Here is a 111,257-nt window from a genome sequence, read left to right as displayed (position 1 = left end):
TTTAATAACGAAGCGATAACGAACCATTCTGGAGCAACTTAAAAACGAAACGATTTTTTAAATACGTTTTGTAAATGCTTCGTATTTCATTATGTATTCGTTTAGTTATTGGTTTGAGGTCGTTTCGTTATTATTTCCGCATGTCTGGGGCAAGTTTTATAGTTGTTTTTTGTTTAATTAGTGAAAAAAATTATAATATCACACCAACAGTCAACAACAGAGGGAGAGGGAAGCTTCAGAAGTTTTTTTAGCGTATTGCGCGATCGCGGCCGTCATTAACGAATCGATTCGTTATTGTTTCGTTATTGTTTTGTAATTTTTTTACCATTTACGAAATTTCGTAAATATCAAACTTTTTTTAAGGAAAATTTTGTAATTATTTTAAATAACAAAACGCAACCCCCTCCCAAAAAAACGAATCGATTTTAGAAACAAATTTTTCCGTTGTTACCCAGGCCTACTGAGAAGCATTCATGAGTAATAGCTCTATCTAAACTGCCTGCCCCTGGTGGCACAGCAGATTAAACCGCTGAGCTGCTGAACTTGCTAACCAAAAGGTCGGTGGTTCAAATCTGGGGAGCAGGGTGAGCTCCTGCTGTGAGGCCCAGTTTCTGCCAACCTAGTAGTTCAGAAACATGCAAATGTGAGTAGATCAATAGGTACTGCTTCAGCAGGAAGGTAACAGCCGCTCCATGCAATCATGCTGGCCACATGATCTTGGAGGCATCTACGGACAACCTCGACTGTTTGCTTTAGAAATGGAGATGAGCACCACCACCACCACCTCCCCCCCCCCCCCGAGTCGGACACGACTAGACTTAATGTCAAGGGGAAACCTTTGCCTTTACTTTTAAACTGCCTGCCAGACCCAGGCAGCTTAGACAGAAAGGAAAATATATTTTATGTTTTAAGTATAAGGAAAAGTAAAGGTTTATCCATTCTAGATTTGAGAAATGTGTGTTTTTTATATATAAATTATATAGAAATAAAATATAGTAGTTGTTTTATTGGTTTTGCCTGGCCGCCTGGAGATTATTACTTTTCCAGGCTAAGTGAACAAAGGTGTTGGAATTCCTTTGTTCCTGAGTCATTGCCTGAGTATGGTACATATAGCTGGGCAGTTTACCTGTTAGCCCAGGTCAAGCAGAGATCAATGTCCCTTGCAACTGGGATACCAGCATATTTGCTACATGTCTATTTCTGATACACACACACACATATAACCTTAATAAAGACGTACAAAGATCTAACATGGGAAGGGGATCCTTGCTGCTGTTAGTCCTGTTGTAAGATGGCAAAGACTTAACACCTTTGATACCATTTCAGCCTGATGTCCTTGACAAACTATAGATCTCTATCTATAAATCCTCTTTTATTAGAGGGGCAGGTAGTGGTGTTCTATAACATAATCCCACTGGACTGGACTGGACTGGACTGGCCACTCCTGTGGGAAATAAGGCCCTCTGTTTTTTGTTTGTATTGGGTTGCTTTTAGTGTGGATTGTTTTGTGTCCCTCTTGAGAGAGAAAGCAACAACAACCATAATAACAGAATCATAGAGTTGGAAGAGACCGCGTGATCCATCTAGTCCAACCCCCTGCCATGCAGGAGAAGTACAATCAAAGTGCCCCGAACAAATGGCCATCCAACCTCTGTTTAAAAGCTTCCAGGGAAGGAGCTTCCACCATGCTCTGAGGCAGAGAGTTCCACTATTGAAGTTCTTCCTAGTGTTCAAAACAGAATGTCCTTTCCTATAATTTGAACCCATTGTTCCTAGTCCTAGTTTCAAGGGCAGCAGAAAACAAGCTTGCTCCCTCTGCCTTACGACACCCTTTCACATATTTATACATGGCTATCATATTTCCTCTCAACCTCCTTGCCTGCATAATATTAATATAATATTCAACTGGATGTATCGCATGCCCAGGATTGCAGCCAAGCTTTTCATGAAGGATGGGGGATGAGGCCCAAGGCCGTGACTCCAGGCTTACCTCCAGGAACATTTCTCATATGATGGATTTTTCTCTTATTCCCAAGGAAAGGGTTTTCTGTGGTGCCCTGGGGGAGAACAACAGTGCCTCGCCCAACCACATATCCCAAGTCTCCATAGGATAGACGCCATGGAATCAAGTGGTATAATTGTGCCCATAGTCTTGCCAACTGCTCCCCAAAAACCTATTGCAAAATGGCATCCTTCTATCTTCCAAAACACAGGAATTTGAGTCAGTGGGCAGTTAGATCCACTTTTGGTTTCAGGTTCCACCTTTTAGGAGTTGTCCAGAGTGCTGAACATTTTCCTCCCAAAACGGATTCAACACCAGGGATAGTTTCTTGAGAGTTCGGACCAGTCCTGCACAAGCTGTGGCCTTCCATTTGTTTGAGACTACAATTTCTGGAATACCAGGGATTCTGGGAGCTGAAGTCCAAAACACCTGGAGGGCCACAGCTTATGCAAACCTGGTTTAGACTAAAATCAAGAACAGACTCCCTGCCAAGGACAAATATCACAGTTTCAGCCTGATTAGACAAGGAACTGTTGCTTCAGTGTTTGTTTTCCTCTCCTCTTCTGTTCCTTTTTCCTTTCCCACGAAATCTACTGCTGTTAGTTATTCTATGAGCACGGTCTGTATTTTATACAAATAGTAATAACGACAATAGCAACACCTATACACATCTACTACCAGATTTGTAAAAGAAGGTGTTTTTTAAAATTCCCCACTTATACCAGACAGTTTCCAGTTTCGTTTCATCAACTGTCTTCATCCATTCTGAAAGTGAAAGCTGGAGCTGGATCTACTTTGCTATATAAAATCCAGATTATCTGAACTGGATTTTATAGCAGTGTAGTGTCATATAATCCAGTTCAAAGCAGATAATCTGAATTATATGGCAGGGGAGATCCATCCTGGATTAGTCCTTACTGTTTCTCTCAGAAAATGCAGAGAACTGTAGTTTTGTTTGAGTCGAAATATACTTTTATCTTCAACCTCATAAACTGTGACTTTTCTGCATTCCTTCAGAACGATGACATTAAGGGCTGTACCAGAAAGATTGATTGGGAGTGAGTCAGGCTTTTTTATTTCAAAAGCATGGCTGAGGAAACATGACTTGTCAAAGCAAAGCCAGCCAATCCACTGGAGCAAACCAGAATTCAAGTGCTCCAGTTTGTGAAATTATCAATCTAGAAATCAAGGTTTGATGTTGACGGGCACATTCTTTGCAGACTAGATGGTGGTAACACACTGGAAAAATTGCACCAGAGACTTGAGATAATGAATGACAAGTAATACAGCTACTTCCTAGGAAAAGAGCTGCATCCTGAACAAGTTGTTTTCAAAGAACAATAACCAAGATCCTTAGAATAGCTTCCAAAAACAGAACAAAGAGGAGGTTTACATCTCTGGAGAGTTTGGGAATGATATTGAGCTGGTTTTCAGGTATCACAGAGGGTTGAGAAGGGAAAAGGAAGACAGTCCCATTGTGCTGGCAGATGGATGTAGACCTGATAAGCACTTTGAGGGGGAAAAACAGTACTTTGTTGTTTAGGCTGTACAACTTCAAGTTATTTCCAACTTATGGCAACCCCAAGGTGACATGAATTTCTTGGCAAGGTTTGTTCAAAGAGGTTTTGCCTTCCTCTGAGGCTAAAAGGGTATGACTCACCCAAAATTGCCCAGTGGGCAGGGAGTCAAATACCGGCTTCCATAGTAGTGATCCCATACAAGACTAGTACACTATGCTGTTGTACATTGTGATACCATATCTCAGCATTGCATGATAGATGGTGAAATACTGGGAACATTGTACCAGCGACTGGAAAGGATGAATGACAGCTACTGGTAAGTAGTTACTATGAACTGAAAATATATAAACAATACAACAAGCATTAGCATTAGTAGATAACAAATTAATTGTCCAGGGGTGAGAAGACACAACCCTCCAGATGTTCTTGGATTGCAGCTCCCATTACCCATAGCCAACATATCCAAAAGTGTAGGATGCTGTTTGCAATCCAACCCATTGCTGATCATGCAATGGATGGAGCAAATTTCTTTTCCAGTACTCCAAAGCATTGGAGCTGAACAAGTCAGTTCAAATTACAATAAAATAAAAGTTGTATAAATTGTTTTTAAAATATGAAATGGAGGAGGAACAGCCAAAAGATTGTATGGTTAAGAGGGCGCACATTTTGGTAAACAAATACAAATTGAACAATGGGAAAAAGACTGGACAAAGAGCCTGAAATTTAAGTAATGACTTAAAGAATTTTTAAAATAAAATGATGTATATATGGTATCTGAGATCAGAAATGATTGCTAAGATGTATAAAAATAGTTCTAATGACTGCTGGAAATGTGGGAGGGAAGTTGGCACTTTTTACCATATGTGGTGGTCATGTAAAGAGGCCCAGAAATACTGGTAACCAATACATATGATTTTAGAAGAAATAGTTAAAGTCAGATTTGAAATGAATCTTGAACTCTATCTGTTTGGGATGTTAAATGAGCAAGTCGATAGAAAATGTGGAAGATTATTGCTATACATGACAATAGCAGCAAAAATGATCTATGCTCAAAGATGGAAGGATTCAATGATTCCATCTCACTTCCAGATTTGTAAAAGAAGATTTTTTTTAATGAAAATAAGCATACTTGCAGAAATTGATAAATTTACTACGCTGATTAAATAGAAATCTTTAACTTTAAGAAATATTGTGATCCATTAACTGTGTTCCTCCAGCAAAGATGAGGCCAAATCTCCATCACTGTTTTTTGGACTAGAAGTGTATTACTGTGTGGTTAAAGGATGTACCAATGGTTCATTTTCACTAAATGGGTGTATAAAACTGAGAGAATATAAACATCAGACAGAGCCTGTAAAACCTTTAGATTAGATAACATAGATTGTTTGTAGTTAGGATGTAGTAGTATTAATCAAGAAAAAGTATTTTTAATTTTTTGTTGTTGATGTTGTTTTGTTTTTTGCATGTTTGTATGTAGGTTGTGTTTTAATCTGTCTTAATAACAAATAATCATTAAAATATAATAAAGTCAGTGCAGACTAAATAGTCGGAAAACTTTCTTGACAGTACAAAGTGTTTACTATAGAAAGTAGTGTACTCTTCTCTATTGGAGGTTTTAGGCAATGTTTTTAAGGCAATGGGAGATGTTGTAGTAGTGGATTTCCTACATCAACATAGTGTTGAGCTTAAAAAATATTTGAGGTATCTCCATCTGTGATTCCAGATTTGCCTCTATCAAATATTATGCTCTCCCTGTCTCAAAGTATGATATTTGGACCATATTTGGAATAGAATCCTATTCACATACTTTCCTGATTAAGATCTGTTTCTATCCTTTCTAAATTAGTTTCAGAGGTGCTGATTCAGATATTAAAGGTGAAAAGGGTAGTTTCTAGTGATGTCAACTGACTGGGAAAAAATGAGTTGAAAAATCTCTCCTCCCAGTCTCTAAAATAAATTTGTTTTACATACTTCGTAGAGAAACCAAAACAAAAGTATTGAGCCATCCCCAAATTTCTGTCCCCTGCAGTGTACACTATGCTAATTTTAGATGCTCTATAAATATTTCAAATGTTTTTCCAGTAACCAAAACTAGCTGAACTGAGGTATTTAATTAAGATTCAGCTTTGGCAAAGTAACATCCTTGTTATTTTATCTTGTGTGGGTATATATTTATATATACAAATGTTTGTGTGTTCAGATATATCTAGTGATGAAGAAAAATACTAATCTTCTGACTTTTTAATAAGAGGAAAATAATCTATCAGCTTTAAAACCTTTTTTCACCCTCCTTACCAATGACCAAAAAATGTTAATGTTCTTTACAACTCTACTAGACTGGGCAGAAAAATGGGATGACTTCTACAGAATCGGGTCCTATAGAAGTGTGCATCTGTGGGATTCTAAGGGTAGCACAGGTTGAGTATACATTAACTGAAATGCATATCACACATTAATCTGATTTCTTAAAAAAACAAACATGGCCGTGCTTGAAGTTAAATATTGTTTATTGTGAAGGGAGCAATCCCCTGATCACAGAGACAGGTAATTATTTTATTCAACTAAAGTGCAGGGGCAGTCCTCAAGTTACAAACATCTGACTTACAAATGATTTATAGTTACGAAAGGAGGTGAGACAACAGGAAGTGAAAGAAATCTCCTACTATAAAGAGTCTCAATGAAGCTTTATCCCCAATCCTTGTTTCCACAACAAGCCAAAGTTTTCAAAATCCAATTATCACAGGGACAGAAAGTGAGGTGAAAACTTCTGAACAGCAAAACAAATCCCATAAGGGTGTTAACCCTTCCCTATGCTATCCAAAGATAGACAGACTGACTGACTGACTGACAGACAGACAGATAGATATTTGCTGGGAGATCATAAATATTATTGCTCAATCCCTCGCATAGGAAAGAATATTGTTTTCCTTTCAGATTACAGGGTGAGCATCTATTATCCGGAATTCTGGAATATGGAGAAGTGGATGTATCCACATCTGATGCTATAGTGACAGGACAGATGGTAATCCTCTGACATATAATAATAGTAATACTAATACTAATAGTAATAATAATAATAATAATAATAAATTTATATACCAGTACCATCTCACCGAAGGGACTCAGGGTGGCTCACAAAAGCACTCCAAAGTGCAGCACACATAAAATACACAATACATAAGCATATAAAACAATGACAATATAAATTAACACAAGAATTTTGACAGTGGTGGGACAGGTAGACCAGCCATATTTGGCTGACTGCTGCTATATAACTTCACTTTTAACCATTTCATATGGCATAAATGAGCAAAACAAGTTGCAAGGATCATTCATGCCTATGTCTCTTCCCCAAATGCATATCTTTTCCATTTTTCTCACAGTGACATCTCCTAAAAAGCAAGATCTAGCACACTAGAACAAGTAAAATCAGGCTGTTATACAGCCTGATTTTATCTTCCAGCAGCCACTATAGTTGGAGGAGAGGGATTATTTAATCTTCCAGCAGCCACTATTGTTGGAGGAGAGGGATTAACTCGGATCACCATATCTAAAAGATGAAATAATGTGCCAGACATTAAGCTTTTCTCAGAGAAAGGTAATGAAATCATAGATTACATCCTAACTCATATTTGTCATCTGTTTAGGTATAGAGATATATTAGAATGTAATGCACAATATTCAAAAGCTATATTTATATGGATGCATTGGACTACATAGTCAAGCCTTGCAGAAACAGTTGAGTTAGCAACATGCCTCTAAAAATAAAAAAATGATGGAGCACGCTGAATATCAGAGGGAAGAGAGTTTCACATAGGCCACCATCCTAAATGCCCTGCTTTGAACAAGTATGGACCGGATCTTAGGAGTGAGTTTCACCAAGAAACTTCCTCACATAATCTTGAAGGCAGAATCTAAATCACAGAAGAAGTGAAAGTAGAAAACATTTAAGGTGGAAATTATTCTCAATGAATTGATGTATGGAATCAGAATGATCTTGCAGAAGCACTTATAGAGGAAACAAGAGAATGTTGTATATACATGAGGTTAACAGCAGTGGTGTTGGTGCCAACATATTGTGTGTGTGTGTGTGTGTGTGTGTGTGTGTCCCTCTTCTGTCTCTGCCTACACAATTCATTTGGAATTTCTCCTCTGATATAATTTTTAACTCTCTTTGGCAAGTGTGCTAGAACAACAAGTTCTATGACACCAGTTGCTTGGCAGATCATTACTAACCGTCATTTTCAATTGTGTCACAGATTTCTTATGTCTGCCATGTCTTTAAATTCACATCAATGAGCTGTTCTGTCTAGATTCTGTCCAGACCTAATTTTCCATCCTTTATTTTTTTTTTGAAGTTGTGAATGTTATCATTTTCTGATCTGAAGAAAAGAGTATAGGACTTTATCACACAAGCAGGCAGAGGCGGCTCTAGGTAATTTTCAATGGTAAGCAAACAGTATTTTGGTGCCCCCCCCCCCCAACCAATCATTGATATATATTTTCTGCTCGTCATGGGAGTTCTGTGTTCCATATTTGGTTCAATTCCATCATTGGTGGAGTTCAGAATGCTCTTTGATTTTAGGTGAACTATACATCCCAGTAACTACAATTCGCATATATCAAGGTCTTCCCCCCCCCCCCCCCCCCAAGAGCACCTCAAGAGCGCCCCTGGGCAAAATCAACTATACTGCAAATGCTTACTTTGCGTAATGGGTTGAGCTGCCCCTGCAAGCAGGCAAACCAGCAATGCAGACTGTCACCAATCCCTGTCACATGGCACTGTGTGCATTCTGCTGCCGATTTGCCTCCTCCTCACGGCTGTTTTCCTCTTATTTTATATTTATATTTGCCTTTTTAAATTTGTTTTTAAATGCCAGAATGGCATGGATGAATTAAAATTAAAAATTAAAAAATTAAGGAATAGTAGTATTCCTGGAACATGTAGTTGTTAGGGTTTGTAAAAGTATGACTGCAGGATCATAAATTGGTGAACTGACACAATTGTGCTAATTAAGAGAGGTGGAATACTGAGGGTGCTCATTATGGTATGTATCCGCTATCAATGATAACACAACTGTAATGGAATAATGGGTTTGTGCTGCAGTCCACAGATTCCAGTATTGACTAACTCCCACTTCCAAGATAAGTACATAAATCATGATCCAAAGAGTACTGTAATTTTTTAAAGGTTGCTTTTAAACACAGTGACCCCTTTTGTCTTTTCTCTCCTTCTCATCTGGACTCCCACTGACAGTAAGGTGGCATTATGGATTCCTGCCCTAGAAGTTGTACTATGCAACTCCCAGAAATCCCAGCCAGTTTACCAGCTGTTAGGATTTCTGGGAGTTGAAGGTCAAAACAACTGGGGGACCAACCAGCTTAAAAACATAGAAAGAAGCTTTTGGAGGAAAAACTTCAAGGAAGTTACATGTATAGGTCCAAGTACAAACTGAAGCAGTTGTCCCTTGAAGTCATATCCAACTTATGATGATCCTAAGTGAGCCTATTCAGTGACTTTATTGGCAATATTTGATCAGAGGATGATTGCTTTTGCCAACCTCTGAGGCAATAGTATTGTGAGCTAGAATTCAAGCATATACTAATGCAGTGGTTCCCAACCTTTGGGCCTCCAGGTGTTTTGGACTTCAACAACCAGAAATCTCAGCCAGCTTACCAGCTGTTAGGAACTGTAGGAGCTGAAGTCCAAAACACCTGGAGGCCCAAAGGTTGGGAACCACCGTATTAATGGGAAGTCCAAGAGACTATTTTGAGCTTCTAGAGCAGTGGTTCTCAACCTGTGGGTCCCCAGGTGTTTTGGCCTACAACTCCCAGAAATCCCAGCCAGTTTACCAGCTGTTAAGATTTCTGGGAGTTGAAGGCCAAAAACATCTGGGGACCCCAGGTTGAGAACCACTGTTCTAGAGCAGTCTGTGTTAGCCACTGCCTCTCTTGATCTAGGACCCTTTCAATTTAAAAACTGGAATGTTATGATTCCACTCAGCTTCCCTGGTCTCATTCGACAGAGTCCTCACATTTGAAGTTTAGGGAGAGATATTTAGAATTCTCAGCAAGAGAACTCCTTTAGTGAACCATCAAACTCCAAACTCCCAGACACCATAAGAGGTTGCCTTGGAAGTTAGAGAATAATTATTGGGCACTAATTCCATAGTGTGAAAAGTTCCTTAAAGAAATGGAAAATGCACTAGCTAGCAAAAGAGCATTGCAGTGTTAACACCATAGCACTATTGTTACACAGAGTTTTGAAAACTTCAATAAAATAGAAAGGAGTGATTAGAAAATAAATAAAAAGAGATACAAGTGGAAACAGAAGCAAAATCAGGAAGGAAGTGACGGGACTGGAGAGAGATCTGTGTGATCACAACCCAAAACAGAAGCAGATGCTCACAAATGAACCAAAATATCCTTCATCTATAAATTAGTTGACTGGCACCTAGAAAATACTTTTTTTTTTTTTTTAGAAAAGTTGGTTGCTTTAAAAGGAAGTTAAAAAGTCAGAAGGCAGAAACCGATAACACAGTGGAAAGTCTGTGATTAGGAAATGATTGTTTAGATACACACACAATTTAGTAACTACAATTTACAGAGCCACCAATACAGAGCTACAATTTACAGAGCCACCACATGTGCGTGTGTGCATGTGTGTGTGTGTGTGTGTGTGTGTGTGTGTGTGTATATATATATATATATATATATATATATCACATATCTTTAAAAGGATGGTCAGTTTAGGATTGCCCTCTAATTTTGATTGATAATTTGCTCATGGATGGGCAGTTGTTTGTGCCAGTATCTCTTTAATCTTTTCCTCCTTAATGGATTTTCTGTGGAGTGGGGAAAAGGATAGAAATAATAGTAGGGAAACATAATGGAATGTGACAATATGGAACCACTCCAAGTGACATAGGGCAATAGCACTGTAAAGCACCTAATAGTAAATGGTTCCAATTTTATTTATTAGGGCAAAATGCATTTCCCTCTAATAAACATAAATATAATTTCCCAACAATATAAAAATAGAACCTTTCACAAGTTTTATTCCATCACAGACTGTTGTCCATGTCAGCCAATGTATATAAATTGCCAATCTTATGAATTCTCTGCAGAGGTTTATGAATCAGTCATCTTGCTCTGTTTATTCAACTTCTTTATTGTAGAGTCTTATCAAGATTATAAAACTTCTTGGTGTTTGATTAGCTTTCACAACAGCTTTTTATTTTCAACTGCACCAAAACTCTGCTCTACATCCTCCCTGGATACTATTGATGTGTTTCCCTGCTTAGGAATCCAATGGAGGGTCATGACACCGAAGGGAGTCTGATTCTATTTCTGCCACATCACTGTGAAGTCTGCTAGAGACAGGACAACATGGAAGATTACAGTCACAAGGGAGTAGTACCTTGCTCTGCCCCCTTCTTTTGAACCCACATGAAAACATAGCACGAATTAGGCTGTCATAGGGAGAGCTTGGAAAGCTACTTTTAAAATGGCATTCTTCTCTTCACCTTCAAAACAAGGAAATGCTGAAGTCTTTCGGAATATTGAATTAAGCAGGGAATGCCTAGAGTGTGAGTTTATGTATGTGTGTGTGACTCACACAGAGAAAATTACAAAAATTTTCATGGTGTGGAGAAACTGAAGAAAGCAGTCCTTTACCACAATACTTGCTTACACAGTGGAATTAATAAGGAATACAGTCGGGCAACTGTACTTCCACATGCAACACAGCATATATGAAATGAAACTGCTGCCTTAAAAGCAGGAGTGAGGCAAAACTGAGGATTAAGTTATAACTTTATACTTCTTGTGATGGTTGGCTATTTTGAACTCCACATATTTTATTTGTAGTGCATAAAACCCTGAAAGAACAATACAATATTTAGAATGATGAACAATTTTAATCAACATAAACCTCCCAGTATTTCAATGAGAAATGTTGGCTTGCTTTTGGCTGATGAGATAATTGAGTTAATTATGATTTAGGCTTGTGCATTTCGGCTGAACCTCAACCCGTTTCTGCTGGCTGGATGCAAGTAGACCCCCGTATCCATTTTCATGTGCCTTCCAAAAACAGTCATGTAGCTGAATAGCCATTTTCATTCCGTAGCTGAAAAATATGGCTAGATTTAGCCAATTGGTGCAATGGGAAACTTACAAGGCTCCTCTTTCCATTCTTGGGAGCCTTTCCTTTCTTTCTTTCCAGGGAGCCAGGGTTTCAGCAATGAATTTAAGGAAGCAGACACAGTTTGCATAAGACATGTCATGGCATTCTTCTATTCCAATTGGCCCAACAGGCAGGGCTCAGAGGGAAAGCCCGTGCGAGTAGCACGCAGCAGCCTCTTTGCATGCAGCATGCTCCTGAAAAGGGGAGGAGGAGCTGTGATCAGTTACCACGTTGTCACATTACAGACAGGAAACTGTGATTGTTGCGCCCTCGCCTTTATGACCATCCAACCAGGCCAAAGAAGCCAGATTGGCTGAAGGAAAATTGCTAAAATAGATAGTGCACAAGCCTATTAGGATTGTTATTGTTGTGTGCCTTCAAATTGTTTCAGACTAAGGATGACTCTAAGTCTAAAGTTTAGGTTGAGAGCCAGGTAAAAGACCTTGGAGAGCCGCATCTGGCCCTTAGTTTAGGGGGCCCTGCCTTAAAGAATAATATGTTTGTTAGAGCATCTACTTTTGCAGTCGAATGGCCATCAGATGCATGAAGTATTTTCCAGGGATTTGAATATTAATTCAGAATATATAATTGGGGGCATAGTTGTTGACAGTAGAGATGGAAATTATGCAGAAAGTGGCTACCTCATTAACACTGGCGTCCAGCAACATAAAACCCAGCACTAGATAAGTCAATTATACTACAAGAATTAGTGTAATTCAGACTTCGGGTGGTAGACTGGACCTCCTAAGAACTATATCTCCATAGTCTTTTTCCACTAATTTCCCTTTACTTCACAAGGGTCACTTTAATGTGAGTGATACAATGACACTGAAGCATTCTTCCACTGGTTTTTCAACATTCTGATGGCAGATTTGTATCAATGTATTCATTTGTATGAAAACTGGCTAATTTCCCTGATGATGAAAAAGTTGTTACTGAGAAGGAATGGGTAGTTAATATTTGTGGGAAGGCAAATCCCCTTGATTTAACGGATCAACTGTTGTCAGAACTAACAACAGAATTCATCAGTGAAGTACCCTGAAAAGGTACCCTAAAACTAGCATTAATTATGCTCTGAATGTTCACAGACCAAGGCTATGCTTCTTTTGTTATCTAATAAAATAGTGAATCTATGGGAGGAGTGCTTAACACAATTGTTCTTCCCATCTTCAGGTTTCCAAAATATTAAAAGAAGTTACATGCAGTAAACAGTTTCTTAAATCCTATTGGTTGGGCTCAATTAATCAATTGATGAATGGTGAGTCAACACTCATTTGTATGTGATGACTGCCTCTGGTGTGATGCATTTTGCATTTATAATCCGTTAAAAGCATTAAAAATGGGATTGTGTGTGCACATAAAGAAGATCATTTTCTTCAGCAGTTTGAAGTTCCCTTCCTTGTTTTGTTTTGTTCTTTTTTTCTCAACAGAATCTGGTTATTAGTCATACCTTTGCAATTAGAGTTTTTAATGCCTATTGAATGCTGGCCACATCTCAAAGTCTATGAGACAATGCATGATGGCTTGGACATTCTGGAAGTATAGTATAAAGGGGGTCTTTTTTGCTGCAAACTGAGTTCGAAGTGCAAAAATAGTTTGCAGTCCATAAACTCAGCACAGAAAAGTCAAAAGTTCTACCCTTCGCAAGTCTCACGAAAAATAAACTGCAGCACCTTCTGCACGCTTGTCTGTTTTTCATCCCTTTTGTCATCTTGCCCACACTTTTGATATTTGATCACGTGTCCTGGTTTTCATCTGAGATGCATGATATGATGTACAATCATGCAGACATTTATTCAGACACATCTATTCTCAGACATGGCATAAATCCATTCATTCATTTGCTCACACATTCATACATATGTCTGGCAGTCCACCAGACCTATGTAGGTCACCAGAAGGCAGTTTTCAGAGGACAGCTCAGATCCATTCAATGGTACTATTACTGAAAATCGAGAGATCATTCAGAGTTGTATATTTGAGGTATCCCTAAATTCTATATTCGGGGTTGCAATTTATCCTGAAGCCTATTATTTAAAATTTAGCTCTAAGTTGGGCAGAAAGGAATGTCTCTAAGCAGGTACAAAGGGTGCCTTCCTGTTTCCATAGCCTGCATCCACATGCCTTTGTCCATCATAGTCATCAGAAAAGAGCAACTATCATCTTCCTGGCATATACATACAGGCTACTTCTACACAGCCATGTAATCTAGATAAGAATGTGGATTATAGAGTTCTGGTTCACTTTGGTGTGTCTACCCAAGCACCCCAGCAACTAGCAGGAAGCTGCAAGAGAGTCACACAGATCCACTGAATCCAAATTGATCCAGCAGAATCGCAAGTTCCCATGGGAACACTGTTTTTCTTGCCACAGGGTTGTTTGCCTTCCATTGGGCTGTGTATCAGGTTTTTCTCCAACTGTTTCAGTGTTAGCCCTGTCTCCATAAGCACTCTACATGTTGGTTCTGATTGACAGCTCAGCAGTTTTTCTCTTTTGATCAACTTCGGTGGAGTTTATGGCTTGATCTATGATTTCTAGTGAGTTTTTTTAAATCACACTGAGTTTTGTATTGGGGATTGCACTTGGAAAGGGAAATGTTTTCTAGACACCTTGACCTCAATCCAGTTTCAAGCTGAATTTTGTGCCTGTGTAGAAACAACACAACAGTCAATTGAAAGTTTAGTTCCTGGATTGGATGCTCCATTTTAACTTCTCTGGATACCTTTCAGCAGATGCGGATCTCCAAGCAAGAATACAAAGAAGGAGGCAAGCAATGTGTGGAAACAAAATGCCCATAAATCATGTACTGCAGGAGTTTGCATTCCCTAATTCTTCTAATATTTGATCGCTTTAGTATACTCAGCAACTGAAGTTTTGTCTCTATTGTAGTAAGTCTATACTTTTTTGAAACAAAGTCTATACTTTTTTTGAGACTGGCCATTTAGCAGAATCAATTTGAGCATATTTGTCTTATGCTAAAGATAGAAAGTTTACCCAGAATCAGGTAGAAGGCAAGAGTTATGCAATATTTAATTCCATCCAGGATAGTCATAAGTTATCCAACAAAGTGAAGTGTGAAACAAGAGGGGTGGGTGATCATCAACCAGCCTAGAAACTGTTATAATAAATCAGTAGTGCAGATACAAAAAGTCATAAAGAAGTAAATTGAGATGTAGCCAATCCATGGTCAAGAAAATATGAATCTCCAAAGAGCGTTAATTAATCATCCTGATAAGACAGTTGTGAGTAGCAGACATGCTGGGGAGCTTCTGGGAGATTTATGGCAGCTGTCTCCAAAACACCAAGTGCCAAATTAATAGGTATCTCTTATTTTAACAGCTGGTGGGATGGGCATAACATCTCTACCTCTTTCAAAAAAGGTGATGGCATGTCTTCAGCAACATTCAACTCTTTTGTGGCTCAATTGTCTTACTCTAGAGAATGATACGACACCATTATTGTTATCCTACACTAGGGACAGGAAGTATTTCCTAGGGATCAGCTGCACACAAAATCATACCTTGATGTTTAGGCAAAAGGGAGAAATCCTGTGCTTATTCAAAACCTAAGAGAAACCACTTGGGGATACATTCGCTCCCTTATTCCTTCTTCATTCCATTTGAAATTTAATTTCTATTATCGAAATCAGTAAGCCTTTGCAGTCTCCTTTGGAAAGGACTTGGGACAAGATCACATTTTCTATGCATAATACATGCATACACAATATCCCATTTTTAAGTCACAAAAACAGCTTTTGTGCAGTACTTCTTAAGCTATCTGGTGTGTAATTTTGCCTTCCTTTTGTACCAAGGTCTGGTGCCTTATTTGTGGTCACTGACTACAGTTGTTCCTTTCTGTTTCAGAAATTTTCCAAGGACTGGTAGCTAATGGCTTGCAGAGCAGCACAGTCCATGGAGCACAACTGAATAGCACCGATCTGGAACAGAAAAGTAGAAAGGCATTTTGTATCTCATCTCACTCTCCTTGATGTTGATTTTAGACAACTTTTTTTTTATTGGGGTTATAATTGATCCCTCCTTTATTAACCTCCCCTTATATTTATTCCATACTTTCAGTATATTACTCAGCATTGGGTTTCTAATTTCCCTCATTTCTTTTCTAGTAAACTGTTTAAAAAATATGTTCCAAATTTCATCTTCCACTTTTCCTGAATCATTACTAAGCCAATCTATTCCCTCTTTTTTAACCATTCCTTCTATAACCAAACTCAATCTACTTGCTTCATAATATTTTTTTATATTAGGTAGTGCTAGTCCACCCTCCTTTTAGACAACTTTTTCTTCATTTCAGGCCTTTTTTGTTCCTGAACAACTTTGTTACTATTTAATGATGAAAATCCCACTCCTTTAATGTCAAAATGGAAGAATAAAATATTCAAATCTCTTTTTTGACACAGATTATCTGGAACCCTCACAATGATCCCTCACAAACAAATACCCATGCCAACACAAAGGCAGACCAGACAGCACATCAACTTCTGAAGAATGGGAAACTCAACCTTGCCACCAAACTAGGAAGGAAACCAATAGTCAGACAACCAGATGAGAACCACCTTAATGAATCTTTTGCATCTACTGAAATGGAGACAGCGCTCAATAAATGTAAAAATGACAAATCAGCTGGCCTGGATGATCTACAGATGGAACAAATTAAGAACTTTGACCCGAAAGCATGGTGCTGGTTGCTGAAACTGATGAACAACTGCGTTGCATCCTGTCAGATCTCTAAAATCTGGAGGAATCTTGAATCCAGGCAAAGACTGTAATGATCTAAAAAGCTATAGACTAATCTCCTCATTGTGCCATCCCTATAAATCTGGAAATACTTATCCTGCACAGAATCATGGAAAAAATAGACCCATTTATGATCCCACAGCAAGCTGGTTTCAGGAAAGGGAAAAATTCACATCACAAGTGTTGAATCTGACTCAGCACATGCAAGATGGTTTTGAAAGGCAGCAAATTACAGGAGCTGTCTTCATAGACCTGTCAGCAGCATATGATACTGTAAATCATTGCTTTCTCCTGAAAAAAAAAATATCACAAAGGACTACCACATCACCTGCTTCATAGGGAATATGCTACAAAAAGGAGCTTTTTTGTTGAGTTCCAGGATCAGAGAAGCAGATGGCGAAAACAGAAGAACAGCCTGCCTCAGGGGAGCATGCTTGCTCCATCAATGTTAAATATTTACACAAATGATCAGCCACTGCCAGAAGGGACAGAGAGTTTTATCTATGCTGACGATTGTGCCATCACCGCTCAAGCAGGGAGCTCAGAAGCTTTAGGTGCTCTTACTGTCTACTACAGGAAAACCCAGCTGATTCCTAATCCATCTAAAATGTAAACATGTCCTTTTCATCTTAAGAACAGACAAGCATTTCAAGCTCCGAGGATTATCTGGGAAGGAATCCCACTGGAGCATTGCAGCACACCAAAATACCTGGGAGTTACTCTGGACCGTGCTCTGACTTATAAGAAGCATTGCTTGAATATCAAGCAAAAAGTGGGTGCTAGAAAGAATATCATACAAAAGCTGACTGGCACAACCTGGATGGCCATCTGTCGGGTGTGCTTTCAATGCAATTTTCCTGCTTTTGGCAGGGGGTTGGACTGGATGGCCCACAAGATCTCTTCCAACTATGATTCAGTTATTCTAACTTGGGGAGCACAACCAGATACAATGAAGACATCTGCCCTTGCGCTTTGCTACTCTGCTGCTGAATACACAGTGTGGAATACATCTCACCACGTTAAAACAGTGGATGTAGAATTATAGAATCATAGAGTGAGCCATCCAGTCCAACCCCCTGACAAGAAGCAGTAAAATTGCATTCAAAGCAATTTTCAAAGCCTCTGCTTAAAAGCCTACAAAGAAGGAACCTTCTCCACACTCCGGGGCAGAGTTTCACTGCTGAACAGCTCTCAGTTATGAAGTTCTTCCTTATGTTCAGGTGGTATCTCCTTTCCTGTAGTTTGAAGCCATTTTTCTGCATTCTGGAGCTTGTATAACAGAAACAAGCTCCAGGACAGCTTGTTTCTGTTATATACAACAAAGATGTAGGAAATGCTTTACAGTGGTCTTTGATTATTGTAAGACAGAACTTTTATTTTATTGAAGAGAAGAATAAATGAAGCTTCAAAATGAAAGGCAAATAAAAAAGCACAATGAAAGAATTACCTTGTTTGGGTCAATTGTTTTAATTAAACACAATCCTTAGAAATAATACATTTTCAGCAAAACGGACATGTATTAGTTTGCCACCTACAATTTTTGGTGCAAGCTGCTTTTGAAACACTATGTGTGCTACAGAAATGTTTTGTGGATCAGCTCAAAAAACATCCATAAAGATCTTTAAATGTTTAAATAGATTTAAATAATAAGTATGACAGAACAGAAAGGGGCGAAGGGGTGCTAATACAGCTTCTCCTTAATTAAAAAGTATGACAAGTTCCAGTTTTAATCCACTGGGAATTACAAGTACGAAGTGAACCTAAGGGCACAAATTGGCTGAAAGTAACATGGCACATCAGTGATACAGCTTTACTGTGAGGAATGTCGTGACATCCAATCTTGGCTGACAGCTGTATGTGGTTAAATTAGAATTATCTAGTAATCAATTAGGCTTTTAAGAAGGCTTACTGGAATCCCTGGAGAAAAGGTAGAAACAACTTATCATCAGTCAAAGATCATCTGCTCCAACAGCAGCACAATCAAGTCACACAGGAACACGAGCTTGGACTCCACAAGTTGATACACGACTTCCTTAACCAGCAGGGACTGGGAAACTGGCAAAGGCAGCACTTTCAGCTTCTAAAGAGGAGGTGGGAGTTAAGAGAGCGAACTACTGACGTCATTCACAAGCAACTGCTTTGGCTCGAGTACAGACAGGCTTTGATGAGTTCGGAAGATAGCTGTGCCCAGGCATATTTATCTTTAATATCAAGGTTTTCAAACCATGATCAGAAAGAATTTGGGAGAAAAGGTGAGGAAATAACTAAAGACCAGTGGAGACACAGTTTCTTTCTGAAAACTGAAGATACGATAACAGGGGATTGTTACTAGTCATTTGGCTGTCATCTTTAATAAAGACACATTTTACAGATTTCATAGTGTTTCAAAAATCGCAAGAACGAGCTAGTCCAAGGCAAAATTATGCCTTCATCACCCCATATTCAAGTTCTCTAAAAACATCCACCTCAAGCCAAGAACTATAAAATAAAAGCTCTTCCAACAAGAAATGATATAGAAGGGCTACAAAGGTATTGCTATGACTTTCCTAGGATTCGTTAGTAGACTTTTAAAATTAAATACTTTTAAATTAAGTACTGTTTTTTCAAGTATTGTAGGACTTATGAGATATGGCATGACTGAATAATGTATTATAATTACTGGAGACATGTTCTCTAGCTTTCTAGTGGCAGAATGACAGCATTATGATGCCTTTTTTGTTGCGCAGAAGAATACATGCATTTAAATAATACTATGGAACTTAATAAAATAGGAAGATATTTGACCTGCACGATATTCAGTAGTAGCAGTTTGGCAAAAACTCAGTTGCATGCAGTGGACTTGAGTGGTATAGAAAGGCAGGTTTTGAAGTGCAAAGTACAGATTTAAATCCTTGCAAAAACATGATCGTTAATGGCTGAGTTCAATTCAATGAATGCGTTGCATAGTTTATTATTAGTACATCATGGAAGTCTTGCAATGAAGTCCAGGGGTTGCAATGCAGTGCAGGGGCTGAGATGAATCAAGTGCCAGTGGCAAAAAGAAAAATTTGGAGAAGAGGCATAACTTTCAGTGTTGAAAGATCAGCAAGTACAGCCTGAAATAAAACAGAGAAAAAAATATTACGGTTTTTCTCAGAGAAGTAAAAAATAAATAAATGCAGCATTCGTTAGTAACATCCCCTTTAGTTGTACCCAATTTAGTTAACCTGCAGGTATATTTTCTTTATGTTAGTACTTACTTGTCATTAGAGAGTCCCAATATGTATTAGTATTAAGTATAAAGGAAACTATATTTTTATTTTAGGATTCAGGACACCTTCAAATATATGTAGTATCATGGGTGCAGAAGAGAGTCTGATATTTCATCTTGTGTCTAAAAATAATTACACATTATGAATCCTTACCCTGCTTGTCCCTATGAGATAAATAAGTAATTTTAACCTTCATCAACATTTATATAGATAGACACACACACACATTTAAAAACACCCCTTAAAATAAGGTATTTGGGGAGTACTTTCTGAACCCACAGAAATTCCAGTGTCATTTAGGACATTAAAATATATAAATATATCCCAAGTCTACAGGGCTGTTTGGTTGTTTTGATGAAGACTATTCCATAAAACCAGACACCCAGAGCTAGAAAACGCATGTTCTAAGTAGCTGACAACATTTTCTCTACCCTACCCCCAAATAAAAATATAATTTCTGTGCCCTAAATATTCTAAATATATAGACAGTATTATTTTCAACTAGTAGCAAACAAGCCAACATCAAGTGGTGAGTCCAAAAAGTAAGAAAACTGACATAAACCCTGAACAACAATAACAACAACAATTCTTTATTTATATCCCACTGAAGGAAAATAGCTTTTAAATCCTTGTGGAAAAATCTTGCATTAACAGGTAATGGCATTATGGTGTAATTTCCTACAGTAATAACGAAACAGTTACTGCTGAAGGAAATTGCACCAAGTGAAAGACCATTATATGGACCAGACACTCCATAGACAACCAGAGCCTAAAACACAGATGCTACAGTAAACTTTATAAGCCAATCTCCCCAGTTTACTAATCCAATGTCCTACTGCAGGAGTAACACAATGTGTGTGTGTGTGTGTGCGCGCGCGCGTTTTGAGTGTGCTATGAGTTATTTTGTCAAATCCTGCCAATGTGTATGATACCTTTGGTTAGTAGAGAAGGTACAAGTTCAGTGCTGGTGAAAAATAATCTCATTTTGTCCATTGCTGACACCACAGGATAACCTAGCAGAGCTTTCTGTAGTGTTCCAGCTGCCTACCTGTCCAGAACTGGATGACTTTAATCCTGTATTTTCCCAGTTTTCTTGCTGTATACTCTTCAATGGGACATTTACCTTGGAATCCAATCATCTGAATATGAATGGATACAACTATCCCTGATGTGCAGCAGGTCTGAAGCTGCATAACAAATGCAAGTCACATGTCGACTAAAGGAAACCCCATAAAATTCAAAAGGTTTGCTCAGGCAAGATGTCCTCAAAGGTGATTTACCATTTCCTTCCTCTGAAATATAGCCTACAGCACCTGGTATTTATTGGTGGTCTCCCATTATAGCTTTTAGGACACAGCCCAAAAGTTAGCCAGTTTATCATTGACTTTACACATTGATCTTCTAGCCCTGATGTCAAACTCCAAGTATCATGTGAGCATTACCAATGCTCTGAAGTAGCAGCATGGTGAAGACAGATTCCATAGTTCCTCCTGAATCTGATGCTACCCATATTAATCCCACCAATAGTAAGCTCAATGGTGCCAAGCAGCTTCTACGATTTGACTTTGGTAACAATTCCTCTTCTGACTGGAATACATATCATGCTCTCTTCTTGTTTCATGGATTCTGTGATCCAGAATGCTTTTTGTGAAGAGTTCTAGCCCTGTTCCTTTGTCTACATTTCTTGGGCTCTGAGCCCTGCCAAATGATGCCTGTGGTTGCTCTATAGTGAACTCTTTCTGGATGCCTGCATCGTTCTTCCATTCTTGTTTCTCATGACATAAATTTCTCTTCTTGGTTCTTTTCGGACAGACACAAGTGAGCACATATTTGGGGTGGCTCCACTCTGTACATGGGGAAACCCCATTCCTTCTATGAACACTTTCAAACCAGGTTCTCTGAATCATGTTACAGAGACAATTGAACTAGGCATTTTTGTTGTAATACAAGGACATAGTGGGGAAAATGTAAATGCATGGAAAACAGCAACAGATTGTTGAGAAAAATTGGCAACAAAAATCTACAAAGTAAGGGCTGAAACTCAGGGAAGTTGACTATGTCATAAATGTTGATCATGTAGGTCTAATTCTGTATTTCGTATAATAAACTTGATCATGGGATTCTTAAATATCCTGTCCAGTATGATAAAGGCTACAAATGCAGTCATTTGAAGAGAGTATTTTTTTTTTTACTATAGTTAGGTTTTTTATCATGTCAAAATAAAATCAAGTTACAGGTAATGTAGATGTACATGTATGCTATGACTGAACTATTTCTCATACTGAAAGTTAATTCCCTTGAGGTAAAGGCAGTTAATTCAGATAGATAAACAGAAACAGAAACACATAAAGACCATCAGGAAAGTGCCATAGAGTTACCACTCTCAAAATGGTAATTTTAATACTGATACAGAACAAGAGGCTGTAAATGAATAGGCACTAAAATGGCCAATGAGAATCAAGGTTAGAGAGACGCCCATTCAGGGGAAAAAAATTATACTCATGAGTTTTGGATATGCTGTGACTGACCAGAAAAAGTAATTTGGATTTCTGATATGTCATTCCTTGAAACTCTAAACCCATTTTGTATAAACTATCAAAAAGTTAATTTTTTTTCTTAGGGATCATGAAAAATGGAAAAAAATTGAACACCTAATATCATGTTTTACAAAAATCTGTGGTGAAAATACTATTAGAGTACCGTGTGGTTCTTGTTCTCACAATACAAAAGAGTGCAGGAAAAATTCGCCACTAAATTGAAGCCACTCTACTATAAAATTACATATTTGATGGTAGAGGCTCATTCTTTGGAGGCCTTTAAACAGAGGCTGCATGGCAATCTGTCAGGGGTGCTTTGAATGTGATTTTCCTGCTTCTTGGAAGGGGTTTGGACTGGATGGCCCACGAGGTCTCTTCCAACTCCATGATTCTATGATTCTATATGATATGCAACATGCAAACATTTATTTATTTATTTATTTCAGTTTTCTATACTGAGCTTCTCAACCTCATTGAGGGGCTCAGCCCGGTTTCCAGCCATAAAAAACATATACACTCATTAAAATATCATATATCACAATTACAAAAACAACTTTAAAAACACTATATATAAAACTACAGTGGTCAGTCGTCCTATTAAGATGGATCTACATCAACTTCCATCCAGGGTCCTATGGTGTCTCATTCATCGAAGGCCTGACTCCACAGCCACGACTTCACTCGTTTCCTAAATGTTAGGATGGATGGGGCGGTTCTGGCCTCCAGAGGGAGAGAGTTCCAGAGTCGCGGGGCCACCACCGAGAAGGCCCTGTCCCTCGTCCCCACTAGGCGCGCTTGCGAGGCCGGTGGGACCGAGAGCAGGGCCTCTCCAGATGATCTTAATAATCTTGATGGTTCGTAGGGGAGAATACGTTCGGAGAGGTAAACAGGGCCGGAGTCGTTTAGGGCTTTATAGGTCAATACCAGCACTTTGAATTGTGCTCGGAAGCTAATTGGCAGCTAGTGGAGCTGGCGTAACAGCGGAGTGGTGTGCTCCCTGTACCCAGCCCCCGTTAGTAATCTGGCTAACTTGCTGCAGCTTCTGGGCAGTCTTCAAAGGCAACCCCACGTAGAGAGCGTTGCAGTAGTCTAAGCGGGATGTAACCAAAGCGTGTACTACCGTGGCCAAGTCAGCCCTCCCAAGGTACGGACGCAGCTGGCACACAAGTTTTAATTGTGCGAATGCTCCCCTGACCACCGCTGAGACCTGGGGTTCCAGGCTTGAGAACATCCCATCTCTCTTAAAGTAACCAAATCGATGATCATTCTAAGAAGACAAATGATGCTAGATTTAGGACAAACACCACAAATTGAAATGAAAAAATAAACTATACAAGATGCAATACCATCTACCAATTGAGGTGCCTTTTAAAAATAGAGATTAGATAAATTCATAAAATCAGAGAGAATTAATCTTTTCAAAAATTGGAAAAAAGTCAGTAGAATGGGGTAATTTTTCTTAAGTTCCATTTGTGAGTTTTTGAAAAAGGAATCTTTCTAAAGGCATCTGCTTGGTTACTGGGGAAAGAGAATGCAAATGTGACTCATCGGGGTGCTTATGTTCTGAGCAAAAGATAAATGATCCCATTGAAGGCATTTCATTATAAAGAGATGATGGGCCCCTGGAGTGTAGTGAGGATTGGTAATGTGAAATGTTATCATTAAAAATACAGAGATGAGCTTTTGAAAGCCATGGAGACTACTTGGTAATCTGCCTGCTTCCCACAAAGGTGAGGAGTACTGCATGCTAGGCATGTGCACTTGAGCCAAAAGGCATGCCGTTTTCGGGACCATTTTTGTCTGACTCCTCATTTCGTTTACTGGAAAGTTACCCGAAAGGGAGGAGTGTTTCTGTTTCATTAAGCAGATTCGACCCATTGGCTACAATAGGAAACTTTTAAGGGTCCAATCCTGTGCCATTTTAAGGCCTATCTGAATGAAACCTATCTCAGATGTAGACCCCATTTACAACTGCAGGCCTACCTAGTTTCAAAACAATTCACCAATCTACTGATTTTTTAAGAACTATTTTAAGCTTTAAAACATACTGCAAGAGAGGATTCTCAGAATAGTAGTCACCAGTTGTGCCCATTCTCAGCCAATCAGAGCATGGACACCAGCGGGCTTTTTATTGGCTGAGAAAAACAGAGAGAAAAACTTCAATTCCCATCATGGTCTAAGAGGAAGTTTTCAATGTCCACTCTATGCTAGTGCCACTGAGAAAGCGATTTCCCAGGGCCCTCTCTGGAGGAGGAGGTAACTTTCCAAGGAAAAATGGAGGAGGCTTCTCCTGCTAGGGAGAGAAAAAGACGCCAAAGCTCGTCCTGCCTCAGGTATTTTGTGGACTTAACTCTTTCAGAAAGTATCATCTCTCTGAATCCGTTTTGCTGGTCTTTTCATCTCTCTTCCCCTTTCTGTTTTCAGAGATTAAATGAAAATGGCCCTCCAAAAACTAGACATTTTTTGTTAATATTTTGTTAATATTCGGGCCCAAATAAGCTCTTATTACCAGAGGAGAGATAGTGGGTTTTATAATCACAAAGACCAGGGACATTAGGCAATATAATAATCAAATCCAGTGAAGTCTTAAATGTAGACAGCTAATACTGTGTTAAAATCCATGCCCTTCAGAAATCCTGCCTGTAATATACACAAGTCAAGCTAGATAGGCAAAGGATGAATGAGAAGATGATGTTGAAAAGAAAGGTTTAGATACTCTGCAATATTTGCAAATGGTTATAAAAAAAACATTTCAGATCCTAAAAGTAAGGATGAAGTAAATGAACATCAATATAGAAACGGATATAAAATGTTATATTTAGAGAAGAATACAATGCAAACTGTTCATGTTAGAAGAAACAGAAATATAGGGACATATCAGAAACTAAGGGGAGATAATAACCCAGCATTAGAGAAATGGCCTGGAAAAGAACGGAAGAGGTATTTTTCATTAACTTGAGAAACAAAATTGCAAATCCAAAAGTCAATGTTCTCAAGCTCATTCCATAAGAAGTCCAAAATCTGAGAAGGCATCCAAGCAATTCTGCTGAAGTAAAACTTTCTGTTTCTATAGTTTTATTGGGGATAGAGAGATATAATCAAGGTGAAGAAAAATGAACAACAAAGTAGGCATCTAGAAAATGGCCAGAATTTGTACCAAATGTATCTTAAAAATACAGAAGTTCAATATTTCAGTCCATATGGTACCTTCAAAAACATGAATGTGCATATAGAAAAAATTGAAAATATACTTAGCAGAAACAACTATATTCTCATTCTGTGTCTTTAGTCAAATAGGAGGAAACATAATGAAAATGCAGGTCTGTTTATTTATTTATTTAGAACTTTTGTATCCTGTTCTTCTCTACCTCCGTGGAGGGATTCAGAACGACTAGACCTAAAACAATGTCTACTGTTTTACTTTAGAAAAGAGAGAAAATAGTACTACACCCTGAAACTACGTGGGCAATTCCTGTGAAAATACCTATTTTGTCTTCCAGTGGTGATACACTGAGATAGTAGCCCTTAATCATTTGACCAGAATGATTCTTGGTATCTGGAACACTTATCCACATGAATCCTTCCATCACAAGATACAACTGTTATCAATTCTCCAAAACGGCATGCTATGTCCACAGCTGAAATTACATAGTTCCTTGCAGAAGTGAAAGCAGTGTTCTGTGCAAGGGTTTTCACAAAACAAATATTGATAGAGGTCGATGCAAATCTTGCTAACTAGAGTAAGCAAAACCACAGGAAACAATGTGGAAATCATGCAAAGCAAGTGAAAACGGAAGCAATGGGTACTATCCCCCCACCCCCGCAATACACACATCTCAAAGGTGAAATAGTCAGGAGGGGACATTCTGCTTGAAATGGGGAACTCTCCTGCCTGCAACTTCAGTTATTGATGGAAAAGTGTGAATAAAGAAAAAAATCTGTGTACAAGATCCAATTCCTATACCTAGACTTGCTTATATACAGTGCAATGTTGTCACTGAAGCCAATTATCACAGCTAAAGAGGAAGATCTCAGCCATAAATAACCATTCAGAGAGTTGTATACAAAACAATCAAGGCCAGTGAAGAAAATAATTTAAACTCATTGAAACATTCTATAGCATTTAATGATGAAATTAGAAGATTCCCTGATATGCAATCCACAAAGAGGTATAAATACACCCCTATTACTGGTAGAAATTATCAGTAACCTTTTGAGGAATAGAAAACGTTTGGCAACTGACATCAATAGTCCAATGGCTATGGAGCATGTCAAGATTTCCTATCATCTAACAAACAAGTGATGGGCATGTAATAATAATTAAAAGAAGCAAAACACGTAAACGATTTTGCTTTCATTTAGGATATCGCATTTGATGGTTACTGAAAAAACCCCATTAAGAACATATACTCATAAAGGATTCTTTTTTTAAAAAAAATGTCAAATACAGTATCGAAGCATGTAATCAATACACATAATAAAAATGAAAATCTGTATGTGTATATGTGGCACAGGTGTCCATTTACACAGATAGCCTCCTGCCTCAACAAACAGCTTCAACTCCCAGTGCTAAGGAGCCACCAATGGCCCTCCCTCCACTGACATTGCAGGTTATAGTGAGCACCACATCCCAGTGTTCCTTTCTTTCTCCATTGGTGTAGAATTTGCATGACCCTGCCCACTGCCTCTCCCTTAATCTTTTCCTACCCATTTCCTTAACCCTTTCTTACCCTTTCCTATGGCACACAGCAAACAGAGGAATGGATCAGCAACCAAACATACTGGAGGAGGTTGGGGGACTGACTCAACATGATGGAAGTTGTAGTTCATCCTGCATCAAGACAGAGCACTGTGACCTCCACCAACAATGGACCTGGACCACATTTGGCACACAGAACCTCCATGACCAGGTTTGGAGGGAATTGACCATTTATAGGAGTTGTAGTTCACCTACATACAAAGAGCACTGTGAACCCAACCAATGATGGATCTGGACCGAACTTGCCATGGATTATGAGATTTGCAGTATCCTCACTCACTTCCAGAGACAACCGCGACCTCCATGAATGACAGACCTGGACCACCCTTGGCACACAGACCTCCCATGACCCACTATACATCCTGGTGCAGTTTGGGGAAGGATGGACCACGGATGATGGGATTTGCAGTACCTTCATTCCCTTCAGCTCCAATTTCCACAGACCACTGCAACCCACACAAATGATGGACCTGGGCCAAATTTGACACAGAGTCCCCATGACCAACAGAATATCCTGGGGGAGTTTGGGGAACTGGCTTTGAAATTTGAGAGTTGTAGATACTGGAATGTATAGATCAAAGAGCACTCTGATCCCCACCAATGATGGACCTGAACCTAACTTGGCACACAGAACCCCCATGACCAACTGAACATACTGGAGGGTTTGGGGGGAACTGACCTTCATTTCTGGGAGTTGTAGTTCACCTGAATCTGGAGACACCTTGGCCACAACCAACAATAGACCAGGACCAAACTTGGCACACAGAACCCCATGACAAACCGAACCTACTGGAAGGGTCAATTTCTGGAAGTTGTAGTTCACCTATATCCGGAGACATCGTGACACACCCAACAATAGACTGGGACCAAACTTGGCACACAGAGCTCTCATGACCAGCTGAACATACTGGAGGGGTTTAAGGGGAATTGACCTGCATTTCTTACAGTTGTAGTTCACCTACATCTGGAGACACCGTGACCACCACTGACAACAGACCGGGACCAAACTTGGCACACAGAAACCCATTATCAACTGAACTTACTGGAGGGGTTTGGGGGAACTAATTCACCATAATGGGAGTTGTAGTTCAATCTGCAGCCAGAGACCACCAATGATGCATATAGAGAGCAGACTTGCCCAACATGACAAACTTTAACCACTAATGGAGTTTCAGGGCATTAACCTGGCATTATATGAGTTGTAATTCACCCACCTCCTTATGCATTTTGTAAAAAAAATACTTTTTCAAATAACCCGGGCAACACTAGGTAGCCAGTCTGGTATTTAATAAGAATAAACTAGAAGCCGTGAACTGATGCATCACATCAAGCACTGTCACCTGGAGACTGTTATATGGAAAAGCATCTACTTTGGGGTTTTACAGTAACATCAATATATAAGGCGAGGCTGGAAAAAGGTCTCAATCCCACTCCTATTTGATCACTTTTCTCAAACCTGCCTGCATTTCTAGTATGCCAACTAGCTGGGTGTGCCAACTTTCTGAATAAATGAAATGTTTTCCGAATATGTGAAACATCCCACATTACCATCCCCTTTTCTTTTTGTGATCTTTTTATTATAGTGGAAGCCTTGAAGGCAGGGGCCTGTTTCTATGTTCTTTTACCTGTAAAAGACCATATAGAGTGATGAGGTCAAACAAACAAATAAACAACTAAATGGAAGAAAGTCCAACTGTCATCTGTAACAGTACCCTGTGTAAATGTGGGTTATTCTTTTTAGCCATTCTGTATTTAAATGCATTAATTAATTAATTATACGCAAAATATAGACCCTCCTGAGCCTATATTTTGTGGATTTTATAGGCACCTCAAAACCCAATCCAATTTGGTTAAAGGTTTGGGGTTTTGGGTTTTTTGTTTTTTTGCAGAGCGATCAACAGCTACAAAAGCAGGGAGTGTTGATTCAATAACTCAGTTTTGACAGAAGCTAGATTTATGAGAAACAGAAATTTTCATGTTAAAAATAGTCAGATAAGTTAGAAGTTTCAGAAAGAAAAAACATTTTCTCAATTTCAGAAAAGATTACAGTACGTGAATATGCCATAGAAAGCACAACGTGCAATAAGTTATACAACTTACACCAAGATGTGTCACATCCAAAGAAATTATGGCCAAGATTGTGCACTGGGACACGTAGGTACACTGACATACCTATGTCTCTGCAGCCAGCTACATTTCCTGATGCAACCTCCAAAAACTACTTTTTAACAAGCGCAATCCCTCTTTCCCCACAACATGACAATTTGCTCCAACATGTGGAAGATGAACGGTGTTGGATTCAATCCTTTTTTTGTATCTGGACATATTGCAAAAGGCACCTACAGGTGCAATGAGTGTAGAAGTGAACTATGATGGTGTGAGTCAGATTTACTCTAATTCATGAACCAGATGGGGTCCCGCAGAACTGATCAGTTTCCCCGATGTTATTTAACATCTACATTGCTGGGAGAGATCATTCTGGGTTTTGGAATTCGATATCACCTGTAAGCGGATGATGCACAACTCTACTACTCCTTTTCACCAGATAATGCCAAGAAAGCCATGCTGCACCTGAACCGGTGCCTGGAGGTAGTAATGGGCTGAGGGTGAACAAATTGAAACTGAATCCAGATAAGTACTACTGGTCTGATGTAAGATGGATCCAGGAATAGGGTTACAACCAGAGCTGGATGGGGTCACACTCTCCCTTAAAGCTCAAGTTTGCAGTTTGGGGATGATTCTAGATTCTTCCTTACACCTGGAAGCACATGTGGCAGAGGTTACCAGGGTCACTTTTGCACAACTTAAACTGGTGCACCAACTGCGACCGTTCCTGGAAAAGTCTAACAGGGCCACAGTAGTACATGACCTGGTTACATCCCACCTGGACTACTGTAACACACTTTTCGTGGGGCTGCCTTTGAAAACAATCCAGAAACTCCAATTTGTTCAAAGATCGGCAGCTAGGCAACAGGGTTTCTCGGTATATCCCAGTGAGGAATTGTTAGTGTCCTCCAACATTTGAGACACTCTACATTTGAAGACTGCTAGAGAGAGGTCCTTTTCTGAAGTGGCTCCCTTTGGAATGCCCTGCCAAATGATATTAGACCTGTATCTTCTCTATTAACATCAAAGTACCTTAAAACCTTCAAGGAAGCCTTTGGGGGATCCTAGTTCAAGAATACTAAATGGTTAGGGTTTGTTTAATACAATTGGGTTAGTATAATTTATTTTACGGAGCTTTATTAGCATTTACAGCATGTCTAATATTTATGGTTTTAATAAGTAACCAAGTAAAACATACAATAAACTTGGGTTTAACTTGTGTATTGTATGTTTTATGGCCTTAACATGCCTTGGGCCGTTGAGTGGGGAAAGGCAGGATATAAATTTCTTAAATAAATAGACTATACTGGATTGGTGCTAGACATTTCAATGAATGCATGCTATGAGATATACTTCTGAGTAAACATATATACACTTGCACTGTGTTAAATATGATATCTTGAAATTCAACAGTTGGAAGAGCATATTACCATACACCTCTTTTTAAATGAGGCATTCTGTAATTCTCTGTAGAACAGCAGCACAGATTTTACATACATTAAAATTGGTGTCACATGTGGAACAGGATTTATACAAATTTAAAAAAAAATATTTGCACATGTAAAATAAGTTTCATGTGCTATGTATTTTCATAACATCCTCTGAATTTTTACCTAATGGAAGAATTTCGGCAGAGTGCCTCATCTTGCTTACTATGTGCACATGAAGCTTAAATTACTGTGGTTGGCAACATGTCAAAAACTATTTCCATATTCTCTAACTGAAACATATCCTTACTTCAGCTGCAGCCAGTGATGTCACCTCCATTAGATTGACTGCTCGGAAAGCAAACACTGCAGCTGCCAGAACTGAAAAAGAATGCACAATATTTAGACTGAAGGTCTTTTAATTAGTTGATAAAGATATTTTGGTCTATCCATGCTTAAGTTCAATTCAAGAATAATTTTGTTTGGGAAATATACAGTCACTTTCACAACATTAAGTCCTTTTAATTTGTGCCTGTTTTATTTTAGAGAAACTACAAACATTGAATGCAAAGGCAATACAACCAATATATTTAAATTGACATTTGATTACTTACTATATTTTTTGAATGCCCAACAGTCATAGTTCTTCAGGTGAGGTACAAATACACACACACACACACACACACAAACAAACACATACATACATATATGCAGGCAGTCCCTGAGTTATAAACATCCGGCTTACATACAACTCCTAGTTACATAACAAGGGTAACACCACAGGAAGTGAGAAGAAATCTACTCCTAGGAAAGGACGTTCATAACTGAAAGAGTTATCATGGGGAAAATGTGTCTCCGCTAAAGCTTTATCTCCTATTTTCACAGGCATAGAAAGTGAGGTGAAATTTTCTGAACAGGGACATAGAACAAAGTTTACAGAGGTGTCAACCCTTTCCCATGCTATCTAAAACTAATCTTTTTTTTCCTGGCTGGAGTAACACTTTACAAAAGTACCTGTAACCACTTACATACAAATTAAACTTAAGGACAAACCTACAGAACCCATCGTGTCCGTAACCCGGGGACTGTTTGTATACAAAATATTTTGCCAAGATGATACAGTATACTTTGGTATCTAACACCAATGGAATTAGGGCATGCTTTCCCTGGTGCAGTCTTCCACAGCATTAAAACATTCTTCCAAAGGATTTTCCAAGCGATTGGTTTGTTTAAGGTGCATAGTGAGTTGTAGCAATAGTCCCAAGTAAAATCAGCAAAATCATTAGCAGAAGTAAAAAAAAAAAAAAAAACCAGAACAATACGAGAGGTCTAAATGTTTGAAAATGGTTCTTAAAATGACTGTGAGAGCACAAAGATCTTCTCGCTCTGAGTCATGAAGTCAAACAGCTTATCTGCAGAGGATATTCCCACAGATGTTACATCAGCACTAGGACATACAAACATACAACCTTCATGATTTTCTCCACTTGCTTCTGCTAATGAATCAAGATGGGTAGTGATATTAAATTGTTGAAACAGATCATTATGGCTGGATCTGCACTATTTGTTGTGTCAATGCCACTGTTTCTGATATAGCTTTTAAATATGTCAGAAACAAAGCCTGTGTTTCAAAGCTCCACTGCTTCTCTCCAAAGCACTGTTTATATTTGACTTTTCCATTAATTCTTGTGTCTATGCTGCAGATTGCTTTTATTTTTTGGTTGTGTAGAGAGGTTGCGCATTTCAGCTACACCCGCCTTGGAACCTCCCCACTTCCTACATAGCAGCCCTGAGCAATGTTCAACAATTTCTTATCATAGACATTATGAGTTATCAGTCCCAACTGTAGAAATAACTCACATTTCCAAATTTTATCCAGGAATTCAATCTTCTTCACCACTTTAACTGTCTCGTGTTTCTTTCTTTGCTGGCAATTTTGTTGTTTGGGAGATGATTGTGTTTCAAACCTTTCAATTTAATCTCACCGCATGAGATGAAAATTCTTTATAATACTAATTATTTATCTCAAGAGGTTTATTGGACTGCAGCCATCTGAGTGGGCTGGTCAATTTATTTTCCTGGTCTGCAGTTGGCAAAGCTTCCTTCATTGGAGTGTCTGCATTTTGTTTCCTTTTTAAATCAGAAGGCAAAGACATGCTAATATGATCAGATTTTTCGTCTGACATTTTTCTTGTTTTTTTTAAACGCTCTCTATAAGTAATTTTCTGTATCTCATTCCCAAATGTTTCAGTGTGAAATAAAAAAAAATCTTGCTGGCAAGGCATGTAAAAAATGAAGGAAACGGAGTGTTCAGTTGTAACAGAAAAGAAGTCTGAGTATGGCCTCCTAGCTCATCAACTGGTACAAGGGAATAATCCAAAAGTACATGAATTACTTATCTGTGCCTTGCAGAGAATTCCACTTGATCTACTTTCACTCCAGCCTGTCTATGAATCAGTCCTAATATACTGTCGAAGGCTTTCATGGCCAGAAACAGTGGGTTGATGTGCATTTTTGGGCTGCATGGCCATGTTCCAAAAAGCATTCTCCTGATGTTTCGCCCATATCTACGACAGGTATCCTCAGATATTGTGAGGTCTGTTGGAAACTAGGAGAAGTGAGTTTTATATAACTGTGGAATGTCCAGGGTGGGAGAAAGAACTCTTGTCTATGTGGGGCAGGTGTGAATGTTGCAATTGGCCACCTTGATTAGCATTGAATGGCCTTGCAGCTTCAAAGCAAGTGTTTCAACAGAAAGGAGGAAACCATGAAACTGAACAAAATCTGACAACCAGTATTAAAAACTCTAAAATCAGGACAATAAATAAAGAACAACACTCAGAAAACTAAAGAATACCAGACATGAAACAATCAAGGCCAGCTAACATCTCCCAACAAAGGATCCCCCTAGGCAGAAAGCAGTCAGGCTTTGAAGCTGCAAGGCCATTCAATGCTAATCAAGGCAGTCAAATGCAAGATTCACACCTGGACATTCCACAGATATATAAACCACACTTGTCCTGGTTTCCAACAGACCTCATGACCTCTGAGAATGCCTGCCACAGATGTGGGCAAAATGTCAGGAGAGAATTATTCTGGAATATGGCCATACAGCCTGGAAAACTCACAGCAACCCCGTCCCAATATATACAGATATCTCTGTCTAATAACAGCAGGAGCTGGTTCTGATATCTACAACAGTCAAGACATATGATCCCAATTGTGACAACTTAGCACTTTCCTACCCCAGCAACACCTAATTTCCTCAAGAAAAAAGAGAGAAGAAATAAAGACGGCCACAAACTTCTTGTTCCTTGCACTATGGAAAGTTGCCAAGTGCTATGAAATATAGGATTCTGGATTAATATAACTAATTTACCATTTATCAGCTGAGGCAGCTGTTAGAATGGTAAGTACTGTACTAGATATGTTAGTAGGAGGGAGATTTGGAGAGTGCTCCATTCTTCCTCATCCACTCCGAATACCTAAAATTTTAAGAGTGAAAACTGTTGAATCTAACACTATACCATGAAGAGCAGCCCACATCATGTACTGAACATGGATCTCTCTCTGTGTGTATAAAATACACAGCACATACAAATGACGTTTTTCATTACCAGCAAGGATTTCCAAAGAGTTGTATCCTAGAATTCTGTCCCACAAAAGAAGGAGTTGATCTGTCGCTAGATAACCAGAGAATGCACGTACCATCCATTTAAATGATATTCTTAGACTACAAGAAATAAGGGGAAAAAACACAGTATTTTATTACCTGCCAATATCCAATCAGTATAGATTTTTGCCATGTGACTTAACAATTATATGAATGTCTCTTTAATTCAAGAAACAGCTGGAAAATGTTGCCTTCTTAACCGTAATTTTCAGAGAAGATGCCCTTAGGACAAGTATACATGAGCCTCTGCATGTTTGTGGGTGTTTACATTTGCAGGGAGATGTCAACTCTACCTGTTATTGATATTTTGATTATCAAAATGACTAATAAATGGAAATATTATTAGATAGATCCATGGGGTTCTGTCTTAAGGCTTTTGGTTCTGCAGACTAAACATGCCCAGCTCTTTAAGTGGCTCCTCACAGGGTTTGTTCTCCAGACCTTTGATCATTTTAGTCGCCCTCCTCTGGACACCTTCCAGCTTGTTGACACCTCCCTTAAATTGTGCTGCGTAGAATTGGACACAGTATTTCAGGTGTGGTCTAACCAAGGCAGAATGACTTCCTTGGATCTAGACACTATAATCCTATTTATGCAGGCCAAAATCCCTTTGGCTTTTTTAGCTGCTACATCACATTGTTGACTTAAACATAACATGTTGTCTATGAGGATTCCAAGATCTTTTTCACACATATTGCTGTTGAGTCAGGCATCCCCCATTTTTATGACTTTGGTAAAATTTGTTGTTATTATGTGTCTTAAAGTCAACACCAACTTCTAAAGACCCTGTTGTAGGGTTTTCTTGACAAGATTTATTCGAAAGGGGTTTATGTTTCCCTTCCTCTAAAGCTCAGAGTATATGGATTGCCCAAGGTCACTCAATAGCTACCTAGGCTTCAGCAGGAATTTGAATCCTGATCTCCCAGAGCCATAGTTCAACAGTCAAATCAGTACACCATGCTGGCTGTATTGGTATCATTTAGATTCTCAATATTATGCAATATTTCATAATTCTCTCCACTGCCCCACTGTAATTCAAAAGTATTTTTAGTGAAATCTTTAACTTAATGTGAGTCCTCTCTCTCTTGAAACAGGTATTGGACCACCAATCAATACTTTCAAAGAACACTCAAGAGAGTAAAGTAGCACAAAGGCAGAATATTTTTTTTACATTATGGGGGGGGGGGGACTATTATTTGAAATGCACAGGATTGTTAAACTGTTATGTCTACCACTACCACTGATTAAATAAAAGTTATTCTAGCATATAATAGAAGTTCCGCTGATTCTTTAGGATGTTCAAGATTTTGAAAGCAGAATGAATAGATTAGTGCTGACATGTGTAATTCAATATGCAGAAAATCAAAAGTATGACAGGATAGTACAACACTATATTGTTGTACAATCTATTCTCTCATACTTTTATTTTATTTTATTTTTTTGCATATGCTATAGGAAATGACTGGGGGTGGTGGCAGATAACTGCCAGGAGACTTAAGAGAAATTAAGATGGTTCCAATTATTTTTCAAAATATCCATCATATACCTCAACTCACAGTAGTTCCTTTGGATGCTTAATCATCATCATCATCATCAACAACAACAACAACAACAACAACAACAGCAACAACAACAACAACAATTTGTCAGATCTGTGCCCAGAATTAAGAAAAAATACTTACGGCTGTGCTCCAATCTCTCTAAGATGATAAAATAGCTGTGGTAGATGAGTTTGAAGAAGAGTCTCAAATAATAAACATAACGATACAATTCCCTTAAAAATAACATAAAGCATACATTTTACCATAGGTTTTTTTTTTAAAAAAAAAAACATATCTAATACAGTCAATGCATGGATTTAAATGCATACGCAACAGGCAAAACATAAAATAAAAATAAAAATAAGAAGAATGATTTGATAAAGCTAGCCTATAGCTGTAAAGGAGCTTGGGGTGGCCATAGCCAACAGGGAGCTCTGGCATGGGCTGGTCCATGAGGTCCTGAAGACTCCAAAGCGACTGAATGAATAAACAAAAGCAATGGCCAAGCACAAATTAAAGATCAGTTATCTCAACCCAAACTGATATTCAGGCCTGTGAAGCCTCTAACGATGAGGACAAGGATTTTCTGATTGAGCCTGATGTTTTGTGGGGGGAAAGCAAAAGAGTATCCAGGAGAATAGGAATGCTTTGGGTAAATATGTTGTCGGGGAAACAGGCAGTGATTCTCATGAGAATCAGCCAAGGATTGACTCTGAAAGAAATAAGGAGGAGACAGGAGGGTTACAGATAACCCAGTGTTTACAGATCAGCAGGATTGTGTGAAATAGAGACAAATCCGCTGTTGCCTGAGACTGAAAGATAAACAAAGGGAACCCACACGTGAGAAAGTGTGATGTCATGGGCAAGGGGGAGTATTCTTAAGGAATTGGAGTCAATGTTCGGTGGGGAGAGCAACGCTGGATTTTCATGTGTCAAGTTGCCTGTCTTGGGAGCACAGAATTGGGAATTCTGTTCTTGGGGTTGGATCTTGTTTTCCTGTTTAAGTTTCATGCCTCCTGTTTGGATTACAAATCTTGTTTCAAGTGTCAATCCCTTGGGATTATAGTCAAGTTCAAATATCAAGACTTTGGATTATGCTCATGTTTATGCTTTCAAGCTTTTGGATATAATTCTAGTTTAAGTGCAACAACCCTTGGATTTCAGTTTCTTGCTTTTGCCTTAAGTGATTTTTGGAATGCCTATTCAGAGTTGGTCATTGCTTTTTGCTAACTTTCTGGAAATCTAGATCATGGATATATTTTGCAACTGTTTTTATATTAGACACTCTTTCCTCAATAAATTTCCTATTCTTGTTCATCTGTGTGGTGTTTGGGTGAAAAAGGGATCAAGTAGGCGGCTGGGTAGCAAAAACTGCCGTCTTCACACTGAAATATTGCCATTTATGCACAGAGAAGATGCAGTTGTATCAGAATATAGGGCCACATTGTAATACAGCATTTAAATTTGCAATAAAAAGATGCACAATACAGTTAATATAGCAAGAATTTCGTGAAACTAATTTTATACCACTTAGGTGGGCTGTGAATATTGCCTCGTTAAATAAAAATAAAATAATCTGTACCAATGAAAACCAATTGTGACATGGATAATGTCCACAAATCCAGGAAGTAGATCGTGATGGGCAACATTACCTATCATGATTTGAATGGATCTGGGACAATTTGTTTCTGTTTTCATTTTGCAGATTTTTTTTAAAAAAAGAAACAATCCTTCCCATGCTTAAAAAAGTCTCACCTTTAGTCTTGGCTACTGTTTTCCATCCTCCCACATAATTTAGTAAGTGTGATCATGTTTGGGAAAGGAAGAGAGGATGGAAACTAAAAGATCAAATGTTTAGTGCAGGGTTATTATGAACTAAGGTAAAATTCATAATGGGATTGAGCATCACTCATAATGGAGCAGGTAGTTTACTTGTGAACCTGTCTTCCCATTTCTGCATCCATATACATCTGCATATTTAAAAGGTAGTAAAGCTTCTTATTTTAAAAAGTATATATCTTTCTGAAACAAAGTGGGGTATTTTAGAAACACTTTATGTACTTTAAAGAACCATATATATTCTAACAACATTTCATGAATCTGAAAATTATGGGATTTGCTCCCATACAATCTTATGTTATGTTCCTCTTTGAAATGTCCATCCAAAGAAGTAGATGTAGTCTACGAAAGTTTATGCTCCAAACTTGCTCTCTCAGTGAGTCTCTGAAGTTCTACAAGATCCCTTTGCATACTTTTTAATGTTCTTCTTTAAAGTGTCAAATGTAATTCTGAAACTGGAGAGGAAGCATAGCTCATGTTTCATAGCTCATGGTTCAAACGGAAGCACCTCTAGTTAAAGGAACCAAACAGTATGGGAAAAGGATCTGCCAAAGACCTGTCACTATCACTGTCATACAAAACTGACAATACCAGGCAAAATAGAGAAATAAACCATGTTAAGCAGATTCATGAGTTTATATGTCAAAAGCAGAATATATGATCAATACTACTGAAGTACACAAACAAAGACATTTTATGTAAGTCCTGTAAAATGTCTTTGTATTTTCACTGTGTTCTGAAATTTCATAATACAGTAAATGTAAAGCTATTTTTCTTTGTTCATTTCCTGTTTTATATACTGCCCTTCTGGCCTAAATCTCTTGGAATGTGATTACTTACCTTACTGTATACAAGTATTAAAAAACAGGTGGTGCAAGTTAAACTTATTCAAAGCAAACTTACAGAAGGATGAGAAGAGATGGAATGGAGTCTGAAGAAATAACGGACGTATATTTCTCGAAATATTTGATATAACCTGGAAGGTTCATTGTAGAGAAAACAAAGTGGAGCAACTGAAAGGAGAAAAGACATGTTATAGAAGCCCTGTAAAATGCAAAAATAGCTCAGTGGAAAAAGGCAATAAAAAGTAAAACAAAATGTGCATTTTCTTTCTTTGCAGAAACAGAATGTGCCATATATACTCCAGTATAAGCCGACCCGAATATAAGCCAAGGCACCCTAATTTTACCACAAGAAACCTGGGAAAACGTATTGACTTGAATATAAGATGAGAGTGGGAAATGCAGCAGCTACTGGTAATTTTCAAAATAAAAATTGATGGCAATAAAATTACATTAATTTTTGAATATTTACATAAAACTGTAAGTTAAGACTGTCCAACTCTGATTAAATTCTAACCTTCTTCAATGTAAATGTGCTTCCGTATCATGCAAAAATAATAGAGTAAAATAAAAGATGTAATAATAATAGAGTAAAAATAATGTAAATGCAATAATAAGAGTGATACTAAAGTCATAAATGTAACAATAACAAATAGAATTAAATATAAATGTCATAATAATAGAATAAATGATAAATGTTATAACAATAAAAAGTAAATGTGCTTCAATGTAAATGTGCTTATGTCTCGTTTCAATAATAATAAAGAGTAAAATAATAAATGTAATGAAAATAATAATAGTGTAAAATAATAAATGTAATAATAATATTAAAAATAATGTAAATGTAATTATTATTATTATAATAATAGAATAAAATAATACATGTAATAATAATAATAGAATAAAACAATACATGTAATAATAATAATAATAATAATAATAATACTAATAATAATAACAGAGTAAAATAATAAAAAACCTTGACCTGACTATAAGCCAAGGGGGGCCTTTTCAGCTTAAAAAAAGGTCTAAAAAACTTGGCTTATAGTCAAGTATATATGGTAGATATTGTGTGTTCATGTCCCCTTGGCGACAGATAATTTACCTTTTTCATTTTGGAGACAATAAGACAATGATTTTTATAATGCGGGTAGGAATCAAAAACCAATTCCTATATGAGATCACTTTTGAAGCCTCGCAATTCAGCCAGATTCATATGAAAGCACATTCCATCAGGTGTAGATACACAATTTTGTGAAATTTTGTGATTTTGTGAAATGTCAACCACTGGATGGATGGAAGAAGCTGCAGAATCAAGGATAAAATTGTCCTCCAGTAATGAGAAAAATCCCCAAGGCAAAAAGATTGTGTTGGGCAGATCTAATAAAAGGGTCCCATCTACACTGCCATATACAATCCGGATCACCTGCATTTAACTGGATTATATTAATCTACACTAAATAAATAAATAAAATAAATACACTGCCATATAATCCAGTTCAAAGCAGAAAATTTGGATTTAATAACTCCCTGGCCCTATATGTCAGTAACCACATACATCGGAAGTCTGGAATTTAGACCAGCAATCCACCCATGCTTCCTCCAAATTTCCAGGATTAAAAATGATGACAATATAAATTCAAATAGCCTTCCATACAGGGGATGCATGAATCACAAGTTGCACAACAAAAACATCTCAAGCACATTGCTTCAACAATATAATCTACAATATAAAACCTACAACAACCCAATATAAACGTTTTTTAAATTGATGAAGCATACTTAACTTTTGCTTCTGATGCAAGGCAGAATAGTTACTTACCATACATTGAAAAGCCATGAAAAGGGATTACACCTATAAAAGAAAGATGCTTCATTTTATCAATTGTCACAACATTTAATGGTTTCACAAATGTGTGAAAAATTTGTAAGACAATAAATGGTAAGAAAAGGAAGACAGGGCATTCTACACTCCTCTCTGTATGCTTAAGCAGATCTTTAACTCTACATGTGCAAACTGGTTGCTCCCCTGAAAAACATTAAGCTCCCATAATACGTGATTCAATGTAGTCCACCACTAATTTCAGATCACTAACTAATAATTCAGCATACTTCTTTCTGCTGACGAGACTGTTACTCAGGCCTAATATATATGAGACAAGTTGTAATGTAAAGTTAAACAAATTCTCTGTGGGTACTTTTCAAGTTAAGTGGGCACAGCATAATCCCACATCTATTGCGGCATGGCCAGACACTCACGTATCCCTCCAATAGCTCTCCTCATTCTCCTTGAAATGTCAAACAGTCCTGATTCACCACTCAAAAACAGCCCTATCCTGGTCCTACTTTCAGCCATTTTAAGGTTTTAGAAAAAGAAACCAGAAAAAAACAGCTCCTGAGAGAGGAAGTCAGAGTTTACAAGCCATGGGAGGTGAATGGATTTGGTGTGAAATCTCAGCAGATGATGACAGGGGAATCCAGGGCTACTAAGCCCTTTGAATTTGACCACTGATGTTCTATAACCACACAAATGGTTAAGTATACACTACTCAGACCCCTTTGAAGATTCTTTGGAAGGTGCAGTTGGTCCAGGATGGACTTACAAGAATGATAACAAACTTCTAGCCATAAAATCAGGCAGATTATGCCTATTCTGTAGTATGGAGTGGTTGCCATTTTCCCTTCAGGAACATGCTAAAATGTTGGTGATCTAGCTTTAAGGCCCTAAATGGTTCATATCCAGGATACCTGAAGTTTACTTCATTTCTCCTGATAATGATGATGATGATGATGATGATGATTATTATTATTATTTATACCCTGCTTTTCTTTCCACAAAGAGACTCAAAGCGACTTATATAAAATTCCACATTCAATTAGAGAGGTTTTTCTCTGTATCCCACTTATGGCCCAGGCATGGCTGAAGGTAAGATGACACAGGACATCTCACTGCCTGCATCAAGACTTTGGAATTCTTTCACTGTTATACATATGTGCTCATCCTTCTGGATGTCTTAACAATAGTGATATTTCTATAAGGCCAGGCTTTTGCTTTCTTCATTTAATTTAAAATATTTCTATGCATGGGTCATATTTCTGTGTTTATTTGCTCTTCTATTTTAGTCTCATGTATTTATTTATTTATTTATTTATTTATTTCTGGTACTTCTACCCCGCCCTTCTCAACCCCCGAGGGGGGACTCAGGGCGGCTTACAAAAAAAGGCAAAATTCGATGCCTACACAAGATATACATACATACAAAACAGCAGTTAAAACAATTAGCGAATTAAAATAATCAGTACGTAACACAATCAGTAAAACTAATCTCATGTTCAGCGTTCAGAGTTCCATAGTTCCATTCCGTTTTGTCAATTCCATCGTCAAGTCCTTTCTTTAGCTGCCAGAATGTCCAAATGCCTGGTCCCAAATCCAAGTTTTCAATTTTGTACTAAAGGAAAGGAGGGATGTCGCTGATCTAATTTCCCCAGGGAGTGAATTCCACAGGTGAGGGGCCACCACTGAGAAGGCCCTGCTCCTCGTCCCTGCCAATCTCACTTGTGATAGAGGCGGGGTCAAGAGCAGGGCCTCCCCAAAAGATCTTAGACTCCGAGGTGGGACGTAGAGGGGGATCTGTTCGGACAGATACATTGGGCCGGAACCGTATAGGGTTTTGTAGGTCAAAACCAGCACTTTGAATTGTGCTCGGAATTGGATCAGCAGCCAGTGGAGCTGACACAACAGGGGGTTGGTATGCTCCCTGTATGACGCTCCGGTGAGCAGTCTGGCTGCCTCCCGCTGGACTAGTTGGAGTTTACTGAAACTATTACTCAACTCCTTCCTACTTGAAACAATGCTTAGAGTTTCAGATTCCCATTTTATCCCATACTTAATGCCTAGTATGGATAGTGCAAGGTTTTGTGACAGGACTGAGATGGTAGCTTAATACTTAAATGTACTTCGTCTCTCCTGTGAAAATGACAATGCTCTGGTCATGGAAGAAGGAAGTTGTGTTAAGAGTGTTTTCTCACATGGAAGGGAGCAGGAAGCCTCAGTATTGATATCATACACAATGTAAATAATCACTAAGAGCACAGCCTGACCCAGCCTTTCAGAAATTAAAGTTGAATTTAAAACATTTATGTTCCAGTAACAAGGAAGAAAATGTAAAAAAAAATCCTATGTAAGCATTCCATCATTTATGAGTTGTTAGATCCTTCAATTGATTTTGACAATATGCCCCATGGATGATTGCAGTAAAAACAGTTCACAAAAGTAGTTTGTTCATGTGAATAGAACAAAGTAAGATATATAACTATTTTAACAAAAATGATCATCAATGAGATATAGAGTACTGGCATATCAAGACACTTAATGGAAAAAGTAGTCAAAATATGTGACATTTTTGCATTTCAGGTCCTCTACCAAAAGCTCTGTTTCAATTACATTCACCAATTATTTTCGCATAAATAATTTCTAACAAAACCAGTCTAAAACTGTAAAAAAAACCTTGAAAAATGTACACCTTCCAAAAATGTTGAAGGAAGAAAACTTTGGAAATCCTTCATTCTTCTAGGTGAAAAAAAGAGGAAAGATTTGTAGCACTGTAGTGCACGTTCACAGCATTGTTATCCTGCTTTCAAACTGTACTGAATGGTTACTGTAGATGTGGCCAAAACCTTATCTTCAAATACGCTTCTCAGAAATAACAGCAAAAAGAAAAACAATTGCTTCGAAAGGCAGAAAGATGCCATAGTACATTCCCACGATCATCAAAAGCCACTGCTCCATGTATGAAGTAGCTTATCCTAATGACTTAGATTAGGCTAGGGAAGAACATAGTTTTTTCACAGTTTTGCTATGCTAGCTTCCTGTCAACACAAATGAACTTGAAACAGTAGCAAGTGGGATGATGTTATATCATGCCACATTTCCAGAATTGTGGCTTCAGATACAAAAGCCAGGGCATATCATATACATGCTGTGTAATAGGCATACACACATAAAGTTTTAACGTGATATTTTCATATGTCCATTCTACACACAAATCCTGTGCCCCATCACTAAGCATTAATTACAATGGCAAGCTACTTGTACTATCTACATAACATGAATGTGGCATAGCTGTTCACAAATGCCATAATCCCCCTTATTCATTTTGATGGGAAAAAACCGTGCTACAATAACTATAGCAGAAAGATTACTAATTTGTGTAAGCAAAAAAAGAATGCTGTCTTGCAGAATTTTGTATCCAGGTAGTAAATCACTTACTACAGTAAATCACATTCTACAGACAGAACATAACTTCTGCTTTTCAAGACTTGAAAACAGTTCAGTTAAACTACAAAATATGATGCAGAAAAATATCATCTTAGAAATAGCTGCAGTTTCGCCTTTTCCCACTAGAGGAGGCACCTGTATTGCTTTACCATTAGGTGGATAAAAGACAGCATATTCTTCCATGCCATGTTTCCCTGAAAAATACAAAAAACAAAACAAAACAAAACAAAACAAAAAAAACAATTGCAAAAGCATCAGCAATATGCAGACAGGTTTTTCCAAATATAAAACATACAATAATGGCACAACCAATAGGAGGTTAGAAATGCCCATAATACAACCTACAAAGGTGTAAAAGAGCCATTTTACAAATCATCTACTGAGGAAAAAAAAGTATTAAAAATTTATGAGCCTTGTACATATGCATGTTTCATACATACTCATGTATATGTCAGTTTCATGTATAAATTGAGGGCAAGTTTGGATTTTGAGATGACCTATGTATAAGTTGATGGTCCTTCTGCGCAGAGAGGAAAGCACCAATGACGTCTAAGAAGGTCAGCTGTCCCTGGCTGGCACTGCCATTTCTCCTTTAGGCATTTTAGATTCTCTTGGTATGGATTAAGCCAGGGGTCTTCAAACTTTTTAAGCAGAGGGCCAGGTCACAGTCCCTCAAACTATTGGAGGGCCGGATTATAATTTGAAAAAAAACACAAATGAATTCCTATGCACATTGCACACATCTTATTTGTAGTGCAAAAAAAAAAAACACTTTAAAACAATACAATAATTAAAATGAAGAACAACTTTAACAAATATAAACTTATTAGTATTTCAATGGGAAGTTTGGGCCTGCTTTTGGCTGATGAGATAGGATTGTTGTTGTTGTTGTTGTGTGCTTTCAAGTCGTTTCAGACTTAGGCTGACCCTGAGCGAGGGCCGGGTAAATGACCTTGGAGGGCCGTACCCGGCCCCCGGGCCGTAGTACCCCTGGATTAAGCTCTTGCCTTTTACCACTCTTCTCAGAGAAAACAATGAGTCCATTTTTATAAGAGTTAAAGTACAGTATAGGCAGTCCCTAAGTTATGAACAAGATATTTTCTGGAGGCTTTCAATCTGCTTCCCAGATTTGAACCGCCAACTTTTTGGTCAGCAAGTTCAGCAGCTCAACTGTTCAGCAGCTCAACCCGCTGCGCCACCAGGGTGGCTTTTTTAAGTGTAGCCCCAGCCAAAATTATATAAATATTCGCTTGGATAGCACAGGGATGCGTTAACAACTATGTGGTGTTTGCTTTCAGTCTGTGTCCCATTCAGAAAATTTCACTTCACTGTCTGTTACTATGATTATTGGATTCTGAAAAATCTGACTTGTTGTGGAAACATGGATTTATGAGAAAGCTTCAGTGGAGATATCTTTTTCTCATGATAACTATATCAAGAGTGAATTTCCTCTCGAAGAGGGGGATTTCTCTCACTTCCTGTTGTTTCAACCCCTCCCCCATTTTTAACTAATTTGAGATCCCAGTTCAGCCAAAACTATTATCAGCAGAAGCTCACATCCACTTTGGGTGTTCATAAATACTGTAAGTGCAAGTCTTTTTATCTTTACCTCGAATGTACGACTTGGGTGGCGTAGCACTATTGTATTCAAAATGCTCCAATACTGAAGTGTCCCGGGAAAAACAAAGTAATACCTGCAAAAACCAAAATAGGAACCATTAGAAGTCACTTAGGAAATAAAATAATGTTTAACTGGCGGCAGACACTAAATCTGTTATTTCCTGAAGAATAAAAATATCCCTACAATATAATGTAATCAATTGATTAAATTAAGACTTTCCATCTTCAACAATGGTACTGGAAACTTTGAAGAAGTACCCAATTATTCTCAGTAAATGGATTTGCAGACATGGAGCAAGATGCAAAACATTCAGCCAACAGATTCACCTATACAGTATTTCATTGCTAAATCAGACAAAGGAAATCTGTAGTTGACCTCCCAGTTTCCTGAGTTTCTTAAAAAGATTCACAGGGAAACTCAAATTGGATCAGGAGAACCATAAATATAATGCGGGAAAGTTTAATCAAAGGTCTTCTTCAGGGTTTACCAAGGCTTAAAAAAAAATCATTTGCATCTACACTATTCCTCCAATTAAAATCACACCAACATAGGGCCCCATCATAGGATTACTGTTTGTGTTGCTAGGGAATATAGATCCATTAAAAAATTCCAAATGCACTTCTAACTCTTGAAACTCTAGACAAAAAGAATAGGCCTTTTAGACAATTAATGCAACTTGAACAGGAAGCACAATTTATCTTGCCTTCATTTCCCCCGGAATACTTTCAATGTCATGGTAATGTTTCACTGAGCATCATCTGTTCAGACAGCTTCTTTTTGTTTAATATTTTTATAAACACAGTTTTTTGATAATTATATTTGTCAAAGAAAAACAAAAATGTCTTGGGGAAAACGCCTGTATTTCTGATAAAGGACATAATAATTTTCTGGCTGAGATACCATTTTATCTTCTTGAGCAGCTTACACTTTTGCAGGCTTTTTCAGATGATAAAATCTCTTGTATCTTAAGCATACACTTTTAAGTCACCATTACTTATCAGTTTGTAATCCTGCTCAAACCGTTACAATATCGTACACTTAGTACAGTAATAAATACGAAAAAGATGTTGATTTAGCCTAACGGAGGTGAACAAAAGAAGTATAATTGTCGGACACAGTTCAGAATACGGGACTATATCCTAGTGCTTCCTGTTTACTACTAAGCTGAAAGTGTTCTGTTTCTTGCCACGTAGGAGCTAGAGGCATGGGCAAACTTTGGTCCTCCAGGTGCTTTGGACTTCAACCCCCACAATTCCTAACATCCGGTTTGCCCATGCTTGACTAGACAAATCTTCTTGGACCTATATGAGCCAGTCTTTCCAGCAATGAGCACAAGTTGGGTTGTAATATCCCTGCAAAGAAGGGCATTAGAAAATAATCTAGTCCCATGTTGCATGAAAAGGTGGGTCCTTATCAACATTTTTATTGGAGTGTTTATGTTGTGTTTTAACAAGAGAATGAAAGCAGCAAATAAGTGCCTCTCTCTTTAACAATACTGCACATTCAATTATACCTATATGTCTAGAAAATTTAGTTTTAAAAAATCAACCCAAAAAACCTGGGCCGACATCCATGAGTCAATGAGAGTACTGTACCTTAACTCTCATATAAAAAAGGAACCACCCCCTTCTCTGAGTAGAGCGACAAAAGGAAAGAGCTTAGCTCGTCATGGGAATGTTTCTCTGTCATGGTGACACTTCTGGACTTTTTAAAATGCCCAGGCAGAGAAACAGTGGCATTCGAGGCATCTTGCAACTTGAGATCGCATTGGTGCTTCCTCCTCTCTGTGGAATGACCCTCAACTTATCCATGGAGCTTATCAAAATCTATAATTTTGGACCTAATTGTCCTCAAGTTATACATGAAACTGACTTATACATAAGCATATACGGAACTCCAAAGGTCTACTACAATTTCATTTAATTATTGTATCCTTGTATGAGGCATGGAGATATAGATGTAAGCAGAAACAACTTCATGTTTCTCAACTTAGTTGGAGCACTCTTTCTTTATCTCTTAAACCTTTCAAACAGTTTCTGAGCTATTAATTAGTTCTGGGTAACAACGGAAAAATTTGTTTCTAAACTCGTTTCGTTTTTAGGGGTCCATTGCGTTTCGTTTTTTAAAAGAATTCCGAAATTTTCCTTTTAAAAATTTCAAAATTTACGAAATTTCGTATAATTACGAATTGATTCGTTAATGGCGGACGCGATTGCGCAATATGCTAAAAAAACCTCCAAATGGGACAGGGGGGACTTCTGAAGCTTCCCTCTCCCTCTGTTGTTGACTGTTGGTGTGATAAAACAAACAACAACTATAAAACTTGCACCAGACATGCGAAAATATTTACGAAATAATTACGAAATAATAATGAAATAATAACAAAATAATAACGAAATAATAACGAAATAAATTGAAAAAATTGTTTCGAATCTAATTTACTCCTCACACTATTCCTGCATGGCTCAATATTGGATTGTAAGCTAATTTAAATACGAATTAATAACGAATTACGAAATTAACGAACAAAACCGCCCAAGCCTACTATTAATCTATACACACATAAAAGTGAAAATATGCATGTGTGTATGTAGCTGGGGTGTCCACTTACACAGACAAGTGCCCACCTCCACAAACAGCTATAGCTCCCACCACTCAGGAGACACCAAGGACCCTCCCTCCAATGACATTGCAGGTTATAGTGAGTGCCATGAAAATGTACTGTCACAAACACTATACTGCCCACCACCCAAATGAACACTTTCATATGGGGACAATTTCATCCTAGATTGTTTATGTTTCCTCCACCATTGACATTCCAGTGTTTCTGATTCTCTCAATTGTTGTGGAATTTGAATGAGCTTGCCCACTCCCTCTCCCTTAATCCTTTCCTATTTTTTTCCTATGGCATACAGCAAACAAAGAAATTGATCAGCAACTGAACATACTAGAGACGTTTGGGCAGAATTCACCATGATCTATAGAAGTTGTAGGTACTGGGGTGTATACTTCACCTGCAATCTAACAGCACTCTGAAGTCCACCAACAATGCAACTAGAACTAAATTGGCACACTAGCAAAAAATACTGGAGGTCTCTGGGGGAAAATTCACCTTGATTTGGGGGACTTGTAGTTCACCTACATTCAGAGAGCACTGTAAATCCAAACACCGATGGATCTGGACGAAATTTGGCACACCTACTTGATATGCTGACATTTAATGACTGGAGGGGTTTTGGGGAAACTGACTTTCTTTTCTGGGAGCTGTAGTTCACCCACAACCAGAAAAACCATGACCTCCACCCATGACAGACCTGGAACAAACTTGGCACACAGAACCCCAATGACTAACCCAACCTACCAGAGGGGTTTGAGGGGACTGACTCACCATAGTGGGAGTTATTTACCCTACAGCCTAAGAGAACACTGAATCCCACTGATGATACATCTAGAGCACTTTCCCAACATAACAAACTTTAAGTACTGATTAGGTTTTTCGGGATTAACCTGGTATGATATGAGTTGTATTTCACCCACAACCTTATGCATTTTGTACAATTAAAAAAACTGACTTTTTCAAATAACCCAGGCTGGGTACTGGAGTGAGTGTTGAATAAAAACAAGAACTATAGTCGTGGTAACAAAAAAAGTATTCAATTTGTATGAAGTAAATGTAGGCCCTAATTCCGCCTCAGCACAGGACTACATATTATACTTTCAAAGATTTGACTTCTGCTAATTAAGGTGAATGTAGTGATGATGGGGATGTGGACAGAATGCAAGACAGGCAAATGTATGATATTTCCCATGGCAATTAGACTTATCCTTAAACTACCCACTGCTCCCCCAGTGCACAAAAGTGCTTATTTCAAAGTCTGGCATGGATAGGTGAAAAATAGTAATCAATCAAATATTTCATCTTTAAAATAACCAGGAAAAGAACGGCATTTCCAGAGGTTGTAGAATAGGAGGAGATGTGAACATCAGGTAAGTCCAGCTGCCAAATGACTGCCCCCCCCCCTGCAAATGAGATATATATTTATGTGTCAAGTCTAACAGACAATAGTGAACCCTATGTGTGTTCTGTAATATATGCAGAGTCTTTAGATAACCACAAAACCTGTCACATGGTTAAGGCTGGCCAAATCTTCAAGGAAGTTTAATTGTATTATTTTTCCTGCCAATTAATTTTATTTATTTATTTATTAACGTTTGCCTGACAAATTAAACGTAATAGCACAGACACATGCCACACTTTTTGGTTGTATACTGATAGGTGAATTTGCATATTTATTTGAATGACATTTGAGATGAATCCATAGCATTGTTAGCACTCCAGAACTAATCAATTTAGAGCACAATATATGGGTCTTCCATCCATCAAAACTGTCAAGCAGTCACTCACTGGAAAATATTTATTGACACGAATGCAAGTCAAGAAGCCTTTCTTTATTATGAATGCATTTCTGGTTATTATAAATATACATATATATATCCCAGAATAAAATAACAGAATAAAAGTATTTCATAAAATACTTATTTCAAAATAACTAGGGACTGTATGTGGGGTTTGCAGAAAAATGTTACAGTACATTCTCAATTCTTGTTAAGCATTGCATTCAGATGCTGCCTTCTTCTACAACGAGGAACATCAAAGTATGTTACAGTACATTCTCAATTCTTGTTAAGCATTGCATTCAGATGCTGCCTTCTTCTACAACGAGGAACATCAAAGTATGTGGTCCAGTTGGCTTATTTGGAATTTTGAGAAACCTGTTGGGACTCCCAGAAAATGATTGCCAAAATGGAAGGGGTTTTTCTTTAAAAAATAGTTGTCAAATAGGCCTAAAATTACAATTTCCCAGAAGGAAATGTAATATGTACAAGTACCTATAAGTATAAGACAAAGGTGAAGTCTGAGATCCAAAAAACCAAACTACTTTTTTGCACCCTCTGTTATCACTTTCAACATTACTACCAAAAAGCAGCTAATGCAGCCCAGAGACAGGCAGTTCCTGAGTTACAAACATCCGACTTACAAACAATTCATAGTTAAGGACGGAGTGAGACAACAGGAAGAGAAATCTACCCCATGAAAGGGAAACTGACTCCTGAAAGATTTATCATGGGGTAAAGATGTATCTACCGATGCTAACTGGTTTATGCTCCCTAATAGTAACATTTATTTACGGCCAATGACCAGCCCCAAAAAATGTATAAACGTCAGAATAACAACATATACATTTAAGCATTAAGAAGAAACAATGTCTAAAGCAAAGTTAAAACCCAGTATTACATACGATAGTTAAAACAGTATTAAATATTTATATGCTAAAATGACAATGGTAAAAACTGGAATAACCATTAAACCTTCTAAGAGTGTGACAGCATTCTGCGCCAACAAGCTATTGCTCCTGCACAAAAGCTAGCAACTTTAGCAGCAATTTGGGGGTGTTGGTCAGCCAAGAGATAATCAACATAAAACCTTACAGATCGCCCTGGTAAACTTTCTAAAATACGATTTATAAAATGCTTACAAAGGTCTCAGTAAAAAGAGCAGTACAACAAAACGTGCTCCACAGTTTTTAATGCTGTATCACCAACCTTGTTTCCACAACAGGACAAATGTATCAAAACACAATTCTCACAGGGACAGAAAGTGAGGTGAAATCTTCTAAACCGGGGGCACAGACAGCAAAACAAACACTATGGGGGTGTTAACCTTCCCCTATGCTGTCCAAAGCTTGTGTGTGTGTGTGTGTGCGCGCGCGCGTATGCATATGTATATGTATATGGCTGGAGTTGCACTTTAAAATGTACCTGTTGCGACTTACATACAAATTCATCTTACAAACAAACCTACAGAACCTATCTTGTTTCAAAGATGAGATGTACAAAGTGGGGACCACCAGCCACATGTAGTCTATAGAGCCATTTTATAGTCTCACAGTCCCCATGAAGTCAAAACAATATATTTTAAAATAAATATTTAGAAATGGTGTTGCCCCCCAGCCAGAGTTCACCTTGCCCTCAACATCAACCAGAAATCCAAAAGTAGTAGTAAGAAAGTTTATTAGAAAAAGTACATCTGAAAAAGGAACATCACCAAAAGAAATAAGAAAGGAAAAATCAAACAGGTAACAGGAAAAAGTAGCTGGTAAGTAAAAGCCCAACCAAACCGGTTAGGAGTAGAATATGTCAAAGGCAATATTCCAAATAATCCAAAAGGTACAGAAAAAACCAGAATCATAACATGAGCTTAAATCCAGGGGAAAAAAAGAATCAAAACATGAGCGTGAATCCAGAAAAACAAGAATCAAAACGTTAGTATCAATCCAAAACCAAGGCTATAAGAACTTCTTAAAAAATGAATAAAAACTCCCAAGATCTTAGACTAAAAACAGGAACTTAAACAGGACTTGAGATCCTTACTGTTTAGCAGTGTTGCCTGATCTGAATTCTCAGAGCTCTGATTTAAGGACCACAAAACATGAAGTCATTTCTATGACTTTGGCTCCCTTGCCTGTGAGACTTTTTCCGCTCTTCCTTCTCACGGAGCATTTGCGATTTTCTGAGCTTACTGGATTCCTCCCTAAGATAAAGTCTGATATGCCTGTCAAACAAAGGTGTTCCCTCCAGCGAGATTTCTCATCCATTCATGTCTTTATCTGGGGCTGCTATACCACTAGTCGACAAAAGGTCACCACCAGACATTGTATCTCTCTGTCTGCTGAACTCCGAAACATTTTCATTTTCAAGCCTATTCTCACAGACTGAATCTTGCTCTAAAATCTCCTCATTGAAAGAACTATCCACCACTCTCCCAGGCTCTGAAATACCAATCCCATCATCTTCATTTGGCGGAACTACAACAAACAGCTCCTAAATGCCTCCAATGATCTCTAGAGGGCAGTTCCATCACATATTAGGGGCGTGGGGGGCAGCCCATTTTAGACCCAGGAGAATCAATTTTGTAAATAGATCTTGGTCATTTCGTGTTGTAAAAAGGGTATCTCAAGTGCTGAAAAAGACCCAAGAGAGATTTTAAAAACATGATTAAAATGGCCACATATTCCCTAGAAGGCACTGGGTGCATTTGGGAACAAAACCTTTTACAAGGGATGACATCTTCTCAGATCTCCTGAGGAGCCAAAAGGACTCCTTAAGACTCAGCAATTGCTTGCTCCTGAATTACATTTACACTAGCACATTAAATAAGAAGTCCATATTGCCTTATCAAAATTTTGGGAGATAAGGGATTATAGTTAATCTGAACAATTTTTTTTCTTTTAAATTTTTCACTTGTATCTGAGAGAACTTTCCAAAATTCTTAAATCAACATGGAAGAAAGCATGACCTGTGGGCTACTTTTTTCCTGCTCAAGGTAATATCTGAAGCTAAGGTTTCTCATCTTTATCCTACCGAAACAAATTGGCAAAGGGATAAAGACAGATTTCACAAAAATGAGTGTTAGTGCCCCTAAAGTTGTGTTTGAAGTATTTTTTTTAGCCCCAAACAGGGGCTAAAACAGTGCACAATAGGCCTAAGTATTTTCCAGTATTGTAGACACTAACTGTAGCACATAAACATTTTAGCTTCCCAACATGCAGTCTTTCCCAGAAAATGTACACAATATTTGTTAAGAGGTTTTTCAGTCCTTTATTAATTATTCTGGGCTAACTATTGAAATAAATCATTCCAGCAATAGACATTGCTCCATCACATAGAGTTGTCATTCAATAAGAATTTGAAGATGACTGAATTTATCCTGTCAGACTGTGACTACTACACAATTTCAAAATTATTGGCTCAAAGTTGAATGTCTACATGTTAGCAGTCCAGAGGCACAGCAAAATAATTTCTTTCTTATTAGACCATGATTGATGGATTCATTCATTTGTATCAGGAAACTACCTAGACTGCAATTTCAAACTCACTTACTCAAATATAAGATGAACTATACTGAACACCACAGAACTCATTGCTGAGTAAACTTACATAGATTGGTGCTGTTAGTCTATTTAGAACCACTGCCATATTATCCCTTTTACTAGCTTAAAAGATACATAGAACAAATTATACCCAACATTACATGTCACTTTGTACACTGATGAATTATCACCACAGTAGTAGTTACTTACTTGATATAAATAATCCTCAAACACAAAGTAGTAGTCATCATTGCTGGCTGTAAGCTTCACATCCTGCAATCAAAAACATGTAACAATTTCAAGCTGAGAAGCATGCATCCCACCTGGAAAGCTCATGCACTGTTAAGCAGAGCAAAGCAACATTGCAATGTTATACTATTAAAGACAATTGCCTACACATATTGGGCATCTGTAACACAGTAAACTAGGTATATATATCCTGATCAAGGGAAACACTGAGATCAAGAAATCAATATTACTTAGACAAGGAATGGCAAAAGTGTGTAAGGTCCTTGATCTCAGCTTTGTGACTCTTTAATCCCATCCTTCCCCCCCCCCCTCCCCACACACACATACACACCAGTCTGCTCGGAGTCCCCCAATTTTATTTTTTAAAAATTGGCATGATTTTTACACATATAACACCTTAAATTCCTCCCAAAGTCATCACAAACCCTTACAAACCTGAAAAAAATATTCCCAATTCCCACCCGCTCCCAATATCTCTCCACCCCCCCCCCAACCCCGGTATCTCCTTCAAAAATGTAATGTGCAATTAGGATAAACAACTTATTTAGGCAAAAGGAGGTAATGTGGGCCACCCTGAGTTAGAACCATTAGCCATGATACTATATAAATCAAAATTGCTCACTTTATAAATCAGACTGTCCACCAAAAGATCATGTTGTATCACATTAGACTTCAGCTGCTCATAGTACAAAATATCCTAGAACAACATAAACAGCATATAAATCATCAAGTGTTAATTAAAATATGAAAAAAACCCACAAAAGCCTAACAGTTCTGCTGAATTTTTGAGTGACAAAAGCTGAAAGTGGGGAAGAGGAGAGAGAAAAGCATTAAAACAAACAACAGGTTCACCCAGTATCTGAAAAATATTGTTGAGTAACTCATTAAAATGCATTAAATGTAATCAAGTATACGTTCAGCATTTCTCAAACAAGGGCCTTTTCAAGAAAGAAACACAAGACCCCTTTTTCTCACCTCTAAACTCAAATAACTGATTGGGAAATTATTTATTTATTCCATAAATAAGTATAGCCCCTTATTTATGGAATGCCTTGCCAGTTGAAACCCGAACTATCCGAGACCTACTTGCTTTTCGGAAACCTTGTAAAACCTTTCTCTTCCAACAAGCTTTCGATGGGTGAATAACTCGGGACTATGTCTGTTCTTGTTTTATTGTATTTTAAAGTTAATTGTATTGTTTTAATCTACTGCTGTAAACCGCTCCGAGCCAAATTGGGAGTCAAATAAATACAAGTCAAATAAATAAATAAATAAAATTATAAGAGTTCATACAACATAGATCTCTGAATTAATGCTCATGTAGTCTGATTTGGTTCTTTCCTGCCCCAGAAATCTAAGTATTATCTCCAGCAATTGTAAGTAATTTCAACTCAGTGCACACATATTATTATAGAGCAGAATGATCACATGAAGGATTGTATTTGCACAATTCCATCAAGTGCAAGATGATCTTGACTATTTGAATTCATTCCAAATTGTTATCTGGACTGGTAAAGAGATAAGGAAAGGCTGGTGAACGAGTTACTTCAAATAATAGATGAAATGAGTGTGACCCTATTTGTTCTGTCCCATCCTGTCTTGCTGCCCCCCCTCCTCCCATTTTAATACCATCTACCAAAATATACTATTCTGATGTTTTGCTGGAACTGGCCTCAAATATATGATAATATGGTGGTTGCTATCCTTCTTGGGAGAGTTGAACTCAGGATTCTGGAAAATATGTGTTCCTCCACATGGCCAATGGCCTTTCAAACACCTTTGGACTCCATTTTTTTCTCATGCTTTTTAGCATCTATATGGAATGACTAGAACTCATCCAACTTCTAGCTTGATGTGCCATTAGTATGCAAATAACATACATCTCCTTTTCTATATATAAGATTCCAGAAAGCTACAAAAATCCTGAAAGATGGCTGGAGGCAGATTAGTAGACAATGATGCCTAACAAAGAGGAGTCTAATCCAGAAAGAGAGCTATACTGAATTGATGAATATCACAAGGTCTGTTCATATGTCTGCTATTGTGATCAAATAAACTGGTGAGCACAGAGTCCTTTTATTAGTGGTACCCCAACCATGGAATTCTCTCCAAGGAATGTAACACTAGGAATTACCTCCCAGGAATGTTTTTCTAGGAAGGTTAGACTGCCTTCTTCAGTTTTTCTTTCTCCTGGCCATTTTAATTCTACCAAGCCTTTAACATTTTATCTGCTTATGTGTTTGTGGTTTTGATGATATGTTTAAATGTATTCATGTTTTATTATTGTAAATCACAGTGGCTGGTTCTCTTTTAAGGTTAGTGTAGATAATAGAGGTGTGCAAAATCGGCCAAAAGGAATCCCATTTCAGGGTCCATTGTCAGCTCATTTTCTTTCCTGGAAAGTTACTTGAATGAGGAGAGGAGTTGCCGTTTTCATTTGGCAAAGATTCGGCCCACTGGCTACAATGCAAAATTTTAAAGGATCAATCCTCAATCATTTTAAAGCCTATCTGCATGAAACCCCCATTTACAACTGCAGACCTGCCAAGTTTCAAAACAATTCATTAATCTACTGATTTTTAAGATTTAACCATAACATTTTTAAAACTCAAACAAGCCGCAAGAAAGGGTTCTGGGAATTGTAGTCGCCAATTGTGTCCATTCCCTGCCAACCACAACCACGCCTTTTATTGGCTGAGAAATAGAGAGAAAACTTCAACTCTTATCATACTTCGACTTTTCAATGCCCACCCTATATAAGTGCTGCTGGGAAAGTGAGTTCCCAGCAAGGCCCTCTCTGGAGGAGGAGGCTAGGAAACTTTCCAAAAAGAAATGGAAGGATAGTGCTGCTGCCCGGGAGGGAGAAAAGACATGGCAGATCCCTGCCTCAGATATAGTGCAGACTTAACTCCTTCCTCTCTAGGAACCAGATAAAATTTGTCTCTCTTAATCCATTTTGACTGGCTTTTTAGCTTTCCCCTTCCCGTTTTGTTTTTGGAGATTATATAAAACAGATCATTGAATACTATAAATCATTTTCATTCAAACTGATTCGGGCCCAAGCCTAGTACATAACATACAAACAACAACAAAAATTAAAGGTATACATTATGAATAAAAATTTAATGAATAAAATTAAAAATCAACAAATCTTTAAAACATTTTTATTTCAAACCCACATATCCTAAATTTTCATCTATTACTGTTCTTCTTTTATTTGGCTCATTGGCTTACAAATACTTATATTTTCTCTTATTTGTTTTATGTGAGCCATCTCAGAAGGCCTTTAGTTAGAAATGCAATACACATATTCTGAGTATGTAATAGGAGATATTTAATTTTAAATTAGCAAACAAAACCTGCAAAGAAAAATGAATTATAGGCTAATGAAAAATCTCAATAAGCAGAATCCTGGAGAGCTACAGTTAATTTTCCATAACTGAGAACATCACTGATTTTCTGAACAATGCGTGCAGGGCCGTAACCTGTTCTTCACAAACAATTTCCAAACAAACTGGCTAAAAGCAGACTCTGGCCAAGCCAAACCTAGAAGTAACAGTGCCGCCATAAACACAGCTCACATGGATCCTATCAAAAAGACAGAAGCTACAGTTGAAAAAATGAAATTAATGACGAGGCATTCAAATGTCCGGGCCACTAGCATAGCTCTGTCTGTGGTCATTGGAGGCAATTCAGCATATTGGAGACAGAGAGAAAGATAAGCGTAATTTGATTCCCCTTTTAAGACACAGTGTACAAAAACCTAATAGTTGTAAAATACACACTTCAGAACTTTGTTTATTGTACTTATGCTTTTTTCCATAAACACAATTTATTCTATTTTAAGGTTTTAGATGTAATGCAAGGCAATGTATATTATTCCACCGATGGCAGCAAATGCTATGCATTAAACAGCCCAAAGAATGAAACTCCTGCCTCTAATGAACAAGGCCCATTTGGAATATATAAACAATCTATTTTCTAAGCATGCAGGCCATTCTCAAGAAGATTGAAGGAAAAAAGTTATGCTTGAAGCTAACACCTGGATTTTGTAATTTTAGACAAATGTATTAATTTTTCAGGATTTGGAGATGAGAAGGAAACCATGGACATGTCAACAAACCTTTGCAATAAATATATAAAAGAACTCAATATTAACGTATTTTGGTTTTTAAATGTATTTGTTTATTTTATCTGTATGTTTTTATGCAGCATCTAATTGTTGCCTACTTGTAAGGCCACTACGAGTCCCCTTCGGGGTGAGAAGGCTGGGGCATAAATATAGTTAATAAATAATATTAATCTGACCACAGGTGTGTGTGGGGAGAGGGATAACATGAGAAATCAAAGAAACCCAACATATTATTACTATTGACTCTTGGAAAATTGCCAACAGTATAAAATGTCTACGGAAAGATTTCCCTGCCTTAATCTACATCTAAAAGGGCTCATCAATATCAATCTGAAATTTTACATTGTGATTTCCTGAGCCATTTCCTTGGCCACACTATGCTTGAATAAGTGTTTGCTTGTATGCTCTACCCTCTTATCACCACTTCCCTCTCTTCTTGATGGGCATAACTTATCACAGAATACTTTACTTAAATGTACTTTGTTGCTGTGGAGATGACATAAACTTTTTAGATCGAATTGCAACTCATCAGGACAACAAGAAGAAAAATATCATCTGGAGAGTTCCAGATTCACAAAAAAGTGCTCCTAAATACTTAGAAACACATAAAACTCTCAATGACTATTTTCAATGTGAAGAAGTCTTTCAAAATCATTGGCTGTTGACTGTAAGAATAAAATAAGCAAAGATTTACTTCCCTACGAAAAAAAAGTTATTTCAGTTCTTTATTTGGGACAAATGAAACACACTCCAACATTAAACAGATTTCCTTTTGCTCTCATACCTGACCATCTGAAACAGACCATGACATTTCAAGCTGGCCAGTAAAGATGAGTTCAAGCAAATCTTTCCACTGGATTAACGAAATGAGTTTAATCATAGACTAAAAGACTTTAAGAGGATATGGTACCTGAAGAGAATAATGATAAAGCAATATTCTTGTGAAGATTATTTCATTAGCTTTTGCATTACATCACTGAACCATGACTTGAATAAACAACAATTACCCAGCATTTCCCCGCACTGGTTAGAAAAGTGGTCATTTATCTTAAAGTTATATATTTCAAAGAGGATCAAGCAACTACCATCAATCCAGTGAATTAATAGATTAATTGTTCTATTTTGAACACATCTGGCAGAAGGATGAATATGATGGCAAAGCACAATCCAACCCTGTTTACTTCTCCCATCTATCTTTGCACTGTCCAAAAAAACAAAAACAAAAACATAGACACTGAAACCAAGTCTATGGAGAAATCGACTGGTCCTACTAAAGCCATTGAAATTCTCACCACATGAAACATGGTAGAGATCAGTTCAGAAATCTGAAGTCATGGTTTCTGTTCAGGAGAATGTGCTGAGTCCCAAGAATGGGTACAACAAATGGGCCATTCAGCACAATTTTTTGTCTCCTTTACTACATTACTGAGGGTTTTTAAGGAGAATTTATGAGTGGACCAAAACATAAAACATATTAACCCAGAATCCAGATAGGCTTTGCATTGTATGTAAGTTATCAGCACATTAAGACTGGATCTACATGTAGAATTAATGCAGTTTGATACCACTTTAACTGTCATAGTTTAATGCTTCAGAATTATGGGAGATATTGGTTTACAACAGTGGTTCCCAACCTTTTTTTGACCAGGGACCACTCTTCAACATTAGTACCAAAAGGGTTACGAATCAGATTTTGGTCAACTTTAGATTTGGTTTGGTTATTTGGGGTGCTGATTCAGAAAATTGCATTGGATAGACCACATCAGCTCTAGTTCCTGATACAAGACATATGCTATCCAGTAGTCAACATCTGCTTGCCCACAGAAAACCATATTTAATAAGCCTCGTCAGTATAAGAGTGTTTTGCGAGACCAGTCTCTCTCATTGCAACGGTGTAGTAATGGTGAGGCCGCAGACCACATTTTAGTTCTTGCTGACCACTAGGGGTCTATGGACCACACGCTGGGAACCACTGATTTAAAAGCTCTTGAGGCTTCTTTGCCAAAACGTGCTGGTACCTCGCAAGACTATAATTCCCATGATTCCACAGCACTGACCCATGTTATTGTGACGTTGAATTGTATTAATTTTACAATGGAGATGCACTCCTAGATGGAATCAAATCCATTCAGTGCAATATTAACAGACAAAACTCTTCTATGGCTGATCTTTCCCACCTTGCCCCTTTAGTAAAAAAAAAAAAAACCAGAGTGAATGAATGTCAAATCTTCTGAATATAAACAATATTGCTTATCAATAAGCAAAATCCTTGACTTTATGATGACAATTTTATGACTTGCTTTATTTCTTTTGTTCCACAATATATCCATTACTTTCGACTTATGCTCATTACTTTTTGTACACTAAATTAATAATGTAAAACAAATCTAAAAGAAATCTGAAGCAAACCCATTCAATCAACACACTTAAAATCATATGTGAATCCCCCTATACTGCTTATTGTGCAATAACATTATAGTACAAGAAACAGCTAAAAACCTAAATATTTCATTTGCCTTTCAAATTACCACAGAATCCATTTGTAATTTCCTTCCCAGATGATGTACACCAGTGATTTCAATGTCACTTTCTTTGCAATATCATGAGGCTACAAGGTTGAAAGGCTGTTATTTCTTTATTGAAATATTTATTATTTGTCCATCACTTGAAGGGCAGGTTTTATTAGTAATTTCAAGCTGAAGAAGCACAGCAAGAATGATTATAAATAAATTACAGTAAAGAATAATAATCCAAAGAAGTCCTTCATGGTGAATAATCTATCTATATTGTACTGTGGAAATTCATATCTCAACTCATCAGTTTTCCAGAAATTAATTTTAAATTATTTACTACCATGACAAATATATTGTTACACAGTTTTAATAACTTTAAAATATTCAGCAAATTTAATATCAGTTCTTTAAAAATAAGCCATCATTTATTTGCCTGAGTTCTATCTTGTCCCGCAATTACAAATTCTAAAAAGGGGGAAAGCATTGTATGAGAAGGAGGGGTGTTTTAATATCATTTTCTTTCTCCCTCTCTATCTCATTGGATATGCTAGTTCTCTAGAATGTTAATTCAAAAACAGAACTGGGGATTCTAGAAATGTAAAAAAACAGTTGTTTAGCTGGTCAGAGATTATGTTCAAACATTAGATGAGTGACATATTAATAGGAAAAAAATTGTTCAGTTTAATTTATCCTGTAAATCAGATGAAAAAAGTACCGTATTTCATTGTGTAAAAGTCACACTTTTAATCCCTTTTTGTCTAAAAAAGGGGGTGTGACTGTTTAGATGATGAGAAAAATTTTACTTCTTTTAAAGCTACAGAACTTCACCTATCTGCACACCCACCTAACTCCTTTCAGCTACAGCGCTTGACTTGCCATGAACCCCGCTCCCCTTTCAGCTATGGTACTTCAATCCAAAATCACTGGGTTAAAGAGATCTACTCTTGTCACTCTCTTCAATTCAGTTCTTTTGGACTCAGCCAAGGGAAGCACCATAGATGAAATGAGATGAGTAGGTGGATGAATAAGGAACCACACCTGAAAGGAGAAAGGCAGGCAAGTGCAGCTGTTGTTTATATGAGTACAGCAATATACATGGAGAGGAAAGCCTAGGTAGACTGTTTATGGTGGGGAGGCTGTCTTCTGCTGGCTACACTGTATGTAGGTCATCTGCCATAAATACATTGGGGAGATGAATCAAGGTTGCAACTATTATGCAACGAAAGCAAAAATACCGCGGGGTGGGGTGCGACTATTACGCATTGGTGACTATTATGAGGTGAAATATGTTATTGGAACTGGTTTATTCAGAAGCAGTGGATGCTATGCTTTATTTAAGTCAAAGGGAAGAGAAGCAAAGACATGACCCAAAGAAGATGAAAATGGAGGTTACAGCGGGGGGGGGGGGGGGGGAATAGGAAATTAATCATGTCTGAATCTTTCTAAAATAATATTGTGGGTAGGAAATTAACTGAAAGACTAAGAGAAAAGTAACTGTACGTCAAATGATAACTGTAGGTAATCCTTGAGAAAAGTTAATAGAAGGTGGAAGGGAGTCACTGTAGAGTCGTATCAATCAGCTGATTGTTAATACCACTGATTCTTCCACATGCACATCAGCACAATATATTACATGATAATTTTGACTAAATTGATAGATGAATATATATTAAGACTAACAAACTGGACCCTGTATTTTAAGTGACCACTGGTAACATCCACTGAACAGAGTTGCCCTCAGACTGCTCACAAGTGTAAAGGGAAGTGAAGATAATGCTTACTAATTCTATCACTTCTTTGCCATTTGTGAATTCAGTTGCATTTTTTAATTCATACTGAAGTTTTTTAAAAACAAACTACAACTATATCTTCAAAGCTACCCAGAATTGTATCCCAAATCATCGATAAATTAAAACATTAGGGGATTTTAAATGAAGTGACATTTCAACTAAGACCTGATATAAGGTGGCTTGCAGCATGTGACTTACACATGACTGTGCTATCCATTACATAAATAAAAACTTACCCTTGAAAATATCAGACTAAATTTCCTCCTCTCAAAACAGTATATTTTAAAAACAATTCCATGCGGGACGGGGGCAGGTTGTATCTCTTAATGATTTACTTGCGTTGTTTCCCTGCACCCAATGCACATGAGTGTGTGTGTGTATATATATATATACACACAAAGAGAGACACACACGCTATTGAATATTAGGCTTGTGCAATCCAAGTAAAACTGAGATCTATTTCGATGTCCCAGAATTCAAGGGGGGGCCTTGATCCATTTTACGGGAGCCTTCCGAATTCAGGAGGAGTTTTCGATCCAGGAAACCGAAAGAAAGAAACCCAGCCATTTATGGGGGGGGGGGGCTCCCCTTTCCATCATCTTGTCCTTAAATCCTTCATTAAGACCTGGATCAAAAGCATCAGAGTTAAGAAACCAGGCTTTCTGTGATTCTTTCCCTTCTGTCTGGGTTTAATGCTTAGTTAAAACTTTTTCTACTCTAGAGGAGACAGGAGTCACAAGCACGCATGCTCTCTCCCTGCAGCACTCAGCTTTCCAAGGCATTTTAAGAGGCTTCCTCCCTTCCCAGGAACTTCCTTTAAAAAGCCGTCTCTTTTCTCTTGATTTGCAGGCCCTGGAGTGGTGCCTTTCCCCCTCGTGCTTTTCCTTCTGGTGGCTGCCTTCCTCCCGCACTTCACTTGTAACCCGTTTTCGACGGCCACTGATTTTTTACAGCCGAAAAAACATGGAGGTTTAGTCCTTGCAGTTACAGCCAACCGAACAAGCCGGACCAGCCGGATTAGCCAAAAGGAACTGGCCAAAATGAATCCATGCAAAAGCCTATTGAATATATCTAAGAATGGAAAATATACTTTACTGTATCTCTTACCAAATGAAGATTTTTACTGCATTTACAAACATCAAGAAAAGCTACTATTCTTCAAGATGTATATAGTAGAACTGATTCATTGAATATTCTACTTCTAATTTCTATGGTTGGAAATATTTAGACCCCCTGCAACATGGATATGCTTTGTACTACTATACACAAAGGAAATCTTTAACCATTCTTTATAGAAATGTATACTGCTTCTTCATACACATTATCTAATCAGCTCACAATGTGTCTATTGAGTCAGTATTCGAATATCTGAATCAAATTATATTATACATACATTAAGATTTAATTTATCATGTCTCCAGATAAACAATGTATTTTTATAATGCTTCTAAACTATGGATTGGCAGAGGTGCCTGAGTTTCGTGGAACACAAATTGATTCAAATCAGAACTTGCCTGAAATAAGCATATCTGTACACTCGCACCACCACCCCCAAAGCCTCTCCCATATCAATTTCTAACAAGAAAAGCTATCTTCCCAAATCAAATTTAGAGGCTCATAAAACACCAGACTTGTCATTCTAGAGAAGGTGGAATTGAAAATGCCATGCATTAAGAAAACAAAATAAAGCAAAAGGAGAACAAAACAAAAAACAAAAAAAGAAAAGTAGCTCAAACTATAATGCAGCATGGCAGGATGCCAATGGCATAAGGATACATTTTAGTGATAAGCCATTCATAATTGCATGTCTGAAACAGAATGGCTTCCACTTTTTATCCACCTAGAATGTTACAAGGGTAAATAAGAGCACTTTAATTGTTGAGCAATAAATATTCATATCATCCATTGCAGACAAACCTCTCATACTAAAAAGTGATTGTTACTTGCAAATGGCAGTAACATTTAACTAGTAATTATAGTGTTGAGTAGACATGAATCATGTTATTATGCTGTAATGTAGTAACTGAATTTGGAAGAAAAAGCAAGAAAGTGAGCAAGGGAATGAAAAATGAAAGGAGAAGACTGCAAAACATGTGGCCAGAATGGTTTGTATTAACCTATATCTAATATCTATATGTATACATAGGTGTGAAAAGGTGGGCTTAGACTAACAGACCATCAATACAGTATTGTAACCCATAACAGTAATGATCAAAGCATTACTAGGATTACTAGGAGTGCATTCTAAAGAAAGTTAAGTGTGTTAACCGTCTATGGAGATCTTCAAAACTTTCTAGACAGCGTTTTTGTGAACAGCTTTGGATTGCCTCAAATTCCAGACATGGTGCATTTATCATCTGGGAAGCTTGAACTCAGTATCTGCATGAAACACATTCTCCTCTTTTAAGATATAGTAGACTCTCATTTATCCGACATAAACGAGCCAGTAAGACATTGGATAAATGAAAATGTCAGATAATACGGAGGCTTCTGGGAGTTGAAGTCCACATCTCTATCCTGGCAGAGATCGATGGTGAGTGAGTTCTCTGTCTGCTTGGTTTTCCAGACATAAGGAGAGAACTCTCTCACCATTGATGAAAAAAAGAGCAACAAACAAGGAATTGTAATAAAAAGGTATATCAGGGGTCCTCAAACGAAGGCCTTGGGGCCAGATATGGCCCTCCAAGCTCATTTACCCAGTCCTCGCTCAGGGTCAACCTAAGTCTTAAACGATTTGAAAGCACACAACAACAACAACAATCCTATCTCATCAGCCAAAAGCAGGCCCGGACTTCCCATTGAAATACTAATAAGTTTATATTTGTTAAAATTGTTATTCATTTTAAAATATTGTATTGTTTTAAGTGTTTGTTGCGTGACAAATAAGATATGTGCAGTGTGCATAGGAATTCATTCATGTTTTTTTCAAATTATAATCCGGCCCTCGAACAGTTTGAGGGACTGTGACCTGGCCCTCTGTTTAAAACGTTTGTGGACCCCTGAGTTAGATAGTACACTTACACAAATTCTAAAGACAACTGGCCACTTTTTTTTCCCTTTTTTTTTTCTCTCAGCCCCTCCTTCCAACTTGGGCTGAACCATTTCTGGGGGGGGGGGGCAGAACCATTATGCTCTGAGTCCTCCTTTGGAGACCACACTAGCCAAAATGGAGAAGAAAGAAGACTAAAAACATGGTCTCTAAAGGAGAAATGCTGGAGGAAAAGGGGGGTGGCGGGGTGGATAAGAGAACAGGATAACACAGAAGCTCAGATAAGCGAAGGTCGAATAAGCAAGACTCTACTGTACTAAGATTAAGAGAATTCCTTCTATGACTGTGCATTCAGGATCCTCATCCTACAGATATGCAGAACCAGGTTTCATCAAAATCTGAAAAGACCTCAACACTGGGTTTAAAAATTAATATTGGCATTCAATCCATGTCAGATCCTTCACAAGGGTCATTCACTTTCAGCGATAGTGTCAACTAATTATATATATTTAATTATATATACTAATTCACCTAATGGTGACCCTATGAATGAGAGACCTCAAAGTCCCCCTATTATGTGTATCTCCACTTGAATCATCGTGGTAACCAATGGAATGGAGGAATGAAATCAGCTTCTCCCACACAAACTGCTATACCCTCCATACAAACTCCATAGTTTGAGATCCTACACCTAAGGACCAAGGAATAAAAATGAGCCCCATGACATATAAATTTTATCCTGCTTGTCTGCATAGGTAGAAGGAAGTTTCTGAGACACTCTCGACTATGCTGCAAATTGTGCTAGGGATACTGAACAAGCCACTCTAGCCAGTCTCTGCAACCTTTTATAAAGCCTTTTCTTCAATGTGGGAGGGGGGAAAGGTCACAGTCCCTCAAACTGTTCGATGGCATAGCCAAGGACTTCCACATAACTTGTAGAAGTTAAGACAGCAGGGGCAGGAAGACCAAGTAGGCAATCTGCATGTCCAGTTGCTTAACCTGCAAGTCAAATGCCTTTGCCATATGCATAATTTGGGTAACAAATTATTTAACATCATCTGTGTGGTTCACATTCTCCCACTATAGTGCTGGCAGAGACTGACCAACTGGTAAGTCAGAAGATACTGATGAAAAGTGAGACTCTGTATCAGGAATGGATGAGCTAGTGCAGTGGTTCCCAACCTTTCCCCCCTCCCAAACCCCTTGATTAGGCCTTTCATTTATGTGTACCCCTTCCTCTCATAAACCCACAGATCCCTCCATTCAAAAAGGGTTGTTTTTGTTAATAACGTTCTTAGATTAGCTAAATAATCAAATGATTCACATTAACTTAATAGCATTTTTTGATTTTATTTTTGATTTTACACTTTAGAATTTATTTCAATTTTTATAACATCAAAACAAATGAAAACAACATTACAATAATTTTACTTGCATTAGCTGATAATAAAAGTTCATGACGATTAGTCATCTTGATATACAAGTCTTCAAATGTGGCTCTTAACAGTTTCAATGCAATCTTGAGCTTGTTTCATGGAGCTGTTTTTTTTTTTTTTTGAAATCAGGTTCAAATGAAGACAAATATAATCTCAAGTAAGGAGCTGCATAAAGCTTATAGCAATATCTATGGTTAATGTATGCATAAGACGAGAATACTCTTTCAACAAGCTCTGTGTTTGTAAAAGGCATAGAGTTCTTGGTACTCTTCTTTTGCTGCTGCCCAGAAGTCATTCTCTCATATATACTGATAATTTTTTGGCTTCTTGAAAGAACAATTCATTAAATGGATTTGAAATCCATTCAATGATTTTGCTTTGGAAATACCACTATTTTGCTTTGGAAATACAAACTGGAATGACACCTTAAGTCCTTTTAAGTGAGCTATTACACTACTTTGTACTTCTTTTGAGAATTTCAGCTCATTCTCAGATAAGAAACAGTGAAGTGCCTTAAAAACATCATACTGGTCTTTTTAAAATACAAGATTCTCCAAAATCCATTTTGGATCATAGACTCAACTTTGTCAGACACCTTAAAGATGGTTATGGAACTGTTCTGTAATCCTAAATTATGTTTATTTATCAAGATCGATCATCATGGCAGCAATATGGGTCTGAACAATATTGAGCAAAATGTCAAAATAGATAAATTCATATCCTAACAACAAGATCCAATAGATGACTTGCTTTATTAACTTAATCTGGACCATGATTAAACAGATCAATGCCAACTACATGAGGAGACCTGGCCCAGTGATGAGATGGAAGAAAAAGGATTGTCTCTGAGAGGTTTTGTGGAAGTATACAAAAATAAACACTATTTTCCATCTTACAATAAGTTTTGTTTCTTTTTAATATATATATATATTATTGTACAGTTTATTGTTATTTATATGTTGAGTTTAATATATGTGGGGAAACCAAAATCTTTTAAGTGCTTAAGACATCTTAATCCATATTGATCTCAATACCAATTATGGCAGGCCTTCAGAGTATACATTTAACAGTGTGAGCACACGTCAATGTGCCCTCTTCTCAGGCATAGAAGACGGAATAGTCATCCCATTCCAGGATTTGAATAGTCATCCCATTCCAATCTTTTAAGTGTTTGGGACCTCTAAAAGTCTTAATTCATATTGATCTCAATACCAATTATGGCAGGCCTGCAGAGTAAACATTTAACAGTGCAAGCACATGTCAATGTGTCCTCTTTTCAGGCAGAGAAGACACTTTGAATAGTCATCCCATTCTAGGATTTTAGGTCCACGAGAAACACATTTCTTGAAGGATGCCACAAAAGCCATTAGTCTAGAAGGGCAGGTGTGCCACCTCCACCACTAACAATTGAGCCAAATTCGATTCTAAGCTGACAGACAGTTCAAATTCAAGACTGAAAACTCAGAAATTAAGCCAAAATGCCACCATTAGTGAAATCCAAGGAAAAAAGTCAACCAAGCAAAGTCAACAGCCTGAAATATGAAAAAAGCTTCAAAACCACTCCTGTTGCTATTACTGCTACAACAAGAACCGAGACTTTATACAGGAAGCATGCAAGCTAGGCGCATCAGGAGTGGGTAGGACTATTGCCCAAATACATCTAATATATCTCAAAAGGTTTATGAAATATGCACTTCATAGATGAGCATGAAAAAGAAACATTGTTAAACAAACACCCTTGTGAATAGTGTGCAAGATAATAAAAGCTAGCATAATGCTTAACTCTAAAGCTAAGAATTGATGAAGTTTATCTATTAAGTACACAGAAACTTACATATTCATATTTCTAATTCATTTCTCCAACTTACCTCAGGTTGACTGGAAATATTCAAAATCAGTGCCCACAACTCAGCTCGTAAGGAAGTTGGACATCCCTGTCGGACATACTGTTGAGATGCAGCACTATCCTGCTTAATCAGAACTATAGGAAATGTGCATACTATTAATATAAACAATTTGCAAACAGTCAGATTTTACTTCTTAAATTCTATAAGCATTTCATTTTATTATATTCTTGAAAACCCATTTAAGGTAGCATTAAACACTAAAAATGACATTTGGCTATGTAACTTTACATCATATACTTGATGACTCCTGATTGTCAATTTGTACTAATGGAATTATACTGAACTCATGTCCACATAGCCAGCAAAGTCTCTCTAGCTAACATGAATGTTATGTAGCTAATTAATCTTTCAATCAATTTTCTGACTTCATTTCTCCACCAAAAAGAACCCCATAAATAGTACATACAAAATTGACTGATTATTTTTACCCAAATTATAATAGCAACCGTTCTTCTTCTGTAAACTAAGAAAACACAATGCTTAAAATGTATTAAGGACAATCCCAAACCTTTTGGTTTCCAAGAAGTCTACATCTAATTCAATTCCTGTATTATAACAAATCTGTCCAGGGCATGTTAAATACAAAATTGACTCAAGATGTAAGCCAAGATGTAAGTCAAGATGTAACTGTGGTTTTGGGGAAATATCCTGAGAGTGCCTTGGACCGCAAAAAGATCCAACCAGTTCATACTTCAGGAAATAAAGTTCAACTGCTCACTGGAGGGAAGGATATTAGAGGCAAAGATGAAGTACTTTAGCCACATCATGAGAAGACAGGAAAGCTTAGAGAAGACAATGATGCTGGGGAAAAAGGAAGGAAAAAGAAAGAGGGACCACCAAGGGCAAGATGGATGGATGGTATCCTTGATGGGAGCTGGGGGTGGTGACGGCCAACAGGGAGCTCTGGCGTGAACTGGTCCATGAGGTCACAAAGAGTCAGAAGTGACTGAATGGATAAATAACAACAAGATGTAAGACAGAGATGCTTTTTTGGCCTCACTTTATTCAATTTATATTTAGCTAACCTTAATTGGACCTCAGTACTCTTATCCCTCACGCACCAGGAATAGTCACAATGAAAGTTCTCATTCTTCTCTATGCTGATGGTGCGTAGAGAAGAATGAAACTTGTTTGGTTCTTGGGAGAGTATTGAGACATTAAAATGAGTACTGCATCAGTAATCTCCAAACTATTGTTGTTTATTCGTTCAGTCATTTCTGACTCTTTGTGACCTCATGGACCAGCCCACGCCAGAGCTCCCTGTCCAAACTATTAACTATCCAAAAACAAAAATTCTTTTTGTCAAGAGAAAAACCAGGTTCTTGTGATCAATATAGAGTAAAAGATTGAACAGGTGGACTCATATAAATATCTGGGTATATGGTTTTATCAAGCTATAAAATCGAGGCAAAATGTATCAAATCCTAAGTGGGAACATTAACCCATTTTTCCTCTAGGCCAGTGGTTCTCAATCTGTGGGTCCCCAGGTGTTTTGGCCTACAACTCCCAGAAATCTCTGCCAGTTTACCAGCTGTTAGGATTTCTGGGTGTTGAAGGTCAAAACATCTGGGGACCCACAGGTTCAGAACCAGTGCTCTAGGCAGTAGATTTCTTTAAGCAGTTATTCAGGTTTGGGGCCCCCAGTTTGGCTTCCTCTATTTAAAAGTTCACTTGAAATAATTCAGTCTCTCTTTCTTATGTATCTCTTTTTAAATATCTGGTGTTCTCAGGTATATCACTGCATCTGCTCTTTTGTTTGGAGACTGTCTTAAAGTCCTTACAATGTCTGTCATTGACTTGTTCTGTTCATTTCTAATTCCACTGCTGCCTTTTCATTGTCTCTAACTCCCTGACATCCAAGATATTGCCAGATTTCTTCCAATCACCCTGAACAAAGGCAGTGGCATGTTAAATTGCCTCAAGAGGTTTATCTTCTTCCTACCACTTGACCTTAGAGTAGATGGGACCAAATCAATAAAGTGACACAAGGGCTTATCCTCTGTAATTGTCAGGTTTACCGTGCCAAGATGGCATGCCTTACCTTGGCTGGCACAGCGAGTAGCAAAATTTTAAAACCTTGCTGTTATAACCAGATTCCCCTTCTTTGTGATATTAATGAATTTAACATTATATTCTAATCTATTGATCTATGTGTATAGTGTTGATCTGAATGCCTCAAGGTACTTCTTAAATATTTATTTTAAATGTTGTTTTTATGATCTGTAATTGTAATAAAGTGATGTGTAATATGTAATGTCCTACCAGCCAAAACAGAGAAGAATCAGATACTGCTATAGTTTAGCAGCATTCTTTTGGTAGATTCACAATGATAGTTGTTTTAATAGTTACCTTCTTATTGCCCTCTATCCAGGTTAGTGGTAATCTTTTAGGGTCAGTAAAGAAATCCCTCAAGCAATATTTTCCTTCAGGTGTGGGGTTCTTCTTTAGCTTTATAGCTTCTCATAGGAAAAATAAATCCCATCTCAGAACAGGATTGCATATTTAGAAGATGTATATATCTTCAGTACAAGTCACAGTAGTGGCCTTATATTAATTGAGTACTCTCTTTCATACTTTTAAATAGAAAACATCCATAGAATCAAGAACCTTTTCTTTAATGAAGTTCCTTTGAAACTAATGGAGTTAGATGCCTCATCTTGAAAAAAAAGAGAATATATTAAAGTACTATCCCTATACAGTTAATAGTGCTGAAAGAGACAAATAACTGTCAAGAGCTTTTATGATTTTTGTCTGCATAAAATTAAGACTTATCCCCTAAAGAGAAATGGAGATAATTTGCTTTATTGAAACAAAAAAATTTACAGTGTAATGTTAGTGAATGATGTTAAGCCAAATATCCAATATGTGTACTGAATGTGTGAAAATACTGCGAAAGATAGCAACCAATTTAACGGAAACAATTTATACGCAGGCAGAGTGTGACTATTCATGCAGAGTAGACTGCTGCCAGTTAGGATCAAATGCAAAGAAGCACTTAGCTTGAGTTCTTGTGGGAACTGGAGAGCATCCAGTTTGAAATGATTCATCCATCATCTTTATGGGATAATGGTGTATATATTCAAAATCAGCTAACTGGGAATAAGGCTGAATTTAGCAAAAGCCTACAGAAGGATATGACAAGCATTTAAAGACTGAAGAGCATTGGACAGACTGTATGTTTTAAAGATTTTTATGATGGAGCTTAACAAAAATGACTATCCAGTCTGAAAATGTGGAGTGCTGCCATTTACTATAGATAATAGCACATGTACATGGTAATATCTGTAAGAGGAATTCAAGGAAAACATGTTTTACATGATAATACTAAATGCTTCCATCCCAGTTAAGGAAAGTTCTCTAGTCCTTGCATCACTCCTTCTATAACGTTGTTGCTTTCTTGTCTGGGAGATAACAGACATGTGAAGATATGAATAATAATAATAATAATAACAACAACAACAACAACAACAACAACATTTTGTACCCCGCCTCCATCTCCCCAGAGGGACTTGGGGCGGTTTACATGGGGATGAGCCCGATCAACATAGTTAAAATGTAACACATAAAATACATAAACAACATAATAAAAACAAAATAAAACAACATTATAACAGAATATAAAACAGCCATCAAACCAACAACCAATTGACCCGAAATAGTAACCAATTTTTGGGCATCAATTGCGAGGGCAGGGCTGATAGAAAACATGTGTATCAATTCTATTTTACCCTGCTTTAATTTTTACACTTCTTAACATATGAAGCATGAATGTAAAAATGAAATGTTATCTCATAAAATAAAAGGCTGTCAAAAATAAAGTGACCAGAGGCATTAAATAAGAATAATGATGTTAGAAAATCTATCAATATTTTACTGTTTTTCTACTTGTTGGATTACAGTCTAGGCACTAGGAATACAAACAATCTACTGGGACTGTAAGGCAAGCCTCTGCCTAAGCAACTGATATGAATTGTAAAACTCTTCAATTATAAGCAAGTCACAGATAGCTCAACAAGAGCAGATGCCTAGTTTAAAGTCTGATTGGAATCACAAAATAGCTTCTGTTCAATGTGAACTTTAATTTCTAAGCAATCAGGATATTGTATTGTCGAAGGCTTTCATGGCTGGAATCACTAGGTTCTTGTGGGTTTTTTCGGGCCATAGAGCCATGTTCTAGAGGCATTTCTCCTGACATTTCGCCTGCATCTATGGCAAGCATCCTCAGAGGTAGTGAGGTCTGTTGGAATTGTCCTAATTGGCTCTATAGCCCGAAAAAACCCACAAGAACCTAATCAGGATATTGTTAAAAAATAAAGTAACTGAAGCTTTTTTTGAAAAAGCAAAACACAAAAACACTCCTTCAGTTATTAATTTGTCTAAACTGATAGTTTATGAATCCTATAATATGCTAATGGCCTAGCAAAACTCACAGGGTGTCTGCGCCCTACACCACTGGAGAAATTACACTGCTTAGCCGCTATTGCACCACCTGACATCCGCCGGGAAGTTGCAGCCAATAGTGAAAGGACCAAGGCAGAGACATCTCCAGCTCATCCCTTGTTTGGGTATCAGCCAGCACGTCAACAACTTAAATCAATAAATAGTTTTTCTTGAACTCTCAGCAAGCGAGAGTTCAAAAGTGGCAGGCTCAAACCCAGCACCTCAATCCGTGGGTGATACCAGATGAGAGACTCCCCCCTGGGCACACAGAAGACTGGGCGACTTGGAAGGCGCTGAACAGACTGCGCTCTGGCACCACAAGATGCAGAGCCAATCTTAAGAAATGGGGCTACAAAGTTGAATCCATGACATGCGAGTGTGGAGAAGAGCAAACCACTGACCACCTACTGCAATGTAACCTGAGCCCTGCCACATGCACCATGGAGGATCTTCTTGCGGCAACACCAGAGGCACTCCAAGTGGCCAGATACTGGTCAAAGGACATTTAATCAGCTACCAAGTTTGCAAAAATTGTGGGTTTTTTTGTTTCTGTTTTTGTTTTGTTTTTTGGGGTTTTTTTAAATCTGTTTGTTTGTTTTGTTCTGTTAGAAATGTAATACAATGTTCTGGTTGTGGATGACACGATAAATAAATAATTGTCTAATAAATTTTGTCCTGATGTAAACTGTTTATATCGTTTTTCTTTGGCACTGAATGTTTGCCATATTTGTTGGAAATTACCCTGAGTCTATTCGGGGAGATAATGCAGTCTATAAATAAAGTTTCTTATTCATTAGAGGATTTAAGTTGTATTTTAATTTTTTAAAATAAAAATTAAGTCAAAAAATTCTTTGCTACAAATTTCAAATGGTATTATCAAACTCACTGACTTCCAGATAGACTAGTCACTGTCTGAAGTAATTGCCTAAGTAGACACAGATATTATAGGGCATCCTGCAACTTCCAGAGGCAAACCCAATTTTCACTGATGACATAATATGTGATGTGTTTTCAGAAAAGCCATAAGATGTCATGTTCTCCTATTTCTCTATAACATGCAATATCAACCTTTAATGTAAAATGTGATGACATTACATTATAGTTTCATCACATTTTACACAATTTTCTCCATATTACAGGAAAACCAAAAGAATTATTGCTCAATATAAGGATGTTGTTTGCAATGGTACTATCTACTATTGTATGTCAGTTTGCTTTAAGGAAAATGCAATACAAGACTAGACCATAAAATACAGTAAATTCTCAACTACAGTACTTGCCATTTATGACACATTCAATTTAAAATCAAATGTCTTTCATCTACCAGGTGTCAATCAAGCAGAAAGTAAAAAAAAAAATTAAGTCCACTAATAAATTCCCCAAATAGTTGAGATTCATTCTTCCAGAACCAGAAGATACTTTCATGATCCAGTAGGGAAAAAAGCTATTCTGGCAGAATGTAAGAAACAATGGAACAGACAAAATGAAATATGCTTTTAAAATTTATATAATGCACAAGGCTTCTGTACATATGAAAACCTAGATTGGTAAATCTAATTTTGGGAAGGAAAGGATTTAATTTAGAAAAACAATGCTGAGAATTATGACAGCTTAACATTTGTTAATTTTCATGAATTATACATAGCATTGGCAACCAAGGGGTTGCAGCGGAAAGTAGGAAGAGGACAAATTATTTGGGAAAGACTCTTCTGGAAAGTACACACAGATTCCTTGAAAGACCTAGACACAAGTCAATAGTGTCAGACAATGCAAATGATCCTTATTGACAGAGAATAAAATAAGTCGCTCCCTAAATGTTCTGAAACAAAAACAACCTGTTCCATTTGAATTCAATTTCATTTAACAAAATAAATATTTCTTTTAATTGCTGTTTTTTTTCAACAGTAGAAACAATGCATTATTTGAAAAGGGGGACATTAGAATTCAGAAGAATTGACAAATATTCTCTCTCTCTCTCTCTATATATATATATATATATATATTGTATTTTACTTTTATTCATCCTTGCATTTTCTAGTATTTGGGTGGAAAACATTTGATTCTGAACACATTTGCATCCTAGAGCATGACAGTGGAATGCCAGATCTTGTAGGCTATATTACAGAGGAAGGAAATGGTGAAAACACCTCTGAGTATTCCTTGCCTAAGAAAAGCCTGTAAAATTAATGGGATCTTCATGAGTTGATAAGTGACTTGAAGGCATCTACAGTACACACATACATTCACACATGACAGTTAAACCCAGTTTGTTAAAGTCATTATTCAAAACTTACCCTTTTGACCGAGACGTAAATGTTCATTTTCAAAAAGTTCTAAAACAATAAGTAAAACAATATGAAAAATATGAAATTCCAAACTATTTCAGATCAATACGTAAATATTTAACTTAACTATTATATAAAAGCATGCCACCAGACCTACAACAAGTTTCTTACTGCTTGTTTGGTCACTAGTTTCTAAGGCCTTTTCAACCAAAACAGACAGACAAACACAGGCTGAGGGGAGAATATAGTTTAAATGGTAAACTTCACCCATTGTTGAGTTTGTTGGAATTCTCCCTCTTATATTGCAAGCAAAAGGATATTGGCAACTATAAGATACAGCAATATAAAGTTTTACATTGTAAGAAACCAAGAACAATCTTTATTACAATGCATTAAACAAATGCACTTACCTGGGGGCACATTTGCAGAATCATCAATATCCATCTGACCTGTGCTCAGGTCCAGCTCACCAAAATATTCTTTCTTCAGGAAAAAGAACATATGAAAATGCAAATATTGTATTAATTGAGGACATTTCTTTAAATGTATATTATCTGTTATCTCCTCTCCACATATTCATGCTGAAGAAGGTCCCAATTGGAAATCTAAAGAATAGTCTTTTGAGGCAGCTTTAAAAATATCTGTATAAAACTAGTTGAGTATCGATCATTCTCAAACACAGTACAGTACATGCTAAAGACAACTGTTTCTATACCTTTCAGTTACCCAACTTATTTATTTAATGTATAACTTTTAAACAAAAGTATTTTCAATATAATGAATACTTACTAGTTCAGGAATATCCTTCACTTTCAATGGGACCTGAATTAAACCCAAATGGTTTCTAAAACTGGGTTGCTCACTGTTTTCATAATTTGGATTTCGAAGATTCATCAATACCTTTAAGATAAATACTATCAATAAATATATATATGTTTGTATTGGGTACATACAAAGCAATATAAATTCAGAAAACACCTACCTTAACAACAACAAACAAGATCTATTTTAACAACTTAACATAAAATTGTAATTTTTAAAAGCGGATTTATATGCTCTCTTCTTCTTCTTCATGCTTTCTCTACTATGAACAGATTCCTACACTGACTAATTTGATAAAATATTTAACATTTAATAGAATTTGCAAATCATAGTTACTACTTTTGTTTCAAATTGTGATTTGGTGTAATTTTTCAATTCTGGCATGAACTTGTGGCAACTATGGAGTTTAAATGTGAAAGAAAAAACTAATATAAAAGAAAAAGGAGCAAAAAACTGAAGTATATATCAAGATACTCTGATCAAACTGTAATCAAATGTATCTGAAATGAACTACGCTCAGAAACAAGAGAAGAGCCAGTGTGGTACAGCAGTCTGAGTGTTGAACTAGGATTAGGGACCAGGGTTCAAATCCCCATTCAGTCATGGAAACCTACTAGGTGACCTGAACTAAATCACTCACGTTTTCTCAGCCTCAGAGGAAGGAACAAGCAAACCCCCTGTGAACAAATTCTGCCAAGAAAACCCTATGATAGGTTCACTTTAGAAAGTGAACCCATCATAGGGTTTTCTTGGCAGAATTTAAGTCAGAAATGACTTGGAAGTATACAACAATGAAGTAAGAGGTAGAACCAAGCCACAATCTAATGCTTAAAATTTATTTTTGAAAGGATTAGACCTGAGCTTTCCAAACTGTGTGTCATGTGACATGTTAGTGTATCTGCTGCAGTGTATAGATATATCTATCAAATGTAAAGAGAAACCTATGTGAAATAACACTAGCCAGTACACATTTGGTGCCTCAAAGGTTAAGAGCTATTTCTCAGTATTTTTGACCTGATTTTAAAAACTGGCACCACTTTCCCCCTATCAGCTCCAGTTTTTGAGATATAGAACATATTCCATATATCAGTGGCCATCTGCTTGCCCATAGAAAAATCATAATAACCATATCTAAGAAATTGGAACTGATGCGATCTACCCAAAACAATTTTCTGAATCACTGTTCCAAATAGCTCAAGGAACAGATCTAAAAAACAAAAAAAAATCATATATTTTTGGGCTGTGTAAGCAATATTAATGATTGGAATAAACATTAATCTAATATTTCACCAAATAATCAAAAGTTTTGTTCATCCTATCAACCTTGTATATTTCATTAAACTGGCACACAATTGTTTTATTACTGCTACACAATTTCTAAATTTTTGCACATATTTCCATTTTGTTTCTCATAAATGACAGAAATCTTGGAAGTGAATGTCATTATTTTTCAAATCACATATTTTAACAATATCTAAATGAAAAGGTTTCATATTGATATGCTGAGTCCTCAAATATTTTGTTATTGCAATTAATATATGTGTCCATATCTCCTATAAGGGGTTGGTTTAACCTCTGGTTTGCTAGTAAAACTGCATCACTGTGTAGCAAAATGATGCATGTCTAAAAAGTGTTTCGCTAACATGAAATGTTTGGAAAGCTCTGGATTAGACACATCAGTGGCAGGGCACAGCATAGATATTTTTGTGGACTACAGCAGTCAGAATCTCCCAGTCAGCAAGGCTATGGATCAAAAACTTGACCAAGCTTCGATATTTATTTTTATTTATCATGTCAGGAGTGAACCAAAACAGTTGTATTGCATTAAAAACAAGCAAACAAACAAAACACAAAGTTTGCAGACTTGGTATTCTATTAAATGTCCTCTGAGTAGTAGCTGACCACTGGTGTTGCTGCAAAAAGGTCCTCCATTGTGCATCTGGCAAGGCTCAGGTTGCATTGCAGTAGGTGGTCTGTGGTTTGTTTGCTCTTTTCTACACTCACATTTCATGGGTTCCACTTTGTAGCCCCATTTCTTAAGGTTGGCTCTGCATCTTGTGGTGCCAGAGCGCAGTCTGTTCAGCACCTTCCAAGTCGCCCAGTTTTCTGTGTGCCCAGAAAATTCTCATTTGGTATCAGCCATTGATTGAGGTTCTGGGTTTGAGCCTGCCACTTTTGGACTCTTGGTTCCAGCAAGTGTCTCTATAGATCTTAGAAAAGTAAGTCGTTGGCGTGCTGGCTGATACCTAAACAGGGCTGGAGATGTCACTGCCTTGGTCCTTTCACTATTGGTTGCTACTCCCCGGCGGATGTCAGATGGTGCAATACCGGCTAAACAGTGTAATTTCTTCAGTGGTGTAGGGCGCAGATACCCCATGATAATGCAGCATGTGTCATTAAGAGCCATATTTTTTATGTGTGGTGAGATGTGTTCCACACTGGGCATGCGTACTCAGCAGCAGAGCAGCACAGCACAAGGGCAGATGACTTCACTGTATCTGGTCGCAACCAGAAGTGACCAAGCTTCGATGAATGATTATGATCAATGACAGCTAAAAAGAAGCTATGTTCAGAAGCCATGGGACCCTGTGAATAAACGAAAAAAGACTCTTGCCCTCGTGTTTTCCTAGTGTATAAATATCCTGAGCTATCATGTTAGATTAGACGGACAGTGGTCTGATCCAAAATTGCAAATTCTATATTAGTAAGGTCTGAGCAACTGACAAAGAACATTCAAATTCTTCCTTCTTTCTTTTAAAATATTATATATACTACATTTAGTTCATTATGAAATATAAAATTCCTGGGGTGTCAAAAAACCCTTCAGGAACATGTATTCTCGAGCACTACACAGTGCCTAGGCTTCAACTTTTATGGTTCACTTATCCTAATTGTCAATCACTTTACTAGAATTCAATGATGTTGAGAAACCATAATGTTCATGTGATCTCTGGAGTGTGTCTCCTGCAAGAACAAGGTCACAGTGCCAAGAAGAGTCTATAGTCAAATTTTTACCTTGTTTTCTTTACTCATATCAAACAGGTCAGAATACAGAGTAACAATTCCTTTGAGTATAAACAGGCTTATTGAAGTGTGTAGAAGCAGACCAAGTATGAAATGGTTAAAATTCAAGGACTGATAAGAAGAGCCGGGAAAGTAATAATAGAAGACCCCAGAGATGGAAGAAAAGACTGTTTACTTATGCAAACTGCTTTTATAAGGTTAAATTGGGGCAGATAGAATTAGTCTTAATTATAAATAAACATTACAGTTGCATTATAATTCAAAATTAATAATCACAAGAACACTTAAAGGTCAAGAGTTAGTTCTCACAGGGAAAACCATCTACCCATAATTACATGTGTGCAACACAATTTCCATTTATATATGCAGATTAAATGCATGACAATGCCAACCACATTATTGGTATTTGATGTTCTAAACCTGAATGAAATTCCTATGTATACAGTAGGGGTGTGCAATTCTTTGTTAGTCTTTGTATGTCGTATCAAATTTGTTAAATTTGTACTTACGATGCAATATCTGATGCCCGTGCCAAAAACCAAAGAATCAAAAATTACCCAATACTTTTTAATTTGTATTTTGTAAATCTCGAAAGCTTCCCAAAGTCAGTTTTATTTTCAGCACAATGAAACAAAGCAACGCCAAAAAGGCTGCCTTTCCTCTTTTTATTAATGGCCTCTCACCAATAGGAGAGGAAAGCAGCAAGGAAAAAGCAGGGTTCACTGGGAAAGAGACTGAGAAAGCACAGAATTCTTGGAAATGTAGTTTGGGAAGGCAAGGAGTCCTATGCCAGATAATTCAAAAGGCTCTGCCCTGAACTACAATTCCCAGAATTTTGCTCAGCATCAGAAAATTCCAATCAGAATGGGGGAGAGCTATTTCCCCCCATAGCAGCATCCAGCCAGAGTTCCAATTATTGTTGAATCTGCAAAGACGAGGACTGACTGATACTTCTAGTAAGTAAATCTCTGAGCTGAGCTGGGAAGAATCCCTTAAATAGAAGTTCTATTGCTTAATATAAGAGACATTCAATGACATAGTTGGGGCTTTAAAAAAAAACATTTTTGTCAAAACTTTTTTTAAATCCCTAAAATCAGTAGATGTATGAATATTTCTGACAGCTGAGGAGAATGATCCTCTGTTATCTTGTGTCATTGTATAGAGAATTCAAGGAATTTGCTCTTGTAGGTTTTTTAATTTAAAACTTTGAAAATTCCCCAAAAATCTGTGAATAAGTGAAACATTCTGAAACTTGATGGGCTAACAGTAGTAAATATGTTCTACCATTGTGGCAATAGCTGTAAAAGTGAGGAAGAAAGGAGCCCACAAAGTTTCTCCACTTGCTCAATTACTATAACAAAAAAGTAAGGAAATTTCATTACTCTCGTTATAGTAACATTTTTTTTACTACCGATATTTCAGAAACACTTTAGAAACGAAATGCCAGTGTCCCCTAATTTTGTAATGACTTTGGAAACATTTTTTTATTGATCGCACATGCCTAGATACAGGCACATTGTTTTTTCAAATATGATATATTTGATTTACCATTGTAAAAGGTAATTCAAATGCTGTATTTTTGTCCCCTTTCTCTATTAGGCAAGGCGATGAAAATGTATATTGCCCTATTTAAATGCTTCTTAGAAAACAAATATAATTCTGTTTTGATATTCAACTGCTCTCCACAGATTTCACAAACGCTAGGTTTAGGTCTCCTCGGCTAGCAATTTTCATTTGGGACTTTAACAGTTATTTGCTATCTTCTTTTGTATAATAAACCAATTTCTTATTGTCCAAGCTATCCTGAGAAATCTGTTAGCTGCCCACAGATGAACTCTAGCACTTTTGAATGAAAACAAAGACTACAAACAGTATTGTAATCATGTAAACAATTTTACATCTCCCTATGCAAAAACATGTAAAAACAAAAACCCACAAAGGAAATGCTCCAACTAAAGCAAAAAAAAACAAAAACAAAACCTAAACAAAGTGGATTTTCAAACAATGAAGGACTGTCAAGACATCAAGAATTATAGCAAAACTTTCCCTCAATGCAACTTTTTTCAACTGTTGATCTTTCTCTGTAGTTTCCACTCACAACAAATTCCAGATCTAACACTTAACACTCTCAGAGGGATGACATTCAAAAGCTATTGCCAATTCTCTGCATATTCAAATACTATTTGAGAACAATTCTCAGTATATCAAACTGTGTCTCTTTATGAAAAGGTTTTAATGAACAGAAAAAGTTCCAAACTACTGGTATGGGAACTTATAAAGTAATACAAGTGAAAGCAAGAATACAAGGCAACCATGTTCACTGTCTGATGAAATATACATTCCTGATACACAATACTTTATTGTGCTTCTCAGGCCTTCTTGGCATTTCAGAAACCTAAACTTTTTCCGCTTTTAGGCAGAGTGTAGTACTTTGTTGTATATACTTTATTTTCTGAACCAGCAGTCTCCCAAACTGAAGAGCTATCATTAAAAAGATGAGTTTCTACTGCAGATGATGTTACATCAAGTTCATGAATTCGGAAAGATCCGTCTGTCTTAACTATACTAACAATTTATTGTTTTATAATCTATAAATACATAACTAAAGACTTAGCTTAGTGTTGTTTTTAAATAATAATAATAATAATAATAATAATAATAATAATTACCTCAAGAAAATCTTTAGGTGCATAAACAGGCCGAAAAAGACTGAGATCTGAAATTAACAAGGCATATGGAGTTATTTATTTAATTAAAAGTTGATTCCAAGTTTAAATAGTTTTGCAATTCTTTCATCTAGATATTCTACTAGTAGTAATAATTACAAAGCATTGTGTTTGCAATGAAATCTGTCTGGAACATACATGTGAAACACATTCTAGGTTAGTATCAGCCACATCTGAAGATAATGATAAATAATAATAATAATAATAATAATAATAATCTGTTGTTGAAGGAAAACCAAATCAACAATTGGGCCACACAGGTTACAGAAAACCTAAACGTATTTATTTATTTATTTATTTGCGACATTTATATGCCGCCCTTCTCACCCCGAAGGGGACTCAGAGCAGTTTACAAGATGTATATAAATACATACAATACATTATGCCATCAGCACAGTACAATATCAACACTATACATCACTATATTGTACTATACAATTATATTGTAATATTATTAGTAATATTACATGTAATATATAAATATACAGGGTGAGGCAGCATAACTTTCTTTTTTCAAAACTTAATAAAACCCATTGTATGAATCAGATTTTTTTTAAAAAAATGTATAATGTAGACGCATACCTAAAGTTTTGTTTTACGTAGTTTTGAAGATCAAATTAGGTAGGTGACGTCCCCCATTCTTCATTCTCCATACACTGTGTAAATCGATTTCTGGCATTTGTCATGACTTTTGCCAGCATAGCAGGTGTTTTGTTGGCAATTTCTTCCTGGATGTTGGTCTTCAAATCTTGTAGGGTCCTTGGACGGTTCACATAAACACGGGATTTCAAAAAACCCCATAGAAAAAAATCACAAGGGGCCAAATCTGGAGAGCGGGCCAGCTACTCCAAATCCACTTGAAAAGTAGGCCTCAACGGCAAAAGCACACTCCGCACTGTTCCAACGCATGATGTCAACTGAACTGTGTCAGGACAAAACTTTATACTCCCACCTCTCAAACAAAACCACTACCACTCCGCTACGTCTTCAACCAACTGAATGCTGTGCATTTTAAAAAAAGAAGTTATGCTGTCTCACCCTGTATAATTATAATATCACATTATTAGTGGTAGTACTATACTGTATTATAAATATTATATGTATATTATAGATTAGCATAGCGCAGGAGTCAAGGTGGAACTGTCCCCTGGCCTCCCTGTCTTCACTCTGGCTCAGAGTGGCGGTTGTTGCTGGGGGGAGGGGTCTCAACTGATGACATATGCAGGAGACAAGATGGAACTGTCCCCTGGCCTCCCCCGTCTTCACTCTGGCTCAGATAGACAGATAGATACTTACCTAAACATTCCAACCATCACCCAAGTCATAAAAGAAGCACAATGGCAAATCATACAAAAAGAATCTGCAAACCCCACCTCCTCCAAGGTGAACCACCTAAACTGGGCTACACAGGCCAATAGATACTCCACCACAGACATCAAAAAAGCTGCAATACCAAGAACAAGCCACAAGAGTAAAGACAAAGATATACCAAGAGGAAAAGTGTTCTTACCATACATCAAGGGAACCACTGACCGCATAGGAAAGCTGATGAAGAGACACAACCTACAAACTACTGTAACTGCCTATCTGTGTTTTTGTGTCTCTAGCTCCTTCCAGTGGGAAAAATACTTTAATTATAATATTTGACAATCTAAACACACATCTAAATGACTTTGAATGGCATAAGGCAAAACTATCGTACCTGGTTCATCTGTTCCCATTTCATTCCATTTACTGAGAAGTTCTTTTTGTTCATTTATTGATCTCTGTAAATCATAAAAAGCAGTGTGTTTCTTGTAATAAAACCAGTTAAAGAACAACATACAAATCTCTATATCTTAACATTTATAAAGATACAATAGATTAACACAAATACCAAATCAGGGCTTGCTTAAACAGTCACAGAAGAAAATGTAAACACAGCTACCTTCTGTGCTAAAGGAATGCCAAGTTCAGTGCACATACTATTTAGGCTCTTCAGAATTCGTTTTTCCCAGTTGCCCTGCAAGAGATGAATAATTCACTGTAATATTTGTAACTTCCTTTCAGTTAACAATTTGGAACAATTTATTAGCTACTTTGTGCTTTGTATTTTTAAAGTAAGAATAGCTAAAGCTTTTACATTTTTTGTTCTAATACAGCCTTCTTTGTTTTTTTATAAATGATATTTTATGTTCTGATAAAAAAAATTATGATCAATGTCTTCGTTAAAGATTCAAGTATAAAGTGAAGAAAGAACAACCGAAAAACACGTGACCCATGGTTTGAGTGAATCATCTTTCGTCTATTGCAATGAACATCTTTCAAGCTAAAACCCCAATTCTATCTGAACAGCTCTTCAAAAGAAATTAACAATTTGGTTAAGTTTCCAGTTTGTTTACTATAATCCTATGAGATTGTACACATGCAATGTTACAATGAAAAGAGACAAAAACTGTTGAAAATAGCAACCTTCTACAAGCCTCCTATACTAGTTATTTGTTATGTATATAATTCAGATTGCTTAAGGAAAACAAGCATGCAGTTTTCCTTAATTCTATGTTGTGGGAGGGGCTGCAGACCATGTGACCAGATCTAGGATTGTTTAGATTCAGGCTCCATTTTAGAAGTCAGTGTTTGCATCAGAAGAAGTACAGTACATTTTAGAAGTCAGTAGAAACACAAAGCTTTAGTGAAAACACTCTATTAGAGAGATGCTTTAGACTATGGACTGTTAAGATTCTAAGAAATATGCTCCATGTTATATGCACAGAAAAATTACTTCAAATCCTATCTGTAACTGGATTGATATGCAATGTACCTGTATACTGAATATATGAAGTTTGTGAGTAAACCAACTATGTTGATTTAATGAAGACTACTTATTTTTGTCTCTTGAGAGTATGATTTAAACCACGATGTTTTAAAAGAGAGTAGATGTGTTTTTGGGTAACTGGAAAAAAAACCACTTCTGAAACTCTGGTATATATATGTTTTTTGTGCATTGGCATATTTTTGTCCCTAACAGTTCAAAGAGATATCTAGGGATTTCAGTCTAACAGCTGAGAAACCTAATTGCCTTGCATGAATACTAGTGGATATTTACCACTAAGGAGAAGGTTGACTCAAGCGAGGAAGATCATACTTTTAAAAAGGTTACAATCTCTAACAAGGTCATACCTTTCAAAAAGATTACTAGTTTTTTCCAAAAAGGTTATGAATGCCATTTTCCAAATGCTTATGGTTTTCCAAAAAAAACCCCAAAAAACAAAAAAAGCATATGCCAAATTACAACAGAAATACTCAATTGTGCAACATTATATAAAGTCTCATTCTACATCTCTATTAAAATGTAAAGATATACAGGCAGTCCTTGAGTTACAAACATCCAACCTACAAATGACTCATAGTTAAGAACGGGGATGAGACAACAAGAAGTGAGAGAAATCTACCCCTCGGAAGGAAAAATCACTCCTGAAAGAGTTATCATGAGAAAAAGGTGTCTCAACTGAAACTTTATTCCCAATCCATGTTTCCACAACATCTTCTGAACACAGACAGCAAAACAAACACCACAGGGGTGTTCACCCTTCCCTATGCTACCCAAAGCTAAAAAATATAGTCTTGAATGGAGTTACACTTTAAAATGTATTTGGTTCAGACTTACATACAAATTCAACTTAAAAACACACATACAGAACCTATTCTGTTTGTAACTTGGGGACTGCCTGTACTGGGGATGCAATTCTGTTGATTAATCCCAATCAATCCCAATACGTACATTCCACTGATTAAATGGGTGAGGACTAAGAAAATAATTTTGATCGATATGTGTGAAAACTCCTGTACAACAATAAAAGTAAATCGTAGCAAACCTGGGCTTTTCTCATGTAAGCCAAAGACTCTTTTATGTGTTCTGGGGGTGCTGATGGATGACATGGTAAAGGGAACCTTGAGGGGAAAAGAAAAAGATATTTTTAGTTCATCTATGATTTTGATTCACGCTTAACTCTTCTTTGAATATCATTTTTCCCGCAGCAAAATAATAATTTTCAGAAACACTAAATATGTATTTAGTAATCATCATCTATCCATGCCTTATGAAATTTCAGTAGAGACAATGAATATCTCATTACTTATTCTAAGAAAAAATTAAGTTATCAGTTTTCAGAAATAGTCCCTTACATCTTTGTAAAAGACAATATAATTTGATTTTTAAACAAAAAAACCTATTGGGCAAACACTTCCCACTATGCTTCTTATGTGGACAAATGCTTTAAAAGTACAGTGTTCATCTCAAATTATAAAATGCTTCACTTAATTTTTCAGCCCGCAACCTTACACAGAAAAAAAATGTGGGAAAATCCTTGTGGAAAACCAGGGGAAAAACATATTTCTCCTAATTGCTAGCTTTTTCTCACCTTTACAGGTCTAATCAAAAAGCATTAAAGGCTATTGGGAAAACTATCTCTACTTTCATCAGCACCATTAGAAACAAGAAAGCAAGACATTCTTGAACCTTTCATCTTTTCTAATTTCATTTCTGTGCTATTGTCTACATTAAACAAAATTTAAAATATATAATAGATTAAAAGAGTATCTGACAAGTCTTCTTTGATGTACACATTAAATGATATTACAAATAATACATGCAGATATGAAGATAACAATGACTATGCCTACAGAAAAATGCAGACGAAAACAAACTCACACACTGAGTTCATTATAAACAGCATTTTGCAGCTTCTTTTCCCATCCTGGTAAAATAAGAGGTTAGAAAATGAAGGTCAGAAGAACTGAAATTGTAAGATTGCATTAGACCTCAAAATGTGCTTTGGTGTAAAGAAAAATATTTGAAGTAAGTGGAACTGACACACAGAAGTGCAATTGCTAAAAACAATGTAAAGGCATAATCCATAACTCATTTCCCAGAACTTTCTAACCGTACTTCACTGTATGTTTTCTGGCTTGGAAAAAGTAACTACTACCGCTCAGAATACAAATATCACTGTATTATATATAATTTATTTCTTAGAATATATTTCATGGGCTTGCCACTCAAATGTGCTACCCTAAAGATACAAGTTCTATACCTGTAGCCATCTGTTTGTATTGCAACTTTTCATCAATGTAGACAACTGCACAAACAAATGTGTGCCCACCATTTGACTATAAATTTGCCAATAGAAGAAGAGTAGCCTTCAAAGTAATTTTGGTACGGTGTCAAAACTCAACCACTTCGGGTTTCAACATAAACTGCATATGGATGATTAAACAGCTGCATGTATAAAAGGTTCTTACTAGGAAGCAAATTCCACTGGAATGGACACAATTCACTTACAGTTAAAAATGTTTCAGAAGAAAACATGTAGGTAGATAGGTGAAATACACATTTATGCCACAGGAGCCTCAAGGATTATATTGATGTAAATGTTTTTACAACTTTCACTGAGAAACAGGTTTAGCAGTAGCAGGTTAACAGCTAAAATAAGAAAGTGCCCTAAAATATGCCTAGGCTGTAGGAGTAAAGTGAATTTCTAAGTAGCCACTTTTCTAATTACTTATGAAATCATCTATGAAGAGAAAATAGAAGGAGAAGAATTTTTAACTGTAAAAGAGCTGATTACAGTTTTACCATTAAGGCATTTAGGGGTAACAATGATGATACAATAGTGCAGTAAAAGGCTAATCCAAATGTTTTATGCTAGCGACACTCTCAAACCTTCTTAAAGTCAGCGTTATATAAGTGGATGATGCCCAAATGTACAGGAGTCAAATATGCTAAAAATGTAATGAACAAAGTTTGCAAACCTGAGGTCTTCAGAAATTCCTTAATATCTTCTTTCAAAGATTCTAGTTTAATCTCTGGATTGTGTAGACTGAGCTAACATAAAAGATAAACAAGAAAGATAATTGTCAGTAGCATAAACATTCTTTGGAAATTGCAAGATTTTACCATGAAAATAAAAGCAGATATAACTATTCTGCAAAATAAGACTCTTGTTCTAAGCCAACACATATGAACTATGTAAACTTTCAAATGTGATTTATTACATCATCAATCCAAGTCATTTTTAAACTATTTCAATTCCATAAATTGTATCTCATATAGATTGACAAACCAATTTAATACAAGCTTTGCACAGATTTAGCTACATGGCGCTATTGTCAGGTTCCTAAATGTTGTTTTGCTTGATTCATTATTCTATGAATACATATTTGGACACTTAACTTGAAACTTCCAATATCTCTCAAGAAATATCTCTCTATTCAAAGCAACACAGCTGAGAATTGCACATTTAGAATCAATTGGGGTAAACTGTGGAGGTGACGAAGACATTTGATCTGAATGAGATCCTGTTGACAGCTTGTTTATTTTAACTCCTTTTATACCGAGGGTTGTATGTTGTATGTATGACTATGTATGACTATGTGTTAACTGTGTTATGTGTTAAATGTTTTGATACGGCCAATAGGCCAATCAATAAAACGTATCTATCTATCTATCTCAAGAAAAGGCACATAAATAAGAATGAACAAAAGAAGGATCATTCTGCAGGCAGGAAAAACAATGGCACCGCGGGGGTCTGTCACTGGCATTTCCCCATCTAGGGTTTACTTGGGCAGATGTCTACAGAAAACGGTTCAGAGAATCATGAAAGTCAGTGCTTCTTTTAGGTTCTCTAGGGACAGACTAAGCTCTTGCATTCTGTCATTCTACTCAGAGATGGGGATGGTAACCTTTATATATATATGAGTACAATTTACTGACCTGTGGATTAATTGACCCTTTTTTGGGGGGGTTGATTTTTTTACTTAAATTTCTAGACTTATATATGAGTTTATAGGGTATGTTACTTCTTGCTTGTTTCTTCCTGTGAGGTGGGGAGACAATCCTTACATTGGATATTGATCCTCCCACACTCTTCGTATGTAGGGTTTAAGTTAATGCCAATCACTCTTTCCACCATAAGTGGGAGAGAAAGTCCCCCTTTCCTAGTTATGTTCTGCCTCAGCTCTAACAGGACACCAATTTCTGTGATCTGGCTGTTTGTCTTTTGGGGTCACTTAATCAAAAGATCTTAGACTGTTTTCCCATTTGGAGAATTTTTTTTCTTTCAGAATACTATTTCTTGCCTGAATCCTTCTACCTCAACAAGAACTGCAACCAGGGCTGTAGCTAAGGTTGAACCCCTACCCCCCCCCCCCCAATGTTTCAGCTTGAAAAATATCTGGTTTACTCGTGAATTTTAACTAGTTAACCAAACCCCCATGCTAAGTCTATAAGAAGCAAACATTAAACCAGTCCCTCCAGAACTGCAAGCATTATCTCAAGCAAATTTTGACAATTTATTCACACAGCCATTACTTGCAGCATTAGCCGATATAGTGGAAGCAACCAAGTTGGCTCATCCATAACTGGTAGGCAAAGCCTAAGGAATTGGGGGGGGGGGGGGTGTTGAAGGTCCTCATGAGGGAGACCAGACTTGGTGGGGGCAGCTGACAGGGGCAGGGCTGCAGGTTATTTACGGCTGCTCTGCACCCCTGCTGAGCTCTTTGTTTCAGCATGAGGTAGGAGGCAGGTTCCTAATGGGGAATTAGGCCTTTCCCTCCTTGCCCCCCATCCCTTTTCCAGATAGTAGAGTTCCCATTGCTATGCCAATATATAAGTTGTTTTCAACTCTTAAACGTTTGAAAATATACATAAGAAGCACAATGGGGCAAGAAGACGGAATGGACTTGCACTCGAGTGTCTACCGAAGTTTATCAATGGAACCTGATTTCTGTCAAAGTGTATTGACACAGTTTTTAAGTATTTCCAACAGATATTGTGGTATTCTTTTGTAACTATAAATTACCAATTCACAATCATTTTCAGTTATTTTAAGACTTGAAACTTTGTAACTAAAATAGAAAATTGATTTAATGCAGTCTATATAAAATATAAAATGAACCATACCATTTAAATTATTTTGTGTTATGAAACCATTGTTCACGATTCGCTTAAAAAAGCCCCCCCCCCCCCCCCAATTTGTTCTGGCTATGGCCCTGACAGCTACCCTAAGTTGGTTGTAAAGGATTGTGACTGTCATCCCAAATTCTCCTTAATTGAGGAGTCGTGGTTGACTGCACAATGGATGTTAATTCAGGGAGTAATCAGAGAGTGATACCCCTTATTGGGGTATCAGATCCTGTTGTTGTTTGAGGTACAGCACTGGCATTCATGCATGTCTATGTTGTGAGAGGCAGGCCTAAGCACATAAGAGGTCTGGAGAGTATTGCTTCAGCTTCAATGATGAGTGCACTCAATGTTTCGGCTTCCCTCCCACTCTTACTGCTTGACATTCACTCTTCCCAGAATTATGTATTGGATTTCCTTAATCATACAACAACCAATGAACACCAAGGATTTGGGGATGAGGTAAATCAATGGTGGCACTGGGGGCTAACCGAGCTGGTGGACGGCATGAAGAGTGCCATAAAATTAGGAGTAAAAAACCACAGGCCTGATGGAGAGCTTTCACATTGCCACGTGCCCTCAAGTGGCCAGAAACATGTAAAGCAGACCAGAAAGCATTAATCTGCAAAATCTTGTTTTCTCAGGATGGGTGGGAGATTCCTGGTATGGTTTTCCCCCTTTGTAACGTTAAGAGAAAGACAAAGCATATCTCATCTGTTACTTCCATGGTAGACACTAAAGGATTATCTGCACTGACTATTTAATGCAATTTCAAACCACAATTGAAGAAAGTGTTTTTGTCATGCAGATGATTACATACAGAATCCTGGAACCAGATTTAGGCCCAGATTGTAATTATAAAAAAATACAGGGTACTAATGTGCATTAAAGGCTTTCTTTCATCTCCATAAGCCAACCGGAAGTTATGGAAGAGTTGAAACTTCCCTTTATTAATGGCCCTGCACCTGAATAGGTTTTAGGCTGTTTTTCCTAGAGATGGTGATGATACTCCTAAAACTCTAGGCGATAAAGGATTACTGACTATGAGGTGTTGTGTGGATTTCAGAGGATTCTCTGAACATGTCACCCACAGATGCAGGCAAAACTTCAGGAGAAAAATGCTGCTAGAACATGGCCATACAACCCAGAAACCACACAACATCACAGTGATTCCAGCCGTGAAGGCCTTCAACAATGCATTACGGGCTATTTTGCATAGGTCTCATGAAACTACTGTTCATGCCTTCAGAGCTACTTGTTTGCCAGATCTGCTGTTAGATGGGCCCAAGCTGGTCCTAGGGAGGAGACTAAGCTCAGACAGAACATTAATAAATTGGCAAAGCTTCTACTTTTATGGGAGATACAAGCCTTGATATTGTTCTATTTGTTTATAGAGCTGTGGCAGCTGATGTTATAGCCAGTGCCAACTACAGTTAAAAAATTGGAAAGTCAATACCAAATCAACTGTTGTTTTGGCTACTTATCCATTTATGGGGTCTAAATTTTTGGTGAGGATATATTGGTGGAAACAATATAAAAAGAAAGCTTTGCCTTATTTACCAAGAAAAGAAGCCCTTTTGATTTGGAACTCATTCCTTTTGTCTCTATGGTGTACAGTTCAGGCAGACAAAATTCAAATTCTTTGGGGCTCTTCCACAACTCAGTCTAGACAACAAAACCCTTCAGCATTTACAACTGCTTCCTTTAACAAGCAAACTAGAAGGTTCAATCAGTCATTATAACTTGTAGAAGCTATTTGTGGGAGAGCATCTCCAGAACTTTACCCATCACTGGGAATAAACATATCCCAGTACTTAAAGGTGTGGGACTGCATGAGAGAGGTATACAATAGACTTCATCAATAAGCTCTCAGATTCCTTTGTGCAGTCCCACAATCCCAGTTCTGAGGAGAAACACCAATTTTTTTGAAATTCTTGTTTTTAGCATGACCAATGCAATATGTATTGTAGTTGTGGGAACAAATAAAACGTTTTATACTAAATAAAAACATCAATTAAAACAAAATATACCAAGGAAATGATAAATAGGCTATCTCAAATATTTTAAAAATTAGACAACTAGGTGGTCTTTGAAAAAAGTAGCCTGAAAAACTTTGAATGCCCTCTTTAAAATGGACAATATGGCAACTCTATGCATGAAGTATTTCACACAGGCAACGAACTTACCAGAAACTGCCTTCTATGAATCTTTGCTTTGATACATCTTAACCTGTTCAATGTATTCAAAGCTGTACCCAATTTAGAAACCTGTGCTGCGAACATTTATCCCATTATCAGTAGGTGCAACTACACAATCAATACAACATTTTCACAGAAATTTAAAGGATGGGTTTTTGTGAATTAGTTATTATACTTTATGTTTATGTATAATGTTGTGTTTACAAATACAATCATTTTCGACATCTCAGACTTCAGCTGAGAAAAAGATTCATAGCAGAGATATGTTTAAACCACTCAGTTAAATGGAAAATGAGATTAACTGAGAAAGAATACTACAATTTTCAAGAAGACCTGCTAACTTAAATCCACCAGCAGCTAGACATAAAGTACAATAAACTGATGGTGATGATTATCAGATATAATTTTAAGAATTGTGATGAGCTTATGATGTGATGGAAAATAAAAATATGAAAAGTTTAATATCTATAATTTATAATGCCAAGCATAAGAAGAACTGGATTTAGCCTAAGCTATTACACAGAAGAAGCCAATTAGATTTATTCTTCAATAAGAACAGACTCCCCTTGTTTCAGCATAAAGGGACATCATTACGATGTAAATGCCTTAATGGCTTTGACTTTATAAGGAATCTCTCTCATGCACACCTGTATATGTGTATACAGTGAGCCTTTCATATTCACTGGGCTTTGTTTTGATCCCCCCCCAATAACAAAATCTGTGGATGCTGAAGTCCTATTTTATACGATGCCAAAGTAAACAAAATGACAAAATGACATGGTTTGCCCTTGTAATTTTTGTGGGGAAGGGGGAGAAAATATTTTCAAGCCATAAATAGTGAAATCTGTAGGATCCCTTGATAACAAGGTAAACTGTGTATGTGTATGTGTGTGAATATATAGATAAACTAGCTATGCCCTGCCACGCGTTGCTGTGGCCTATAGTAAAACTTATCAAAGTTAAGGTAGATATCTGGACTATTATGAAAGAGAGGTACCTACCTATTCCTTCCCCCTTTTCCTCCCCCTTTCTCTCCTTTCTTCCTTCTCTACCTCCTTCTTTCTTTCCTTCTTTCACTACTTGGTTTCATCCTTCTCTCTTTCCTTCATTCCCTCCCCCTTCCTTCCTTTGCCTTTCTTCCCTCCCTGTTTGCTTCCTTCTTTCTCTTTTTATTTCCTTTTATTTCACCACCATCATAACAATAACAATAATGCAATGCATTGCCTCTGGGACCTGACACCTCTCCCATTCCCCCTAAAAGGGTCTCATAGGAATAATAGCATCATAATAATCATAGAAATAACAACCTTTACCCGCCACGTGTTGCTGTGGCCAACCTTCCCTCTTTCTCTCCTTCTTTCCCTCATTCCTTCCTTCTCTCCCATCTTTCCTTCTCCTCTTCCTTCTCTATCTCTTTCCTTCCTTCCCCCTTTTTCTTTCTCTTCTGGTCTCTTTTCTTCCTTCTCTCTTTCCTTCTTTCCTTCCCTCCCTCTTTCTCTACATCTTCCCCCTTCCTTCACTCCCTCTTTCCTTCCTTCATTCCCTTTTTTCTTTCCTTCTCCCCTTCCTTCCTTCCCCCTTTTTCTTTCTCTTCTGGTCTCTTTTCTTCCTTCTCTCTTTCCTTCTTTCCTTCCCTCCCTCTTTCTCTACATCTTCCCCCTTCCTTCACTCCCTCTTTCCTTCCTTCATTCCCTTTTTTCTTTCCTTCTCTCCTTTCTTCCTTCCCCCTTTTTCTTTCCCTCCCTCTGTCTCTCATTTCTTCCTTCTCTACCTCTTTCCTTCCTTCCCCCTTTTTCTTTCTCTTCTGCTGTCTCTCTTTTCTTTCCTTCCATCTTTCCTTTTCTTTCCTTTTCTTCTTCCTTCTTTCTCTAACTTTCCTTCCTTCCCCCTTTTCTTTATCTCCCTTTCTCTTTCTTCCTTCTTTCCTTCCTTCCTGTCTTTCCTGGATTTTGACAGGGCAGGAAGGGGCGGGGTGGGGTTTGGAGGTGGCGTGAAGTAAAAGGAGGTAAGATTGGGGCAGGCGAGTGATGGAGCGTGAGGTTGTGTGTGTGTGTGTGCGGCAGCGGGGGGAGTGATGGAGCATGGGGTTGCGTGTGTGTGTGCGGCAGCGGGGGGAGTGGGGTTGCGCATGTGTGTGTGGCGGTGGGGGGAGTGATGGAGCGTGGGGTTGCGTGTGTGTGCGGCAGCGGGGGGAGTGGGGTTGCGCGTGTGTGCGTGGTGGTGGGGGGAGTGATGGAGAGTAGGGTTGCGTGTGTGTGTGTGGCGGGGGGAGTGATGGAGCGTGGGGTTGTGTGTGTGCGTGCGGCAGGGGGGGGGTGTGCGGGAAGCGGCGTGGCGGGGCTTGGAGTGGGCATGGCTTCCGCACAGGGAACTGTGTGCGCGCGCCAGGGAACTTGCGGCTGGGCACCAATGCGCATGCTCAGTTGTTTTGCCGTTTTGTGAGTGTGTTGTTGTGTTGTTTTTCATTTTGAGTAGATATGTTTGTACCTTATGGGTTGTGTTATGGGCATGGCAATTTTGGTTAAGTTTCGTTGGGGGGTTTGTGAGTTGTGTTGATTTGCCGTTTTGTGAGTGTGTTGTTGTGTTGTTTTTCATTTTGAGTAGATATGTTTGTACCTTGTGGGTTGTGTTATGGGCATGGCAATTTTGGTTAAGTTTCGTTGGTTTTTTTTTTAGTTTTGTTGTTTTGCCGTTTTGTGAGTGTGTTGTTGTGTTGTTTTTCATTTTGAGTAGATATGTTTGTACCTTGTGGGTTGTGTTATGGGCATGGGAATTTTGGTTAAGTTTCGTTGGGGTTTTTTGAGTTTTGTTGTTTTGCCGTTTTGTGAGTGTGTTGTTGTGTTGTTTTTCATTTTGAGTAGATATGTTTGTACCTTGTGAGTTGTGTTATGGGCATGGCAATTTTGGTTAAGTTTCGTTGGGGTTTTTTGAGTTTTGTTGTTTTGCCGTTTTGTGAGTGTGTTGTTGTGTTGTTTTTCATTTTGAGTAGATATGTTTGTACCTCGTGGGTTGTGTTATGGGCATGGCAATTTTGGTACAGTTTCGTTGGGGGGTTGTGGAGTTTTGCTGTCCGGTTGAACCAACCTAACAGATTTATATATATAGATAAACACAGAGAAAGTCTACACTGGAGCGGCCATGGGGACACAGAGACCTGTTATTCTATCATTTTATTGTCATTGGTCCAAGATGTGCTATTTCATATAGAGCTAAAAGTTATTCAGAATGTGAATGTCTCAATTCAAAGAGAGAAAGAAATATGACAATGAAAATTCACATCAAGAAAAACAGAACCTTCCTTTTTGTACTTTAGCTTCTAAAAATCATCTAAATCTGACTAATGAAAATCCTTCAGTGTTACCATTTTACACGGACATGCTGGATCAGAAGTAAACACTAGGGAGACTGAAGTTTTGTGAGAATGAATCAGCTTGATGTTCTTTTAGCCATTCCTAATGATTCTGGTGAATGCACTAACACGGCTGTATCAAACATCAAGATTATTCCCTTCACATCATACTCACACATGCATGTCCATTGTTTATATCCTATTAACTATGCATGAAAGTGTTCTTGTCAACTAAAAAACACAGTCATCCCCTTCCCAGAACAATTCACAAAATAAAACAAATGCACATACATCAACATAAGTTAGGTAAAAAAAACTATTTACAATAGAAGTCACCAACATGTTATAACTCTAATGTCAAAACAGTCATTCCCAAAGTCTAAGAGGCTTCTAAAACCAATATACAGACTCTGAAGACCTCACTTGACACAAACCTATGTTTGTCACCCTTGAAGCCCCACTGTATTAAATAGGTCTTACTAATAAACATGAATAGGGATGCAGACACAGTTAAATAAAAGGAATGAACAGCATAGATAAACTGGAGGAATACTGGTATGGAGTATAAGAAATTATGTGCATGAATATGTGTACGTTTGAGAGGATGTAAAATGGCCCTGCCAATAACTCAGTTTGAGGCGAGGCCGCAAGGAAGTGTGTGTTACTATTACTGTAATGTAGAAAGGGCAAGTGAGCAGATGGAGGAAACCAAATAGGGGGGCTCTAAAGAAACAGAAATGTATAAGTGCAAACTGGCAGTATCTAACTGGCCTTTTTTTTTAAAAAAAAAAAATCTAATTTCCAAAACACATGATTTTCCAGATAAAACATTCTGTATTACTGATATCTACAGAAATATGGCATGATAACACCTTACAAACATCATGTTTTGTTTGAGAATATAAAATAACTAGATTGAAAAGATCAACCACAAAAAAAAATCTTATATAAAAATAGAGAGAAATTGTAAAAAATAAGCTTTGCAGGTAAATATAAGTCATGGAAGAGAAGAATGTTTAAAAAGCACAAGCAAATAATTCAGTTTACGATTATTGTGGGCAAAGCGATGAGTACAGACAGGTGCTGTATTGGTTCTGCCAAAAGAGATGAATGGTTGGATAAAGCTCAACAGATGCAGATGCTCACACTGCCTCCAAATAAGACAGCTTCTGATTCAAGAAATGTTACCTTTTCTGTGTGAAATTACTGTTAATAATTTTGCAGCACACTGGAAGCATAAAAGCTTTTCTAAATCTTTGCCATACAGCTTGACAAGAGCACTGGAGATTTGTATGAATCACACACACACAAATAAGTAGACAATGTGTATATAACAGCTGAGATCTTTGGTATTAGATTTGCATGTCATGATACATTATGTTTGTAACACAAATTTCTGAACAGGTAGGCATGTTCTATTCTTCTTTGCAAAAACATCTGGACCTGAACAGAATTTCAAAATGGGAAGCCATTAACCATGAGGTTTGTCTGAAAGCCATATCTTAGAAAAACATTAAGATAACTATCATCATAACTGATCACATGAATGTTTTTCATTTACACATACACAGTTGGTTGTGTAAGAGTCACATAAGTAACAGAAACACAAAGCAAAGGCTTCAGTACTTTATGGGTGAAATTATTATTATAAAGATATAGTGCCTTGCAAAGTATTTAAATACTCATTTGACTTTTCTGCATTTTATTATACACTGGAACTGAGGTAGATTTAACTGATATTATTATTATTACTTCAGGCACACAAGATAGTCATACTGTGAATGTACAAACTGTTTTATTGTGCCACGACATCAAATAGAGAAAAATAAAGAAAAATAAATTGATATTGCTTGTCTGTATATATTTCACTCTCTTTGCTGTGACATGCTTAAATAAGCTTTGGTGTAATCTGCTGTCTCCAAATGTCCCAAATGACCCATAAATAGCTGAACGCAGTCAACCAATATATAATTCCAATAGCATATATAGTCAAATTAAAATTCTAGTGTCACCTAAATCCAGTTCATTGGAGAGCACCTAAACAAATAGATGCATGGAATCCAAATAGACAATCAAAAAGTAAAGGACAACATATTGCAGAATTATTCAATCAAGGCAGATTTGGGGTGTTTTAAAAAAATAAAACCTCTTAGATATGAATGTTTCTGAAATTAACATTAAACTGTTATTTTTTTAAAAAAAGGGGGAAGAATATGCCTTAAATACAAATGTGTCTTGAAAAGGCTATCCATTATATCAGGGATGAGATAAGAATATCATTAGTAAGGGACAGAAACTAGAGGCCAACTCTGAAGAAGATTATAGGAACCAAAACAAGACCCGGGAATCATTGATCAGACGACTGAATAATTCCAATTCTCCAATTAAAGCAGAATGGCACAAATTAAGTAACAAAAGGATTAATAAGTAGAATTTATAAAATAATGATAGAAAGTCATCCAATACTATTCGGAACAAAAAATGAATGGGAAAGGGACTTAGGAATCAATATTACAGAGGAGAAATAGTTACAAATTTGGAAACAAAGAATTATGAAAAATATATCTGTGAGAATTAAAGAGAATTGTTATAAAACAATTTGGAGATTTTACATTTATTTTTAAATTTTATGTATTTATTATATTTATATCTCACCCTTCTCAATCCCAAAGGGGACTCAGAGTGGTCTTATAATTGCCAGTAATTTGATGCCATCAACAGACGATACAAAATAGACATGTACATTAAAACAACTTAAAAACAATAAAACATTAATCTGAGGACATAGTCAAAGGCCCTCCCGGTCGTTATTGCACCTAAGTCTACTTTACTTATTGCACAGCATTATTGGCCAAAAACTCCATCCCAGAGCCTTGTTTTTACTTGCTTCCTGATGGTCAGGAGGGAGGGGGGCTGACCTGATTTTGCTGGGGAGGGAGCAAGGGGCCACCACTGAGAAAATCCTGCCCCTCGTCCCCACCAACTGCACCTGCAAAGGAGATGGAACCAAGAGCAGGACCTCCCCAGATGCTCTTAATCTCTGAGATGGTGTATATAGGGAGATACATGACTCCAATAATGTTAAGTTATTATAATAGAGACAATTTACAAAATTGTTGGAGGTGCAATAAGTACACTGGGAGTTATATACATTTATATTGGGAATGTGAAAAGCTAGAAGAAATTTGGGGGAAAGTATTTGTTGAAATTAATGGTATACTATTGATTAATCTACAAAAAAATCCAAATATAGCATTTTTATTAAATTTTGGAGATATAAGACTAAAATGGCAAAAGAACGAATTAATAATATTTTAGTTATTATTTTAAGAGTAGTTAGAGCCAACAACTGAAAAGAAAATTATGATTACAATATTGATTATTGGTATAAAGAGGTATGGAACATCGCAATAAACAATAAACCAAGTTGTGAAATGTAAAAAGGGGTTAACAATAAGACATGATTTTGGGGTAAATTCTTAGAACATATATTTGTCAAAGAAAAAGGAATAAGACCAAATTAACATGCACTAGCATTTTGGAGAAGAGATCAATATAACAATTATTAACATTAAGGATATATATATGTTCCATAGGCGGTGGGTGCATGTAGATATTACATGTATAAATATATGATTGTTTAATGAATTTATTGTATGTTTTGTATCAATGTTAGTTTTTGTAATCTGTATAACTTATTTATTATGAGTAAATCAGATTTTTTAAAAAATCAAAGTCTCTAAAACTCCAAGCTTTCTGGAAGAAAGGTTTTTAAAAAGTCATTGTTGAATCAACCTCTCATGAAAGGTCATTTGCAGTTTGCAAATACTCATGTTGAAGTCACAGCAAACACGTGGACAAACTAATGACACCAAAATTGGAATGTTTAGATTTCTGCAAAATGCTTTGTGTGGAACAAGCCAATATTGTTCACTGCCTTGATATTATGAGACATGATGGTAGCACTGCAATGTGTGTGTGTGTGTGTGTGTGGTAGGGGATGCTTTTTCTCAGCAGGCACTGGGAAACTGGTCCAGAATTGAGGGTAAGAGGGATGAGGCTCAATACAGAGTCATTATGGAGGACTGAAGGTTCACCTTCATGCAGCACAAAATCTTTAAACACACAACTGAAGCAACACAGGAAAGGTTTAACATGAAGAAAGGCCCAGCCAAACTCCAGATCTCAATCCAACTGGGAAATTGTTACAAGATTTCAATGGTCATCATGTAACTCTTAGATTGTAACCTATTAGAGCTGGAGCAACTTTATAAAGAAAAACTAACATTTACGGGCAGGGCCATAGCCAGAACAAATTGGGGGGGGGGGGTGTTTTTAGCAAATCATGAAGGATGGTTTCATAACACAAAATAATTTAAGTAGTATGGTTCATTTTATATTTTATATAGACTTAATTAAATAAATTTTCTATTTTAGTTACAAAGTTTCAAGTCTTAAAATAACTGAAAATTATTGTTAATTGGCAATTTATACTTACAAAAGAATACCACAATGTCTGTTGGAAACACTTGAAAACTGAGTCAATACACTTTGACATAAATCAGGATCTATTGATAAATTTCAGTGAAAACTCAAGAGTGCAAGTCTTTCTTGCCCCATTGTGCTTCTTACGTATGTTTTCAAATGTTTAAGAGTTGAAATCGACCAATATATAGGCATAGCAATGGGAACCCTTTGTTCATTCGTTCAGTCGTCTCTGACTCTTCGTGACCTCATGGACCAGTCCACACCAGAGCTCCCTGTCGGCCGTCACCACCCTCAGCTCCTTCAAGGTCAGTCCAGTCACTTCAAGGATGTGAACCCTACTATCTGGAAAAGGGGGGGGGCAGGAGGAAAAAGCCTAATCCCCCTTAGGAAATGCCTCCTACCTCACACTGAAGCAAAGAACACAGCAGGGGGGGGGGGCAGAGCAGCCTTATATAGCCTGCAGTTCCACCCCTGTCAACTACCCCCACCAAGTCCGGTCTCCTTCATGAGGGCCTTCAAATCCCCCCCCCCCCCCAATGCCTTAGGCTTTGCCTGCCAGTTATGGGTGGGCAAACTTGGTTGCTTCCACTATATCGGCTGTTGCTGCAAGTAATTACAGTGTTTATGAATTGTCAAAATTTGTTTGAGATAGCGCTTGTAGTTCTGGAGGGACTTGTTTAATTTTTTGCTCTCATAGACTTAGCATGGGGATTTGGTTAACCAGTTAAAATTCATGAGTAAACCAGTTTTTAAAAAAACTGAAACATTTCCGGGGGGGTTAACAGATACAGACCTGGTTGCAGCTGAATACTTAACCACCACCACCACCCCAGCTACAGCCCTGATTACAAGTATACAGCAACTGCTTACAAAGGTATCTTGCCAAACATCTTTTTTCCTGGAAAATAATACTTATACGATCAAGAAGTGCCAGTATGATTTTGTTTATTAAACTTCCAAGTCACAGTAAAAATATTTTGCAATCTCACAGTGTTTGCTACATCAAGTGGTATTAATGTCAGTAAGTTTCAACTCCAGATTGCAGCACAACAACAACAAAATGGAAAAATCAAACATCTTGGAGGTGAACATTTCTGCAAGGCACTGTATATAGCAAATATCATGCTGAAATTGTTAAAAGAAAACCATCCATTATACTGCAGGGATTCTACAAACCAAAAGATCAGTGCAATACACAGGAAGAAAAACTGAATGTAATAACAGTTACAACAAAAATGATCCAAGGAGATATTAAGGGTATCCAAGCAAATAAAAATAGCTTCAACTTGTATGACAAGCTTTCTACAGAGGATGTTGAAAATTATTATCTTCCTAATAGCCTGGCTATGTTCCTAGCTACACTGTTTGTTGAGGAAAAAACTCAATTAAAAAAGATGCAACTGGACAATCAATCATACCAACCACTATATATCTACAGGAATGGTTGTTTCAGAAAACATCGCTGCTGACCTAGCTAAGGAAATTGGCCAAAAGATAATGAAAATGACTGGAAACGCTGTCAAAGATATTTTTAAGTGGAAGGACAAACTGTACAACTACCTACAATGCAAACAGCTAGAGCAGGGTTTCTCAAACCTTTTCAGCTGCAGAGCCCTTTTTGAAGCAAACATTTCTCATGGAGCCCTCAAAAAAGTTTATAGATTATATTATATATTCTATTATATATAATGTATATATCAGGCATGGGAAAAGTCTTTGATGTTTTAACATTTGACAGATGAATTGGGCCAGTGGCAAATGGATGGAGAGTATTTGTGTGAACTAATTGAAAAACAAACATGAACAAATTCCTATGCACACTGCACATATCTTGTTTGTAATGCAAAAAAGAAAAAGAAAGATTGAAAAATACAATATTTAATATGAAGAACAAGTTTAATCAAGATAAACTTAACAGTATTTCAATGGAAGATGCCATGGAGTCCCTCAGTATGCTTCGTGGAGCTCCAAGGGCTTCACTGAGTACACTTTGAGAACCACTGACATAGAGAAACAGTTGAACAATTTAAACTAACATTTCTTCTGCACAGATTCCTTCTCACTGTCAAAAGATCTGCAGATTACTGTAGTTAAAAATTGTGCTCAAACCCAGAACCATTGCTGACAGAAGCTTCCTCTTCAACAATACTGAAGAAACCTGAACATCTTCATGCTGATCAATCAACATAAGTATAGACAATACTATAGTATGTAAGCCAAAAATTTCATGCTACTTATGCTTTACAGTTTTACACTAAATCCAGTGATTTGTGAACAAAGCATATTCAGTCATCATGGATGAAAATTCTAATTAAATATGCAAAATGCTGCCTGAGAGCTACAACGTCTAATGAGTACATATTTTATTTTTAGTGTGTTTTATCCGTTTTCTTATATTTTTTTCTATTTTTACTTTATTTCTTATTTTTTCTATTTTTATTTCTTGCTATTTTGATTTTAAGTTATAGTTATGTTTTGTCGAAGGCTTTCATGGCCAGAATCACTGGGTTGTTGTAGGTTTTTTCGGGCTATATGGCCATGTTCTAGTTATGTTGTTTTATACTGTCTAATGTGTTTTGTCCTGATGTAAATTGTTTATATGGTTTTTCTTTTGACATTGAATGTTTGCCATGTTTGTTGCAAACCAATCTGAGTCCCTTCGGGGAGATAGGACGGTCTATAAATAAAGATGATGATGATGATGATGATGATGATGATTATTATTATTATTGAGTATACAAGGAGTCCTTCAGTTAAAGACATATACCAGTATGTTCAGACAAGTTTTATTTTTTATGTGCTTTCAAGTCCATTCTAACCTCTGGCTATCCTACTATAAGATTTTCATGGCAAAAAAAATATTCAAAGAAATGTGCCATTGTCTTGAAAGGTGAGTTTTCATGGCTGAAGAGAGAACTGAATCCTAATTTCTTAGAGTCCTAATACAAAATCACTACACCATGGTGACTATCTGGAGATGTCAGGTAATCTAATGAAAACAAAGCAGAATGAACTGTTGGGTGTCAGACTTGTTGTAATACAAATGGATTATTATTATTTCAGGATCATATATATATGAAACCTCAAGTTATACCATGGCAAATGAAAACTAGGATTCTTGCCATTGTGTTTTCCCTCCAAAGTCATAGAAGTGGAGGGGTATCAAAGGTTCTCAGGAACTTTAAAAAAGTAGTGAAGAAATACTATCCTGCATACTATACTATATTCTTATTCGAATTAATATCCAAAATGTTAATTCTGCACATGCAGTTTTTGTATTGGAAAATACATTGTAAAATCGCCTATCAAATTGGCTGGAGCTCATTTGATATCCTTTATTTTGTTGAAAATATTTTAGCACTTGGAGCTCTTGTCTCAAATTAACATCTTCCTCACCACGCATTGCCACTGCACATGCCATTCCAATTTGTGATACAAGTTCCATATTTAATCAACTAAGCAAAATATTTAGTATATGCACACTGATAGCAAAAAAAATAAATCAAAAATAGGCTGCTATGTTTTAAGATCTATTTCAAGCTATCATTGTTACTTCTACTTGAAAGAGTTCTTGGGAAACCATTACACTGCTCCAGCCAAAATTATGAATGAACGTATGAATGAGTGAATATCATTGCCAAGTAGCTAGTTGTTCATTATATATTCAGAAGAACAACTGCATCTCATATCTGCTGCTAGAAAATGCCAATGCATAAGGATATATTTTCAGTCACAGGAACTGGCTGAGAAGGACATTTTACGTATCAGTGGAAACAAGTTAGAAAAGAACTTGATGGTATTTCACCAAGCATGACAGATTTTCCACAAACTCCTGAGAACAGTCAAGCGAAACAGCCAAGGCAACCTTGATGCAATGAAAGAGAAGTACAAAAAACAAAACTAAACAAAAATCAGATTTTGAGCAAACAATTTGTCAGTGACTGCAATGGAGCCCAAAGATGATGCCAGTGGTTTTTAATATCAACAGATATAATGCTGATAGAAAAAAAGGAAATGTATGTTAGGGTAGGGGTTTTTTTTTGGGGGGGGGGGGTTGCAATACCTGTATTTGTATATGTGAACGTAATGAGATATCTTCAAGATGGGACCCAAGTTTAAAGATAAAATTCATTTATGTTTAATATACACCTAACATAGTAATTTCATACTATATTTTAAATCATTTTCTGCATGAAACTTCTATATACATTGAAGCATCAAAAAGCAAAGTTGTCACTATTTCATTCATCTATGCGGACAATTTTGGATTTTAAAGTATTTTAAATATGTGTCTTTGGATGCTCAACCTGTATACATATGTTTTATCTTATGTGGAGGTAAACAAAAAAATGTAATGTCCAAATCACTGTGATGTATTTCTGGATAAACATAGTCAGTACTTGGTTGCACTGCTCTTTGTTTCTTGCCAGATCAATCAAAGGCTCATCTCATTAAATAATCTGCTTTTAGAGCTGTAGCCAATTAGATCCTCCTGGGGAAATTCAGGAAAGCAGAGTATAAAAGGAAGAACCCCTGCCCAAACACCAGAAATTGGTATTTCAACACTTAATGCCTCTGAACATGGAACATACAAAGTCACCAATATAGCTATATCCCATGTTACACAATTTAAAGCTATCACAAACACTGTTTTCTATGAGTCCCCCTCGGGGTGAGACGGGCGGGGTAGAAATATTTGAAATAAATTAAAAAATAAATTACTATCCAACTACCCAGAGAAGCTAAAAAGGGAACAACTGAGAAACCATTAAGAGTAGCCTCCTCTATTCACTCGTGGAAGGATGTGAGACCATCCTCTTGCCATTGCCACTCACCCATTTCAGATAAAAAGTGATGGTAGCAAGGAGTAGGCATATTTGCTTGTCAATACCATGCCTTCGAAAGCAAGTGTACACCAATGATCAAAGAGACAGGTGCGGAGTACCCAGTTAAAGAAAGAAAAACAAGAAGCAACCTGAAACCAGTTCTTAGGGAAGGTGCTGTCACATGCTTATTTTTTTTCTCAAGTAGGCACATTGGCAAGCAGCATCACATTCCAAAACTATGGGCAAGTCAGCAAATTACTATATGCCTGATAACTTCAACAGGTAAATGTCAGTCCCACCTCTTTGACTCTGGATAAAAGGCACATGAAAGTATATATTTTCCTAACACCTTGGGGAATCAAATTTCGTAAGGTTTAGAACAAGCCCCTCACCCAGCTGCACTGAGTACTCTGCACTGTGTATGGCTACCAACACTGGTCCATTCAGGATTTATAAGAAGCACTTTAAATATATTGATGCTATGATATCTCTTCAAGTCCTTTCTGACTTAAAAGGCAACCCCGATTACAGTTTTCTTTGGCTTAGATTGTGTGTCTTGCCCAAGGTCACGCAGTGGGCTGCCACACCCAAGCAGGAAATCAGACCCTGATTTCCTGAGTCTATATAGACCATTTTATTCAGTTTCAAAACAGCAACAACATGCAGCATTTACAATGGATTCTACAACTGTACTTCATGAAAAGGGAATCAGCCTATTTAGCAAGCCTTACAAATGCAGAATTGTTATCAATAAATGTTTGGTTTTTATGCCTATTTTATATACCTAAACATATCTGGGGCCACGTAAACATTTATTGGGTGGAAAGAGGTTGCAAGTCATATAAGTTGAAGAAGCCCTGCATTAGATGGGCAGTGTAGATTGGACTTACACTGTGCCCCTTCATGAAATATGAGTACCAAAAAATGGTAGTACATGCATTGGTAACCTTGAGGTTGGACTTTTGCAATATGCTTTACATTGGATTTCCTCTGTACCAAGTTCAGATACTCCAGTTGGTTCAAAATACAGCAGCAAGATTGGTTACAAGGAGGAAAATCAGGAGTGAATATAAAGTCACTCTACCAGCAGCCAATTAATTTCTGGGCAAAGTGTTGGTTTTGACCTTTAAAGCCCTACATGGTTTGGGTAAAGGTTATCTAAAATAATAAAATAATAACAATAATAAATCATCTTTATTTATATCCCGCTTTTCTCCCACAAAGGGACCCAAAGTAGCTTCCAAACATATTATAGAACAAAACAGAAGTTAACATATATAAACATAAAACGATAAACATATATATTAATTTTGAAAACAATATACGTTGATCATATTGCACATCACTCCAGTTGATAAAAATTAGCCTTCCTGACACTTCATCCATATATATATATAGAGAGAGAGAGAGACAGACAGACAGACAGACAGAGGATTGTCTTTTTCTGTACAATCCGCCCCATACACTTAGGTCTTTTGAGGGGTGGCTATTCCAAGGCTGTGGAATGATCTGTCAGAAGAGCTCCGACAGCTAAATGAGAAGTCGGAATTTGAAAAACAATTGAAGACCCGTCTTGTTATGTATTGTGTTGATTGATTTGTTGTTTGTCTATTTTATTATGGCATTGAATGTTTGCCACTTTGATGGAAATTGCCCTGAGTCCCAATTAGACAAGCACCTATCCTCATAACTTTCAGGAAGGAGTTGAAAACCTGGCTATTTAAGCAGACTTTTGAAAATGGCTAAGAGTATCAACCACCTTATCGGACAGGCCTTTAAATTGTTATTAAAACTATAATTTATAATGCTGGTATCCTGATCATAGGAATTAGGTGGTTTTAAACAGTGTGTGTGTGTGTATCTATCTATCTACTAAGATGTGTTAAGAGAGGAAACAACCAGGCACATCTTAACACCTCTCAGCAAGAGATTTTCCCAGGCTCAGGCAGGCCTTCAAATGCTAATGAAGGTGGTCAGTTGAAACATTCACACCTAGCTCCAGCAGAGAAAAGCTCTTTGCCCCACCCCAGCCATTCCACAGATATATAAACCCATTGTCCTATTTCCAACAGACCTCACTACCTCTGAGGATGCTTGCCATAGATGCAGGCGAAACGTCAGGAGAAATGCCTCTAGAACATGGCTCTATAGCCCGAAAAAAACCCACAAGAACCTAGTGATTCCAGCCACGAAAGCCTTCGACAATACAATATAGCAAATCCATCAGGTCTCATCAATGAAATCAGAATCCAAACTCGTTATTCACTATTCCATGTTCCAATGATCAGTCAATCAATCACACTGCTTAGTCGAGAACCTAGGTTTGTTATATTGATGTATTGATACTGATGTTTAATGACTTGTGATGCTATTGCTTTTAAATGCCTAATGATTTTGTATTGTGTATATCTAAACTGTTGTAAACCGCTCTGAGTCGCCTAAGGGCTGAGAAGAGTGGTATACAAATATGGTAAATAAATAAATACTAAATTCAGGTGGCCAATTCTCTCACACCAGAAGCGACTTGCAGTTTCGAAAGTCGCTCCTGACACACACACACAAAAATATTCTTGTGTGTCTTTTAATAGAGCTTCATCTCTTGTTTGAATGAGCTGCAAGGAGAGACAGTTCATCAATTCATTATTATTATTATTATTATTATTATTAGTCCAACGCTCAAATCACTATCCCAGTCTATCTATCTCTAATAATATAACGGAAGCATGCTATATTATTTCTCTATGTGCTGATGGTGATGAAGACAAGATAAGAAGGAGGGAGGCAAGGCTCCAAAGGGATGGGCGGGATAGAAATAAAAAGGCATAACAGCCAACAAAAGAGGAGTAAGGACGATGCGGGGAGAAGGCGCCTGAAGGGGCGAGGCAGGGCAGGTCAGAGCCATTGAAGGAGGGAGAGAAAGCCTCACGCGAGGCGGAGCCTGAAGGGCGGGCAGCCCCAGCATCCTCACCCGGGCCTGTCTTTCCAGCTGGGCGTGGAACCCGGAGCCCTTCAGCCGCTGCACGACCTGGGCAATGGTCAACGAGAGGCCGCCCTCCTGGCCCAGCATGGCTCTCTCTCTCAGGAGGAGCCGGCCGCTTGTCCTCCTCAGCCTCCGGGTTTCCGCAGCAGGCGGACCGATTTCAGCGGCGTCCCCGCCAAGCTGGACGAGCCGTCAAGGCGTTGCCGGGCAACGGCGGGAAGCAGGAGCAACCCAGTTGGTCTTCCGGAGGGAAACGCTTCTGTCGAAAACAACGTTCTGCATCCGCTCAGCCCGCCTCTGTTCTCTACAATTTGGGAAATCCTGACCAGTTCGAAGTTATTATTGCATGTTGTTTAAGAGCCTTTCCACAAAGCCCTCTATCCCAGAATATCAAGGCAAGAAATCTCACATACTCAGATAACCCAGTTCAAAGGAGATATTGTGGGATTTTCAGCCTTGATATTCTGGAATAGAGGGCTGTGTGTAAGGGCCCCAAGTGAATCTAAGCCTATTGCAATAAGTGGAGCTCAGAAAAGCTCTTTTTGAAGGGCAAATTTGAGTCTCCCATTAGCTATGTTCATACTTAAGAGTAATTATTTGCCTTTTGTAAAAATCCAAACATCCCTCATTATCCTACATTGGGTTACTGTGCGTTTTCCGGGCTGTATGACCATGTTCCAGAAGCATTCTCTCCTGACGTTTTGCCTGCATCTTCAGAAAGAACTCTTGTCTGTTTGAGGCAAGTGTGAATGTTGCAGTTGTCCAGCTTGATTCCCCCAGGTAAGGGGAATCAAACTGGGTCATTGCAACATTTACACTTGCCTCAAACAGACAAGAGTTCTTTGTTGGGAGGTGTTAACTGGCCCTGTTGTTCTTTATTTACTGGTGGTGCAGTGGTTTAAAGCGCTGAGCTGCTGAGCTTGTTGACCAAAAGGTTGCAGGTTCGAATCCAGGGAGTGGCACGAGCTTCTGCTGGCAGCCCCAGCTTCTGCTAACCTAGCAGTTCGAAAACATGCAAATGTAAGTAGATCAATAGGTATCGCTCCGCTCCACATGACCTTGGAGGCGTCTACGGACAAAACTGGCTCTTTAGCTTAGAAATGGAGATGAGCACCACACCCCAGAGTCAGACTCGACTGGACTTAATGTCAGGGGAAAACCTTTACCTTTACCTAATTGAACAACCACCATGTCAGACTACACAGAGAAGCTATTGAAATCCACAAATACTGTATGAACTTAATTACATATCTTGGAGATGAGACCTAAGGTTTCAGCAGTGGCCAGGGGAGCTTTTGCACAATTAAAACTTGTGCACCAGTTGCGCCTGTACCTTGGGAATTCAGACTTGGGCAAGGTAGTCCATACTTTTGTTACACCGAGAATAGACTACTGCAGTGAACTCTATGTGGGGTTGCCTTTGAAGACTGTTCAGAAACTTCAAGTGGTCCAACGATGGCAGCCAGATTTCTAACTGGAGTGGGGTGCAGGGAGCACACAACTCCCCTGCTGTGGCAGCTCCATTGTCTGCCAGTTTGCTACTGAGCACAATTCAAAGTGCTGGCTTTAGCCTATAAAGCTCTAAACGGTTCTGGCCCAGCTTACTTGTCCGAACGTATCTCCCTCTATGAACCACCTCAGAGATTAAGATCTTCTGGGGAGACCCTGCTCTTGGTCCCACCTCCTTCACAGATACAATTGGTGGGGACGAGAGACAGGGCCTTCTCAGTGGTGGCCCCTTGGCTAAGGAACTCCCTCCCCCAGTGAAATTAGATCCGCTCCCTCTCTCCGGACCGCCAGAAAGAAAGTGAAGACACGTTGTCGGACCAAGTCTTTGGACAGTAATCTGCAATGCACCAAGCAATCTGCAAAATAAGTGACTATGGAATAGTGCAATTTATGGAATGGCTCCTAGAATATGCCTTTTAATGTAACTGTTTTTAAGATTATGTGTGTTTAACTATTGATTCTAAAGTATATGTTTTGTTTTGTTCTATGTAAAAGTGGCATCAAATTGCCACTTTTACATAGAATAAAACCTGTGGGGTTGAGAAGGATGGGATATAAATGAAGTAAATAAATAAATAACACTTCAAATTAATTTGTGTATGAAATAAAGTTTGCATACATTAAACTATCAAAAAGCAAGACATAGCTTCCAATAATCTGACAGTATTAACCGTAACCCAGAAAACTGCAAATGATATGACTACACGGAATGAAGAGGTAGAAAATGAATGAGAGGTTCTAATAGAAAATTTCATTAATTGTACCAAGGAAATTTGCTATGCTTTATGTGCAGAAGGCTATTGGGCAGATTTCATTGACCCAACTTCAGGAGTGGCTTTTTTTGGCCCTTACACAAACAATACCCTTTTTGAAATGGACGAACATTACCGTCATCTTGGATTCTCTGTAGAAGACCTTGGCTGCTGTAAAGTTATTCATCATATTCTCTTCTTCCTTCTTTGGAAGCTTTTAAGCAGAAGCTGGATGGCCATCTGTCAGGGGTGATTTGAATGCAATATTCCTGCTTCTTGGCAGGGGGTTGGACTGGATGGCCCATGAGGTCTCTTCCAACTCTTTGATTCTATGATTCTATGATTCTGGGGAACTCATGTGTTGGTAGGAAACATTTTCACCAGTGCACCACCTGAGAGTCCCATCATGAGGAAACTGCAAGGCAATTAATGGTGGATTCTTGGTTCTTGAATTGATCAATAAAAATGGGACATTAAATAAAAGCAAGAGGTGTCACTCTCTCAGCCACTCAGGTGGAGAATTTGGGATTTGAAGTTTTAGAATTCCAGATAAGGGATGCCAGCCTGTATTCATTTTGCATTCAAACTTAAGGAAAACTGCATTACTATCAGTATATTATTAGATAAAACAAATGATAATAAAGAACTACAAAATTCTGTTTAATACCTTGGATTTCCTAAAGTAAACTGAGTGGTGATGGGAAAAGAGATCTTCAGTGATCTATAGAAGCTCATCAGTGTTTTGTTTCTCAATGGCCATTTTTCTATGTTAGACAGTATACTGTTGCAATTCTTGCTTTTCCTTAGATTCTGAGGTTGCATTCATACGCCAGTTATTTCAATAAGTATTTGGGCTTAAACAGTTACTACACTGAAGTACCAAAGGTTAGAATGGATTGATATGCAATTTGTGAATAGTCGTGCATCTCCATATTCATAGAATCCTAGAATTTGAATCCACAAGCACCATCTAGTCAAATCTTGCCATGGAAGAAAAGCACAATCAAAGCAGCCCTGAAAGCAGGCCAACCAGCATCTGTTTAAAAGCTTCCAAGGAAGAAGCTTCCAACACATTCCAAGGCAGAGAGTTCCACCGTTGAACAGCTTGTACGGTCAGGAAGTTCTTCCAAATGTTCAGATGGAATCTTTTTTTTCCTGCAATTTGAATCTATTGCTCCATGTCTTAGGACCCTTCCATACAGCCATATAACTCAGAATATCAAGGCAGATAATCCACAATATCTGCTTTGAACTGGATTATTGGAGTCTACACTGCCATATAATCCAGTTCAATGTGGATTTCATACAGCTGTGTGGAAGGGGCCTTAGTCTCTGAAGCAGCAGAAAACAAACTTGCCCCTTCCTTGAAATGACATCCTTTCAAATATTTAAACATGACTAACATGTCTCCCTTCAATCATCTCTTCTGCATGCTAAACATAGATCCCTCAGCCACTCCTGGGAAAACGAGGTTTGGAAACCAGGGCATGATTTCCAAACCTTTGATAATTATGGTGCCCAGAACTGGACACAGTATTCCAGGTGAGGTCTAACCAAAGCAGAATAAAGGGACACCAGTGTTCCACTGATTTAGACACTATACTCCTATTGATGCAACCTAGTCACACTGGCTTTTT

The 111,257-nt window shown here is 37.5% G+C and overlaps 1 protein-coding gene across 2 annotated transcripts; it reads right to left on the bottom strand.

Annotated features, from left to right (window-relative positions):
* Nucleotides 1–17,909: 17,909 nt before the first annotated feature.
* TBC1D19 (TBC1 domain family member 19) lies at nucleotides 17,910–107,566 on the bottom strand. 2 transcript variants are annotated; one of them, XM_060777858.2, is made up of 21 exons: nucleotides 107,348–107,564; nucleotides 87,370–87,442; nucleotides 86,270–86,315; nucleotides 85,434–85,509; nucleotides 83,507–83,581; nucleotides 83,282–83,345; nucleotides 81,523–81,569; nucleotides 75,797–75,907; nucleotides 75,418–75,490; nucleotides 75,017–75,055; nucleotides 68,244–68,356; nucleotides 54,138–54,212; nucleotides 53,477–53,539; nucleotides 45,324–45,408; nucleotides 43,864–43,908; nucleotides 40,259–40,291; nucleotides 38,498–38,607; nucleotides 35,897–35,988; nucleotides 34,159–34,274; nucleotides 30,852–30,922; nucleotides 17,910–19,556 (listed from the first exon to the last, which is right to left on the bottom strand). In XM_060777858.2, exons 1-21 carry the CDS (start codon nucleotides 107,444–107,446, stop codon nucleotides 19,482–19,484), a joined length of 1,581 nt encoding a protein of 526 aa, XP_060633841.1. In that variant the 5' UTR covers nucleotides 107,447–107,564; the 3' UTR covers nucleotides 17,910–19,481. The 2 variants fall into 2 exon arrangements, with proteins under 2 accessions (XP_060633841.1, XP_067325099.1); XM_067468998.1 differs by lacking the exons at nucleotides 53,477–53,539; nucleotides 54,138–54,212 and having other exon boundaries at nucleotides 107,348–107,566.
* Nucleotides 107,567–111,257: the final 3,691 nt, after the last annotated feature.

Source organism: Anolis sagrei, chromosome 5, assembly GCF_037176765.1.
Source record: "Anolis sagrei isolate rAnoSag1 chromosome 5, rAnoSag1.mat, whole genome shotgun sequence".
Taxonomy (NCBI): Eukaryota; Metazoa; Chordata; class Lepidosauria; order Squamata; family Dactyloidae; genus Anolis; species Anolis sagrei.
This window is presented reverse-complemented; position numbering and strand designations above follow the sequence as displayed.

Coding starts and splice junctions, on each gene's coding strand:
- TBC1D19 (XM_060777858.2), bottom strand. CDS start 107,446: ATGCTGGGCCAGGAGGGCGGCCTCTCGTTGACCATTGCCCAGGTCGTG. Junction 75,056..75,417: donor TTCTGCAAATGTGCCCCCAG/GTAAGTGCATTT, acceptor TTATTGTTTTAG/AACTTTTTGAAAATGAACAT. Junction 54,213..68,243: donor ATATTTCCAGTCAACCTGAG/GTAAGTTGGAGA, acceptor ATGTTGTTCTAG/GATATTTTGTACTATGAGCA.